The sequence below is a fragment of the Enoplosus armatus genome, chromosome 24 (genome assembly GCF_043641665.1).
Source record: "Enoplosus armatus isolate fEnoArm2 chromosome 24, fEnoArm2.hap1, whole genome shotgun sequence".
Lineage (NCBI taxonomy): Eukaryota > Metazoa > Chordata > Actinopteri > Centrarchiformes > Enoplosidae > Enoplosus > Enoplosus armatus.
In genome coordinates this window covers 6,779,576-6,912,790 of record NC_092203.1, presented here as the reverse complement: position 1 = coordinate 6,912,790, position 133,215 = coordinate 6,779,576, and the positions used below count along the sequence as shown (strand labels likewise).

The 133,215-nt window shown below is 41.0% G+C and overlaps 5 protein-coding genes across 6 annotated transcripts; 3 read left to right on the top strand and 2 right to left on the bottom strand.

Annotated features, from left to right (window-relative positions):
* Positions 1-13,700: 13,700 nt before the first annotated feature.
* Positions 13,701-14,053, top strand: LOC139306940 (phospholamban). The gene has a single exon (XM_070930908.1). The coding sequence runs from the start codon at positions 13,892-13,894 to the stop codon at positions 14,051-14,053; it is 162 nt and encodes a 53-aa protein (XP_070787009.1). The 5' UTR covers positions 13,701-13,891.
* Positions 14,054-22,191: 8,138 nt separating this feature from the next.
* On the bottom strand, positions 22,192-62,005 carry fam184aa (family with sequence similarity 184 member Aa). Its single transcript, XM_070930702.1, has 24 exons — positions 61,841-62,005; positions 53,034-53,111; positions 51,489-51,623; positions 51,069-51,167; positions 49,581-49,787; positions 48,941-49,114; positions 48,414-48,575; positions 47,775-47,910; positions 46,127-46,308; positions 45,855-46,040; positions 40,439-40,561; positions 40,175-40,336; positions 37,707-37,828; positions 37,215-37,365; positions 32,548-32,662; positions 31,958-32,055; positions 30,002-30,155; positions 29,121-29,248; positions 28,820-29,004; positions 27,799-27,945; positions 27,519-27,636; positions 26,654-26,758; positions 24,668-25,032; positions 22,192-22,306 (listed from the first exon to the last, which is right to left on the bottom strand). The coding sequence occupies exons 1-24, from the start codon at positions 62,003-62,005 to the stop codon at positions 22,192-22,194; spliced, it is 3,612 nt and encodes a 1,203-aa protein (XP_070786803.1).
* Positions 62,006-66,818: 4,813 nt separating this feature from the next.
* LOC139306533 (voltage-gated delayed rectifier potassium channel KCNH8-like) lies at positions 66,819-94,375 on the top strand. Its single transcript, XM_070930419.1, has 15 exons — positions 66,819-66,894; positions 76,073-76,306; positions 76,434-76,565; positions 76,942-77,087; positions 77,895-78,147; positions 78,772-78,929; positions 80,556-80,763; positions 82,001-82,378; positions 83,104-83,303; positions 84,210-84,459; positions 87,068-87,282; positions 90,473-90,747; positions 93,018-93,127; positions 93,375-93,427; positions 93,647-94,375. The coding sequence occupies exons 1-15, from the start codon at positions 66,819-66,821 to the stop codon at positions 94,373-94,375; spliced, it is 3,417 nt and encodes a 1,138-aa protein (XP_070786520.1).
* A 1,203-nt stretch (positions 94,376-95,578) lies between these two features.
* Positions 95,579-101,389, bottom strand: LOC139306535 (gamma-crystallin S-like). Of its 2 annotated transcripts, XM_070930421.1 has the most exons (4): positions 96,857-96,992; positions 96,776-96,825; positions 95,961-96,203; positions 95,579-95,851 (listed from the first exon to the last, which is right to left on the bottom strand). In XM_070930421.1, exons 1-4 carry the CDS (start codon positions 96,990-96,992, stop codon positions 95,579-95,581), a joined length of 702 nt encoding a protein of 233 aa, XP_070786522.1. The 2 variants fall into 2 exon arrangements, with proteins under 2 accessions (XP_070786522.1, XP_070786523.1); XM_070930422.1 differs by lacking the exons at positions 96,776-96,825; positions 96,857-96,992 and adding an exon at positions 101,369-101,389.
* Positions 100,559-124,346, top strand: LOC139306534 (DNA-binding protein SATB2-like). The gene is made up of 12 exons (XM_070930420.1): positions 100,559-100,616; positions 108,675-108,938; positions 111,430-111,615; positions 114,639-114,765; positions 115,376-115,499; positions 116,877-116,979; positions 118,692-118,742; positions 119,008-119,540; positions 119,706-119,918; positions 120,216-120,368; positions 121,421-121,612; positions 123,711-124,346. Exons 2-12 carry the CDS (start codon positions 108,719-108,721, stop codon positions 124,344-124,346), a joined length of 2,538 nt encoding a protein of 845 aa, XP_070786521.1. The 5' UTR covers positions 100,559-100,616; positions 108,675-108,718.
* Positions 124,347-133,215: the final 8,869 nt, after the last annotated feature.

Sequence of the window (133,215 nt, the reverse complement as noted above, 5' to 3'; positions counted from 1 at the left end):
ATTTTCTTTCAGTGGATCAAGTTGAAATATTGCAGGGATGAAAAGAAAATGCAGGTGGTAAACTCTAACTATGCAATGCTGTTTGAGGGCACACGGCATGCAATCAGATCACCCTACACCCCCAGGATGGTGAAATTAAACACAAAAATATGGCTCAGAGGGTTGAGTTCCTCCTCTGCATGTTATTTTTCTTGGTTCAACTCATTTTAAGTGGGGTTCTGAGTTTGTGTTCACATGTTAGATGTAGATAGACGGTAGATGTTAGTATCATCACCATATTGTCACAGGTTGCTTCCTGGGTTACATGTTTTGTTCTTTCAGTGACTTATGTTTCATGTTTCCTGTTTTATTCTGTTACTTATCTCTCCTCTTTCCTTCCGACTACTTCACTTCCTGTCTTTGTATGTTTCCCGCCTGTGTGATTGTCTGTACCTACCCTGATTAGTTTCACCTGCCCCTCATTATCCCCACTTTGCTTCTGTATTTCCTTCTCTCCAGTGCCAGTTTGTTGAATGTTATTGCTGTGTGTTACTGTCTTGGCTCCCTGTTTCCCCTGCATTTCCAGTGTTCCCAGTGTTTTGGACTTTTTATTAGACTTTGATTCTTGCCTGCTCTTTCCCGGATTTCTTGCCTGTTTGGACTGCCTTTCTCCCGCTTGGTTTTTCAAGTAAACCCTGTGTCTGTATTTGGGTCCTGTGCCCTGTGTGTCCTGCTACCTTGCCCCACCAGCCGTAACACATATCCAATAATACCACTGTGCGGGTCCTTTATCAGCTCAGTTATTTACCTCATCAAAATGCATTCAGCACAGCAGGCGACTCACTGACCACAACCAAACACCCACCCAGATGGTGTGAACTTCAACAGTCAGCAACGCCTCCTTGAAAAGAAGGGGCTTTTTATATTATTTATGTAGTGATGCTTAGAGTATTTCATTAAAGCTGCACTTGGGGATAGTTTGTCATTTCACATTAGACAGGTTAACATTTGACCCACTACCTTATTTTATGTGTCATGCAGATTAATAAATCTTCAGGAAAGAGAAAAGTTTATGCTGGTTTTTATTTTGTTCTAACTCTGTAGCGGTGGCCTGTTTGTCTGATGTTCTTTATGTAATAAAATAAAATAAAATACAGACTGACCTGCATCATTTCAGAGGAAATACTATCATTTAAAATGTTACTTACATATACAGCCTAAATGTCAGTCAAAGTAAAAAATGCAGACTAAAGAGCCACCAGAGAGACGCCTTACAAGAGCCAAGACACAAACAGGTCCCTGGATAAATACTATGAGACATAATGAAACAACATTCTTCTTCACTACCAAAACCACCGTCATCAATAACAATAATAACAAATCAATAACACTACATTTGATACACTGACAACAATTTGGCAAACAGTGATACAGTTGTCCACAGGGTGGCACCATTATATTACATGTCGTTCAAAATGATACTACAAAACACCAAAAATTATTATTAATGTAATGTTGCATGAAATATCAGTTTAAATGTCAATACAAATACAATACAAATATGTAGTATGTCAGTAGCTGCATGAACTGAACTAAAATTATGTTACTTCCTTAATGAGTAATCAGTATTTTTTGTATTATATAAATGACGTATAATGGAATAGTTTAGTTGCTATACTACTGTGTTTACAGATGTACACAGACCTTTAAATAGCATAAGAAATCAATGACTAATTTTGAATTGCTGTCTTGAGTTTATCTATTAAAATAGCTGGCAGTTTGTGGTTTTTCCAGTCCTGGGTTCAGAACCATGGGGATTTCCTTTTGTTTATATTTAGGTCAGATTATACTTTTAAATGCTGACTCAGACTCAAACAAAATAGTCTGGTAATTTAAGTATGTTTGCTCCTAATTCTCTTTACTGTTTATCCCCATATGGTGAATATGGAGGCCAATACGAGAAAATGACTTAACCTCATAAAAATAAAATAAAATAAAAACAATGCACACTGTTTATCTTAAGCTGTACAGTGGTAGAGATATACAGAACCCTACCACATTCACTGTCATTTTCTCAGTTATGTGGTCTTAATTAAGTAAGGATGACATTAAAAATATGAATAATCATTAATTATAAAAAATTCTAAATGTTTTATGTATTTAAAAAAAAAAAGATATAATAGTAAGTCATTATTATGAGATATGGAATTAATGATTCATAAAACACGTCTCTGGTGAACGCAATGTGCTTCTGTAGAAACAGAATATTAAAGGATGATGATCTTTTCCAGAATATGAAGGAATTTAAAAACATTACTTAAAGATCAGGGCCACACAATTAATGACTGTCAAGTTGAATATCATTATTTTTTTAAATTTCTACACGAGTTGGGAATAAAAGCGACTGTGTTCATCTGGAATCTGCTTTATTTATAAAGTACGGGGGTTTGGATGAAATGAGCTTCTGGTTTATGGTTCTATAAACTTGTTAGACCAGGATGTAAAACTTTTAAACTTTGATTAATGACATCTCTACTTCAAAATGACATGTGGGGAAGGGGAAACGGGTAGTTCAGAGATCAGATCTTGTGATGGAGTGAGTTCATGATAGGAGGAGGACAGGCTGACTGTTGGTGTTCCTGTGAGGGACACAGATGACCCTCTTCTGTTATATGGGCCTTTATAAATAGAGTAGTTATTTTTCCACTGCTCTGATCCAACTCGTCTGTACATCAGACCGAAGACACCACACAAACCCTTTAGATACCTTAGCTTCCAATCACCAATCCTCTATGTTAACCTCAACAACCAATCAGAGCCATTCAGATGACTTCACCATCATATCAGAATGCTCTAAATAACTGTAGCCAATCAGATATTTGAACTAGACTGCGTCAAACCAAATGGTTCTCACTGATGGTGCCGTGATGAGCGGAGTGACCGTCCTTCAACTAGAGAGCATTCAAACTGCTGCTCAAAGGCCCTTCAGACAGATCCTGAAGAGGTTCTGTCCTACAGGTGAAGCTGACCTCTGACCTGATATTGTTTTTATTTCAAAGGGGAGACCATGCAACTGTTGAGAAACAGATACATAAGACACATAACACGCCTCCAGCATGTAACTTTACTAAAACATGCATTAACAAGCATGTAATAATCAGTGGACATATTCAACATCTCTGAACCAAGCAGGAAAAAAAAGTTACTTCAAACCAAATGTAACCCTTTTTTTCTTTATTGATTCATTATATCAGAGATAGTGTTGACAAAAAAGTTTCAGGGTTTCTGACAAACAGCAGGTAGCTGTCGTTGACCTGCAGCGCTGGATCTTGTTTGTTTACAGGACGACAGAGACGAGTTCAGGACAGGCTGTTGTACTCTGGAAGTCGCCTTTGTGAGTAGAGAATCTTTTTATAGACTCAATGTGACGACACAATATTGTATCAATGGAAAGAATGCCCACTGTGACCCACTGACTGCCAGCGATAAAAGCATTTCGTTATGCTTTTAGTGGCCTGCACTGTCTACAACGTACCTCCAGTAATCCTCTCTGGACTTCAGAGCAGGAACAGGAGTACTGTTCACTGACGCTCTGTTTAGTTATGCTCTCATTTATTCATCTCTCTTCATATCTCTAACTCTTTGGGTTAAGAGAAGTATTGATATGATAAAGAAACAGCCCTCGAAGATATTCATTTTGTCGGCGTAATGACGAGATGTAGGGGGAAACAGGTTGCCTACCTATGATAAGATTCACACATCTGTCTTGGTTACATCACAAAAGATAGTTCATCACGCATTGTTGGGTAGAGCAAGGAGAAAAGGTCCATTCAAAGCCTTTAGTCTGGCTTATTAATGGTTAGAAATACAGACTGGTTTCAACCTTACATGTGTTAGACTGCTGTAGAAAGTCAGGTGAATTAAAGGAGGAGGGAGGAGGAGGAAGGGGTTTTGAGACGCAGTCTGAACCACTCATCAGTGTTTGTTGAAGGATAAACAGAGTCGAGACTGACGAGGACCAAGAGAGGAAGTTGGGAATGTCTCACTGCTGCTTTTAATTTTGTTTACATGCAATCTAGTCCAAAAAACATTTCTCCTCCATCTAAAAGAATCATAATGTAGTGAAAGTATTTTGCATGAAACCAAATTTGATACAAACAATTGTAGCTCTGATCTCACAGTAGACAGGCCCCAGTTGATTTGGGTTTCTATATCGGAAGAATGACAATTGTGTCCAAAAGTCCAGTGCACTGGTTTTGAGTTATTTTTAGAGGCTGAGTGTCCCGAGGCATTTCGAATTTGAGTGATTGTTGCCGGGTGTCTCTGGGGAATGCTGTCGTTTGGAGGCGCTGGATTTGAGTGATTATTTTGGAGATGGGACGACAGCGATCAGGTGCTGCGGATTTGTTTTATTTCAGGAAGCCCGGCTGCATTTTGTTTTATATGGTTTATTACAGCATGATGTACACGCCAGCATTGGGTGTCCTGGATTAATGTTACAACAGTAGCCTGCTGTGGCCCCTTTAGGCTATTGTGGTACATGAGTAGACTGGATTAGAAGTCATTTTCGTTTCAACATCAGGTGTGTTGGATTTGAGATGACTGGAGCATGCCAACTATTGTGCCTTGGATTTGTGGTGTTTCATATTTAGTAGGTCGGGTGTGTTTGATTTATTTTAGGTGGACAGATGAGGTGTGCTGGCTTTGTGTGTTATTTCAGGAGCTGTGACAGGTGGATGCCTCAGACAGGCTTTTTGATATTAGATCAGAATGACAGAGCATGGCTGTTCTGGATTTGTGTTTATTTTGGTGGACTGGGTGAGTTGGACTTGTGTTATTTTATACTGGGAGCACTGGCAGCTGGGTTCAGTAACTGGGGAGACTTCCTTTGTTTTTCTGTGGGACTTTTGATCCCTGAGGTAGAAACTCTTTATCGCTGTCTGAGCAGAGCAGCGCAGCATCCCAGCAGCCGGGAGGGATTCAGTGTCTTGCTCGAAGACACCTCAACCGGCTGGATGCAGAGAGTTATGGGATTAAGTCTGGATGTCTCCAGGATGTACAGTACGACTTCTCAAACCACTGAGCTAGCTTGCACAAAGGCTCTTTTAAGGCTTTAGCTCAGAAGAACGGTTAGTTGGCCATAAAGAACCATTTATGAAACATAAAATGCTCTAAAGAGCCTCAATAATAATAAAGAGTGTCAATCTTCCTGAACTTGTAGAACCTAAAATCTATTTAAGACAACAAGAAAACAAAGCTTGCCATGTTGACATGACATGATGATATGAATGTCATTTATAGGAGATAACACCTTTGTAACAACCCTCTGACAGTCCACATGTATACGAGTAACAAATAAGATGGCTGCTTGAGTCATTATGGTTCCACAGAGAACCTCTTCACGAACCTAACACATCTTAAGAACCATCCCTGCTCTGTGTGTGTGTCAGTTGTTGATCAGGCAGACTGACATGCTCCCCTACAGGCTGTAAACGCTGTCATTCGCTTCCTTCGCGTCACTCATGTTGTGTTTTTGTTGCTCCTGGACTCCACTGAAACGTAAATAATCAACTGCATATAAATAAAGAGAGTATCGCCAAAACACCTCCAGCTAATTGAATTCTCTGCATGTCTCTGCGGCATTAACAATCCAAATAAGTCATTAAAATGAGACTGTCAGATTAAGGTGTATGTGGTCTGTGTTTCAATCACAGTAGTCTTGTAATCACATTATGTTCAGTGCATTAGTGTGCATACTGATGCAGCCATCGCTGTGTCAGAAACATCTGCTCAGTGATGGATTAATGAGCGATTTCGACAGAGCTAAAACCTGCGCTCATCTTAAGATTTTAAGGTCGACTGGGTTATCCTGATCAAAAATGACATGCTGTTCTTCATACAGTACTTGTAGCACTACTCAGGAGGGCAGTTTTACATAACGAAGCCTGTCCTGCTCTCTGAAGGAACCTTTAACCCACCTGAGTTTCTAAATTAGATTTCTCTAAATTTAATCTGAGTGAAATTCTATTCACAAACGCTTTAATGCCATTAGAGTGTCTTTCAGAGGAGAAATGTTGCGTCTCCGGTTTGGTACTGTACTTCAAAAGCCCATATCAGATAAACCCTGCTCTTAGACGGAGGCCTCTGGGGAAAAGCTAGTTGTAGGCTTCTCCACATAGCTGGCTATATCTGGAGAACTGAGAGAGAGAGAGAAGGGAAAGAGAGAATGTGTGTGAAGCTGCCAAAAGCAGCAGTAAGTCCTCCAGAGTAAACACAGCTGATGGGGTAAACCCTCCCTCCACCCCTCTTCACCCCTAAAATGCCCTTTCTATCTATCTATCTATCTATCTATCTATCTCTTTGCCTCAACCTCTTTCTCATGTGTTACAAGCAATATACATCATTTATATACAATTAAATCAACAAAAGGAGGGCTTTAAAAGCATAACCAACACTAGTGTTATTAGCTATAATGCAATCAATTCATATTTAATATTAGCTTCAGTTACAGAGAGGAGGGTAGCTTGGGACAGGGCCTTTGTAAGTGAATATTTCCTCAACGCTTCCTTCTGTAGAGTAACAGCTGACATGTAGTGCCAAACATGCCTGGTTTATTTATAAAGTGCTGTAGAGTTATTATACATTCATAATGTAGAGTTTTCCTGAAGCTCTTTCTCTGACATCGACACTGGTTTCCTCGGAAAGAATGAAGCTCAAATTATACTCGCAAGGGTTCATGCCACGTACATTTCATCATCAAACCTCTTGGGCAAAATTTATACCTGTGTGGACTGCGTGTGTCTTGGAGTATGTCAGGGCCTTTAGAACACTTATATAATTGGTTATTACAACACATATGTGTAGCCAAGTGTCTGTGACACGAGTTATTAATTGGAATGAGGCCAATACAAAGTACAAACTCCTGGCAGCTTACTTTATCACGTGAACACTGTATTTCTGCTGTTAATCGATGAAATGAACCTTTGCAGAGTTGTAAAACTAAGTAATTAAAATGCTGAGCCATAATTTGACATCTGATAAGCCTTCAAACTCATAGATCTGTTAAATTAGTTTTTCCTGAATCTTTTTTTGTCTAACCTGGTAGCTGAAGCAACACACCTGTGAATGTGAAATCTGTCCCGTGAGTGCTGCTGGAGGAAAGGTCTGTTGTTAAGTTTTTGGTCTCCACGTATGTGTCCTGTATTTACCTCTCTAGTCAGGAGCGAAAAAATCTCTTTCTCTTCTGACTGGCAGCAGAGGCATTGTCTGTTTTCTCTGGCCTGCTGTGGTTTTCTTTATCAGTCAAGTTGTTTCTCTCACTCTGCATCTTCCTCTCTTTCTCGTCTTAGGTCAGAGCAGTCGGGCATTTCACCATGTAAGGTTGCAGCGCTGAACTGCTCCTGGGAGGAGAAAAAAAGAAAAAGAAAACAATTTTCTTGTGGAACATTGGACCATTTTTCGGCTGAAAATAAAACCAGTGTGTTTGTGAAGATGGAGGAAAAGATGATGATGATAAAAACGGATAATTTAAACATTTATATTCCATCACATATACATATATTTTTCTCACCATCTGAGAAAAACTTTACGGAACAGGGAAGTTTCAGTTAGAGCAATGCTCTCAGTTTCAGGACTGCTCTGTTCATACTCCCACAGCGCCACACTTTCATACCAGGAGGCTGCCCAGTAAAGCCACAGTCTGGTAGGTATAATGTTTCCCATGTTCACCATGTTCATTTAGCTTTCATGGAAATCCAACAAATAGTTGCATGGCTAACAAGCAAACAAAGAAACCTTGTGTGTTGTCTTCGCTAAAATCTTCATCCCTTTGGAGACAGACGACCTTTCAATTTTTTTCGTGATACTGCACTGCATGTCTTATGTCATTACATCAATGCTTAGTTTTAAAAGACCACATTTTGCCCTCTGGGACAATACCTACTTTTTTTTTTATTATAAAAGGCCAACTTTTAGAGCAACTTTCAGACTGTAAGCATCATACTAAGACTTTTAGAAGAGAGTCTTTGTCTCAGTAGATTTGACTGCTTCTTTTATTCTTCTGCTAATAACACATTTTTATTATTCACATTTCATGTTTGTGAAACAGAGGAATTGTCTGCTTTGTTTAATACATTTACATCTCCTACTTGAGCAGCTCAGCTTTCCCAAAGGGGGGGAGGGATGTTTCATCTTATCTTCGGAAATATACAGTTGTCATAAAAGACGGTGATAGAAACATCTGCTTGCCCATGTTCTCTGTCTGAAGTGTGTATCCACAGTAGAGCAGTGAGCCGCAGTAACAACAAAGCCGACTGCCCAGTACGTGACTGACAGCTTGTTTACATGCAGATTCTCCTTATAAGGCAGATGCAATGCTTTCTGGGACATGGCGGGGGGGGGGGTTATTTTTACTTTTTCCGGACTTTTTTGAACCCCTTGTCTCTTTTGATGTCTCCCAAGTGGAGGATGCAGTCCAGGACTTCACACACGTCCAAACACATACACATAAATACTTTGCCAAAGACCCAGAATTAGTTGTTAAGCCCCAAAATGTTTTAACCTACAGTACATTGATAATAATATCAGTTGGTAATATCTGGTATGCAGCTTTGGAGTATTTCACAAATCATACTTCAGATATTACCACCTTCATGTTGAAGGTTGGTAGGACAACTGGTTGTCCTCAGATAATATTTGAATCTGAATTTGCAAGATCTAAAAACAAAAAGTAGATGTTATAAGCAGACTAGTTTTCATGAAGGTTCATGTGGCACAATATTTTCTCTTGTGTTTTTGTGCTCTACCTAACAAGCCAACAAAACATCTATTATTTAGTCTCCAACAGCATCAAAAACGGATGTTGTTACATGGGTGAAATAACACCTGTTCAAATGATACAAGACAAATTTAGATAACAAGGCTAAATTATTTTGTCATTGCTGCGTCAACAATATCAGGACCTCAAAGGATCAATTCCCCAGCTCTTCACTGGTGTGGTCATGGCCAAACTGTATATTTAGAGGTGCCATCAGCTGTTCATAAGCACCACACTTGTGCCAAGTGTCTCTCAGGCTGCCAGGATGATGAAGACAATAGAGTAGCCCAGCCATGATGTTTGATTGGTGGCCAAATTGCATGCTGGCTCTGCCATGATGCGTCGGCCGTTTCCAGCTAACACTTCATGGATGTGTTAAACAAAGCATGAGGAATCCAAACATGGTCCATTACATTACGGATGCTCACCAAAAGCACCAAGAGGAAGTGCAAAGAAGTGGATGAACAAGAAAAGAACCTCCCCCCCGCTGTCTTCCTGGTTGGTCAAGATGCATCAGCATTAGTGTTTTTCTCTGGTTGACCAAATTAGATTTAACTGAATGCAAAAAAGTGAGGCTAGCTTCTGTAACTCGACGTAATTCAGATTCTGGAAGTTTCTGGTTTCACTTTAGGTCTCTGTAGATGTGTATGATGTGAAGTTTCTGGGTCACATGACCTGCAATTCCAACTTTGGCCATAAAATTACTGCAAAGCACCCACAGGTTTGATTTACGATTGATGGCCAGAATAAACAGTTTCACACATATAACATAATATCTAATATTATTTGTGAATGGAACGTTAACAGACCCATTTAAACTTTTTATCAGTTGTGGGATTCTGGTTTAACAACACGACACTTTCAGGTTTTAGGACTCAAACCCAAAATTTCTGCTGAATGTATAATAATATATATATAATAAATATACGACCTTGGTATCCCCACTCTCCGAAAATCTTTTCTGGGATGTCCTGCCTCTCTCCCTCTCCCTCTCTCTCTCTCCCTCTCTCTCACATTGTGTTTACAGCCTTGTAGAGCGCTGCATATCTGACATTTCTCTCTCAAACTCCAACCAGCTCTGTTCTCATCTGAAAGGTAAGAACCAGCATCCTCTACAGACACAGCTGTTCTTTAATGCTGATTTGATTTTATAGCAGTAAATGGGGAGATAATAATGATAACAAATTATGTTTGTGAGATGATAATGCTTAGAATTAATCACAAAACTAGAACAGCCATTAAAATACATTAAATATGATTATTTCTAGTTGATTAAATGACCATGAAGCAGTTTCTTAAGGAACTAAAAGGCTTCCTGAAGTTAAAATGAGACATCATTGATCTTACTGTGAGGATAAGCGCAGGCTGTGTTTTATGTTAAGATACAGAGGAGCACTGTCTAAATTGCTGCTTCTTATGAAAAAGTCATTGTTCACATACAGTAAACACAGCTCTGAACGGAGGGGCAGGGGTGGGAATGGAAACTGGACTGAACCTCCCAGAGGGATAAACACTCGTCTCCACATTCCCATCCAAAGCAGATGATTTTATTTTAGAGCGCTGAGGACCCAAATCAGCTAGATCAAAACATCAGTTTAATGGTTTAAGGTTATAGTAGCATTATGCTAACAAATGTTATTGGCCTTTAGTTTAATACCAATCTGGTGTGATGTGACAGCTTGCTTCATAGATACTGATGGTAAAATTGACCAAATATCTGTTGACTTTTAGACTTCAAGTTACAAATAAAAAAGCAAAAGAAACAAAAATAAAGCTAGTGGACAGTGACACTTGTTGCCTAGTAAATACAATACAATAAACAGGAAAATGATAAGTAAATCAATAAAACAATATACAAATGAGTATTACACTGAGATTTATGTTTTTAAACTCAGAAATCCATTTGGACTGATGTTTATCGCCGTCATACAGTTTCTATAGCAAGTTACACACATAATATATACATCTATAGACAGAAAACAGACAAATTTAAAGGCATTTAGTCTTCATTTAGTCTGAAAAGTACTGGCACTCAACAGCTTTTATCAGCAGGTGGGTGACACCGACCATGCCCCACTTAAAATAATAGGTCAGCATCAGCGAACCCATGCATCTGTCTAACCTACATTTTACTTCTCGATAGCTGTCATACTGTCAGTCATTCTCTAATGTGATGTGACACAAGTTGCAAAAGATACTGCAGCTATTTTATTTACAGAAATATATCAATTTTGATCGAATCATGACCGCAGACGCATTTATGATCTCCACAATAACAAAGACAAAGAATATCAAGTGTATGTGTATCCATGTGGGAGTACAGGGATGTATGTGTGTGTATGTACCTGTCCAGCTGTGTGTAGCCTCATCTGCTGTTCAAGACAACAGCTACTGGTGCTAACACACACTGATAAAACTCACACCGATGGAATGACTGGCATCTAACACACACACACACACACACACACACGGTTGTGATGGAAATATTTCAGTCTTTACTTTTAAGATGAAACTTGTTGAGGTCATTTTATATCTAACTACACATTGACATGTTGCTCACAGAAAAAAACAAAAAAACGTGGAGGTTGAAGTGGAAATCACCAGGGCCGACACCTGTGATTTAAACAGGGTTTTCTTAAAGCTATTCCTATTGGTCATTAGTGGTACTGCATCTTAAGAAATGTCCATATTATTGGATTCAGCTTTCTTGCCACTTGAACTACAGCAATTCCTGTTGTTTCTGGCTGGTGAGCCTTTATAGCCAAGCACTTTTTAGTGACCTCAAGGGCTAAATTCTCCAATAATTCACCAGAAAAACAAAGAGAGAAAAGTCCAGAACAAAGAGTAGCTGAAATATGTTAATCATCCCTCAGATCTATGTTATTAGTTAAAGTGACAACAAGGAAATTAGATTCAGGGCTGCCACTCTCAGCCTCTCACCAGCCTGCACGACTCCTCCAGTTGCTGCGTCTTGTCCAGTTGAATGCTTTTATGTAAATTACATAACGCAGATCAACCAATCACAGAGCAACAGCTGCGTCTGTGTGGTCCTGTGAGATGTGAGACAGACAGGAGAGGAAAGTAGCAAGTGATGACAGAAAAAATGGCTTATTTGAGTTGAATTTGGCAGGAGGTATGCGTGCTATGTGTGCCATAGACTCACATACCCCCAGATGTCACCAGGCAGAGGTAAGCCTGGGTATATTTCACTGTCAACATTTAATTCTTTCCCTCATTTCTCTTTTGTTGAAAATGAGGATTACTTGCCAGTCACAGAAAAGAACGACAGCCCGTCTTCTAGCATGAAATGATTGACAGTCAGCACATAATGATGTGTGCAGACAAGAGGAGGATAACGTGGAGCACCAATCACTCGCATGTTGTCAGTCACACAGCGTTGAGCTCAACTATACAGGCCCTGACACAAGGCGATCACAATTTACCTCAAAGGTGTCAAAGGTCAAAGTGCTGGCAGGACAAAAAGTAAATGAAAGACGAGAGGAAGCTAAGAGGAAGGCTGTACCAGAGCTCAACTTAGGCTCGTACCTCAATAAGTAACATCATGAATGCGTTGGCTGTTTCTGCTTAAGTCAATCCAATAGTATTTCTGCTTTATACATATAATTCAAACAAAACTAAGCCTATAATACAGGTCATTTTAAGTGGGACAATATTTTAACTACAGCACATTTTACCGTACATGCACAGGGCTTTGAAATCAAACCTCCTGCTGTCAGAACAGACACCAGTCAGGTGAGAGGTTAAAGGTCTCAGAGCAGGCCGACGCTCTTATGGAGTTATCCCATGTGGTATGAGAAAGTGTGTGTGTGTAAAGGTGTTAACATGTCAAGTGATAATGGGTGACTCAAAGGCAGATTAAGGGTGGAAGAAACTTGAAAGTGAGTGAAGTGATAAAAATAGATGTGCTGAAAAGTCTGTAGACGGCATCAAATGGCTAAAATGACTCCTGTTATCTGTACTGATCCCAGACTGCAAAGTAACAGGAAACAACAGGTTATCTAAAGCAAAGATCCCCACCCTGACATCAGACATCTCTAGTAATAAGGCTTTTGTATCATAGGATGTAATGAGCAATGTACCCAGCAGGAGCCGCTAGCAGGACTTTTAATCTCGTTAAAAATAGCAAAGCACTTGGCAGAGCTGATGTGCAAGTGGTAAGATGTTCGCTGTTTGTGGGAGCCACTAATGCAAAAGCACGGTCACCTTGTCACAGTGACTTTGATCTCAGGAAAGTTGCGGATCAGATGACAAAAGGGATTTAGCAGAGAGAGAGAGAGAGAAAGAGCCTGCAGCTGCACTGTGAAGCTCATTTATTATTTCTACTCACATGCTCTTTTATAGGCTATTCTCTACTTTTATTAATTCCACATGCAGAATCCTCATCACTTGCCCCTTGTGGCCACTGTGTCCAGTAAAAGCCACATAGGTTCACTTGCATAGCTGAAATGTATGGATGTAATCATCATTGTTCTCTTCAGATGCTAAATATCCTTAATCAAAATGTCTTTCAGCATGTGTTTCAGTCCATGTCTTTTCATGTACATTCACATTGTTATCATGACATTTGTGTTGCTGCCACTCCAACTAGAGTCTGGCTTAACACATCATCAGACCTCAGCTGGCGCCTCTGAGCAGCTCTCTTATCATCACACCACATACTGCGATATACAAAGGTCACACAAGATCTCAACCAGGCAACCGGAGGAGGGTGCTGAAGTGCTTTTCATTTTTAAATGTTAGAGAACAAAGGCAAAGTGAGACTGAACCAAACTGTCTTTAACAAGCTTTTCTTACTGTGTGTTTTCCCTCTCCCTTTCTCACAGCAGAGAAAAGAGCTCTGTGTTTGTCTAGTAACCAGGACTGAACCACGTCAGGCCAGGCTGCCTAAAACACCTGACCTGAGCTGATCTCCAGACAGCCAGCAGCAGTTTGATTCCCTGATTTCACCTCCTCAAACCAGCCACTCCAGCTCAGTCCAGCTCCACTCGGTCCGAACAGGCCCAGCAGCCTGACTGAACTCTCTCCTAACTATCTCACAATCCAATCCAATCAAAATCTAACCAGGCCGCTGTCTCCATGGAGCGTGTGCAGCACATGACCAAGTCGGCCATCCGCCGAGCATCTCAGATCGAGGTGAATCCACAAGCCAAGAGGAACCTGCAGGAGCTGTTCGTCAACTTCACCCTCATCCTCATCTGTCTGCTTCTCATTTACATCATTGTCCTGCTGAGCAGCTGAGAACAGCAGAGCCGGACGCAGAGAGAGTCTGGCGAGGCTGTGCTGTGGATGAGGGTTCGGCTGAGATATGGGCTTTACTGACATACATACATAGAGCAGATTTCTAATAGAGCAATAATAACATCACCCATATATCAGCCTAACCCTGTTTGACAACAGCTATGAAGAAGGATCATGGAGGTAAAATGAATCCATGTGGAAACAATTACGGCCAAACTCTCTCAAATTGTTTCTATCAGAGCTGATCAGGGATCAGCCTTCAACAGTTTAAACGTCACTAATATACTGTATGTTTGTATGCTGCTCATTCAACAACAGGCTTACGTTACAATATGTTGATTTAAGTTGATTTACAAAGACTGACTCCCTCCATTCAAGACATACTGTATGACAATGTCTCCTGTTTAAGTAATAATAGGTGCAAAGTGTATAGTACTGAAATATCAAGCCATCACTTGTTAATTTCTATTTCCCATGAGCCCTGTTGCTTCCTGCCGCCCCCCACCACCAGGAGAAAGATCAACATGCTGGAAACATTGTTTTCCATTAGCATTGGATGTAGTGTTTTTGTATTTTAAAACTTTCATGCTGCCATCTCGGCAGCTACCAGAGCCTAAAGATCCACATTTGGCAAAAAGAAAATGGGACAGGAAAGCAGCAAACACCACGGCTGAGTGTGATAGGTTGAGTCACCTGTCAATTACATAAACATGCCCCAAAACATCCCTTTTCCTCCTCAGTAGAACAGAGCTGACAAGTGTGAAGTCTCTTTCATCAGTACAGCAGATGACCAACTGTGTTAGAAAATATCTGGCTCTCTGATAAAACGTCAAAGGTGCGAGCCTGTGCACATAAAACCGTAAGGTGAGACGGTACCTACGGTTCGCAAGGTGCATTTTGGTAAGAAACATCCAAATAATAATAAGAAATTCTGCTGTTATGCTGTTAAGAAAATGAATAATACAATCTACAACTCATTTTTAGATTCTGGGTTAATTTTGGATTCATTGGGATCATTTATGAAAAGATTATTGATTTCTTAACTAATTATTGCCAAGTAAGTTGATGTCAGTCATGTGGCCGCCTGTCGAGCCAATCAGCATGTCGGACATTACACTCAAACGGTGTGACTTATATATACTTACATAAATATAACACTTGATATAATACTTCAAAGTACAGTAGACCTATAAAGTATGTGAAGTATATACTGAGTGTATCTACCTTTAGGCAGCTTACCTGCAGGTGTTTCTGATGGGCTACATGAACATTTCGGCTGTGTATGTCATTATGTTAAGTATGGACAATTTTGCTTGGGCTTCAGAGATCAATGTGCATCTGTTTGGAAGAGCTTTAAAGACACGCACACCACACACAACCTCTGATATAGGCCTGACATAGTACATGTCGTTTATCAGTTGCGAGGAAAGCTTCACTTTGCATGGTGTGGTTTCACTTAATGACATTTTATGTTTATGCCATTTAAGTTCTGTTTCTGTTTAGTTACTGAAATGATTACTGACTGATGCTGACATTTTTGGTTAATTATAGCACAAGTGCCCTGATTGTGGCAGCAGTGAAGAAAATAAAACTTGAAAGTCAGATTCCTAAATTCCACAAAAATGTAATATATAATGACAGAAGCGCATCACTGCTTTAGAGAGGACAATTTTTACAACTTCTACATATAATGCATTTTCACTATATGACTGAAAATGTAAAAATATGAATCACAATTACATTTGGGATTAGAAATTATTGGGAAAAAAATGCAGTTTTGTTCTTTTATGTATGTTTGGAAGATTGTACCACCTGATTTTTAAACTGTAGAACACCAAAGAAATTGCATGTCAAAAAAATTAAAGTGGTTTCTCCTAATGCAGGTGTGGTCTTTATTGCACATCCTAACTTTAATTATTTAATTATTAATTTTACATTTTTGGAAAATATGGATCTAGATGTAAAAATACAAGAGTTAAAAACAGTCACAAAGATGAGTGAGTGGTGGACTGACATTCATCCGGCTAAAGTTTGCCATATCAACTTATGACATGATAATATGTCAATGTTGTGTTCATAGCTGTTTCTGCCTCCAATTCAAGAAGTCAATTTAATTTAAGTTTAACAACAGCATCATATATAAAGAGTTGGAAAAGGCCATAATCATTTTGAAGAACACCACTATAGTTTTTTCATGTTGTTTGCTATTTTAGGACAATTAACAATAATAATAAATTCAAAAAATATATATATATATATCATAATGTATTTTACTGTAGAAATTACTGAAAACATACTAAAACACACAGCCACAACCTATTGGCCTGACACAGAAAAAAACATTAACATTAACAAGCAGCTGTTTTACGTTAATAAATTAGCTAGCTAGAAGTGACTCACCAGTTTGCCTTGATGTGAGGAGTCCACAAACGCTCTCAAAAACTTCACCAGTCGGCCAAATATCTTCAAATTCAAAAATGTAATTCTAGTTCAGCCATGAAAACAGTGTTACCATGAAAGCTAGCAACAATACTGCCACTTTCCTCGGTTTTTGCAGCAGCAGTTTAGTTAGCTTCCTCAGAACTTCTAGCTAGCAAAAACGTCACTATTTTCTCTCTAAACGAACCCGCGCTTAGAAGTGAAATGTGATTGGTTAATTGAATATCAGACGCGTAGATTCATTAGAGGGACCACCAATCAGTGAGTTCCCTAGTTTTGTTTTTACCTAGCAACTAACAAAGGCTCAATTCTGATAGGGTAGGATGCTGGAGTATTTATTTTAATTCATGTGCTTTAGTTTACCAAGTTGAAGAGGTGTAGGGAGGGTAGATAAATAAATATAAAATGAGAGGTAATACTTCTGATTCAGCTAGAGTATATTATTTCCCCCCGGAGATCAATAAAGTATTTCTGATTCTGATTCTGAGTGCCCTGTATCTATGAGACTAATCCAAAACATGTAACAGCATCCTTTGCAACAACAGCAGACATGTCAAACACTGTAGCTAAAGTTACTTTTATTATGACAACCACAGAGCAGGACAGTTCAGCCAATATGTCCGCAAGCCCAAATTGCATGACCAAAGACTTAATCCTGGTCTGCTGTGGTCTTCAGCTCACATCTTTCATTTGTGTGGGATGATGACAAAAGTATTTGGCTCCTGTGACCCACATTATGTTTGTGGTATTTATATGAATAGAGGCAAATCTAAAATGTATTATATGGAGGCCCAGAAGCAACAAATGTCACTGAAATGGAGTTAAAGTTAAATTATTCAACTAGTTTGTAATGATATAAAAAGGCTTTGAATGAATATAATAACACATACGCTAAAAGGAGCACAACAGAAGGCTTTATCTCACAATCATAATTTTACTGTTCCATAACATACAACAGAAATGATATAAATATAAATAAATATTGTTGTTGCTATAATTGTTATATATTTTACTTCAAAAGTGGCAAGACAGACATCATTAAATTAAATGATAAGTCACAAGGGTGACATCAAATCACTTTCAACTCAGTTCAAAATACAAACTGCAACTCATGCCACATTTGCCACAATTGAAAAACTGAGTTGAAAGTGAAATGAACTGAGCCCTGATCAGTATATCGTCACATAAAAAACTCAACAGACAATTCATGTTTTAATAAGCTGCAGTTTCTATGGTTCACTGATGACCAGCTGATGCCAGATGTTTCCTCTGCCAGGTGTTGAGGAACAAGAGTTGATATTCCCATGAATGCCCATTTATTTTGAAAGGTTGCACCATTTCAAAGATTTTCATGAAGCTTGGGGTAAGGATGGACAAAGGTCATGTGATGGCAACGCCTGCAGTACTGCTAATGACTACAAGAGGCAGGCTCCAAGAAACGTGGTATTCTCCTTTAAAACAAGGTGTGGGACGGATAAACAAAGGCATCGAGTCAACCAATAATAATCTGGGCAAATACATAAATTACTAACCAAACAGTACAGAAAGAAAAACAAATATGTGAATGGGAACAATTACGTAAACACATAATAAAAAAAACCCATAAATAAATAAATAAATAAATAAATATTGTTAATTTTTGCTATTTCAAACAAGTAAACAGTGTTTTTACATGTTTATTTGTTCATAATAAACAATCTCACCGCAGGGTCCAATGTGAAGATCATGTGATATGATGATGAGAGCTCCGGAAAAGCTACTAAATGGACCTTGTGGAAATTTTAACATCTACATTTCCATGGCAACTGGCCAAACTCCATCTTCTGATGAAGATCATGTAATGTGATCAAAAGTTCCCAACAGCCACTAAATGGACCTTGTGGTGAGATTGTTTTCTGCTGTTTCCAAGGTAACTGGTCACTTCAGATTGGAAATCCGTATTCACAATGATGCAACTTGTTTTTAATAAAAACGTGAATGGGAAATAAAAAGGAGTGGCAGTAAAATTGGATGCGATTGTGAGAAAATGTATTATTAAGAAAAAACTAAGAAACAAAAGACTAAACTTAAATTATATAATCTTCACAGTGCGCATGGAGGAACGAACCACCTGTGGTTCAGTGTCGGGGCTACGGCCCCAGAGAGGATACCGTCGTCTGTACTTATTGGTCCATTTTTCTTTGCTGGGGTTTGTCACATTATAGGTCAATATTTACAAATAAACCATTTAATATACTTGATATATCAGCGTTGGTGACATTCTGCATAACTAAAGCTTCAATGGGACGCTGCATTCATGTCGTAAGGAGACAGTTGGACATTACAGTAAAAGTTTGCTGTATACTTTTACAAAATTGGGGATGAAAAGTGTTTATTTACTTGGTTTTATAGCAATATGTCTACGCAATAAAAAAGATCAGAGTCTACAAAGATATTTGCGATCAGATTTTTTCTGTCTTTCCCATATGACACAAATACAGACATGTCTGCTAGAGGTCCCGTCTCAACCTGGTTTCAGGAAGTGTTTAATTTTTTACTTTGACAAATCAGTTAAATTCATTTGGAGAAATATGCTGGATTGTCATTTTACGAAGTCAGATTAGAAGATTGATATCCACGAACCTGAATCTACACACGGTAACTACAGACAAGCTTTCGGTCATAGACTTTCACTGAAATGTACATATAGACAGTCCAGTAATTAACCTCAATGTGAAACAGGTGTATCATATTCAGGGGTACTGTGGTCATCCAGACAATTACAATACTCCATAAACAAACATACAATGAAAACATCAGGGAAATAAAGACAAAAAGAAAATATCTTTAACCGGTTTCTCATAAATTGCAAATCCCCTATCCTCCATTTTTGTAGTCAATACATGCCTAGACTACAATACCCTTGATACATATATACAATTGTTCTTTCATTCTGTTTAATAAGGTCTGTGACTGAAAGCTTGTGTGCTGAAGATCTTTGTTGCGATTACTCTGTAATGAAAATAAAATCAGTCTTCTCATGTGGATCTGGGAAAGACAACATTCATTCACCAAATGTCGCACTGTTCCTTTAAAAACAAGAGTGCAGAAATTAGGTTGATTTTGGACCTAAATGTAAAAAAATAAATGAATTCATTAATTCAATTTGTGAAATATCTACAGGGGCTGGGTGAAAAAAAACAAACACAACAGTCCAATGCAATCTAATACCAGAGTCCAGCAACAAAGGGTTTAATATTTGTTGAGACTTAATCAAAGAGGAGGTGACTCAATTCTTTGTGGCGGGATCGTATTGGATTATTAAGGTGCGTCGAACATATTGTATGATCCACGAATGCAAACAATGAAAGTACAAACACTTCCTGAACCATTGAGGCCTCAGTTGATTCTGTGCATCGATTGATGCTGTAACGTAACTGAGTGTGTTGTTGTTGTTGTTGTTGAATGGAGCCCGGTGGTGTCAATGTGTGAGAGGAAGTAAACTCTCAAACCTCCCGTCTCTCTGCCCACTTTTCAAGAAGTAAGAAACAGAGCCTCGTTCAGGCTGATGATGGCCATGCAGTCTGGAAACTGTACAGGTTACTGAATGGACTTCATGGACCTTCAGGTCATGAAAAGTACGCAGCACAAGAACTATGTAAACTTTCAAGTCAAGTTAAAAAACAGACAGCACACCAAAAACCGGAGATATGAGGATTTCAAGTGAGTGACAGCAGCATTATGATGGTGTTTCTGTTTTCACATGCTCTATGGCCTGCCCCACAGGCAGAGACATGTCGCAAAAGAGTTCAGCCACCGACATGAACTCCTAGTTTGTAATGAAATTAAGTGTTTGACTAAACCCTTCTTGGCATTAAAAAAGTTCCTGGGAGTCAATCAACGTCTACTACTACAACGTCTAATGTCGCTGACAGAACTCTCTCTGCATGTCTCTGGTCCACTGGCATCACAAACAGACCGTAGAAAAACAGTAGCTTGTTACATTATAAATACTGGAATAATAAAAATATGAGGGGTGCTTGATTCAGTTTCTCTTGATGTTTCCCCTCCTGACACTGTTGGGGTGTCTGGAATGGTAAATCAAGCGCCCCTCAGCTAGCTCAGAAATTTGAAAATGACTTTCAAACATATACTGTATGTACACAGTCAAAGCACTGGGACAGCAAGCTAAAGTTAGAGTATTTTTTTGCTGGTGTCGTTATTGTGGTATACTGCAGTTCATCGTACTGTAGAGGCCAAAAAACAACCAGAATCAACAGCTAGCTCTGTCCTTTTTCCTCAAATTCATGTTTGAATGTGTGTATTTACACGGCGGATGCATGAAAGACTACAGAAAAAGGCGAGTATTCAAGGCAAAAAATCCCTTTGTCCTGGCTGAACTTTCAAAGCACTTCCAGTCAAATTACAGCTTGTAAGACACATGATGTACACAAAAAGACAAACTCTTAATCTACAGTATGTTACTGGTGTCACACTTTTACTCACTGCAACACAGATCAGACATCATGAGGGAAAGTACTGACTTACTGACAGCAGCTACTTAAAGGATCTTTCAGATTATCACAACTTGGCTCATATTTTGGATGTCTGGCCATCATTTCTATCGGATGTGACATTTTATTGCAGAGATCTGGGAACACGATCCCACAGTTTTTTTTTTTTGTTTTTTTTTAGGTACAACTGAAGGTGAGCGCACCTGAAATTAAGAGGTATATAATCTTTTCAATTTCAATTTCATGACCTTTGGTATTATGACCAAAAGTAGGAGACCTTCAAATTGGCCACTAATTTGGTGAGTTCTGGAAGAAAGCCTTGTACCAGTAAGGGGTTTGTAAACTGTGATGGATGTTTCATTTTCCTGTTCGCCTTTATTTTCTCTTCCAAATAAAATCGAGCAGCAGACTAATTCTTGTGTTTCTTGCCCCCTCAAACTTCTTTTTAGCAATGTCACAGGACAGGAAAGATGGTCAAAACACCCAAGTTGTAATATTTCAGAATCATCCTTCAATACTGCAATATTCCTCTTGTTAAGACGATTAATAACGCCCTCATCTTGATTTGATTACCTTAAATGTGACACAATAAAGTTATGTTTCATCGGTGGACTAGAATTTGACTTGTCGTCACAGTTAGTTCTTCCGCTTGTGGCAAAAAAATGAAGTAAATCCAAGCAATTCATGCAGCTGCACATCAGTTTTCTTCCTTAACATGCAATCTAATCCCTGTTCAATACCTCCACACCTCCTTTACTCTACATTTAGACTTTTACTTTTGGGTCTTAGTTTTTCAACATTAAAATGCATCGCAAATGAAGTCCTTTAAACTTTTACCTGATGTAGATGTTGCCTGGTGCAGATTTAGAGCTCATACAAATGTCATGTTTTGCATTGCAGATATTATAAATGAAAAGACAATCTAATGTGTTTCTGTGGCCTCACCTCCTGCTACCATGCACACTTTCATGACGATGCACTGACAAGCCACGCTACTTGTCGTGCTCACCATGTATGGAAGCCCTAAGGTTGCAATCACACTGGACACTCAGTACTGTGTGTGACTGATGGGAGCGCTGGCATTAGCACTTCGATATTAATGTCGCCCAAATGACTTTCAAAACCTGCAGTTTGATCGCTGTCCAACTTTAGCTCTCTGTCCCATTACTTCATTTTTTGACAGAATTGGGATTTTTTTTTTGCCGGTCAGAAAGAGAAGTACTGGGAGTACAACTCCTCTTCTTTTGCAATGTATTCTTTGCCTTTTCCTGCCTCCACTCCCCTCGGGTCTGATGGTGTCGTGGCGTTGGCCTCAGGAAGGCTGAGGGAGGCAAGAAAAACACGAGTTAAAATGACGATTCATCATCATATACACACATGTACAATAGGATACACACCTATATTCAGTGGACAAGCTTGGGAGCTTGTTTGGCACCTTCACAACAGCAGAGTGAAACTCGATTGTGTGCATTCTCAGTGCCAGAGTGTTGTAACAGATGCCAAACAAGTGAAGGCCGATGTGATGACTGTCTGAGTACGTGCATGACTTTACACAACCTTACAGGGACCCTCGCAAACAAGGACACTCACACATGGACAGGAGGAGCCTGAGATCGAACCATAACCAGCAACCAGCTTACAGTCGGCAAGAGTAGGAGTACACCCTGAACAAGTCTATCAAGGCCGACAACCATTCACACCTCCAGGTCATTAAGTCTTTGTGGTCATAGTCCATAGTAAACTTGTGTAATAATATTTGGTTACAAGGAACCTGTGGCCATGCTACAGCGGCAGCAGCAGCAAGATATAGCCTACATTAGCTGCATGTTCAAAGGCAGCTGCATTTTCTACACTTTTCAACAACTCGAAACAAATACACTTTACAGTATAGAGACTACTGATGTTAATATATACATTTAAAGAATTATAAGAACAACATAACAGACTACAACTGTGATCTAAGATTCAGCTCTGCTTTAGAGATTGAAACAGCCAAAAACAACAGAGAGGACAAAGACTGAAGGAAAGTGAGAAAAACTCCTCTCAATTCAAAATAAAATACAACTGTTTAAAAAAAGAGACAAAAAACAGTACTAACAAAGTGACTAACAAAGTGTTTTCTTCTCTTGAAATCAGCTTTTCTAAACAAACATCCAGATTTCAAACTGACTCTTTGGTTCAGCTGGTTTGCAGTGTACACCCTCCAGCCGCAGACCTCCAAGTGTTTTCTAATCTGTGCTTGCAGCAAGCAGCAGTCCTTCATCTCCTCTTATTCTGTGTGTCCACTGCCTTTTTGCTGAGAGAACAAAAGCACAAAAGCGCTATCTCACAAGTTTCACATTTGCAACTTGCACTTTTAAGTTACTGCATTGCTTTAAAATCAGTCACTCTTTCTTTGAGTCCCTCAGAATTTGAAGTCTCATTGAGACTGATTTGTAAGTGCATGGTTGGCTCCTTTTTATGAGCAACAGTGAGTATATTTCAAAGCAGATTCTGTGTAAGATTGTGTGATAGTTCCATGATGGGAAAAGAGAAAATGAGAGTTTAAAGCATAATGGATCAAAAAGGGATTATATCTTACTTACACTTCTCTGTTGACCCTGAACTAATGGAGTAAGACTGCAGGGATCTGTGAAATGAATCAGTCTATTTGGTACTCAGCACTGGCTGAGGCTTAAGGTAATATTAGGAATTGGAGAACAAAGGTAAAGCCTTTAAACTCCACCAACAGGTAAGAGCTAAACAAAAAACAGAATTCAAATTAATTGTTGGATTTTTAAGAACAACCAGCTAGATTTTAGAGAAACTGGAGAGACTCTATTGTTAAAGCAGTGGATGTCGTCTCATCGTGTTTAACAGGACCACCCCTCCTTTCTTTTCTTTCCTCCACATGCCGATCAAACCAGTGTCATGCAGGTCGTGAGCTGTGCTGGCATCCTGTTCCAGTGTTTCACCCCCATGCAGGCAGCCACACACACACACACACACACACATCAGAGGCAGCATCAAGTCTAAATGCGATCTCCTATGTTTTGTGTGTCGTCATAGACACAAAACCCGACATTAATTTGAGGAGATACGTTTTACAGTGCAGGCCAAGATGTGCGGATGGTATTATGTGGCTCCAGTGATTCCATAGACAAAACATTAAGATGCCTGTACACAAAATGTAACCAAGAGGGACACCTGGCTATACCTCGGGACAGGTATTTAATTCATTTTAGTTTAGTTTAGACTTATTTCCATTGTGGTCCTTGATGTAAGAATAACATTTGCAGTGCTTTCTGGAAGTTACAGTATAATTTATGGTTTATAAGAGATCCCTTTATACAAATAACTTAAGATACTAATGAAGAATGGTTATATTTAACGACACAACTTTACAGGCACGTGTAATTTAACCGATATGTCTATGTAACTGTCTCCTTATGTCTGTCTATGTACTGGATAGCTGGCCTAGTAAGTGGCTGCAACACCGCAGCTAGTTAGGTCATGACTGCCTTTTAAAAAAAGAAGCCCTTCTTCAGGATTGGGGGAGATGGGTGAGGATAGACGGGAGGGGAGCTAAGAAGTGAGGTGAGACACAGACGGTGGAGGCAGCAAACATCTCATAATTCACTCCCTGAATTAGGTGACGTGACAGTGAACTGAGAGCAGCAGCGGCAGTAAGATCAGTTCTCACCTCCTAAAGCTTTGTAGGCCCTGATGCTGCACCAGAGCTCCCTGAGGATGAGGAGCATGAGGAAGAGCAAGGCTTGACATGATGGGATGACGTGGAGGATGAAGAGAGGGAGGAGGAGGAGGATGCTGAGGAAGGGGAGAGAGAGGACGAGGGCTGAGCAGTGGCATGGATTTCCTAAGTCTGGGGAGGGACCTCTGGAGGGGGGAGTGAGGAGGCACAAAGCGGCCCCCTGGTCCTACCTCCTCCGCCTCCCGTCCCTCCTCTTCCTCTCCTTCATGACTCATGGTGGGAGGGCTGACGAATCGGAGAGCTGACTGGCTAGGAAAGCTGGTGAAGCGGTGATCTGATTGGCTGCCTGTTTTTAACTATAGACACACAGAAAGGCAGGGTTGGGGAAGGTGATCCTGTGTTAGAGGAAGAGATTTAGTTTGTAGTAACATCTGCTGTGCCTTTCCATTGTGATTACAGTAATAGAAACACTCATTCCAATGTCAAACATGTACAGGACCACAGCAGTAAAGAGCTGCATAGGGATGGGGATCCAACAAGCCAGGACACAGGAGGGCTAGCTAACCGACATACAACATATTCCCTGTTTGGATGCTTATCTTACTGTAGAAAAATATACTTGGACAAGCTCCTGTTTGTGGAAAGGATTAAAAAAGAGAAACCACCATCCAAACTCTTCATGTATGAAGTATCACTCTTACTTTGGCCCCATGCACATCCCATCAACGTCTAGAGAAATCCAAAGGAATGTGTGTTACAGTCTACCTGACACTTTCTCCATACTACCACTAGAAGTTGCAAAAGTCAGACATTTTCTAATCCTGCTCATGAGAGCTTAGAGGTGTAAGTGAGGGACTCAAGGATGCATGTGTTATCTAATACGAACGACCCACAGTGAGCAACACCAGCATGAGGAGGAGGAGGAAAGGGAAGAAGGAGAGCACTGATGTTATGATGATGCAATCAAGCATTATTGTTTGGGAATGACTCCTGAGATCAAACAGCAGGTATGACGGCCGTGTACACACAAAAAGGATGATGAGCAGCTTTGTACACAGAGATCAGAGTTCCCGGCAAGCTTGATGTGAGATGTGTGTCACACATGCAGCAGGTTTTCAGGAGGAACGGGATGATTTTGTGCTGCGGTGATTCATCGTGCTCAAACAAAAGGCTAAATTCAAGGTAAGAATAAAAATGCAACGATACATATGAAAATAAAATCGAGCAGCAGACTAATGTTGGAGTTGATACAATGACAGTACAGTATGTTTTTGTCGTCCTTGTCCCTCACTGCAGATCAATTTCAATATAACACAGACAAATGTAGATAAATGAGTATGACAGCTAACATTATTACCTTCAAAAGATGATCAATAACCTTATTTGGCAACTGTATATAAACTGCATGCATGTGCCTTGGTGCTATTAGAAGGCAGTGTGTGTGTGTGTGTGTGTGTGTGTGTGTGTGTGTGTGTGCGCTAATAAGACTGTGCTCACATTTTTCTTTGATGTCAAATAGTGATGGAATAAGTTTGTTTGTGAATGGTAGACGCTGATCTTTTAGGTGAAGATTCAGGTGTCTGAACTTCAAGCTTCAGTCTTTGGTTTAGTGAAACTGTAAACGTGTGTTTTGGCTGTGTGTATGTGGGTTTACATTATCTTGTATTCAGTGTATAAAGCCAACTGAAATGTGTGATGCAAAAATCCAATGCATGCGTCGTGAACTAGAAGTGTGGCGTTGAGGGCAGAACAATGGAGAGCATTCAAAATAAAGCAAACCCACAGTCATACTCAGAAGTATTTATGACACTGAGAACAGTCCTCTCATACGTTCGTGGTTGTGATTTCAGCTGTCTGAGGGTTGTTGTCTGGAGGCCACTCAGCTCAAAGTAGCTCATGATGTCATAAACACCCACATGATCCTCCACATCCATGCCACTCGCACTGACGAGGGCTTGTGGGTATGAGACCACTCACCTTGATAAGAGGGTTGATTACACCAACATTGGCACTGGAATTGAAGACCTTGTTGAACCCCGTCTCTCTGTTGACCAACTCCAACTGGTAGAACTTCTTGTCGTCCTATAAAAAAGTGATATATTTAGTATACATAGTGCTGGATAGCGTCATGTGTGGCTTTTAATTTGCACAAACCAACACACGTAGCCTGTCCACAAGCTGGAGAGTGAAGAAGTATATTTAGTCAAAATCATCTTAGCCTTAAGTCTGCTTACTGGCTTTTTACAGGCTTTTAACTGCGTCTCACTGTCTTTATAATTCATCAGAAGACTGATGAAGACCCTAAGATGCAGTTTGCTCAGTCTCTTCTAAGGAGAATTTTGTCAAACTGCTATTCCCAAGATTAAGAATGAATTTCTACAATCAAATATTTTGGTGAAAATATGCAGGGTTCTCATTTTGGAGACATTATTCACTCTATACACAGTGGAGTGTCTTTCTATTTTTTTGAAAACCAAAAACACACAGAGGGTTGAGTCTTTCTCTGGGAAACTGATATCCAGTGCACATTTACTGGAATTACTGTCTGCTCCAAAAAATCTGCCAGCAACAGTTGTGACATCGGCCGGCGATATCTCAGCCTGACATCGCCAGACCAATTTGCAAATGCGAATTATCATCTGCCAGAGCAAATAAAACAAGACCTCGCAGATTTGTCTGGTTCCCGGGCCAGCGATATCTGTGACTGACTGTAAAAATAAGAAACCTGATTTGGGCGTTTGGAAAATACTGAGCGCACACATGGACAGCTGATGAAGGAGTTGGGTTTCTGAGGAAGCTGTGATACCTTTTGGTTCCAACAGATGCCACACAGTCTACTCACCACCAGCTTTTTGACCAGAGCTTCTCTTTCAGTGACCATCTCTCTGAGCTCTGCTATAACATGCAGGTCTTCTGGTCGGCTTTCTCTGTTTCTTAATTTCTCCTCTGTCCCCTCCAACCTGGACACACAGACATGACACATATAAGCAGTGTAAGAAGCTGGGAAGATAACATGACTACAGAGTTACAAAAGGAGAAAGCAATACTTTTTGCTAGCAGAGACACAGAAAGAGACGGAGCTCAAAGAAGGAGCACAAGAATTACACATTTCTGTGACTTACAGTATTTGTAGAGCAGAGATCTTGTCTTTGAGGACCTCTTGGGCCTTGTTGAAGTCAGCCAGCATGATTTGTGTTTCTCTGTGATGGACTACACTTAGCTCCCCCAGGTCCCTCTCATGTCTCTTTGAAATGTCTTGTTCATGTGCCCTGCAGCAGAGACAGACAAACCTGATGAATCAACTATGAGGCAACATTACAGTAGGTCACATGTAAAGATAACATAATGTGTGTTGGATGCAGCACAATATCACAAGTATACATTAACAGTAATCACTTATGTGCCATTAGGGGCTTTTACTGCTCATGTATCTCATCATGGATATTGCTTTTATTTATTTCCTGCAAGGGAACCATGAGATTGACGCCGCATTTTCACTAAATTATAGAGGGAGACGACAAGATGTGCAGCTGTAAACTAAACTCAGCTGGGACCTAAAGAGCAGAGCTGGTGCAGGGAACGCGGGGTCTCTTGTAGTAAAAGGAAATGGTATCCATAGCTACTGTGTTAATGCCAGAGTCTTAATTTATCTGTCTGCAATCTGAGTGAAAGGAAGTAATGAGGAGTGTGCTGCTGAGAACACAGTAGAATCAAGTTTCCTTTAAGAAGTCAGGACCAGAATTACTGCAGGCGGGGTTAATAGCACACGCTGCTAAAGCTTGCATGACCATGGTGATGACCAAGTGACCAAAATACTTACTAAGCGGGTCAGTTTACAGCATAAAAATCATCCTGACATCAGTTTCAAAGCACGAACGCTTCCCAAGATATTGCTTTTAATCATAAACTGTTCGGATGGATATTCCCAAATGACACGAGTGCAGGATTAGTCGTCTGCAAACTGGGTCAGGTGCTGTTGAATCATAGTTTAGTTCTTCCCTCTTCGATAATAATAACATATAATGATGTGTACAGGGGTGGAAGTAACAATTTACATTTACTCTAGTTAGCTCTTTTTATTTATAGTCGCCCACTTTTGTTTAATTGTCTGAGTTTAGTATGCAACTGTCTGCTGTTTTGTACCTTATCTGGTGGTTAGCTTCACTGCGGACCCGCAGCACCTCTTTGCCCTTCAGCTCCAGCTCTCTGGTCAGAGTGTCGATGGTCTCGTTCAGAGAGTGGATCTCATGGTCCAAATCGGTGATGCGGTTGCTACGGGAACACAGCTCTGATTGCAGGTCTGAGATACGAACCAGGAGCTCTTGTTCCTAAACAAAATACATGAGCAGAGCACACATTATCAGAGAGAAACAAGCAGTTAGTTTGAATATGTAAACTAGGTCACACGCAAACACAAGAAAAGAACAAAGAAGAAAACAGTTACCTGCTGGTGGCTGAGCTCCATTGCTTTCTCTAGCTCTCGTTTGACGGTAGCGTTGTCTTTATGGTGGATCTGCTTCAGATGCTCTATGGATGTCGCATGGAGGTGGTTCAGTTCTGCACGAAGAGAAGCTGCCAGACGATAAAGAGAGTGAACATCTACACACGGGTAGAAGTGTCAAGCAACATCTCAGCATCATGGGTAGAAACATCTTCGCTGTGAGAAGAAATATGATGGTTTGTACAGGTGTTACCACTGAGGCAGGTCATAGATGATATACTGTATTATCCTCTTTGTTCATTGTCGAGCTTTTCATCATCTGAGTTCCTTTAAACTTTTAGAGAGATTTAATCGCAAACTCGTCTTAATATCAAAGGCAATTATTTGCTACCACAGGCTGTCTCTCTATGTAAGATCTTCCTACATAAAGTTCAGTTTTGACTACTTATACTTGTTAACAGATCACAGAGAGTTGATTTATCAGTGCAATTAAATCCAGGGAAGCTTTTTAACAAATATCTAACACAGAAGGCCTTGATGCCGCATAAAGAGGTTTTGTCATTCTTCGGCCTTTTGCTCATTCTTCTTCTCGAATACAATCTGCTGATTTGGTCCCATTATCACACAGAGCTTCCTTCAGAGGTACGAATCGCCTTTGTTCATGGGTGGTTGCGTTTCCTTCCATTCTTTTAATCGTCAAGAGATGGAGAATGAGGATGAAGCTTCAACACAGTAGGTAGAACATAATCACCATGGGCAGAAACATCTTCGCTGAGGGTAGAAAAGTCATTGCTATTAAAAACCATGTTGCAGGGAGAGAGGATGTGGAGGGAAACCTAATAAAAATGAGTTAAAGGCAAGTTTTAATGTGTGTTATCATTTACCCAGCTTTGCTTTCCCCTCGTCCTCCAGTTCAAATCGCAGCGTCTGCAGCTCCTGGTCTGACTGCTGTCTCAGGATTTCTAAGGTCCTCCTGTGGGCCTCCTTCAGAGCATGAACCTCCTCCCTCTGCTCCTGCTTCAGACGCTCCTCCAGGGCCTGGCAGAGAACAGGAAGGAGGAGAGTGAAGGAAAGAGAGGGAGGAGAGGATAAAGATGGTATAATACGTTACATCAAAAATAAGTTTTTCCATGTGGCACCACAGTTGTGAGTAGCGCTAAGTTTGAAAATCTCAGGGATGCTTTGACATATAATATTTGAGCAATTTGAGAGTTGGCTTTAAGAAAACATTGCAATCCATTTGGTGGGAAATTAAATCCAGAAGACAAACAATGAGCAATAATGAACACCGTGGCTGTGTCCCAATTCTAAACTCATTCTTATCAGGTTTTGAGAGTGTAGCGTGTTCAGAAGTGACAAAAGTAATTATACTCAAAACAGGCAGTATGCAGACTTAATCCGCTTGTTTATTGAGTGTGCTGTTGATGGACACTATTTGTCCCACAATGCATTGCATAAAAGAAACAGAAGAGCTGCTCACAGCTACAAAACATTGGAATAAATTAGAAAAAGCTTGGTGAGACAGCTCCACCAGGACCTTGGAAAACTAAGAAATAAATAAGTTGCTGTTACGACATAATCAGCAGTTTAATGTTGGAGAAAAAGAACGTGAACTTTAAAGTTCAGAAAGACAGATATTTTTCCAGAGAAGCATTATTCACGCTTGTGTCCTCTTAATAGGAATCCACACACTTTTTTGGGGAGACTAGCCTGGCTGCTAACTTAGCAAAATCTTGGGTTAAACAGCAAAAACCTGCTTTATTTTGTAGCTGGCATGAAATCACACCTACGTAACAGTCTCATTTCCATAAAGGTGCTTCATGTGAGCTACGACCTGGACCAGGAGGGACAGAAACAACATTAAAGGGTATCTGACACGTCCCCTCATAGACACACCACTACAATCATTTTGTTCAATGGGGCAGTAAGAAAATCATCAAATGTTTCTGCCTGCAGTGTAATTATAGGAAAGCTTCAAGCATAAACGCCACAATAAGCTATTACCACCCTGGCTCATTTTCGATATCATTTAACAAGGAAATGGTTGAATTAAAGTCGATGGACCTAATGAATTGTTTCATCAAAGCTAGAACTTTCTCTGCTGGTTTGATTGCTTTATGAATCTTTTTACTCTGCAGCAGGAATAGAGGGATCATTAAATTTAAACTAACGATATTAGAACAACTAAAATACTAGACTATACTATACTTAGACTGTTTGCTCTATTTGTGTGTTGTGTTGGAAGTTTTGTAGACACTCACAGCGGCGCACAGCTAACACTGTGGCTTACTTTTCTTCTACATGCACGCACAAAGAAATAATTATGTGCTATAGAAAAAAAGCGACAACTGCACTTTTCAAAATGTATGAGGCTATAAATGGCTTCAGGATAATGTCACGCAGTAAAGAATCAGGACAACAAATCAAGTAAATCTCCCATTCATCAGTCCTCATACTGAGGATCTCATGTTGCACCACAAACACTATTTTAAGGATTTTTTACTGATCACAGACTGCTGTATTGAAACAAACAGGCAGACAGTAAGCCTTAGCATTTTGATAATACATAATGAGATATTTGTGAAGGTACAAATGGAAGGGGTACAAGGAAGGGTATTGCAATGTACTGCTCTACTTTATTCTCAGAGTGGAGGAATACATACAATATTCAGAAGATAGAAGAAAAACATAGATTTTTGTCAAATTTGTGAAGCCTGAACACTGAAACACAAACTAGGACTGCATCAAACACGACAAATCCAAAGAATATACACGCATACATGCTTGATATGTGTGTGTGTGTGTGTGTGTGTGTGTGTGTGTGTGTGTGGGAATCCTACCCTTATCTGGTGTTGTCTGGCGTCCTCCATGGTGCCCAGGGCACAGCAGTGAGCCTCCTGTAATCGATGCTCTCTCCTCTGATGTTCTCTCTGCATCTCTGCAAACACACACATAAACAGAGACATAAACATTACACACACACACACACACACACACACACTCAGTATCTTCAAAAGCAGACGAGTTTCCATTCTGTTTAACAAGACAGATGACATGACAATCTGTTCCAGTCACACAGTGGCATGAGACAGGATATCATGCACTTGATGAATGGAATTTTTTATTTACTTTATTTTATTTTCATGTATTCTGTTTCAACCCATGCTGTTTGTTTCATTGCTGTCTCAAATGTTTTAAATACGACTAGTCTAATCCTGCACTTGTGTCATTGGAGTTGATTCCCTTGCTGACATGTTGGAGATTTAACTTTTATTAACAGATAAAATTACAAACAGTAACCACAAGTATTATCAAAAGTGGGGTGTGAAATAATGAATGACGAATGAAGATCGACTGTAGCGGTCCAGTGCCAGTGTGTAAGTGTGGAGCTGCAGTTCCCCCTTGGAGAAAAGGGGCAAGGTCAGCTTACCTTTCAGCTGTTGGCTCAGCAGCTCCCTCTCCTGGTTGAACTGAGACTGCAGCTGCTGGAGAGCTGACTGGGACTGAGACAACTGCAGCTCCAGGGACTGCTTTAATAGAGAGATCTGGACAGAGAGAGAAGCAGATATATAATAACTGGTGTTCATACTGAAGGGCAAAGCAGTCATAGTCTAAGTACCAGGCTTGTTTCACAATGTAAAGAAACAGACAGACAGATAGAAACATGGACAGGTCAGCCTGCCCACAGCTTTAACATAAAAACAATAAATATACTGAGCTGCAGTGACAACCAGACACAGCTTTGAGTGGTTTTCTGTCTCTGACTGGCGTCTGTGCAGCAACATCACATCCAATGTCTTCTTTAGAGCAAATGGCCTCGGCCATTTAAGAAATATGTATCTCCAGGAAATGAACAACTCGCTCGACTTACTGCGCACACTTAATTAGGTCAGCATTAAAAACATCATCGCTCTTTCTTTGTGTTTCCTCCTGCGTCTGTCTTTCACTCTTTAATCCCTACATGAAAACAGATTGTTTTGATTTTAAGTCTCAAGTTTTTTTGACAACCACTCACTGGTGGAGGTATCGACACGTGGATATAAGCCAAACACTTAGTGCTGTAGTTGGAGATTTCGCCACTCATCTCGATGAGCCGACAGCTTGTCAGACATGGAGCGACAGCACACGGAGCCAAATAACATAAAGCCAACCGGCGTAAACCCCATCACAGCACACAAAACAGTTTTGTTTTGAGGAGATATTGGAACTATTAGGGGCCTAAGTGAACTCTCTCAGACTGACGGCTCTGCTCCTCCACACGCCACTCTTCCTCAAGCTCTGGTGGTTAAATCCCCTGCAGGATTTAGTGCTGTAGGAGTACTACATTAGTATCTGCAAGGTAAGATGGATTTAAAATGAGAGGATGAGGAGCAGGGCTGGGACGAAGTTCTGCACTGGATATGGATATAAAAAGACCGACAGACGACCTGTACATACTATCCTCCCTTCCTGTGTCCACTATATGTCTGTTACAATTACTCATTTCTATATTAACAGAAAAATCAAATGTGCAAGGCTGATGCTGGGTTTGACCAGGTATTGACAGAAATCAGAATCCAAATTTTTGATGGGGGATGGGGATTTATCTATAAATCACAGAAAAAGAGAGAATTATCAGGTGGAGAAATGTCCAAAAAGGACTCTATGTTGATTGGGTTTTGTTGCTCCTTGCTTCTTTCTTTGTTGTGTATCTAAATTATCAAAATTTGGGGTGAAATGACCTGCTCACGTGGTGAATTCAGTAAATAATGTACATTTCCATAGCATAAAATCCATCAAATAGAGACATGTCATACCCACGACTTTGCAGCTCTTGGTTTCCATTTTAATACTGTTTTCACTCAGCAATTAATATAAATCGTGTCTACTTTGCCATTTTTTCGCCTAAGCCTCCAGCTGCTGGAAGCCTTTTAATATGACAGAGCCATACAGGAAGTGTTGAGTTCCATGGACATTAGCTCAACACTGAACAAAATAACCACCAACTAGCTGCCATTTCTGTTACACAGAGGAAGTGTTAGAGTTTGTATTAATAACAGATCAGAAAACAGGTGATCAAATATAAAAAGGATTCAGGAATAAAAGTGTCTCAAATATAAGCCTGTTTCAAAATAAAAGCCTGGTTCTCTGTGTGGTTGAGGCTCCTTGAGAATAAACTGTATTACAATGCTTCTACAAATGGTTTGAATATAGTTGATAACTCATCCATCACACCAGACACGTCCTGTTGTCACTTTGACAGCCGTTAGTTTCAATCATGAATCATGTGTGAACAGTATCTGCTTCTTGACGCTTCAAGTGTGAAGTGACATGTTATATCTGAGGGGAGTGCCAGTCTCTCCCTTCATCGTATTCGAGGAATCCCATCTCCGAGCCTCCAGTGGAGCTGCAACTAGGTCAATACAGTGCAGATCACTACAGTTATACCTGTGTCCATTTGTCTTCACAGCAGCCTAAACTAGCTGCCGTCTTTTCCTGAAGAGTCTCATCATGAATACTACGATTGTGTAGATGAATGCATCACAGTATCATGGTACAAAATGTGCGTATGCAGACAGTATTCTTCCAATGCTAATGAAAGGAACCTCAGTGCTAGGAATCTCCTTTATGGGAGGAAAGGATTATTTCTGGCCCATAATTCCTGACTCTAATAACACAATGTCAGTGTTCAACAGCTTTCTATCTGTGCAATGAGTTTTCATTTAAAGATTAAAGATTTGTTTGTAGAAAACCGAACATGGACACATATGTACAGTGTTTATGCACAAATATAGCAATAATAACTACAATGATCTGTGTAGTGTAAAACCACAAAATACACAAAATCATGTATGTAATGAGGCTCTCTAAACCACTCATACACACAAAATCCAGAGGGCTGTTTCTTCATGTAGCTACAATTAAAAAAATTAAAACAAAAAGCACAATTTACCAAAGCCCTTTGATGAGACGAAACACACACAGACATCACAGAAGCGCGTGTGCACACACACACACACACACACACACACACACACACACACGAGTATAAGCTCCTTAGGTATTTGGTCTGTGACATTGTTTGATGTTTATTTTCAGCCACTCTGCATGATCAGTTTTAAAAAGCAGCATTTTGTACTGTGACTCACATTTACACAGTTACCAAAACTAATGGAGCAGATTCAGATAAGAAGCCTTTATGAAATTATTTTTCAAGTCTAATTATTAGACCAATACAAAGGGGCCACCTCTTCCTCCCTGTTCGGTCTTTAATTGTATTGTCATAGCTACAGCTGAAACAATTAGTCGGTTAATCGATTTGTTAACTGATAGGAAATTAACATTTGCTCTGTTTCCTTGTTTTATGTGATAGTAAATCTATGATTTTTGGGTTCTGGACTGTTGACAATGAGAAACTATGGAACACATTTTTTGCAGATTTATAGCTATCCAACACAGATACATGGGCATTGCCTAAAAACCAAGGACACATCTAACTAAGGGGTCATTTCTCCTCAGCAAACTAAAATATTTGAATAAAAACAGTAAAAATCAGGGTTTTTTTCTAATAATGTTTCTCTTGTGTGACTTTGTGTAAAACGTCATACAAGAGGATTTCCTACAAAATCTGACTGATCCTTTAACTTTGTCGCGTTTTGCCGTGAGGTGCTCTTGTCACGAAGTGTGGGGGGGGGGTTGAGGGCATCTGAAAAGTTGCCAAGCTATTCATTGGTGGTTGCTGGCTCCAGCTTGTCAGAAAATGTTTATCTGCGGCCACCGGCGTCTTGGCAAAATCAGGACGAGCCTCTTTGAGGTTTCAGTTGTGACTCAGCTGAGCTCTGAATTACCCAGAGGCAGTATGCTCAGCACGGATGGCTACATGAGTATAAGCAGACAAGCGTCTGAGCTTTCAGCCCAGCATCAAATGGTTCTCTGTGTTCTACAGAGCTTTAATTCTGACCTCAACAGCTCTGCTAATTTCCACTTTCAGTCCCATTCCCCAAATTCTCAAGCAATTGTAGCTATAAGGACAAGACAAACTAATCAACTATTCATTTCAAACGCACATATTCAGATCTGTGCTTTTGTATGTACAGCATACAAATGTGTGTGAGGATCACTTGGCTGAGAGACATGGGCTTTGGGAAAAACTAATTAAAAAAACAGAAGCTGCCGCATCGCTCTAGGCAAAGAACAAAGAAATTGGACAAAAATAGCACAAGAGGAGAAGTTAAATCCTTTAGTCTTTTCAGGCCAATTTATTGTTGTTGTGGGAATTATGTATATTGTAAAGAAGGTGAAGTGGTTGTTCAAGGCATCATAAACATCATGGTTAATCCCATTCACAGACACACTGAGAGGCAGCAAAGCTGGTGAGAGTGTGTGTGTGTGTGTGTGTGTGAGATTGAGTTGTATCTCTCCTCGGACAGACACTATTTTTGCTCCAGGCTGTCTCCAGGACTTAGCATCGAGTGGAGCTGTCAATCAAAGTGATTCCCAAAGTGTGTGTGTGTGTGTGGGGGGGGGTAAAGGTCAGGATTGTAGTAGATCAAAATTGCTTTCAACTACATTCATCCTTGATTTAAACTTGTTTCTCAATAAAAGACAGAAATTCTGAAGTAAACACTAAATAATTACCACTATAGTCACTGCAGTAAAACATAGATAAAGATCTGTATCGCCTTCTAAACCCAGACACTGTATGTGCACCTGCGAGTGCCAGGTGTGGGATGTGAATGAGTTAGCACACACAGCGAGCTGTGCAAGATTTTAGCGCTAGCCTTGAGCTAATGCATCTGCTGTAAAGGTCTAGTCACATCTGGAAGTGGGACAGCAAAATCCATCTGCGTGTCTTTGGGTAATATTTGGTTCTAAAAGCTTGGAAGCAAAGTGACTACCCACAGGGCTAGTTGGTAAAGTACTGTAGCTAGTGAGCTAACCACTGACATGCTAACCAGACTAAGTCGAGAGAAGAAATAGGTCAATTCAAGAGTAATTTTTTCTGTAGTATGTGTCACTACTTTTTTCTGGTTCTGGCACATAACTTGATTCTTCATAACCACTTCTGTACAAAAGCAATATAGGTCCTATGTCTGTGTATTAGTACATGTGTTTCACCTGTTCCAGCAGGTCTTCTACCTTCCTCTGCCAGCCCTCTCTTGCCGCCATGATCTCCAGTTCTTTCTGCTGGGAGAGCTGAGTCAGCGTTGCCTGTTTGTCTGCTTCATACTCCTCGTTCAACTCCTCCTTCAACAAACGCACCTCCTCCCTACAGAGAGACAGGCAGAGTTTGGTAACATTGTTTTTTATTGCATTATGTGCCCACTGCTTCATTTTGTCCTGCTGAAGGGCATCTGTAAATATTGTATGCCTCTTTAAACTTGCTTCCGATTGTGTTCATTTCCTGTTCGCTCTTATTAATATCCATGAGTGCTTTGGCAAAACATGTCGACTTGTTATGCTAATAACAAGTGTGACTATGAAGCAGAGGGGGCGAGAGATGACAGAGATGAACGAGAAAACAAATGGAAAGAACAAAAGTGAGACTGACAGCATGACAGAGAGAGTAAATATTAGAACAGTTGAGAGAGTTTGTCTTTTTGTTTTTACCGCAGTGCATCTCTCCATTTCTGGTCCAAGTCATCTGCCATCTTGTCCATCTTCTGTTTCTCTTCTGTTCTGATGGACATCACTCTGGCATCATGGTGCTGTCTCTGGGTCTCAATCTCCTCCTACAAACACAAACAGGTGCACACGTTTTAGCCATAACACTCGTCTATTGAGCCATCCCAGCCAACGTGTAGCCGTCTTTTTGTTTTGTTAACCTGCTGGCCTTTTTGACCCTTTTCTGCGCGTTGTTTCTTTGTGATCAGGACTTAAATGTGTCATTTTCTCAGGATAACGTCCTTCCTTACTTCATGGTTTTCAAGTCCACAGCAGAACAAAAGGGGGGTGGAAGACAGAGGGGGAAGGCAGTAGGCCCGCACATAACGGTACAGTCACAATCACCATTTGTTATCGAGATAAAGCGATAAATTGAAATAATGAGATGATTAAATCTGTATCTTGGGATAAGAGTGTTAAAAACGGTTTCATACTTCAAGCCAACCTTTAAGTTGGAAAACAGGACTCAAAGACTGGAATGGGTGTTGATGTACGTACTCGCTGAATCCTTAACAATAACAATGTAAAGCTACTAAAAGTAAGACAATCTTCTCTAATTGTTATTTCTGACCAGATGCAGCATTTCAATAGCGGAACGTTGGATGATTCACGATGCCCACCTCCAGATCTATTTATAATGCCACAGCTACAGGGCATTTATAATGTGCTGGTTCCAAGGCAGAAACCAACTTCACCAGGTCAGCCGTTTCCAGCTGCTGAAGAGGCTCCGGGGTTTATCTGCTGATGAGCTCATTAAGAGACCTAAAAGCTCTTCTGTTCAGCTTCGAGGGAAACTGCTTGAGTGGTTAAATCCAGACTCAACTGTTTAGGACCAGAGACATTACGTTCATATTTTCCATGTCAATGAATGTGTGATTTTTGGGGGTCTCTGGTGGGGATGTAGCAGAGATTCCCATCTCTCACCATCCCACCTATCTATATCGATATCTATATATAAAAATACTGTAAATAAATGTGACATTAGTATAGCTTAATATTTCAATACAACATATACTGTACATTGAGTCATTTACCGTGTTTGTGTTTATTTGTATCCATTATCTTTATTTTAACAACCAAATACAAACGTCAGTGCTGGATTATCCTATTTCAAAAGCTGGCACCAAATATACAATAATGCTTTGTGGAAAATAATCTGTTCATTTTTACAATTTCACACTATAAATTAGCTCAACTTTTTACTTTTTACTGCACTTTTATGGAAGTAATAAGCTACTCAAGGGTTCATAAACTGCTAAACAATAGCTGGTCTACATTCACTGTGACGTGGGGCTCGGCTGGCTCGGCGCTTGTGTCTATGAGCTCAGTGTGAATACAAGATACAATCCTGTGTCAGGCTTGCCATTTTTAACAGTCCAAATCCTCTCTTTTTATAGGAGCCGGGCTCTGGTGGGAAGGCAAAGAGCAGCACTCATCTAATTATCGCTCCTCATTCAGCCTCTCTGTCCTCGGCCTCTTTCTGTCTTTTATCCACTGATTTCCACCAGCTGTGACTTTTTCACTCATTCATATTTCAACTTCATCTTTGTGCACGTCGGTGTTGTTGACTGTGTTCAATTCAGTTAATATGCTTTATTTTATTCATATTTAAAGCTTTTTTGTTGTGTCCTTTTATTATTGAGCAGCGATTCAATTTTTCTAACAACTGCCACCATTGTCCTTAATATTAATAACACTGATAATAACAATATTAATAAAAAACAACCAGTCTCTTTCCCTGTCTCTCTTACACACGCATATACTTCTCTAACACACACACTCTTCCTGTCTATCATACCAGCAGGGCTCTTTTCAAACACAGGGCCACTCAACTCATAATCGCCTCATCATCATTATCTCACAGCTGGCCTTCAGTACTGCACTTACTTCTTAGTTAAATCTCATTTCCTGCTTTCAAAATGTTCTTCCCCTCTCCCATCCTGCCTTCTTTTTCTTTCTCACTCCCGCTTTGTTTCACCGAAACTTCGGAGGAATTAGTTACACTTTGATTTTCTGCAAAACCAACAGCAAACGCTGTGGATTGAGGTTTGTTTGATTGTCCGACCAGTTGACATCAGACTGAGTGGCTGAGAGATCTACTGACTTATTGTCACATTGACCTGCTAGGTGCTGACACACATCACTGACTGCCAATCTGACTGACAGGTTGACTGGCTGCACTGCCCAATCAGGTGGCTTGACTGATCACCTGTGAGCAGACTTAAGATAGCAAGAACTCTACTTCCTAATTCAAATGGCACACAAATAGCATCCAAGACGTTTCCTTGAAAAGAACTGAATGAAAATTAACATATGAATGGACGAATAGGACATTCCTATTTTCCAGATAATTAGTAACAAATTACATTGGACGTGATTGGGAGATTATGAACCGGAACTCTGTTTTCCCTCACCTGTAGGTCAGTGAGCAGGTTGCTGGTCTCTCGGACCCGGGATCTAGTTGCGTCTAGTTCTATCTTGAGTTTCTCCTGAGTTTCCTTCAGACAGTTGATCTGTGTCTGAGCTGAACTCAGGTTCTGCTCCCCCTCCCTCACCAGCTCCTGGAGGTGGGACACCTGAGGAGATCAACAGAGGGTTACGACATCATCATCATCATCATCATCAGAAGATTGCTTACATTTTAGGGCTCTAAGTAGGCTTGATGTAACGTTTCGTACCTCCTGATTGGCCATATTGAGCTTGGCCGAGAGCTCCTCTTTCAAGTTGTCAAGCTGCTGCTGAAGGCGGTCTCGCTGCTCCTCCAACGACAGACGCTTGATCTCAAACTCCTGACTCATTTTCTGGAGAGGAGAAGAAAGAGAAAGAGGAGAGGAAGAGGAAGGACAACAAGAAAAGATCAGAAATGAAGGTTGCTCATGGGACCAACCATGACACCAGACATTTATTCTAAAAACTTTATATTCAAATACCATCACTGACAATCAGTCCATATGTTTACTATGAAGGCCTGGCAGCTCTTTCTTTTCATTTCTGCAGTATAAATACCATAAAAGAATAATCTCTGAAAAAGGAGGAGAGTTAAGAAGCCACTGTAAATCCCATTTGTGCTGTAATATGGAGTCGAGGCAGTTGTTGGCTGCTGAATGAAGGAGGGACACGTGAGTTGTCATTTAAACTTAAAAGGCCATCTCGTCAAACCTTTCTATAATCCTTCAAACCGCAGCACCAAATCCTTTCTGGGCCACTCTGAATTTCTCTTATGAAATTCAATTTTTTTCCATTTCATCTCCTTGTTGGTGTCCTGTAGCTGTGAGGATATGTTTTACGAAACCCAAAGCATTATGAAATACTAGCATCATGGTGCTTTGTTCGCACTGTGGTAGTTGTTTCGCAGCAATACTGTACTGCTGGATAAACAGCACCATAGTATCCCTAGACACATATTTCAGGTGGTCAAATTGAGTTTATTCTTTCCCTGTGTACAGTTCGCCCAACATCTGCTGAAGCAATGTTAATTTAGTAAATGCACAATATTTCTTACCCCCACATGACTCACGACTTATCATGCAACCTCAGATCAATGCCAGTATGGCTCCTAAATATGACGATATATACAGTGAGGCCGTGGAGGTTTATCAATTATTATAGACTTTTAAATACTGTCCATACTGCAGCAGCTGTCCCTTTAATGGCTGTATTTGACCATTGCAGACAATGTTGTAAATTAATATGAAGGACTGATTATAGAAATACTGGATTTAAAGGAGTTTGATTTATCAGATTATTTTCTTCATTGAATGAGCCAAAAAGGGACATTCCCATCTGGTTATTTTATCTACATACAGTTTCTGGTTATGTCACCATATATATATATATATTAATATCACCATATAACATGTTATAGTAGATGGTTTAATCCATAATGCCAACTCCAACTAGATAAATATTGGTTCAGTGTGTAAATCATCATTATTCACCAGTCGTCCGACGGTAAGAAACATGCAAGTTGTAACAATGAGAATCTTTCCAAGCTCTGCCTTCCTTTCCACATGACGTGAACAAACTATAAAGCAACCATCAGTCTTATCTTATCCACATGGGAGCCAACCAGTAATCCACATCCTCTTTCTTTAACCCAATTACAGCAGATGCTGCTTCCAGCCTTTAACAAGGTCCAAGGTTCAATTTATTCATCCATAAAAACATGGAAATTACTAATCAACCAATGCTGACAGCCACAAAAGGGACCACAGATAAAGAAGCCATTAAACTACATTCCATAATAGAAACTAGGCATACAAAACTAGGATTGAAATTAAATTAAAGTTTATATATACAAAGTCTGGTTGTATGGTCGTTTCCCCTGTGGGATAAAAGATAGAATACCATTTAGTTTAGTTTAGTGCAATGATTAGTCATTGTTCAAGCTAAAATGCCAAACATTTGAAGGCTCCATCTTCTCATAAGTAAGAATTTGCAGCTTTTCCTTGTTTACATTACAGCAAATTGAATATCTTTGGGTTTTAGACTGTTGGTCGAACAAAACAAGACATTTCACGACGTCACCATGGTTTCTAGGAAGTTGTGATGGACATTTTTCACAATTTTCTGATGTTGTATAGACTAAACGATTAATCAAGACTACTACGGTCACTCCTGACTGAACTGAAACAGCTCAGAAGCAACGAGTGTGACGGACGTCATAGTTACCTCCATCTGGAAACAAACCCACCAGACGAATGGATGAATTAATCTGCATTCAGTCAGCTGAAGGGAGAGATATGACCGCAAAGCCTCTATTCTACCGCAATCTCATCTGGCCTCAAGCAGACTGTGGTGAATTATAAATTAATACAGCACAAGCAATTTGTAGAATTAGTCATTTTATTGCCTCGGTTTAGAAACTCGTTAATATCTTGCTGACAGACATAAAAGTTAAAAGTTAACTGATCAGTTCTGTCTTCTCTTTCCATCTCTGTCTACCTTTTTGTCTCACCCTCTCTGTCTTCCTGCATACTTTCTAATGTCACTAAATAAAAACAGACATTAATCTAAAGATGATGAGGCACAGCTCCGCTCTGCCTTACATAATATATCCTTTCTTCATCATTTCTCTCTTGCCGCTCTCTCCACCACTCTTTCTTTCAGGGAATCTATAAACACACACCCACATGCTCACACACCGCTCTCACTTGGCTTGGAGGCAGGATTTAATGTCAATGAAAATTAACCAATTAGCAGTCAGCTTCAAACAGCATTGGAGCTATGCGCTCAAGGGGGGGGGGGGTTGTTATGAAAGGGGAGAAATATGGGAAGAGACAGAGAGAGAGCATTGAGTTCAAAATGATTCTCAACTCAAAAAGTGTGTAATAATTTCAGAGGCAGAAAATATGTCTTCATTTGAGACGAGAAGCTGTAATGTTGAAGGAAGAGTCTGGACTTTTTGAGACAAGGTGTTGTGAGTTACTGCCTTCATTCCCCCGAGCTCAATCACTCTGACTGGATGTCAACAAGCTCCACAACGAATGGGATTCTTAATGTTTGCTGAATGCAGGTGGTGCCAAGTGAGCGTGAAGAAATTGGGCGTAATGTGCTGTAAAGGGCTGCACACAGGGGAAAAACAAGCGCTCCTCCTCTTCTACCGTTCCGGGGGAAAGTAATGATATTTCTGACCAATCAGATACCACTCTTTAGGGCCATCACCATGTGGGATCTTGTGACTGTCAAAAAAATGATGCATGGTTGTCATTTAGTTCTGGTCACACTGACTTGTTACAAACCAAGAGCTACAAACATGAAGTCGTACGGACTGACGGGTAACTCATTGAGCATTTTACTGCTCCTTATGTGTTTGTTTACGTTCTCTGGGCACTCAGAAAACCACTTCCTTGACAGTCCCTATGAACAGCGGATAGATTAAATGATAGCTTAGCTTTTAAATTCACCCTAAATCATATAGCTGCTATGGCAAAATACTGTAGCTGGTCCATTTGGATTTCACAACACAAAATAAACTAACATTTGAACCAAACTGGTCAGCATTAGATTAACTAATCTGCTATCAAAATGCTCAGTAAGCACACAGAGAGCTACGTTATATACACTATATTGATTTAAGCCCCATTTGGATGGGATTAACATTACAGGGGGAGTTGGGGAACAGAACAAAAATACAACCTCTGTAATTAACTCATCATTCATACAGGATATGGTCTGTAATAGACATGGACATTTTGCAGGACTATCCAAAAGACAATACCTGTCCAAACATGCAGCTGACTTTACTGTACAACAGCACATTTGATGAGCTTTCACGGGGTCTTACTCTCCTGATGTCTTTAATTTGTTCCCCACTTCTTATTGGTTCCCAGATACGCCTATATGTTGGTGTTAATATGTTTCCATCTATCAGATGAGCAAAAACATTTTTCAATTTCCACCATTTTACACAAACAAATTCACACTGAGAGGACTGCAAATCAGCTGGAAAAAACCCAGAGATCCGCTTGTAAATACCTCTGACGGCACTTAAATTACAGAAATAACAGCACGTAATTCTGGCTGTAATTATTACGAGATTAACAGTGAAGTCTTCCTGTCTGCTAACAGCCATTTGTTGTTGGTAATGTAATGCTGTTTTGGTAAATGAATCAGAGTAAATTAATTTGACCTGTGTAATTTGATCAGTTGTTGTTGCTCCTTTGGCAACAAGGACATTTGTATTCGCTTCATGCAGCCACTTTAAACTCCGAGAGGAGCGAGAGAGGAGCTAGAATGAGGAGTAAAAAAAAGGGAAAACAGACAGAAAGAAAGCTGCAGAGAGAGTGATGTTGTTTTCACGTCTTAATGTTGACCTAATTAAATGTGTGCAGTCAGTTGAGGGAGCTGCTCATTTCTTAGAGATACATATTTCTTAAACGACTGAGGCCATTTGCTCCGAGGAGGAAATTTAATTGCTGATGTCGCTGCACTGAAAAGCGAGATACAAAAGAACCCAGAGAGCAACACAAGAGTTGTAATAACTGTTTTTGTTCAGTTGTGGTCTTTCCCATGTTTTATCACCATGGGGTCCATACATGAGGTTCATCAAAATGTCTACTTTCAAAAAAGGGCAAACAAAGAACAAACAGTTATAAATAAATAACTAAACATCTTAAAATAGTCCCACAACAAGAGAACAACTCTAGCTGAGCTTGTGATTTTTTTGCCATGACACTGAGAGTGGGCTTCATGCACTCAGACAGCAGCTTGTAAATGTTAGATTCAGGTAAAAACCTTTTTCACCGTTATCAAAAATATTCCTTTTATGTTTTGTCCGGAGTCATTGTCATGTTTATCATCTATAGTACATCTGGGATTACAAGGCATTTCAAGTGTTGTACTTAATCGACTATATTTTAGTTACTGTATGGTGGTGTGGGCCAGATCTCTTCTATCATGAGGTTGTTCAAAGTCTTTGTTTATGCCAGTCATTTAGTTTGAGGGGGAGGAAGGTGATTGTTTTCTTCTCTACGCTCCACTGCAAATGAGAATGACTTTCTTACAGACTATTGCTTCTACTTTGCGTGAAATTTGGTGTTTATTATACTTATTGTTGCCTGTGTTTCATATTTGTCCGAAAACATCAAAACCATGGCAATATCTTGAACTAATAGATGGTAATACAAAATAAAACCGGTGGCTTTCCAAAGGGAATGACTGCGTGTGCATCGAGACGAAAACAAGCCATTTACATGACAAATCTTTCTACCACAACTTATCTATTATACACTTTTTATCTCTTTTTGGGAGTGAAAGCACATTTGGACCATAGACGGAGTACTCTGAGAAAATAATCTTAACTCAAGGTCCACTTACTAGCTTTCTCAGGAACTTTCAATGGCATTTCATTGTCTTCATCAGTGAATGGAGTTGGCTCAGTTCTCACAGAGATGGTTCAGTTGTCTTAACAGTCATGTGACCAAAGTGCCACACTTGTAAAGGTCGAGTGACGACAACTGAACCAACTCCCTTCACTGATGAAGACCATGAGATGCTCAGTTGAAAGCTCAGGAAAGAGCTTGCAAAAAGGATCTTAAAGGATTTTAGATCATTTAGACAAACTATTCACTCCTGTATCAACATTGGACTTACCGTCATGAGGAGCTTCTTCTCCTCCTCTTTCTCCTGCTGCGCCTCCTCCGTCATGGCCTGGTGTTTCTCCTCCATTTCCTCCAGCGCTCTGACCTGCGCCTCCCTGAAGCGAAGTGTCTCCTCCTCATGGTGTGCTCTCAGCCTGGAGAGCTCCTTCTCATAACCCTGGTGCTCCTCACGCAGAGACTGAGGAGAAGAAAAGGAGGAGATAAAAATGATTTGGCTTTATATGACTCATGACCTGGACTGTGATTAAAGAGGATTCACAGTACCTGTTCTAGTTTAAGCACTTGTTGTTTGTGCTGTTCGTTGGCGGCCTGGCTCTGGTTGAGCAGAGCCTCCCTCTCATCCTCCAGCCTGCTGATCTTCTCCTTCAGCCGGCTCTGCTCCTGGTCCAGGTTCCTGATGGTGGCCTCGTGGGCCATCTGGGTGGCCTGCAGGGAGCCAATCTGACCTGGGAACAGCCAAATCAAAATCCCAAGTCTGTCAAAGAGGCACCACAGTCAGCAATCAGAGCAGCACGCTGAATAAAAATCTCCACCACAGGCAACCTTTAAAATATATTCGAACATTTGGCGTTATTATTGCTTTAGTGCTGAGGCAACAGTTTCATCAACATGTACCGCAACAGGAGGCGAGCCTTCTGTTAATATCTGCGATTCAAAGGTTCCTCCGAGAAAGAAAAAACTGGTAGAGGACTGGTGAACAGCAAGGGAGAGTAGTGTGGTGCATTTCTGAAATTAAGTGGGCAGAAAGACAGCAGATGTTCCAAAAGTATTCAAAAGAGAGTTTATATGACAAATGTTCCTCTTTTGAATGGATTATAAAATGTTTGATGCAGAGCTTTAAAATGGCATCAGACTTCTTTACATGAGGCTCCATGTAGTTGCAGTTAAGCAGGAGGTGTTTTTAGATCTTCAGGATGTGAAGGGCAATGTGTCTACAGAGACTGCTCTATAGACTGGCCTACAGTATGGGATAACACTGGATACAATATGTTTGTTCATTATGACTATTGGTCAAAGATGTAGAATCCAGGTAAAAGTGTTTTCAATTTCACTGAATATTTGACTTGTTTTGCGGTTCACACGGTAATCTGGCATCTTTTTATTCTCCTGCATTTATTTTCTTTACATCGTATCTTTCCATGTGAAGTGACGTTGTAAACTAAATCATTGATTATCTTTGATGATGACGGTTTGCAGATATATATGATACATTAATTATTAATTAATTACAAATGCACATAATGATGGCTGTTCTGGTATTGTTGTCTGTTGCATTTCAGTTCATTAAATTGCATTTAATTCTCCTCAAAACATACAGAAATACTGATATACAATTACGTAATTAGGTGCGTGTCTATTTATGATAAACTGCTGGAGTGGAAATCAGGCTCTTGCATGTGTACACAGTTTCACAATGACTGACATTGATAAAACAGAACCATGTGTATGTATAAATCGGACTTTTAGTCATTTTAATGGTGAATCTACACAGTGTTCAGGGATGTGGCTCCAGGTGTAGGTAGTTCCTTCATTACCATGTTTGGGTCAATTTGCAACGAGCCACAGCTGGAGTTTCTCTGGGCAGTAAATGACAACTGCACGCTGTGTTCCCTTTTCATTTTATTTTTGGTAACTTGAAGGCAAAACGCATACTCTTGCATTTGCCACACAAGCTAAATCGAAAGTGAGTGACAACCTCAAACATAAACAAACCAGGTGAGTCAGATGACAACTGACGTGGATGTGGAAGTGCTGTGCAGTTTGCAACAACAGCTACAGGAAAATGTTATTGTGAGTGTAATCAAATATAAGAAAAAGCACCAGACTGACCTCCCTTTAACAGATGTGTAAAACATCTGCACAGCACTACATACTATAGCAGTGAATGACAATAGGTAGAAGCACGTCTTACTGGCTTTATGGAGGATTTCAGTTGCCTGCTGTTGAACTCGTTCCCTGCTGCCCTCTAGTTCATACTCCGTGTCCTTCAGCTGCATCACCCAGATCTCTCCATCCTGGATGGCTTCTTCCAGCTGCTTGTGCAGATTCTGCAGCACACACAGAAACCCACAGATGTACTCAAAATTACACCACAGCCACAATCCAACATTTGCTATTTTAAAACCCAGCCATATCTCTCCCACCACAGCCCAGAGTCACATAAACCATTTGCCTGCAGGATCATCGGTGCACACCACATTAGGTTTCCCACCACTCTGAGATTCTTGAAAACCATTTTCACCCTGAGGCTTTTACTTTTGTCTTTGTTTTCTGCAACTGTTTTTCATCCAATTTAGCCCACTTTCCTACCCAAATTTAACCAAATAAGGACTCCTAATACTATTTGTGCTTTGTTGGGAATACTGTAAATACAAGAAGAAATGGGTAGTTCGTATGAGCAGCAGTAGTCACCGCGGCTTAGCACTATTTTCAGTGTTCTTATTTTGGTCTTTTTCATTTTAATTTAAATGATTTATGTTTATGAGTATTTGTCCTTGGTTTGCAGAACAGAAGTGCATCACTCTTTGATCTACATGTCCGTCACACACACCTTGATAGTTCCCTCGGCGTTGGCCAGCGACGTCTGCAGTCTGTTGGTCTTGTCTCGGTTCTCTCTGGCCTCCTCCTGTGCTTTCTGAACCTCACTCCTCAGCTTGGACAGCGAGCGCTGCAGTGCTGCTTCCTGAGCCTGGAACTCCTTACGAAGCTCAACCTTCACATGAGCAGAGGATCACACCATTCACTCAGAGAGACATGACGACATTAATGGCTGCAAAAAAACATCCAGGCAGCATTACCTATTCTGCACCAAATGGCAGACAGTTAGTAACTGCTGGATGAACGTTGCAGAGCATTTAGAGGCTTAGGAGCCAGATATTAAGAGTAATTATTAAGTGTAAAGTGTGGTAAGAAAGTGTAATAAAAAAACAGCCTATCTGACTGCTTTGTATGGATCATAATTCCTGCCATTAAACACGTGTTTAACAGTGCAGTACTCCTTTAACAGAGACAGGTTAGTATCTACAGTAAGAAAAGCTATATGAGGCATATTCTGTTTGCACTTTGTTGTTGTTTTACCTCGGTCCTCTTCCAGGCCAGCAGGTTCTCAGTGGTGAGCTGGTGTGTTCTCCTCATGGCCTCCAGCTCCCTCTCATAATACTCCTGAGCCTTGCCCAGCTTAGCCTCGTACTCCTCTACCAGACGGACCTTATCCCTCGTTATCTCCTCCACCCTCTCCATCAATGCCTCCACCTACACAGAGAGACTGATGTGATGAAGAGCAAGTCTTTGTTCCCTCAGATTTGAAAGCTAGTGACTCAAAGCTGCCAAAATACATTCAAACATCTTTGGAATTAAACTGCGAATATATTGTGGACATTTACCATCTTCTCTGTTTCTTTTAAAGATTAGTCTTTGGTTAATCTGTTTTATTGGATAGTTTACAGTTGAGAGGAAAGGAAAAATGTGAATAAAAGAAGGGGATGACATGCAACAAAGGTCCATGGCCAGATTATTACCACTGCAGGTTTATTATTCTCATAAACCAACTGCACCACCAACAACAACCTACCACCTACTTTTAAAACCTCGAAACAGCGATTGTCAAGTAACTTGCTGAATAAACTCTCCACAAAAGCCCAAGATAACATGCTTCAATCCAAACATTTTGACCTCCATAAACACATCTATCTTCCTTCCTCTCTCACTCTTAGCCCACCTCTTGTCTATGGAGCTCGGCCAGTTTCTCCTGGTCTTCGGTGGAGGTGGCACTCTGGTTCTGCTGGTTGTTGAGGAGTTCCTCCACCTCCTGGCAGTGGGTGGCCCTCAGCTCCTCCAGCGCTCGCCGTTTATCAGCCTCAAACTGGGCCTGAGCCTGGCTGAACGCCCGCAGCTTCTCCTCAAAATCCCGACGCATCTCCTCCACCTATTGAAACCACGAAACATATCCTATTCTGTTTGAATCGTTTATGTGTTATTGCCAACCCTGCCTCTACCTGTGCCAAGCTAAATGCTCACAGCATCTCTTGAAAATCCCTCAGTAATGATTGAGAAAGTGCAAAATATTTAATTCTATCACACTGCCAGTATCCTTATTTATTTCTCTCAGTGCCAAAACAAATGCTTGCAGCTTCTCAACACCAAGTGTTGAAACGGCAGCAACAAAGAAACTGTTTGCCGTTAGATCAAAAGATCTGACTGACATGAGGTCGAAAAAATATACAATCATGTAAAATGGGATGTGATGTCATGTGATGGCAGCAGACTCTTTCAAGTTGGTAAAGAAGGCATCTCTTTGGTCCAGCTGAAGGTGGACAGAGTGAAGGCAGTGGCAGAGAGGAAGACGAGGGACAAACACCAATGCTAACATACACCAATCCCAACATAGATGAACTGATGATGAACCGAGCTCATTCAGCCACCAGCTCATCACATCTAAATACACTTCAGGAGTTCATTTATGCCATCAGACTCTACAGAAGCAGGCGTGTATGATACTGTGTCACATGATGGTGTGACCTGACACATGACATGACATGATGCATTTAATCATATTGGATTCATATTTAGACATCCTACATCTTTTTACATTCTGTATGGTTTTATTGTAACTTTATATCATTTCTGCAATCAATGCTTATTTTAATTTCATTAGTAGCCGTCTTTGGGTATTTACCTGAAGAAGTGGTTGGTCAAAACATTGCTAATAAAATTAAAAAGTGCTGTGTGAGCACATATTTCCCACTGTACAAGCATAGTGCCTTGGACAAAGTTTGACCATTAACATTAGCTATATACCAATGAGCTTTAAGTCAAAATATTATTATTTTATAATCTAAAAAGTTGTATATATCAGTGGAACAGCAGAGATATGCCGTGTATTAAGCATGCCGTTACAGCAACAGCATAAACCAGACAGGAATCATCATAAAGCCGGTGGAAACAAGAGGCCGTGATTTGTGTCTTAACTTGTAAGTGCTGCATACAAGTACACAGCTTCATTCCACAATATTGTTCGTATACAACAAGGTGAACAATATTTTAAGAAAAATCCTTTTTCTATGTTTTACCAGCTTTAAACAGGGTCAGAGAATCACAATGCATGTCCATCGTCCCGGTACAAAAACAGCAGAACATAATCTACTAACAGGCCATGTGATTATATGTGTGTGTGTGTGTGTGTGTGTGTGTGTGCGTAAAGCCTTACCTCTCTGCTCATAGAAACCACTCTCTGTGTGTGTTGGGCCTCAGTGCAGAGCTGGGAATCCTCCATTCTCTGTCTGTACATCTCAAACTCTGCTAAAGCCTGACAGCAACAAAACATGACAACAGCAGCATTACATTATCTAACAAGACATTATAGCAACTGCAACACATTACACAAATGTACAACTGCTATTTAATACATGCAAAATTATTACATGCAGCTCAATTCAGATTTAACAAATTAAATTCATGAAAGGCTGCTGCAGAAAAATGACACAACATGTCAAGAAGATAATGTCTCTATAATTTCTGCATCTGTGAAGCTCTACTAACATTTCCACTCTAAGCAAACAGAATGAAAACACACTAAACACAAGCAAACTACATGAAGCCCTCGTGGTACCCAGCAGCAGTGAATGACCTGTCTCTTCATGTGTTCGTGGAGTTCGACAGATTCTTCCAGACTGGCCAGCCGCCGCCTCAGGTCCGCGTCGTCCGCCATCTTACTCTTGTACTGCATGATCTTGTCTCTGGTTTCTGTCACAATATGTTGGACCTGAGCAGGAGAAATAAAAACTTCTTGAAAGCTGCAGAGACAATTTAACACCATAGTCACAGTTTGGTCTCATGAATGACTTCTGAGATGATGCATACAGCCAGTTTGACAATATAATGTGACAGTTCCCTTACAACATGTAGAGGATTTCCAAAATCCACACACAGTAGGTGGAAATAAATGCCACAAGTAAGAAATGTAGAAATAAATAAAACTAGCAGCCAACACAACACAACACTGCTTGTTTCTTGGCAGGGGAGAAAAGTCCCACTTTGAAAATGTAACACTTGAAAGAAACACAAATTAAATTAACAACTTAGTACACAGTACATTAAAGCTTCTCTCTGAAAGCAATGCAAATGAAATCAACAACATTTAAAACCAGTATCAGCTTCAGCCTCGTCCTTGAATAAACTCTGCCTGTCATTGGAGATCACGGTTTTTGATCTGAAGCCAGACTTATTCTACTCCTGTGAAACCAGGCCAGAAAATCTACTGTATAATGAATTAAAAGAAGAAAGTGAATAAGCGAATTACCCATAATGCTGAACTATTCCTTTAATGTGCAGAAGCTCACAAGTTTGTGTGTTCTTTTTTGTTGCAGCAGCAGCCTGGTGGTGGTTGAACAATCTATTCAAGGTAACAAGCAGTGATATGACATGCATAATCACTCAAATTGTAGGCTGCAGTTGGAGCACAAACATACCCGTGACAAGTTAAAGGAAAAAGCTGAATATATGATTGGCGAAACATAATGAGATGCAGATGCTTCTATAAAGGGCACAAGGAGTATGAAAATGATGTGAATCATATGCTGTCACCGGATCTGTGTCAGGCAGCGCTCTCCACCACCATCATCAAAACACCTAAAGAGGGAATATCTTTTGGATCATCGCTCCAGTTAAGGATCCAAAAACCTGGAGGATCTATACCAAGGAGCTTGTTCTGTGCTGTTGTGGTGGAAAAGCACCTTACTAGATAATTAGATAACAGATGCTGGTAAGACATTAATTAATCTTAACCTTAATGGCATTACTGCCTTAATTTAAATGAACAATCTATAATGAAAGTGAGCTGACAAGCAGCATGAATAAACTGGGTTTGTGGGATTTTGGAGAGGTGCCTTCGCCCACAATTTGACAAAAACATGGGTGCACCCTCCACAGTGCAGCATTGACCTGCTCCCTACAGATGGGCGGCAGACAGCTAAAATACGGTCTGTCTTGACACCAAAATTGCGGTGTGACACAGGATTGCCTGCTGCCCCTCTCCTCCCACTGCAGCACACCACCAGCCACGAAAATACTGAAGAGGAGAGGAAGCATCCTCACTCAGGAGTCAAGTGCCCTTATTCATATGCTACTGTGCCCTATATAATTATAGGTGTTCAGTGCTCCGTTGTGTCCATACCTCGTCCTCGTGGGCGTCTTTCAGAGACTCAATTTCTTCCTCGTGTTCGTCGTTCTTGGTGTTGAGCGCATAAATTACCTGGAGACAGGAAGAGAATTAGACAACAGGATGAGGATGGGATAGGAAGCTCTTATTAACTGTTTCAATATCAGATCAATAGCTCGACAGTGAAGAGTAAAGCTCAGTGCTGCATTCAGGGCAACAAAATCAATATTAATAACTTCTGGAAAGGAGAGAAATAGGTTTTGCATTCTGATTAAAGACAGCATTATCCACAGACAGAATGGTGTATTTACAGCAGTTAATGTAAAAGGCGTCCACCTCCTTTTCCTGAAGTGATTAGTGTCTAAACAAATTTTCTTTCTTTCACCAGCGGGTGAAAACCAAGAAAAGCTGCGCTTCTTGTGAAAAGCCTGACTTAGGTAAATCTAACCTAACCATCACACACAACAAGTCAAGATGAGGACGGGAAGATAAAGGTCTGAGGAAGACCTTCACCTAAGCACAGCTCTTGACAAAGGAGACAAGTGTGTGAATGTTAAACACAACAATGACCTCGAATCCCATACAGTCCTCAAATATGGTCACCTGAAAGTCCAATCCACAAACAAGCCTAAGTGAATAACATCACTCATGCTTGCACTCTCTCCCAAAAATATAAGTAGGTTTTATATGTGCTGGTGATAAACGATATGCAGGAGCTTTAAAAACGCTTAAGCTTCAGCAAATTAAAGCCCCCAGTGAGCAGCTAACATTCATGGTCAGCTGAATTAAAGCCCCGCTGGCATCAGAACTAAAAGCTGCACATTTTGTTCCAGTTACAGGTGAGGTGACATGTTAACATACAAACATACAGTATGTAATTGACATATACATGGTAATTATCCTCCATAAGGCATAGCTGTAACCTTCTGACATTTAAACACCACTTGGATCAACATCCAAGTCATAATCACAGCAGGGAATTTTCTATTTAACTGAAATCTCCACTGTACTTGATTTGGCAGGAAAGACTAAAACCACTCGCCAATTAACTTTAGGGATCCTCAAAGTACACTTACGTCTGTTTGGCCAGCTAAGTACACCACCTGCCTTAATCTCATAACGTGCATGTGTGTCATTAGTGTTTCTGACATGTCAAGTCATGGTTTTCGTTCATTCATGGTGTTGCACTCAGTTGTCCACACAAAAACAGAGAGCTTAAGAGAGAAGATGAAACCTCCGCACACATGGCCAAGTGGGAGTGAATGTCAGATTTGTCTGTTTTGGAAAGCTAAACAAAATGTTACAGCCACCCCAATTCTGTTGTTGAAAGAGAGTGCCAGCTGCTATCGATGACAAGCACGTTGAAGCATACTGAGGCCTTAAAGCTCACAAACCTAGTCTTTAAAATCACACTAAATTTGTTTCATGCACCTTTAAATAAAACTTGATCAGAGGTCAAAATACTAAAGACCGTTTGTTGCACATTCACAGTCTGAATACAGCAAAATCAATGAATTAATCCCGTTTACAATCAACTATTGAATGGATTGCCATACATTCCCCAGCGAATAATTCCTCTAGTGCCACTATGAGGTTGAATATCTGTAGTTTCCAGAGAAAAGCTTCGACAACAACTGGATTGGACTGCGTGGTTTTAAATGAATTGCCGTGTTGATTGCAATGAAGGAATATGACACTCATCCTATCAAGTGTGATACCTGTAATTTGAAGATACTGACGATCATTACTGGGATATTTTTATTTACCAGTAGATTGCTGGTGTTACCTCGACAGTATGGCAGTGAAAGAAGTCAGTGTAAAGTGCATGTTGGCCTCCTGTTCTCCTCGAGTGTGAGGCTTTGATTTCCAGCAGTAAGTCAGCGATGGAAATGTTCCTTCAATTATACATGATTATTTTAATGACGCTGGTGTGCCTGCTGCTTTCATCTCTCTCTCCTCTGCCTTTGCTTTCATCCTTTTATCTCTCCCCCTTTTTGTTTTTTATCTTCTCTCCTTTCTCTTTGTCTCTCCATCTCCGAGGAATAAGGATACCTCGCATTACTATTTGTGTCGAACACAAAAGCTTGCTTTCCATAAGTAGTCATTCACAGTGCAATTGTTCTCAGTGTCTTAAAATGATCCTGTTGCAAAATATATTCAGCAGTAACCAGTGATGAAAACTTGTTTGCTGATTAAATAATGTTGTAGGCTTACTTCTAACATGTTTTTGGATGTTTTGAATTGTCTCTAAAACATCTGTATGTCATGACACTCAAAGATATGTGTTGTTTCTAACTGCTGCTCAGTTTCAGCTTGTTTTTCAAAACATGTATTATTTGCAATAATTTTTCTATTGTATAAATGGCTATAAACGGTTAAACTTTAACTGAGGGTCTGTTTGCTTCCCTTTAGAAATGCACACAGTAACATTACCACAACGACAAGTTCATAACAGTTTAGGATTAAGCTGCAGAGGTTTTCAAACGAATTTGAGCAAATTAGGTGAGTTATAATTTACTGTATTCAAGTTTTTCTTTTTTTTTAATTGACAGCCCTCCTTAACACTTTACTTCTAAGTTAAAATGATGCTGTATATTGGAGTCCTAGTTCCAGTTCTAGTGTCTACATCTGATGACAGATATGATACTATTTGATTGATTATATTGTCTATTTATTATACAATTGATTAACTTGAAAGCCCTGAAGGTCAGCTGATTCTGATGGGAACTCTGGTGGATAAATACCCTTTCAGAGGAAGAAGTCCTCAAAACACACAATTATTTATAAGAACTGTCAGCTTTGAAAGTCCCATTCAGTCACAACTCCTGGGCTTACACCTGATTTCAAGGTGTAAAAAAAGAAAAGATGCTGTGAAATGCGTTGCTTCCAGTGCACTGGAGCTGGATCTGTTTTAACAGACTTTACTGGCATCTGTCAACCAGACAGATGCAACCTGACAAGCCATGACAAGCTGACGCTAATGCTCTCAGTAGCAGAGAACTAACAGCATACCTGCATCATGAATATGGCAGTTATCTTAAATAGTCCACCACATACTGTAGGTGAATGCATTATCAATATACAGCATACAGATGTTTTTAAACATATACTGACAGGTTAATTTGCAAAAACATATATCTCCGTTTGTTTTATTTCCTAAATCATGGGGTTTTTTTTGTGCAGTATCAAACAGCCAATATGGCCATTATGACCATTTGGTTTCCAACCAACCATCTGAGCACCTCCCACACAGATGAAAGGGAAGCAGAGCATGCACGCGTCCATCCTTAGATATGACAACTTTTACAATAAAAGAAAAACACAGAGAGTGACAGCAAGCCTAGCTTCTTCCTCTCTTCTCTGCTGGGGGTTTCACAGGAAGGTTTTCAGGCCTGAGGCTCCAATAAAATCAAGCCAGAAGGCAACACAACAGCCTGCAGCTATTACAGTTACTGTCAGTCAATCAGAGTCGGAAAAACAGCTGACATTCATTTTTTTGTATTTTTTCCATCATGAATCTCCTTTGTGTATCACAGTCCTTGTTGCTACTGGCCTCTCGATGGCGGGAGGGTGAAAACTACAATGTGCTTCCTCTGAAACGTATGATTTCCCCCGAGCTGCTTCTTATCATACGAGCTAAAGGACTTTCACCAGGAGAGTCGACGCACAGAAACTGTCCTCACCAGAAGAAATACAGTATTGATCATTTGTCAAAACACCCTATGTTTACATTTACCTGACAAGCGACCGCTTATGAGTGTGTGTAAAACTACTGTTCCCTCTAAGTATAAAGGCAAAAGTAGCATGATGTTGTTATAGCATGGCTGTTGACTCTGGTTAACAATGCCAATGATCTTTACCTGTCAGGACTTAAAATTGTCAGACCAGACCTTAATCATAAAAGTGGCCAGTCTGAAAATGCTATTATGAATTGTTTTCCTGTCAATATTGTACAAATGTCATTTTGGAAGACACTTACAAACAACCTATTTTGTCGTTTAGGTATGAGGACTGTGCAATGATCAAAGCTGTGAAGCATCCATAGTTTACACTTTAACTGACGCCTCACTTCTGTTTTCTTCTCTTAAAAGTTCAACCATTAATGGTCTGTTCAAATATGCTGCTGCAATATGTAGGATTCAATCTGGGAAATCAAAAACTGCTTGTGGGCATCATTTTTCATGTTGTTTGTCTTCTTATGCAAAGTTATAACGTGAGTTTTTTTTCAAGCTGTACTTTGAAAGTGCTTTGTTTTAATTTACTCTTTTCAGGTGGACAAGGATGATCCCGAGCTGAAGAGATGCAGGGCTTGCATGCAGCTATACAATCATATGTATTAAAAAACGGGTAGGGGTATCAAGAATGACGTTTATTCTTTAAAATCATGATGATTCGCTTGCCTAGAATATTAAAAAAAGATAACAAGGATTACGTTTTTTACTGCATCATTTTGTTCCTGTCAGAAAGAAAGAAAAATTAGACCCGTATGGCACACTCAAACATCCCCGAAGAATCTCATTAAAAAGTATCATTAGAGCCAATCCAGCTTGAGTTCTTCCCAACCAGTGTAGCATTGATCAAGTCTACATGTGTGATCAATCAAGCTGCACTGTATCTACCATTACAGAGGTGGACAAATGACTGGCCAATTGCAAAGTCTCATCAAAAGGCCAATTATCAACTGGAATTACAGTCCTTTTATCATCAATATACAGCTGCTCTGCGCAGAATGAACGAGGAATGATGGTAAAAATGACAATAGGTCACCCCAGGAGGGACGTTTCTGAGGCTAAAGGACATTTTGTACAGTCAATCACATTGATTAAACTACAGAATAAAGATCTCTAATGTCTGGAGTAGAACAACTGCAGCATTTGGCTCCGACAAAACCTAGTACTCTGCTCTCATCCTTTTCAGAGGATTACCATCATATTCAATAATTAAAGGATTAATGAACGTCTTTTTCTCGGAGGTGCTGCAGTCTTAACAGGATCCCTGGACATTTGAGCTTTTAGTCCTCTGTTTTCCTTCAACAGACGAGCAATGAAGTGGCAACACAGTCTCTGTTACCAATTAGCTGAAGAACACAGTGCGTTTACTTTGTCCTCCCAGTCGTGGTGTAAAGGCATTTTGCATCTGCTCCTTCATTCGTTTTTGTGCTGCTCCGATGCTCCAAGGACACTCAGCGCGCACACTTTCCTCCCTGAGCATCGCTACGCCACATCATAACCTCAGTCACAAACACAGCAGGCAAGAACAAGGGCACGCTCAGTCTCTCTGATAGAGAAAATACAAACAGTGTTTTCTGTGATATTCAGAAAAGAACAAGGTATAAAGCAAACATCTTTTGATCCAGTTAGCTGGACCTAGTTTCTCGAACCATCTCCTTATTGACTGCATTAGATTAAATAATCTTTATGCCCTTTCACGTAAACAACAAAGACTGCAGGCCTCAACCTAGGTTCTTATTTTGGGAGACCTGTGTGAGAAAACTCTCACTCTGCAGGTCACGTAATGTTTCGGCTGTGTTGGGTGATTCTTCACTGACAGTACAAGTAGAGAAGCTAGCAAGGCTGCCAAAAAGTAGCCTACTGACACCTTCAGCTGTCTCCGTCTGTCATGTGACCCTCACCTTGAAGGTTGTTGCGTCCCCTCAAGAGTCTCCAGTGTGAACTTGTATCCCAGCATACATTTCACATCAACCAGTGGAGATGGCAGAGGACATGAGCCAAACTGTTATAATTTCCGTACCACAAATGTTAGTGTGTCCCATAATTTAAGCAAGAAGTTAATAATTTAAATTTAAAACATATGGTCAATGTTACCAAATAATGTCTTCCTGAAAATCTGCTCAAACATTTTTGAGATGTGAAGACCCGCTAGCTTCGCAAGAGCAGTCAATGTGAGACAGAAATAAACTATATGATCTTTTAAGTGACCTTTTGAATGTATTCAGTATTTGAACCACAGCCATGCATTTACACTGCAAGCTGCAGCTCAGCTTTGGGTTTCAGCACTTTCTTGTCTTCCATCTGATGCTTAAACCAACAATAGTGTAAAATAGCTGAGAAGCTGATAAAAACTCAATGCAGTAAAGGTGTCTGAAATGCAGAAATGAAGAATCGTTGCGTCTATCCTTGGAGATGGCGGTAGCTCTGAAATCAGAAGTTTTCCTCTGAGTTTTAATATTTTTTTCATGCTTTTCATGCATTCAAAATGATGTAATGGTATGAAAGGCAAAATCCAGGATGTCTTTGCAGCGACAGACCACTACACTGATTACATGTAATCAGAGTCTCGATCAGAACACTGTAACAATAACCATGTCTGATCTGATCCTGGACCATACACTCATGTTCCTCATCGGGTCTCTTTGTTGCTTGCAGGCAGGAGAGAAATAAAAGCTTTGAAAGTGAGCTTGCCTTGCTAAGCAAAATCATGTCAGTCATTCCCTTAAAATCATACTCTATGGGGTGTGGTTCAGACACTAGAAGACAGACAGTTGCTCTGTTGGCAGTTTGGGTTAAACCACTTCAATCCAGTTACATGTAAAGCTGAAACGATTAGTTGAGTAATCAACAGAAAATTATCATTTAAGTACTTTTCAAGCAAAAATACCAAATGCTCTCTGGTTTAAGCTTCTCAGAGGTGAAGATTTGTTGCTTCTCACATGATAGTAAACTGGACATCTTTGGGATGTGGACTGTTCTGATAAAAGGTTTTAGGAAATTGTGGACCAAATGATTAATCAATTAATTGACCTGATGCTGGCTGCTATTGTTTGTCTGCAATGGCAAATGAAGCCATGTGACGGAGAATGTATCCACATCAATATCTTGTCTTGAATAAGAACTCAAGTCAAAATGTTTGATGTGCTTAAATAGGAGAATGACTTCAGTTTCATTTATCTCTTTGCTGATGTTAACAAGTTAATGCAGGATGTCCTTCTGTGTGCTTCCAAAACAAGGAAGATTATGACATGTTGTATAACTAGAAAATGTCCTACTTTCTACCAGCTGCATGACCATTACTGACGGAAACAGCCCAGTACCTGCAGTAGTATCTGCAAAGTTGGAAGAAGTGCTCACACACTTAACTGTAAACATATAGTTAAAGCAACAATACTGAAAGGGGAATGAATGAAATACACAACTTCAGAGAACATGGATTCAGAGAACACGAGAATTATCACGCCCAAGTAGAATAACACATGAAACACATGAATAGCAAAGCAGTGACGTCTGATTCCACATTGAGCATCACCAGTAAACAGGTAGCAGTAGTCTGCAGATACTCGCAAAGACATGTGGATACACAACACGGTGAAGTGCTCTCAGCTTTTAAGGAAACAACAGCAGAAATACACTGAGCTAACTTTCCAGACCTGGGATTTCTATGACTTCTTCAGCCAGGGATATAAACTTGACCACCACGGCACCTATCGGCTATATCCGATCCTACTAACAATCTTTTGTTAATCGATTAATCTGCAAATTATTTACATGTAACAGTTCCAAAACCAAAGATATTCAGTTTGCGAAGATATAAAAGAGAAACACCTTACGTTAGAGAAGCTTGTACCAGAGAATTTTACCATTTCTTCACTATTCTTGCATGAAAATGGCAAAAAAGTTTAGTAGATTATCAAAATGGTTTCAAATTATTTTTCTGTTGTTCTACTAACTCATTAATCAACTAATTGCTTCAGCTCAGGATCCTAATGACAACCTGTGGAAATCCATGTAAACATACTAACTCCACGCAGAAAAGTCCCACATTCTTGGACTGCCTTCAAAGTATTAAATCTATTGTTTGTGGACCTTAATTCCACCGCCATTGTCTTGCCAATCTCTCCACCACAGCACTGCAAATAATCTTAATCAACCACTGAAACCGCTGCTTTATAATCCTGGATATCCACATTTTGTGTGTATTTGTACAGCTTATCCAACTGTACACAGTGTCTAATTCTGTGCTGGGATAGTATCACCATGCCTGTTATGTAAAATCTTCTGTCCTTTTCTCCCTGCTTTTGTCTCCCCTTGTGCAGCATGATTGTACAAACTGCTTGATATACATTTTATCCACCCTTAAGACAAAAGCCTATAGATGCTGTAAATGTAGCTGCCACCTTAAATTTTCTACTACAGAACGACATAGTATCCTGTATCCTACACTGGTATCAGGTGGACTACAAAGAAGCAGCTCTGCCAAACCCCTGCATCCCTCCAAGATTACATAACTTCCCTAAGCCCTTTGGTGGCAATGGCAGCCCTGTGATGGCAGAAAAACATGCACAGGTTAAACAGTGGTGTGGCAGAGGGTACATTTACAGCAACACATTCCTCTAGGCATCTGGAGGGCTCTTAGCTATCAGTGTAATCATGAAATGCAGTCTGGTCACAGTTTTTACAGGCAGAGTACAGTATACTATCCGCCTGCACAGAGTAGAGAGATCACATGAAGATTGAAAATGTACATACCCAAAACTACTGATAAATAACTAACTCTACCTATTAAGGTAAGTAGTATTTAATGGTGACCTATGAACCCTACAAGGATGCAGAGAAGTGTAATATTATCAAACCTGCTTCAAAATAACAACACAACTAACATTAGCATAAAACATCCTGACCTGCACCAAACTCCATGTACAAAAACACCATAAAATACCACAACATCCTTCCTCATCAGCATGTTTACAAATGACATCCCACACCAGCACCACCACAATCCTCCACAGCACTACTCCATCTACATCCCAAACCTGCTCTGAATGACTTGACCACTACATCCTACATCATTCATTCCCGCCGACAGACCTTGGTGAGTTGTGCTATCTTCTTGCTCATCTTCAAATGCAGGTCTTGACTGTATTCCAGCGTCAAACTCCCGTCGTAAAACATGCTGGACGTTGGTGAGGGGGTATATTTGGTGTTGCTAGTCGAGATGTTATACGGAGGCTGCCAGCCTGTCCCCGTCGCCATTTTCGCGGGGAATAAAACTAAACACGACGCTTTAAATTTAAATAAAATGGAGCAGGGGCTGCTACTCGTTAAATCCTCCCATTGTTGTGTTTGTGGTTAATCTTCGGTTTCAGTGAGGGAGAAAGACGGGGAGCGGGGACAGCGGGGCGCGAGACCGTCCCGTTGCACGCATCCGCAACGGGCGCGAGCGCTCGAAATGATGAGAGAGCGGAGACGCGCGCCAGATGCTCCGCGTGTCATGTTTTCAGCCCGTAGACGCAGCACACTCACGCGCTGCATGGCGATACCTTCAAGGCTGTCGGAAATATGGAAGTTTGGACTTATAAACGGATAAATAGTTGAATTAATGTTGAGAGCTATTGTGACAAAAATTAAGCCTTTTATTATTGCAAGCACGCTGTATTATTTCCAACATGTTTTACTCGGTTTAGGATGGGTATTTGTATTGCTTTTAATTGTTTTATTTTATTTGCTTCATTGCAGTCCTGAAATGTTATAATCCTGGTTCAACCATGTAATGTACTTTTTTTTAAATGCTGTTTAAGTAAGGTTTATCATTTAATTCTATTATTATTATTGTTATAAAAAGATGAGAAGGTTTTAACTGGACAATATTTTGAGATAATACAGCTGTAATTTACCCTATTTTGCATGTTTCTCCTCCCTCAAAGCTTCTTTGACTAATAAATAAGGTCATAATATTGTCAGGTTGCTCATCTTACAGTTACCACACACTTTTAGGCTTGTTACACCTTAAAATGAAGCCATGTACATGTGTGGCCCCTTGTCACAGGTCATGGGCTCAGTGTGGACATCAGCTGTGAGCAGCTCAACCAAGAGTGATTTGCCTTTTTCTGACTGTCTCATTTAAGGTGAAAGTGTACAGTATTACACAAGAAGCTAAAATGAGAGAAAAGTCGGTCCAAAAAAACAAAATGCTGTGTAAAATAAATCATTTTTTTCTTTCTCATCCCGTTCTGATTTATTACTTACACAGTGTCTGTAGTCAATTAATTGTTCTCCGTGTTCCCTTCTTTTCTCTTTTATTCAACCAAGTAATGAAATTGAAACTTACAGAAAATGAATGAACAACTATAAACTTATGGGGAAATGCTGTTGGTCTACACTCAGACTTCATTGCATTACATCACTGTGGAGATGCTGAAGCTGTGACTGATCCTGCACTGACATCTGCTGATGACATTTATGAACTGCACAAGAATTATTAAAGGATCATCTAATCTACTAGCGGTGTCAGGCATGTTCATAGATTTGGGTTTATGAGGCCATTTGAGACCAATCTCTGAGATTGATTTTGTTTGTGGTCCTCACAGCATTGAAATTTGAATATCTACCACGTATCTTGAAACAGTATCGGGGACACTGGACAGACACTGGACAGTCCCTGATACTGTGGATAATCCACAAACCTCACTGTGAGCAGTGTTCTTTGGAACTACTACTACTACTAAATGAAAGGTTTCAGTGCTTTAAGATGGCTATCTCATGAACCAGTGTACATGAGCATGAAAGATAAGGCCAAAATATCTTCACTCCATTTGTGAAACATGACAGTCTACAGCCATGCTAACAGCTCTGCGTGGCTGTTTTTAGGCACATCAGTGCTTGGAGATAGTTGTTAGCATGCTAACGTGCTAACAATGACATGTTAATATGGTTAGCAGATATAATGCTCATGTTCAGCGTGTTAGTTTAGTGTGTTAGCATGCCAATGTTAAACGTATTTGGCTGTAAACCAAATAATGGGACAAACTCTTAACCAAAGTTATTAGGATTTATCCTCAGGGGACGTTCAATATCAATCTTCATTGTGAACCATCCAATATTTGTTGAGATATTCAGTCCTAATGTCACATCACTAGTGTTGCTAAAAACTTGAGTCTCGTGGCTGATATTATGCTTTTAACAGTAGAAACTCCAGTTAGATGTCAGAGAAGACAAAGCGGTGACTTGAGGGAGGTAAAAACAGTTAGAAGTGATTTGATATCACTTTGTGCCAAATTTGGATCTAGACATCCACTTAAAATGCAGCACTGATGTCTCTGCAACCTTATCTTTAAATAAAGCAAACGTGTTGAGTGCCTCGATTAAACATGGTTTTTGACAGAATGCTTAGTTTTTGACTTTAGGCGGCAAATACTTGAGGAATCCTAAACTAAAACCATGTTAGTATTTGACGTATTATTGACACCTCAGGGGAATCAGGTCCTTCAGCATATTAATGAATATTTCAACTTGAGAGCAGGGCAATAAAAGTATACTTTCAAGTCAAGACAAAAGCAAGATATATCATGTTAAGTGGGTGGATGGATTGGTGTGAAAGCATCAGAGCCGTAGCTCGTTACTGTAGCTTGGACAAAAAGATCCACAGCTTTCAGTGGAAAACAGGACCTGATCTCCACAGTGGTCTTTGCTGAGCAGATGGAGAAAATGGCATCTGCCATAAAACTAATGTGCTCCTTGAAAATCCAGTAATAATACAAAATACTATTTATGACACGAGGAGTGTTGATTTGACTGGAGGTGTCGCTGCTGGAGGGAGCAAACATGTCGCAGAAAAACCAAGACCTATTTCCAAATCCAGACAATTCCCCTCCACTTTCAGTCCTGAAATATCATGATATCATACTGTAATGCAGCACTGTACTGCATTATATTTATATTATTCAGCAAAACAACTAAATTCATGTGTTTCTTCGAAGTTGGATGTGAAACATTTTGATAGAAAACTACTAGAGGACCCAATATAAATATTTATCACTTGTTATTCAGTGGAAAGTAATTATAGCTTAATGGCCTGACATCAGTGCTGCTAGCCATGAAGAATATTTCTAATTGACCTTTATAAATATGTATGTATTAAAATATGGTCTTTCAGGGGAAAAAAAAGCATTCTAATAATTGACATTTTAATTATTTTAATTATTTTATTAATTTAATACTTTAGATGTCGCTTCACTTGAGCTCCACGTCCTGTAGAGGGCACTATGACCTTACTAATACTGCTCATGGCTGTACTTCAGTCTTAGTGAGCAGGACAATGTGGTCATGGTTTGTTCTTCGAACATCACGACCAAATTGCAAGAATCCATTTTCATTAGAACTGGCTACAAGTCATTTTCCCCCCTGTTACTGCTCCATCATCATCGCCACCATCACCACCACCCCAGTCCACCTTCCTCCTCCTTACATGCCCTCATTTTATTGACACCGTTCTGCTGCAACGGTTTTGCGAGGAGCTCACCACTTCCCGGGCGGTGGCACTGGCAGGTGTGGACAGCTTAACTTAGCTTAGTTTTATCAGCAGACACTAGCTCTGGGCTTTTGGTCCTTCCTACATTGAGCCTGCTTTGCTTGCTGTTACACAAGCTTGAATTCATTGTTGACTCAACTGCTTTGTTTTCTTACTCACTAACTAATCAATAAACAATAAACTACTAAAACTGTGATTTTGGTGACAATGATGATTAAGCTCATGTAAACCAGACTTCTGTAACAAAAATCTCTTATTAAACTGGAATCATCAGCTGTGGAATAAATACACATAAAGAAGTAAAGTAAGTACAGCAGTATTACCAGCAACTTTACTTACTTTTGGGTAGTTTAATCTACAACAATGCATCATATTTTACAAACCTGTTATGTTATGTCTTTTGTCAAGTCTTAATCTGCAAAGTGACAATTAACTACAGGTGTAATATTCATGAAGTGGAGGACAAAGCACAATGATTTGAAATGACTGAATTGAAAGAAACATGGACAAAGTCACGCCGCAAAACACATGACCTATAACAAACAGCACAGTTGGGGCATCATATTAAAACACAATGTTAAAAGGCCTAAGTTCATACGTTCAGTGAAAACCAATAAAACTGACACGAGCCAAAATAGATAAAACACCAACGGGGTGTTAAAGCTAATCCATCAATTAGTATTGGTTTTGGTTGATTGCATGGTCTTTATTAAAGTCTATACATCCATCCATTATCTACTTGCCTTCCCAGCTCACATTGATCAAGAGGCGGGTTACACCCTGGATACAGGGCTGATACATCCAGACAACCTGGCACTCACAATCACACCAACAGGAAATGAAGAGCTGTTATTTAACCAAACCTGCATGTCTTTGGACTGTTGGAGGAAACTGGAAACGCACACAGACACAGGGAGGACGTGCAAACTCTACTCAGATTCCTCAAAGAGAGCTGGTTCCATCTTTTTGTAATTTTGTAAGTAACACCCCAAATAAAGACAATACAACACTTTCATTTACCCGCTTGAAGTAGGCATTCATCAGAACATGAAAGGATGAGAGGTGAAGAGAGACTGATGATTTCAAAGAGATAGAGAGAGGCTGGTGCGCTGGCAGAGGAAACAGGGAAAACAGGAAAGAGCGAGTGGAAAGAGAAAGAGAGAAACAAGTGTTTGTGTAGGAGAGGAAGAGAGAAAGAGAGAGGGAAGGGGAGGAGGAGAGGATTGCATCGCAGTGGGCTACACCCGTGCGTAAATGTGACCATCCTCGCTGAGGTCCCTCCATCCCTCCATCCCTCCGTCCTCTCCCCTCCAGCCTCCAGCGGCTCCTCTCTCCTCCTCTCAGCCGGGGATCACCTGCTCGGTGGTCGGTGGTCAGTTTTGGACCGTGGAGTCCCGCGTGTCTCGGCTCGGCGCCCTCCTCCAGGGTTTAGGAGGAGCGCCGGGGGCCACGTCCAGGTTCCTGCCGGGCTTCGTGGCCACCGCGGGCGAGAACCATGGCTCGGAGCGGCGGGAGAGACGCGGGTCGACCCGCTCTCGGATGCCGGTGATGCGGGGTCTGATCGCGCCACAAAACACCTTCTTGGATACCATCGCCACTCGTTTCGATGGGACCCGTGAGTACATGAGCCCTAATCCCTTCATTTCATGGTGCGCAATGTTTCCAGCAGTTCATTAAGGCAGAACTGTCCACTCACTCAGATCAGTCTGTTTTACATAACATAGAACAATATTTAAACTCTGAGAATTCAAAGTCCTCCAAAGACCTGCAAAGTGCTTAATGAGGATTGAGGACACAAACAGACCATAAGCATGCTGATACTCTGACTGATGAATGAATTATGATGAATGAAAGACTAATGTTCAACATATCAAGAATTCATGAACTGCCTACCTGAGCACCCAGATGAATTAACCATACTGGTCCTTACAGAGCCTGGTGCAAAAATAAATGACATACTTTTGTCAGTGTATGCAAGAGAAATGCAGATGGTATGAAGTCAGCCAAGACATTTATTAGACTTAATTGTTTTTACAATAAAGTAAAAAAGATAATTTACCCCTTTAGCAAAACATTTGAACCTGTCTCAATGTCTCAATGTCAACAAACTGCAAACTGATGGTTGTTATTTTAGATAACATAGGCTATTTTCAATTTCTTTTACACTATATCCAAATTTGTATTTAACGGGGGCATCGTTGTGATAACGTGCTGAGCTGTAATGCACTGATTCCCTGCTAATGTATAGTGTTAATTAATGCTATGAGTCAGTGTATAAATTACCATTCAAAGGCATTGGTGACTAGCGATAACTGTCAATCAATTCAAAAGGTTGCAAATCAATTCAATCAACGCAGATTCGATTTGCCCCAACCTTCACTCAGTCATACTTCACTTGTCATGGCTCTGCATTAACCTGTTCAGGGGGCCCTATGGACCCCCCACTCCTCCCACTTTTTTTGCAATGTGTTCAGTGTGTTTGTGCTGGAGTACTACCTTGATTTGCTGTGTGGTAATGTGAAGTACCGAAATTAGATTTTGGCACAAAGGCCCTCAAGATCAAGTAATAAAGCAGGACCCACCTTAAAGCCCTTCTCGTGTCAGCTGATGCCGCGCTTTAGTGGCTTCCCAAACAAATTTTCAATTAAATTAGCACAAACCAGTTGAAGCACATAAGACTGGAGCTTTCTGGCTCGTGGAGCTCCGGGCTCTCAGAGCAATTGCCCGCCTTTCCTGGTTGAAAATCCAGCCGTGCTTTTTGTGTAGCATTCAAAGATATTCTTTATTTATTTAAAACTGGCTCCATATGAGCAAAGCATTTCAAACTGTTGCATCAGCTACTATCACATAGATCCATTCATACAGTAACTAACATTAAAAGTCTCTCACATTCAGTTTTTATAGCTAAAATCGTCACACAATTCTTATAAAAACCAGACATCTTTACATTGTTTAATGTCACTGTCACAGTTAAACAGACTCTTATCCAGTTATATTTATTATTCACCTGTTTTCACACAAAATTCATTGCAAAACACTACAAATCAGATGTGCATTAAGCCTACGTAAACCTAAACAGAAATTACTGTCAGTCAATATGCAAACTGCAGTAATTATAGCTTAACACTGTTACATAACACAGTGCTGAAGGCACAAACCAACAGGGCTGAGCAACAGACAGAATGTGTGGATGAAGGATATACTGTACGAGGAATCAGAGCGGGATCCGTCTATTTTCTGATACAGAGCTGTAAATTACGGCCAGTACAGAAGACACGTTTCATCTGTGTAGATTACAGCAGCAAGAATCAGCCATCAAATGATATTTAATGACATCTGTAGGTATTTGATGTTTCCTGTATGTCCCCTGAGGGCAAAGTTTCATGAGATAGCATTAATTCAATCAGAATTTTTCATTTCATGTCAGCAGCGATCAGCTCTACTCTAATCTGAGAGTGGAACTGATCGCACTTCCCTGTGTCTGATCACTTCCAACCAGATAACTGTATGACTCTACTTGGCTGTCTACGGGGTGCTGCCAAGAAAGTGTGTTGAAAAAACTCTGTTGTTTTTGAGGAGTTTGTGAAGCCTCCATGGATGAAAATGGACTGGGAAAGATTTGTGATGCCGTATTAAATCATCACACTAATGAATAAAACAGTGCAGGTTGAGAAATGCCAAGTCTGAAGCATCAGTGATCAAACCTTTGTGAGCTCCAAACTTTCTGTTGCTTTGTTTGCACTGATTGACAGAATACAGGAAATGTCCATCGTGACTGAGAGTGAGACCTCAAGTACTAAAAACCAGCTGAGCAGAACAGTATTTTCTGGGAACTTCCATCTTCGCCATGCAACATTAATGCAGCACGATAACCAGGGAGACTCCAGGGGATTCTCTCTAGTTTTTTTTTCTTACATTGCAGTAGAAAGCTTCAGTTAGAGCCCAGAGATATCTCAATACACTACATACATATTTATGAGTACAAAGGTTACAGATTTCAATTAATCACTCAGGGATGGAAATGTCGGCCGGTCAACATCGCCCAGGCTGAAATATCTCAACGACTACCGGAAGGATGGCCATGAAATTTTGTACAGACATTCACGGTGCCCAGAAGATGTGACCATCACCTCAGGTGTACTAATTAATGATGGATGACTCCTCCTTGCCTTGTGAGAGACTATTTGCCCTGTCTGTTTGTCCAAAATGTTGCACCATTCATCGTTACAATAATCTATTGACTTTATATCAATTGATTGCTTTGCCTGTAAAATGCCAAAGAATAATTATAAGGGATTCAATCTACTTGTGAAACAGAGAAAAAGCAGCAGGTATTCACATTGGAACCAGCAATTTCCTTACTTGATCAACTAATTTATACTGCATTATGGTATGCAAATACTTGTCAGAAGAACACAAATAAATGCCTTTATCAAAATATGTAAGTGTAGTATCTGTTCATATTGATTACTGGAGGACATGCTGTTGTTTTGATTGGGCTTGGAAACATCTTCATGCTCTAGTAAGAAAATAAGAAGTCTGTAAAAGTGAGCGAATTCATTGAGGAGTGACTTCTGAGTGGCAGATTTCTGTGTTTTTGTCCGGGGAGTTCTGGCACACAGCTGTGGGCTATAAAGTTTTGAAGCTGATGTAGAGTGAAAATGTGTTAAGGTTTAGGAGACACATCAGAGAGCTGGTTTAACAGATAATCCTGCATGCAGGAATCAGCTAGCTGCCAGTGTTCATCTCCTTATTGTTTGCCAGCTATCTCTTTTCATTTCTTTGGCACGGACTCATGCTTTCAAATGTCACGTTGTTCCTCAACCATCATCAATTGATGTGAACTTACTCCTTATAAGGAACAATAACAAGACCGAGAGTCTACAGCCATGCTAACAGCTCTGTGAGGCTGTACTTCTATACAGCGGTGCTTTGAGCTAAATGCTAACATCAGCATGCTAACATGTTTGGAAGATATAATGTTACCATGTTCACCGTCTTTGTTCGCATGCCAACATTTGCTAATTAGCACTAAACACAAATGGGAATGGGAATGTCATTGTCCAAGTATTGGACAATACATTCATCCTGAAGGAGACATGAATGTCTGTACCAAATTTCATGGTGATCCATTCAATAGTTGATGATGACTAAAGTCATTAGGATTCATCCTCTGGGGGGCATGAACGTGTGTTCAAAACATCACCTCAATCCATCAGATAGTTGTTGTGATATTTCAGCTTGGACCAAAGTGGTAGACCGACTGCCTGACAAACGATGCATCCCCGGAGCTGCACTGAGCAAAAGCCCTAAAACTGTTTGTGCCTCCATTGGGGTCAGGTTACTGAGGTTAGGGTCGGTTTCAGCACCGGAGGAAATTAATTGGATTTCAACAAATTGGTCCTGACAGTCAGAGTGTTTTAACTTAGTGTTGTTCAGTAGCAGAGGAAGTGTAGAATAGCTGCAATTCATTTAGGAAATTCATCAGAGGATCATAAATGAAATGCTGGAGTTATTTATATGGTATTTCAACAATGACGTGTATGTATTGAGATGAAGTTCAGATATTCATGGATTAATTTATTCCACCATTGTGACTGACTCAATGGCAATCGCACAAAAAGCTTGTTAAACTATGAGGTGGCGTCACACATACTAGTTATGAGGGAGGTGAGTGTTTTTGACCTTTACATTTTAGATTATATAACAAAAAAGTAAAAAACTTTTATCTGGAAATGTATTATGTAAACAGTGCAATATTCTTTTCACAATTTCTTAAATAGTTTTATGAAGTCTGCCACTGTAAACTGACAAATCTGTCCTCATGCAATTTGATGCATCATTTTAATCTGGCAAATTTTGCACCATACTCCACAGGAATTTTTGAAGCTTTAAAAGTTCAGAATTTTGCTGAGCTCATAGTTTCAATATACAGTATTTTGATACTTTGATTGGTCATGCATCAGTTATGGTTCATTTTAAGGTATAAGCCTCCAGGGAAGTCAATGCAGTGTCCTTAAAAAGTGCTGTATACAAACATTGTGTGGCATGTGTGTGTGTTTGGCTTACACTGTGCATGGTGGTGAATGTATTGTGGCGGGCTGTCGCTGTCCGTGTTATCAGTACCAGGTTTTATCAGGGTTCCCTAAGCTGCTCAGTGGCTGAGTATGAGTGGTTTTGTAGTTCAGCTCACACGTTATTACACCTGGAATGCAGTGTGGATGTGACAGGCCTGCCTAGTGCCTGGGGAATGTGCAGAAAATTAATACAAGAAAAGAAAATAAGCATCACAGCATACGGCCAGAGTAGAAGGAAAATGATGGAGCACAAGCACAGTTTCTCTGAAACCAGATCACGTCTTTGGGGGAAAATGTTCATGTAAGTATGGGGCTGACCACCATGTAGTAATGAACACTGTAACCGTGCACACTGTGTAAAGGTAAAGGTGCAAAGATGTGATTTAGGCCTTGTTAGAGGCTCTTGGTGCTGCATCCCTCATATTTTCATGATTCCTTTGTGCCCATTAAGGAAAAATCTTAATGCTAAAGCATATAATGATATTTCAAACTATAGTATTACTACTACTATAGTGTGCTTCCAACTGTGTGTCAACAGTTTGGGGAAGGCCATTTCCTTGCCTGTTTGCCCAGTTGGAAAACAACCGAGCAATTCAGAGCTTTATAGGTGGGATTGAGAATGGCCCCTGACCTCAACCCCATCAAACACAATCTTGTGGCTGAAGGGCAGAAAATCCCAGCAGCCACGAGGAGTGGAGGCTGTTAAAGCAGCATGTTAATGCCCATGGGCAACCATACTGGTTCTTTGTGTTCAAGAAAATATAGAGGTTTCTAAAAGCTCCAGTGTAAGAGGCCCAATAAAAGCTACCTCTTTTACTTTACATGAAAGCACTACCCTTGTTTTTATGCCAAGTGGACTCTCTTAAGTATTAATATATTCCTCCATTCTACCAGTTATTCATCTCAAAAGTAGAAGCCCATTTTTTCTGGGAGATGTGATTCATCAAATCCTATTACATTCTGTCACACTCTTCATTCATTCTTATGTTCAAAATCGTGGACAGCCCCCCCTCTCACAGAGCAGCTTGGATGATCAGATGTTGTTACGGCCATTTCTACATTTATTTAACACACCTGGTAAAACTGACAACACGGAGACTACAAATCCATCTGGCTAAACATGAGTAACTCGGCCTCACACTTGTTGCACGTTGTTCCTATGGGCTGACCCCAAAGCTTCTACCGTTGCCATGGTAATCGAGGTCAAAATCAGTATTCCACTGCTGCGTGTTTTTTTTTTATATTATTATATATCCATTACCCAATATATAGCCTATTAAATATGAAATAGTAATCCAACATTATTAATTATTAACGTAAAATGGCATCTTAGAGCCCAAGAGGATGACAGCAACGCAGTGTTTGAGTGCTGGAGGGGGGCAGAGGAGAGACAGGTGAAGTGAACGTTACTCGAGTTGACGTCAACTCGTTACGTTACGTAACGCTGAAGTTCAACCACGGTGTTCTGTCGGGAGAAGCAGTGACTTAAACCAACTGTGAGTAAGAAAAAGTATAAATAATGTTTAAGTTGTTAAGCTATGAGTAGAGGAAAAGTCCGCCAGCCACTAGGCTAATTTATGCAGTGTAAAATGCCATAGGCTTAAGCTAATAACAGTGACTAGCAAAACACAATTGTTCTGTCCATGAATCTTGACAGTTACCCCCCCCCCTTTACTATTTGCCCATGGTTCCAATTTTATGCGAAGCTACGCTAACAGGCTGTGTGTGGTGTACAAGTGTACAGAGAGTTGTGGTTTTACGAAGGGTTGTGTGTCGGACTATTTCCACAACTTGCACCAGTTGTTTCCCCCGACCTCCAGTCTTTGTGCTAAGCTAAGCTAGCCGTCTCCTAGCTAGACATGAGAGTGGTATTGATCTTTTCAACTAAATCAGCAAGAAAGTGAAAAAACGCGCATATATTATGTATTCCAAATCAAACCATTCTTTAATTAATGGGGAAGAAATCAGTTATTTGTGTTGTTTTGATTTTTAATTTTGTGTTGTTTTTGATGCTGAAATTTGCAAGTTAGCTAACTTGTGTTAAGCTCCACTCATTGAGGTTTAGTTTGACCAATGAGATTACTTCTACCTCCAGAAACGTTGTCAGAGGTATAATTTCAATCTGTGTGTGTGAACGGTATAAATCTGAAATGCCACTCCACATTTAAAGAGCAATGTGTCACTTTAAACACAACATATGTTGCAGGACATAATTCTGTCAGTTGTGTTATTGTGATGCATAAGTTGCTGAACTGCTTCAGAGGAAATGTGTGACTTCCCATGAGCCTCATGCACAAAAAGGTTTTGTACTTCTTGTCTGAGTGGTGCTTTGAATAGTTTTGGCAAGAGCATTTACACTGGACATGCTTTATTAATGCATTAATTATTCAATTTCATTGTCCCCAGTTCATCTTCATGCAATCTCACTTTCTCTGTCTCTATTCGTTTGTCTCTCTCTCTCTCTCTCTCTGTCTATCCCCTCTCATTCTTCTATATTGCTCACATTATTCAAAGTGAGTGCTCCAGTCTTCAAGATTCATTCATGTACGAACTCTAACAATCTCAGTGGAATGGATGTCTTGGCTGTGTGAGCCACCTATCGTACCTAATTCAGTTTCATAATGAATAAGTCAAGATTGTCCCCATAACTCAGGCTGTCAAACCAATTGTCAGAGCTCCTGTTTATATTACAGCCTGGCAATCTACTAGCATACAGTATGCTTGCATGCAATTTTTGTTTTTAATATTTCATGAACAATTTGGAATATTGTTAGTAAATCAGACTAATTTGTCCACAGAAATCATTGAAGTTTAACATCATCTTAAAGTTGGGTAAAGCAGGTGGTCCTGGAAGCTTGGTGACATAGTGATTATTTGTGCTCTCTGCCCCTAACACATAATAAGCATGTATTTGTAACATCCATTTCTGTCTCATCTCTTTTGTGCAGCTGAGCAGGGTTATATCAAATTGCATGCTTTGACACAGCTAACATGATAGCTTCTTCCATTTTACATTGTATGGCTCTCAGTTCCCTCAAAGGTCAGCACTGTCAAGACGGTTTGCAATGGATCAGTGGCACAAATTCTCTATTTTTATCCCAACTATGATCTTTTCCTTACCTAGGTGCCTAACCTCACCCACAGTTGCCATACGCAGATATCGTAGATGGAACTAATTTTAAAAACAGTGAATGTAATCTGGGATTTTGTAGAATCATCCAATATCAATGATCTGCCTGGCAATAGGGTTGGATTGTCCTGTGAACATACATCTAAATCTGGCATGTCTGAGCTTCAGGAAAGTCAAGTCAAGTTTATTTGTGTAGCCCAAAGTTGTACAATGTCTGATAGAAAAAAAACATCTGCTGAGGATGAAAATATGGTAGAGGGCATAGAGGCAGAGAGAGGAAGGGAAGACACATGGGACGATCAAAGAAAAAGAAAAGATTGTTTGAAGAGAACAATAGCAGGAGATGAAGAAAAGAAGATTAAATGAATATCATTGAAAAGCACCAGGCATGTTAAATCCTCCCTGAGGAGATCTCTTCAAAGTGAGCAGAATTACTCCGTAGCCTGTCAGAGTTAAGAGGCGAGCATCAAGTGAGAACGAACACTGTGAGAAAAAAAAGAGAGCCATGCATAAAATTTTAATTATGTTTTCTTTGAATTAACGCGACATCTTAGAGGAAATGTAGGTGATCATGACCCCATGGTTGAGTAAAGCATGCAGTGTGAATGTGACTGGGCGTGTAACAAAACCGTTTTGAAGGCACAAAAAACTGCAACATGACCATCCTGCTGCCTTTGTTTTTATTGTGAATAATTATTTTGTAAGTATTTAACAACTACACCTCCCTTGAGGCTGAGAGGGAGCCTGTGTGCAAGTCTCATGGGAGTTGTAGTTGTAACAAAACAAAGGCAGCTCTGTATTAACATTAGATCATGGATGCTGTACCCTGTGTTTATATACATTTACAGTGTATATTTACACCAATTAAGCAAATTGGAAGTGCTATGTATATTGTTGTATTATTACTGCACTAGCCCTCTTTCAAACCTCATTTGGTTTCATTGGCAGAGACAGGATAGTTAATTATAAATAATGCTGAATTTGCATCTTTACTAAAAAGAGTACTGTATTTTCCTGTCTTATCAATTTAACAGTAGCCTTGTTTCAGGAGAATGTAATAATTACACACGGTCACCTGCAAACCAAAATGTTTGATGATTTTTCTTTCCACCAATCAATCCAATCAATCAGTGAAAGGGCAGCCTACATATATGTAATTATAATAGCTCAATAATGTACCAAAAACCCAGGGAAAAAAGTCATCAAATCTCTCACTGTTGCCTGTAAAGCTTATTGCTGTGAGCGTATAATAACAATTGAATGGGATCAGTGTATCAGCAATTTTAGCCACACTAGCAGAGGGGCAGAAGTCAGTCTTTGCTCCAGACTGAAATATCTTGACAAATATTGGATGAATTGCCATGAAATTTGGTTTAGATGTTCATGTTCCCACCTGGATGAATTGTAAAAACTTTGGTGATATTGATGAAATTAATAAACTATTTCAAATTTCTGGAGATCCATCAAGCATCTTGGATTCTTTTGTTCCTCTGACTGCTCACCATCTTTCTAAACCATGTTTTATCCCTGTTCTGTTTCTCTTCTGTGTCTTGTCCCTGTAACCTTCCCATCTTTCCTCCAACCAGACAGTAACTTTGTCCTGGGGAACGCTCAGGTCCAGTCCCTCTATCCCATAGTCTACTGCTCCGATGGCTTCTGTGAACTGACCGGCTTCGCCCGTGGCGAGCTGATGCAGAAGAGCTGCATGTGCCACTTCCTGTATGGCAGCGAGACCAGCGACCGCCTCACCTCGCAGATGCAGAAAGCTCTGGATGAACGACGGGAGTTCAAGACTGAGATCATCCTGTACAAGAAGAGCGGTAAGACTGGATGGCTGCAGGATATTGTCAAATTGAATCATGTTTAAAACTGGCAGTGTCAGTTAAAAATTATCTTTTAGTAAAACCGGATATGTTTGTGGATTTCAAATGTCTTTTATCTGAACAGGCTCCAAGTTCTGGTGTCTGCTGGACATTGTGCCCATAAAGAACGAGAAGAGCGAGGTGGTTCTGTTCCTGGTCTCACATAAGGACATCACAGAAAATAAGGACCTGGACCATGGCAATGAATCTGACGCTGGTGAGAGAAAGCATGAAAAAAAAGAAGCATTATCCAATTCCACTATAATTCACATGAAATGATCCACTGGAGGCTTTGCAGCTGGGGCACAAATCTATCAGCAGACATGAACTGTGATATCATGAAGGAGGTTTGGGAGCAGTCATCAAGTAAATGGCCTATTTTTTAGCAAAACAAACCACATGTGAAAATGTTTTTGCAGTTCAATGCGACTTTCTTCTTTAATAATCAACATGGTTGTGGGGAAGTTTAACTTGAAGCAGTTAACTAATGTTAAAATATGGTCTAGATCCAAGTTTATAAAGCACAGATTTGTACAAAGTCAGTTTCTGCCACATGTCTGCGTGCCTCTGTAGTTTTGTGTCCTTGTTTTCAGATGAAGAAACTGGGCTGGAGATCCATCAGATCAGCCGCCCTCCAGGCTTGAACATGGAGCGCCGCCGCAGTCGAGCCGTCCTCTACCAGCTGTCTGGACACCTACAGAAACAGGACAAAACCAAGAGCAAGCTGAAGATCAACAATGTGAGACGTGTTTAGTTCGGTACCTTCTGTCCTACTTAGGATTCGACCTACTGTGTTCTTTTTTCTAAGCGTGATACTGATATTTTGCTCTAGTGCCACCATAAGGCCAAAATCAAATTAGCAAGCATGAAATGTGCTGAGCACGTTCAGGCTTCCCTGATTTTCAGGCTGCACTAAATGTATTTTTGAAGGGGAGGATTATACGGTATCAGCAGATTAATCTTACATACTTGCTGAGAAAGGACAATTTGCTCGTCTGGTACTGTTTTCAAGGGCTCTGTTTGCAACACCATTTAAGTCAATAAGATGAAAACTTGTAAATTCAAGCAACTGGGATGAGTGCAAAACTGCCCTTACAGCGTGATCTTAATAAACTCAGGGTCTTAGAGGAACAAAATTAGCATAAGAGCTCTCATTAGTCGTTTGAATTTGTTGGGGGGCCTCCTGATCAGATATCATGGTTAAAAGGTTTCATCCTCTTGCATCAGCTAACTGTTAACTTGATGCTCAGTTAAACCACCAGGCACACATTGTATCTCATTATTAGATTAAGATGAATTACTGTATGGAGTCTAATGTGACTGACATCTTTTTTGAGGGCAACGCATTTTTGTTTTCATTTCAATTTCCCTCTGAATTATGTAGAATTCAAACACTGAAACCTTGAGTAACACTACAGCAGTGCTAATAATAATAAAATATTTATGCTGGCTGGTGGAGATACTTTCAAGATATAGGCCCCATAGATAATGAGACAATCAAGTATTGAATTGAATTTGTGTGTGTGTTTTATTATGCTATATCAAGAGCGTTCTTGGAGCCAATGCGAACCCGGTCCCAGAGTACAAGGTGGCGGACATCCAGAAGTCCCGTTTTGTCCTTCTTCACTACGGTGCATTCAAGGCTGGCTGGGATTGGCTGATCTTGTTGGCCACCTTCTATGTAGCCGTCACCGTTCCCTATAACGTCTGCTTCACTGAGATACGAGAGGACGGAGGCTCAGCAGCGCGCAACCCTCCGAGTGTCAGCGACATCTTGGTGGAGATACTTTTTATCATCGGTGAGGCTGGTTTGCTTTGGTATCAGCTTGGCTCCTCTCCATTTATATATGCTTCCACCTTCTTATCATATCAGTTTAAGGGACAACTCCTTCCTGGTTTACATAATCTCCTCAAGCTGGTCTGAAACCACCCTTCTATCTTAATTGGCCAATAGTCTGCATTGCCTCAAAGTCCTCCTGACGCACAAGAGATGTATGCTAATTGAACTTGCTTAACAGTCTCCCCTTCTTGTCTACTGTATCCCAGCCTGCTGTGTCCCCGCTGGCAACCCAGTCCACTAATCCCACTTGAAGAAGGCTTGTTAAAGGAAATATTTTCACAACCTTTTGTCACAGTGTTGGCCAGTGCATCCAGTGTTTAGCCTAATATAGCACTCTCTATTACAGAGACCTTCAGTGCTCTGCTGGAAACAGCTTTACAACAGAAACCAAACCTCTGTCAAGTGAGCTGGGAGGAAGGTTTGGGATCAGGGAGTATAACTTTAAAGGAATTGTTTGCTTTTTGGAGAAGACAGTTGAGGAGAAATGTATGTTGATGACAGGTGTAAGGAGAGTCAATTAGATTTTAAGAGCTCAACCACTGATGATGGAGTGTTTCTGGTGTGTTAACTTGTTGTGTGCCAGATATCGTGCTGAACTTCCGAACCACCTACGTGAGCACGTCTGGTCAGGTCGTCTACGACCCCCGCTGCATCTGCGTTCACTACGTCACATCCTGGCTGTTTGTGGATCTGATCGCCGCCTTGCCCTTTGACCTGCTCTACGCCTTCAATATCAGTGTGGTGGGTCTCACACACACACACACACACACACACACACACACACACACACACACACTGTCCACACATACAGTACACAACTATACAGCTACACAGTGTAGCTTTTGGTTTGTTATATAATGTGTGCACATTGTGTGTAGTGTTGGGAATGGCATAAATCCTACATGTTTGACTGCGCTTGCACTTCTGTGTGCCTTTATGCACAATTTATGTGTGTTTATGTGTATGTGTGATGTATAGGCAGCGGCTCTATGGGCCCTGCCAGTGGTAATAGATGTCATTCTTTTATCAATAGCACTCTCCTGCTATTCGACTTTCACTCACTGTTAATTTAATAAGACCATGAAAGAGCCTGCAAATGCACAGTGAACACCAAAGCACAGCACAACACCCCACACACACACACACACACACACACACACACACACACACACACAAAACCTGTTATGCTACAAAGACATGGCAAAGGAAACAAAGAGCTAACAAAACATTGGTTTTATCTGAAGAAGGAAAAACCGACAATAGACAACTTTTTGTTCCATATTTTCTTGAAACCCTGCTGCTGCTGCTCTCTCTATTTGCTGTAGTGGCTTCACAGGAGGAACACTGAGACTCTGAGCTTCAACAAGAAACTCATTATTAAGTAACTGGTAATTAAGATGATAAATGAGTACGCTGACGACAAATTACAGGTGGAGGCAAGTAGATTAGCTGGGTGGTGTTGAGTGCAGAGATAGGGTACGATAGATACTGGATCACTACAGAGCAGTATTGAACAAACAATGATATTGGAAATTAACTGTGTGATCTATATGTAAGTTCATAATGTATTTTAACACATTCCCCAGCCTACTACACATAAATTCTGTTAGAGGACAACTGGATGAAATGCTCACCTGTAGCTGAAAAAAACAGGTCATGTGATGCGCTTGCAGTTGTATGGCTGTAATGGGTAATGTGCTCAGAAACAGTAGGTATTTGTGACTGTGATTAATAGCTGGGGGGAGGCAGAGCTTTTATATACCTGTGCATTCTGTATAGAATTAAATTCCCTGAATGGATCAATATTAAATCCTAGCTGAGTGGGGTGTAATTTCATCTATACTTCAAATAACAGACCACTTATTGGGAACTGAAACGAGCAGGGAATTCAGGTAGAAAATCAATAAAGGGACAATGTTCATTTTTACCTTCTTCCAGTTGAGGATGATAATGGAGGTGATTTTCTGTGAATGACTTCTCTGATAAAAGCTGCCACTGAAATTAAACGAACTCTACGTTTGTCTCGAGTGGTGTCCTGTAGTATTTTAATCTCATCAGGGCTGCAAGGTTCAGACAATCTGTGGAGCCACTGGCTGTTTTTCTGCACTGTGAATGAGATTGAGGGGGCAGGTCACCTGCACTATCAAGATGACTGATTAAAATTCTCAGTGTGCATGGTTAATTTCTAATTACAAACTTCCCTTGGCTCCAGACGGGAAACTTTCAAGATTAAACATGAAATCTAGTTCTAATTGATGTCACAGGAAATAGTTTTCTGTACCTACTCAGGAGTAACTAATCCCATCTGAGCTACACTTTTTATGTCGTGTGTTAGATGTTCAAATCCGTGACTCCTCTTCCTCCCAGAACTTCGGGGTTCACCTGCTGAAGACAGTGCGCCTCCTCCGTCTCTTGCGCCTCCTACAGAAGCTGGATCGCTACTCACAGTACAGCGCCGTGGTCCTCACCCTGCTCATGTCCACGTTCGCCCTGCTGGGCCATTGGATGGCCTGCCTCTGGTACTTCATCGGACGCAGCGAGATCGAAAGTAATAGCCCTGCCTCCTGGGATATAGGTTTGTGTCTGTGTGTTGCAACTTCATGGAAGGATTTTAATGGTTTAAGTTGATTGTTTACCATGTTCACCATCAGCCTGTTAGCACACTAACGTTTGCCAGTTAGCACTAAAAAGTCATTAAAGAATTCATCCTCTAGGGACCTTGGACATCCGTTCACGGCTTAACACCAAAGATGGAGACCAAAACAAGGATCATCTGTATCATTTAACCGATCCAGAGCAGAGTATGAAGACAAGCTTGTATACACTCAGTGTGCAGTGTGTGTGTGTGTCCTTTTACTGAGAAAACACTTCTAATTATGGCGATCTGTCTCCCCTCCTACTGCGCTCACCGGTGCCAAACAACAACAATACTGTGAGGTGCATGAGGTGATGGTGGTTTTCCTGTTCAAGTGATTTAAATCAGCAATAGAGAACAGGGATAGTGGAAAGATATATATATAAAAAATGCCTCCACTGATACACAGATATACACACTTGCACACATGGGGCATCTATGGATCAGGTTGATCAGCGGGTTGGCAATTGAGCAAAACACTGAACCCTAAATTGCTTCCGATGAGCGGGGCAGCGCTCCATTATTCTTGGTTAATGAGGGTCTGTGCATGGGCGAATGAGAGGCTTTTAAAGCTCTTTGTCCTACTCGGCTTGAAAAGCGCTATATATATGCTATCCATTTACCATCACACATCACAAGTCAACTCCAGTGTTTTTATTCCTCACGTGGAAAGTCAAAAATCAAAAGGGTTCATCTTCCGTGGGGCATAAATGTTCTCAGGGGGATCTGAGAAATCTTTAGAAATCACCCTCTGCATCCCTCCGGATACCATAAATACAAATTCCAAAATTCATGGCAATCTGGTTTGTAGTTATTCAGATTTGTCGCTCTGGACCAAAATGGACGGATGACAATAAGGAAGATATATAAACAATGAAGAATATACTGAGAAAAACATTTCCAAAATATGAGCAAAACACAGACAAGTAGACATTTAGAAACTAGACAAATTATTTTGCGTAAATCTAAATGTCAGGTGACATTATCAGAAAAGTCAGCGTGTACTGTCTGGCCTGTACTCCCAAATACACAAACACCAACACTGAAATAATGACTCTGCCCTTCCAGCCTTGTTACCAATGCTAATGAAGCCTTCTAGTAAAGGTATTCTAACGAGCATGAATTTATTCTCATTAAACTGACAAACTCTTCTGTACTGGCCCTCTTCCCCCACCAGGCTGGCTCCATGAACTGGCCAAACGCTTGGGAACGCCATACTTCCTGGCACCGCTGACCTCCCTGTTGGGAGTCTCTGATTCGCCTCAAGGCACCATGACAGCAGGACTGACCAATTACAGCCAGTGGAACGGCTCGGGGTTGGAGCCGTTGAACGGGGCGGGTTTGCTGGGTTCAGGCCAATGGAACGGTAGCAGGACCAGAGTGAGGACGCCGAACGGCTCGGGGACGACACTGAGCGGTGGTCCATCTGTGAGGAGCTCCTATGTGACGTCACTGTACTTTGCTCTGAGCAGTCTGACCAGTGTGGGCTTCGGCAATGTTTCAGCCAACACAGACTCTGAGAAGATCTTCTCCATCTGCACCATGCTGATAGGAGGTGGGGAAAACACACCATGAAAATCATAAAAATTCACACTATTTTGTCATTAATAGGATTTTGTATTGCGTGCTAGTGGCTCTGTAAGCGTCGTAAGGCTGAAGCAATGCTTTGAGCTAAATGCTAACGTCAGCATGCTAACATGGTCACACAAAAAAAATGTTAAGATGCTGATGTGTAATAGGATGCTCACCATGATTGCCATTTTGATTTGTCGTCTTAGCGTGCTAACATTTGCTAATTAGCACATATCACAAAGTAGAATTGAGGCTGATGGGAATGTCGTTAGTTTTGCAGCTATATGGTCATAAACCAAAGTATTGGTTGATATTATATTGTATAGTATAAATTGATATTTTAACCTGAATATGGCGCTGAAAATTCAGGGGATCACATTTGGATACATCGTCTGGAAACTATGAATGTCTGAACCAAATTTTGTGCCAATTCATGTAGCAGATGATGAGATATTTCACTGGATAATTTAGCACAGATGGCACTGGAATTTATCCTTCTTTATGTCACATTGACGGGTTTTCTACCTTCGATTGGAGCTGCCAATTATCCAGTAATTAAAATGGTTTTAACTACACTAAAACATAACTTTAAACTGCCCATTTTGTAAAGAAATAGTACAGTTACCCCATAAACTGAATGATGGCATGAGGCTTTTGTTGAGATAAGTTTTTCTTATGTTTTTGTCTCTTTGTCTGTCTCCCCTGTAGCATTAATGCATGCTGTGGTGTTTGGTAATGTGACCGCCATCATTCAGAGGATGTACTCACGCCGCTCCCTCTACCACACCCGCACTAAGGACCTGAAGGACTTTATCCGGGTGCACCGGCTGCCCAAGGCCCTTGAGCAGCGCATGATGGAGTGTTTCCAGACGACGTGGTCTGTCAACAACGGTATCGACGTCAGTGAGGTAGGACTCACTGCATCAAGATACGTGAACGGATTAAATGTCTCGCCACAAGACAGTATGAACATATGGAGCTGTGTGGATGTGATACAGTATTATTGGAAACAGTCTTTATGCTAAGCTAGGCTCAACACATTCTGCACCATCAAACTCATATCAGTCTCAAATAGCAATGTTATGTAACTCTAGATGGCAAACAAGCATATTTCTGAAAATGTGTGACTGTTCCTTTAACTGTCAGAGATGGGTATACGACCTCTGTGGCTTACATTGTCAGTTATAATGGGATCAACTGGACTGGCTTCTAAAATTGAAAGTGCAAATCCGGCAACTTGCCCTCCAAGCTGACTAAAGAAACGGCTCAAAGTCATTGAGAGGATTTTGGTTTTGTTTTGGGTTCTATCACGCTGGGGCAGATATCTTAATTTCATGGATTAATGACCTCATAGACACTAAACTAACTCTTGGTGTGTTTTACCATGGCTTCAAATCTAGATAATCCTTTTTAGAGAGATAACATGATGGTGGACAGACGCTAATACCTTAAGGTAATAACCCACAACTTTCCCATGCTGAGATTTTTGCTTTGCTACTCTGTCGCACACACAGTGGGAATTCACTCTATAAAGTTCATGAGAGCTGTTGCATTTGCTGTTATGACATTTGAGTAAATGTACAAAATGAAAATCCAGAGTTTGCTGGTCATGCTTGTATCAGCTGATTGGGACGATGTGGGAAGGTGAAAGGTTTTTATTTTGCCTGTTACCTCCACCTTCCCACACAGTCACATTCAAATGATGACACACAAAGGAAAGAAGCCACCAAAGCTAAGAGAGAGATTCATTTTTGTTTTGTGTACCTTTGTTTCACTGCTGAGGTCAAAATGTTCCTTCTCATTCCCTCCACAAGCTGCTGAAGGACTTCCCAGACGAGCTGAGGGCTGACATCGCCATGCACCTGAATAACGAGCTGCTGCAGCTGCCGCTCTTTGAATCGGCCAGCAGGGGGTGTCTGCGCTCCCTCTCCCTCATCATCAAGACCTCCTTTTGTGCTCCTGGGGAGTTCCTCATCCGCCAGGGTGATGCCCTCCAGGCAATCTACTTTGTCTGCTCAGGCTCCATGGAAGTGCTGAAGGACAACACTGTGCTGGCCATTCTTGGTAAAGAACAAAAAACTTAGTTTAACTGACATTGTTTATTAAAGTATGTGTTAATATTATTGTGCCCATTTAATAACCATTTTTAGTTTATGCTGATACATTGACATTAAAAATGGACACATTAAACTATTTAAATATGGTGCTATATATTGCAATACATGCCAAACACACCCCTTATCATATAGCCAACACCATTGAGGTTCAGTACCATGGACAGCACCCATGGACAGGCTCCCTCCATCAATCCATTTTCCATACTAGAATTCCTGCTTTTGAGAGACCTGCTCAGAACCAGGTTAAAGAAGATGGTAAGAGAGGTTTTGAGTTTGGGCCAAGCCACCTGTTGGGCCTGCAGTCTGAGTGAGTCATTTTGCTACCTGAATCTTGAAGGGCTTCTCTGTCTTGGCCTCCAAACCATAGAAGCCCTCCTAGATTTCGGCAGCAAAGTGATTCAAAAACTGGCATCTACTTCCAGCAAGAAGAGGATGGAATATACATGTATACAAGCTAACCCAGCTGTAGTTGATAATCTACCACCTCTGGACTGATGGAGTGGTTGAGGGATTCAATGGCACCTTAAACTGCTATACAACATTGCAGAAGATGAAGATGGAGCCAGCCAACCATAAAGTGAGGCAACACGATTTGTCAAAAACTCTAATAGATTACAAAAAATTTGTTTAAGAACAATTTAGAAGAGGGACCTGCTGGGCAAATTTCTTAAGGGAAGTAGTTCTAAAAACGGCGAGTAGAGTTTTGTTACAGAATATAAGATTAAGTTTATATAATAGCCAGCCAGACAGCTTTTATGAAGAGAAATATAATGAAGAAGAGCAGCTTAGTGCTGATAAAACTGCTGTCATCCCCATATTTAACTGCCCCTGTGGACAAACAATTCACACCCCATCAGGTGAGAGATGGAGTGCGACGCAGAGTTTGATGGAACAGTTTGGGGAGCAGCCAGAAGCCCTACAGGAAACCCATAAACAGCATTAATTGATTTTGTTTATTCATTTATTTTTGGCCACTTAAGGGCAGTGAAACAAACTGTAAACACAACATTGAGATATTATCACCTTAAAAAGTTGTTATGGCTAACGTGTTAGCAAACGCTCTAGCCGTCATGGAGCAACGTTAGCATTCATTTGGAGTCGTGTTTGTGTCCTACTGAAGAATGTTAGACCACTATTTACTCTATTAGCTCTGTTTAGTCAGACTCCTGAGGGAAATATGTGGCTCTTTAGCTGCTAAATGCTCGACCCTGCTCACCAGCTAGCCTTAAACTTTGTTTGTCTGTCGTTTGGTGGTGGGCAGGTAGTGTGCTGTAGGTTTACCCAAGCTTTCTCGCCAAATCTAGCTGCCTGCTGCTGCTTGAAAGGAGATTGATGGCAGCGGGGTCATGGGCCAGAAAATCAGAACAGCTAGAGCTAGAAAGGCTGAAAAACTCTGAAGAACTGCAGATTTTGCCATAATTATCTGTGGTTTTGATCCATTGTTAATATAAAAAAAGATTAACAGACCGTTATCCATCAAAACATTTGGAAACAACCAGCCCCATATCTCCACCGTCAATATTACAGCAGTGTCACCCTGTACCTTGTGCAATAGTACCATCCAAAAAGATCAAATTAAGTGAAATAAGGAGTGCTGATTGAGCCGCTAGAACCAGAAAACCTGCAACAGTGTGTTTCCTCCAGAATAAGAGCCTCTCCAGAGCCTTGTCCTACAACACGTACACCGACACTCCTTCCATCGTGCATAACACGGATGAAACAGAATAGAGAAACACAAACAGACTCACAAACAGCACTGGAATCAGTTCAGGTCCGTATAAAGCAGAGGGAGCAAATTGGCAACACTGTTTTTCATATTAATGAACTAACTTGTGTAAATAATGAAGTGACTGCTGCCTGTAAAGGAAAGAGGGAGAACTCATTAGCATGTTGGACCTGTTGTGTATGTACATGCACATACATGTGGTTATTGAAATATGCACAAAGACACACATTCACATGTTCACTCGCTTTCTCGCTCATGCATATAGAAACACACAGTGCACACACAGTTTATTTTATTTTCACAATTTTTCCTGCCTGCTCTGTTTCTCTCTCTCTCACACAGCCACACACACACACACACACACACACACACACACACACACACACACATTGTTTTGGCATTGCCACTTTAGATTTACAGCTCTGGAGAAGTCAGTGAGGTAGAGAGAGGAAGCAGAAAAACAGAAAAATACAGGCCTTCTATTGTAATCTGCAACAGTCCGTCTGTATCCCATAGTGTATTCTGTAACATGAATATGAAATAGTCTCACCATTCAACCTCTCTGCTGTATAATGTGATCGTTAATACCGATGCAATGCTCATTTATGGAAACACAATGATTCGCAACATGGAATGCATCTCTTGCTATGCGTTATGGATCATATATCAGCTTCCAGGTTAAGGACATGATGTAGAATGAAGTATGACCTGGTCCTGGATCAAGGCTAAACTGCTGCCTCCCATTCATTGTTAATGAAAGGTGGTGGCCTCAGACACATTCTTTACCCTCAGCCTCAACTACAGCCTTACCTGTATATCTGCTTTCCAGGTCGGGGGGACCTGATTGGCTCTGACTGTCTCACCCAGGAGGAAGTGATTAAGACCAACGCCTGTGTGAAGGCCCTGACCTACTGTGACCTGCAGTACATCAGCCTCAAAGGCCTCCGCGAGGTGCTCTGCCTCTATCCTGACTACGCCCAGAAGTTCATCACTGAGATCCAGCACGATCTGACGTACAACCTCCGGGAGGGACACAACATTGAGGTACGACAATGGCTGATGCTCTTCTGATCTCCCTGAACACATATGATATCAAGCTGCCGGCCACTTTTAAGGGCCCCTGCCGTGAAGGTTAAACGTCATTTTTGAAACACTTAACCTGGGTCAGCAGATGTTCCCAGGCCAGATGGGATATGTAATCTCTCAAGCATGTTCTGGGTCTGCTCGGGCATCTCCTCCCAGTTGAACGTGCTCTGAGGCATCCTGATCAGATGCCCCGAACAACTCCAATTGGTTCTTTTTAAGGACCTTATCTCTCATTCTTTCAGTCAGAATCAGAATCAGAATCAGAAACTGTTTATTGCCAAGTAACATACATTACAAGGAATTTGCTGTGGTCTGAAGGTGCTATTGTTTTGATAACAAATAAGTAGAATATAAAAAGTAAAATAAGAATAAAAATAAAAATAAGATAAGATAAATAACAAACAGTGCAGTGACCAAAATAAGGTAAAGTGTCCAGATAAAGTGTCCAGTAGGTGGTGGGTGTGTTAATGTAACGCAGGGGAGACAGGGGTGATGTACGTTAATATAATGTATAACTAGTGTTTGTGTTCGGGGGGAGGGGGGGGGTTCAATGTAAGTTCGTCAGGTTGACTGCAGAGGGGAAGAAACTGTTTTTGTGGCGGGAGGTTTTGGTCCTGATTGACCGCAGCCTCCTGCCAGAGGGGAGGGGGTCAAACAGATGGTGTCCGGGGTGGGAGGGGTCAGCAGCGATCTTCCCTGCTCTCCTCAGGGTCCTGGAGGAGTACAGGTCCTGAAGAGATGGGAGGTTGCAGCCAATCACCCTCTCTGCAGAGCGGATGATACGCTGCAGTCTGCGTCAGTCACTAAAGCTCATGACCAAAGGTGAGGGCTGGATTGACTAAGACTAAGAAGACCATGTTAGAGCCTTTATTTCTCCAGTTGCTTTGTTTTACATATTGTGAAAACTAAGACCACCCCTTCTACTTTATGCCAACTACCAGAAACCCATAAAACCTGCAGAACCTGCAGTTAATTGGTGAAAGCTACCAGTCAGTCTCTCTGTAAACTGTTAAAGTATGATGCCGGTGTCCAGCTTTCTGTGTTTTTTCATTTGTAAATGTGTTATTATCACTATCATGATAAATATTACCATACTGCCTCAGCATAGAGGGGCACTGGAGATGAATCATCTCATGTTCTAAATGCCTTAAAGAAACTTTTGGGCAAGAGTCCTTCTGTTTTTTAGATTAGTCTCAGCTGTGCAGTGACCTCCTCCACCCAACATTTTACGCAATGCTGGAGTGATGGCTTTGCACTTGAAAAGGATTAGCCATCTGGACTGGGAGTGAGGAGGAAGCCACGGCTTCTGCTTGAGATGCAGCCAACAGATAAAGACATGAGCTAAACATGGACAATTCAGATGCCAGGGATTTACAGATGGATCTCAGCTGTAGCGTACACATGAATAACCAGCATACACTGGAAATAACTAAGTCACATTTTCACTGTGAGTAAGTTTGTTAATTAGAGCAGAGATCCAAGAGAAACATCAAGGGACGAGACTGTATATCAGCATGAAAAATACTTCAATAATAGTCCATTGACTCTAGGAGATGTACCAGGGGGATCCATGACTTATCCTTTACTTTAAAATACAATATTTAAATATTCATTGTGTTTTAAATACAATGAAGAGGAAAATAAAGTCATTTAAAGAATAGATTGAATGAAAAACTCAATGAGTTATAATAAAGTATAAGCACAGTTGCAGTGCAGTAATAAATAAATCCTAAATTTAAGTGCAGGAGAGAAAATAGTACTTAACTTTAACAAAAAATAAATATAAAGCTAAAATTTACGCTTGGTATGCACATAAAACTCCACATGCTTGTCAGCACCTTACACACACACATTAATATGCACGCACAGCGACAACACTAGTGCATCCTCCGCGAGCGCAGCGTGGGACTAAAAATAGTGTTGTCAGAGGGGTGGGGTCATCCCCGGCTGGATAAATATAGAGCAACAACCAGATGGAGACAAGACAAGAAAACATCAGGATGAAAGGAAGCTGCAGGGGGAAGAAAGGGGAAGAGCCTCGCTGATATTTGCATTCACGTGCCGACACACAGACAGCACACACACATGCAGCATCACACTCTCTCATACCAAAACACAGCATATTTGTCCTTGCTGATACAGAATGACATACATGCCCAAACACACACACGTGACATACTGCAAGCTGTGTCCTATATATGTTGGCTCATACTGCATCTCATATACAAGTGCAGTGACCATATTCCAACATGCATCATCTCTCACATGCAACACACACACACATATTTCTCTTTCTTTACACCCTCAAACACACACACACACACACACACACACACACACGATTGGCTGATGCCCTTATAGTGGCATGCTACATATCAAGGGTGGCACGTGCTGAATTTCCAAACAGTCCCCTTCTCCGCTCGCATCCCTCCAGGCAAACCTCTGTGCTAAAATTAAACCTCTGTGATCTAAAAATACCAGCCGGGCACGTGAGCCAAAGACGGGATGGAGAAGACAACAAATCGAGGGGAGAGAAGGGGGAGGGGGGTGGTGACAGGGGAAAAGAGGAGGAGAGGGGAGAAAAGAGGGGAAAGGAGAAAACAGGATTTGGTTGCCAGTGTTTTAATTAGCTTTAAATTGCAGTCCAGAGAAGGTGCAGGAAATATAACTCCAATATCCTTCCACAAATACATGTATCAGCCACCAGCACCAACATGCTGACTGTGGGAATTTTACTTTGAAAGGACAATCTGTTTACATATGACTTGTCAGGAGTCCTGAACATCTGCAGAGCTCATCCATATCTTTTCATCTGAGATGATAGAGCTGAATGTCTTTGGGAGTGAATGGTGTCGACAGTTACTTGGTTTTGAATGAGGACGCTCCTTTGCAGCGCCGCTGATAAACTGAATGGATATCAGCGCCATTGCAGCTATTGTGAATGGCAACTGCTCACTCTCAGTGATGCTGTCAGTGGCTCAGCAGCTCCCCCATCTGGTCAAAGAGTGGATTGACGCTCCACCGCTTCAACATTCCTGATCTCTCATTAATTCTGTCGCTGAGTCCCAGTTCCAGGTTTTTAGTTTGTTGTGTGTTCACTCTAGAAAAGTGACAAAGTGATGTTTTTGTTCTCTTTGTCACTCCTCAGGCAGACTGCGAGAGCAACGGAGGGATCATGAAGAAGCTACCATCCATCAAGGAGGACGAGGAGGGATCAGGGTCCGAGGGTGAACACTCCCCTCTACCCAAGATGCCTCCCCTGGGAAGGCTGGGCCGAGGCCTACGCTCCCCCCTGCGCTCCCCTCTGCGCTCCCCGCTGCTCCCGCCGAGAACCTTCAGACCAGCGAGCGATCACACCCGGCCGGCCAGCCTGCAGATCCCTGTGGTGAGCTTCAGCTGCCTGCAGCCGGACCTCAGCCCTCGGTAAGGAACCATTCATTCATGAATTAACTGGGGAAATATTGTTAGCTTGGCTGCATTCTTTGTGATTTAATTCATAAACACAAACCATCTACAGGCTAGTTTGCATGGAGTCCCCGGAGAGGTTGCAGCAGCCGCTCGGCTGGAGGAATCAATTAATTTTGGTACAAAATGTGTGTGAGTGTGCACACAAGCATAGATTGTGTCACTGTGTTGGTTTTCCTAGAAGATATTTAGGGAAAAAGCAGCATTACAGTGGCAAAGTGGTAAAAAAGCCACCTGGTATTGACTGACTTAAGTTTTATTTACAGCTCATAGACAAATCTGCTCAGAGCATGTGTTACATCAATGAGTTCTCCTTTTAAAGGACATGTGCAATCAACGATCAGCAGGTTAATTCAAGAAAAAATGTAAAATAACATAAATTCCCTTAAAGATGCTCACCATAGATCAAATAACATTGTATCCAGAGCACTTACAGTACACTTCTATTTGTTAAAAACACAATGCTGTGCTTCGTCTTTGCTCATGAGATGACAGACATGATAATTACCGTTATGTAATACTACACCTGTCAGTGGTGACGCAAAAAGATGATTCATCAATGTCCAAAATCTCAAAGTCCTACGAAGAGGGAATGAAGGAGACATTACAGTCAGACACAGCTTCGGCCTTTGTGTATGAGTGTATGGGAGTCTGGTAATCAGTATGCAGGTGTGTGCAGCTGCTCCTCATCATCTGCTCTCACTGAGTAGGACCTTTGACCTGCTGACTGTCGTCATCTGGATGACATTTCCATAAGTGCTCTCCGTCATGATCCAACCGTCGGCAGGTGCAGTATGCAGGACTTTCCCTGACATCAGTGCGTTAGTGCAGATGTTAGAAACACTCTTCTGTGCTGAAATGTGAGGCTGCACAGGAGTCAGGAAACTTTGATCATTGTGATGTCCTGATAAGTAACTGTTACAGTGTAAGTTTATCTATAAAAAGAATCATTTCCCACAAAGGATGCATAAATGAAATCATTGCTATGTACTTATTTGTTTATTTTGCACTCTACATCATTAGCCGGTGAAACTCTTCTATGATTAACTTTGTTGTTGTCTCTGGGTAGTAAGAGTAGAGGAGGACGGTTCAGAAGCGGCTCACTGATTAGTCAGAAAACTTCAGCTTATTTTGTCCTACTTATATCAAAGCCTAAGGATGGCTGTCTGTCCATCCAGCTCTCCAACACTTTATATTGAACGCCTTCATTAAAGACAGTAGAGAGAAGACAGGAAGCGAGGGAGAGATTCAGCAAACGTCCCTGTCTGTTGATATTTATTGTCCCCGGAGGAGGAACCCCATGATTTGATGACTCCCTGATCTTTTGTAAAATAAAATAATGAATAAATAGTAAATAACAAAATGTAATGGTCTCATTGCCATTGAAATCAATGAGCACATTCATGCTCCCCAGAGGATGAACCATTTACATATTGGACACTAATTCTCATACCAAAACTTTGCACACAGGATATTTTATAAGCTAACAGGTGAATTATCATGAACTTTGCAGAGCACATTCATGCTCCCAAAGGATTTAACCCTGCTGATTTCTCCACTTCTGATAAAGTGAAGTGCCTTAATCAGGGTCCTGGAAATCCCTGATGAGAACCTCCTAAAGGGTTTTGTGTGATTAGGTTATTATTAGCGTTGCAGCCCTCTGACAAACTCAATGGATTTTGATATATTGCAGTTGGGTTCAGTGAATGAGAAATCTTGTTGTTTGTTTGGCAATTAAAACGTGTCCTGTTTGTGTTTATGAATAATGTAAAGTCACACAGGATGAGTGGGATCTTGTACGTTTTCTTAAACAAGGAAAATCCATTTGTACCCACTTGCATGTGTAACGATCCAACTCTTAGTTGTAGTTTGTCCTACAGTATGAAGACATGTGATCTTTATCTTGGCATCATGTTACAGGGTAGAAATGTTTTTTAGTCTGCTGCCACCGTGTGGACCTTCTGTCTCATTAACCAGCGAGCCTTAAATTAAAACCTCTAAAAATCCAAATATGCAGACTTCCACGACTGTTGTTCCCTCTTAGTCTCTCTATCAGCTCCACTGTTCTGACAGTGCAGTATACTGACTGGGAATAATAATAATAACAATTTGGAAATGTAAGTCATCAATTTATTGCCATACTGTAACTCCAAGTTTATTTTCAAATTGGAGTTTGAATAGAAGAATTCTTACTTTTTGACCTTGTTGTCTCCTCTGTCGGTCCTCAGGTTTGTGGATGGGATCGAGACAGAAAACCAAAGTGGTTCAGCTCAGAAGTTTGATTTTTCTCCCAGCACAACTCAGAGTTTCCTACCCAGCCCTGCTTCAGCTACCTCAGGTTAAGACACACACACACACACACACACACACACACATACACACATACATATATCAGACTGGACCAGATCCCGTTAAATGTCAGCTTTGAGCTTTGAACTGCAAAGATCTTTAAATAAATCACTAATCTATTCTTGATTATCATTCAGCTGAAGTCCTTAATTGCATGTACACGTGTGTGTGTGTGTGTGTGTGTGTGTGTGTGTGTGTGTCTGTGTGTGTCTGTGTGTGTATTTCCATGTCCACAGGGGTTCATGATGAGGGTGACACCATGCAGGCTATCGCTAAGCTAAAACATGAGGTAAGACTGGTCTTTTATTTCAATTCAATTGGCTGTGATCTTTGGAGGGCAGTTTGTATGCATCACATCTGAATGTGCATTAAATTCAGATTTTTATGTCAAGATTTGACTTTATTGTGTCACAGTAACCTAAACTTGAAAACAACTAGCTTTCCTTCCACCCCAGCATTCATGACTCCCCCCTCTGACTCCCTCTCCCCTCTGACTCCCTCTCCCCAGATGAACGTCCTCTCCCGTCAGGTAACGGCTGTCAGTCAGGAGCTGCAGGAAATGACGAGTCTCCTCAAACCCCTCTTCCACAACACCTCCACGCTGCTGATACCCAGTGCTGTGACTCCGCCTCCCAGCGTGTCATCACACAGCTGCTCCCCAGGCCCGCCCCTTTTTACCCAACGTGCACCTGTGGGCTTTTCGGATGCATCCATCCTGGTACCTGAGCCGTCCTCTCCTCAGCTGAGCATGACAAAGGTGTTACAAGGAGAGTTTGATCCACTTCAGTGTTCGTCCCATAATCCTCCAGTTCCTCATCAGGTCAGTGCTGCTCCCCCAGTGTCTCATTGCTCAGCTCCTCCGTCACTCAACAGCTCTCCCCATGAGCACACAGTCGTGCCACATCCCTACTCCTCCTCCTCCATCCCCTCTATTTCTTCATCCATCACTCCCCTTTTGGTGGATTTATCAGGACCTGGCAGTGAACCACAAACACAGCCTCAATCCTGCCTCCCGCTCCTGTCCCAGTCCGAGTCCCAGCTCCAGTTCCAGTCCGAGTCCCAGTTCATATCCCGCTCTTATCCCCATTCCCTTTCCCAGCCTCAGCTCCAGCCCCTTCTCCAGCCCTCCAGCATGGCATCCCGCCCCCGAGAACCCCTCCTGAACCTGCAGGAGGTGGAGTGGGGGGAGCACACCGCCCAGCTCAGCTTCATCGATGAAGGACAGCCCTCGGTGTGAACAGAGAAGAAGAAGATCCGGACAGGAACAACCAGCATGCCACACGACTTACTGCATGACTGACATTTGCCCAAAGTTTGGCATCTGAGTTAAGATGTAAATACGTTTATTTCAAACAACTATAAACTGTGATCATGAGCACCAGTTGTAAGCAGATCTGATAATAAAATAGTTTGTTTTACAGTTTCACTTTGATTTGTTTGACAGAATAACGCTTTTTACTGTTAAGTATATAAATGAACCCTCAGCCCGATTTCTCCCAAATCTCCTTAAAATCACTGTTTTTTGGAGACATTCCACAAATATAGGAAGAAGCTTAAAGACCAATGTGTGTCAGGCAGCTTTTGGTTTCCATTAGAGGAACTTAACACCCCCTAAAAATCTGCTTTCAAAGTCTCTGCTGCCCTCCAGTGCTTTAACCTGGTCACATTGCTGCAGTGATGTAGAAGTGTACTCCAGTGGTCTGCAGATTGATTCAAAAAGTACGCACCTCACAACATTTAATATAACTGACAAAAATGTGAAGTTTCACAATTACACAAATTAATGGAAGCCAGTGGATGCCTGGAATTGTTTACAAAATACATTTGGATTTCTAAAACACAGAAGCATAGTTATAAATAACTATATAAGTAAAGTTACTTACATAGTTTGCAAAATGGTTGGTTGTGATTTAGTGATTAAATTGGCTAAAACCTTCCAAGACACTGGTCTGGTGTGGTATACTTTAGGAAGGCCTTTAGAAACTGCAAGGTGTTAGCTGACACATGAATCCTTTAAGCAGCCACTACTCCTAAAATGTGTGCTTTTGAGAGAATGTGAGTAACCCTATTAACCAGAGGGGGACAAATTCATTGTTTTTCAAGTCATAAGTGAGTCTCAAATATTGGCTTCGATGCAAAGTCCTAAACTCTGTGTTTTGAGTCCCAAAAAAGTCATATTTTATCTGTGTGAAGTTCTTCAGCTGCTGTTGAGTCAATTCAAAGGATATCTGTCTATTGAGGTTCACTTGAGGCTAAACTCAAGATCACTTCCCGTCATGTTCAGCATATTGCACTGCGTACTGACACTCTGACACTCACACTCAGTGAAGACACAACCTTTTATTTCCTCATTATTCACTTTTATTGTAGCTGCTGCTGTCTTGGTCTCTCAGGTGTCAATCGTGAGCCAATCAGAAGCCAGTGACAGAAAGGAAAGCGGCTACTCGGTAAGCCTCCTGAAAGACTGTACAGTGGGGCAGACAGCGCCCCAGTCCACCGGCTTGCGGTACTCGCCTCTCTCCAGCAGGTACTGGCGGCCCTTGAAGTGAGGGTGCTCGTAGAAGACCCACCAGCCTCCCAGGACCCTGCAGGAGTGAACCTCCCTCCAGTGGAACTTCTCCAGCACGGAGGGACAGTCCTCAGTCGCTTCAAACACCTGACCGGCAAAGTCCCCTTTACCGTAGAGCTGGATCTTGTAAGGGTCTCTGCTGGCCTAGAGGAGGACGCAAACAAAAAGGACACTGAGAGGGTTTTCAGGTTGAGTGAGTAAAACATTTTCATCACCACTGAATCCTACAAATCAAGTGCGTTCGAAAGCTTACGAAGCGAATCATCTTGCAGGAGCTGACTCTGTCGTTGAGGCCAATCCAGCTCTGGAAGTCGGGGTACTCGCCTCTGGTCAGGACATACTGGTAGCCCATGTAGTTTGGTCTCTCGTAGATCACCCAGGTCCCTCCCTCCACGCGGGCCGAGTTACAGCGACTCAGGTAGGAGTGGAAGTCGGTGCAGTCGCTGTCGCACTCATACCTGCGACCCTGGTAGTTCTTGTCCTCGTAGAAGATGATCTGGGGGAAGGGACATGAGTGGACGTCAAGAAATATTAAATACTCTGTTCTGAATGCTTGTATAGTCAAGTCTGGGCCTTCAAAGTCTTAACATTTGGGTGTCTATCTGTAAATTCTATACTCTATCTGACAAAATATCCAACTCTTGTGACAACTAACTTCTGAATATTTTCTACCTCCTCAATGTTCAGACTTTAAATACATGTAGCCTGCAAGCCCAGACCTAAATATAGAACAGTTTACAGGTACAAAAGTAAAATTACAGGCACAAATTATTTAATGTTCCATAGCTGTTTAACATCCGACTGCATGGGTCAATCAAAACTGGGGACGGGTCTGTGCCTCTCAGGTATTAACATTCACTTTAGACCGGGACCGCATGCAATACACCCAGCGCTCTTTGAAAACCCCAGGAGGACGTTCAACAAACCCCCAGTGTTGTTCTGAAGGTATTTCCAGAATCCTCACAATCTGGATGAAAACATATTCCATCTGTGGCACGATAAAACAGTTTCTTACCCGTTTCTCAAGTTTTCCTAATCCAAACAAAGATGGTAGCCGCCTCTACTCACCCTGCCCATCCTGGGACTAGCTGTGCTCCACCGTGTGGTCTCCTTTGAATATGTGTGTTAAGTAAAGTAAACACTATCTATGTGTGTGTGTGTGCGTGTGTGCGCTCTTATGTTCCCCGTTCTCCTTTATACCTTCAGAGCCCTGTATCATTGAGACAACTGCTTTGTCATGAGAATGAGATCCAAAATTTGACTCAGTGGTTCCATTGCTGGTCATGTTTTCCAGAAAGAGGCTGTGGGATTAGACTGCATAAAGACCTCGGCCACTGACCAACTCTTTACAGCAAACTGTAAACACACACTCTCACACACACACAGATATGCACAAACACACTCTGACATAAAGACAAATATTATAGACCTCTATTTGATGATTGTATAAATGTTGAACTGTCCTTCTCATGCACTGAGGGAACAGCAGCCACGTCAGCTCTCTGTGTGCACCAACAACCTTCATCACCAGTAGCAGCACTGAGCTGAACTTAAACACACAGGAACCTGTTAGAAACACGATTCGGCTCTCAGCTGGTACAGTGCTGAGATGCAGCTGTGGGGATTTTGTATTGACTTCACAAGTCAATGCATCTGAAGCTGCAGTTCCTCTAATGGCCACCGGAACCGGTGTTGTTTCACATTTTGCTTTCCCATTAATCCCCTTATGTTAATTTAACCCCTACCAGTTAGGGTTGTCTGCAATGCTAAGCTATGGAAAACATGGGGAAAAGGTTAATGATAGACTAAACTCAAGTTACTAAACTTTATAAGGCCATAATATCAATAAATATGTGTGAGAAAACAAAGCAAAATAAAGTAAAATAAAATAAATTGATGCAGCTGCCTACTTGGGCCTATTATGAAATAATGACATTAAATAACAAATAAAGATAAGTATCTATATAAAACTGTGTACTTCAGGTCAGACGTGAGGACAACTGTCAGTACCTCAGACACCACAGGGGGGCAGCATTTCCACAGTGGAAAGACATCAACGAGCTCTCAGAGGTTTTCGACAGTTTGCAGTGATTTGTCAAAGCAGCATCTCAGAGTGGGATGAACTTTGTGTCGCTGCACAAAGACGTACAGCAGATTAGAGCTGCAACAATCAGCAGAAAATGATTCTGCGACTATTTTCATAACCGATCATTTAAATAAAAAATGCCAAACATTTGTCAGAATGTGCTTCTTTTTCTTGTCTGAACATCAGAATAAATTGAATATCTTTGTGTTTTGGACTGTTGGTCGTACAAAACATTTTGAAATGAATCAATTAACTAATTAATTTGGAAAATGATTAGCAGATAAATTGATCATGAAAAGAATCCATTAGTTGCAGCCCTGGTAGATGGCAGCCAAGTGAAATCTGATTGGTGTGACATATTTCATACACAGAGGAACTAAACTAGAACAGGAGAAAGAAAGATAACATAACTGTTATATACATAAAATAACACATATAGCAAAAGAAAAACAGAAGAGAAGCCAATTTAATATAAATCATCATCATCATCTCATTTAACAGTGATTTGGAACTAATTTGAAGTCCAACATCTGAATAAAATAATTATTTCCTCTACTTTATATGTTTAACGTATGTGTAACACAGATTTTTCTCCACCACCACACTCTGTGTACTGTATACATTTAAAGCTCAGAGCGTAAACACATGCACAACATCAGTGTTTGCTGTTGCAGGTAATAAGAGCAGCCTTGTTTTCATTGGAGTCTTGTGAAAGCACTCTTTAATTGCCACGCATACCGTCGCACACTCACACACACACACCTCTTGCTCATGGTGTGCGACTTGTGGTGAGCTGTCAAAGATACTTAAGATGATGTAGGACAGACAAGTGGTGGCAGTTTGCACACACACACACACACACACACACACACAAACCACAGAGGAGGAGCGACAGGAAGGCAGACAGGCTGAGGAGTAATGATAGGTGACTATTCTTCCATGTAGAATAAATCAGGGGAAGCTGACCGCTGCCTGAACACCAGCGCTGCTATTTGGAGAAACACACTAACAAACATATAAGTGATGGACGGACAGAATATATGAAATACATTCTCAGGAAAGTACAGAGTTTCATCTCTTTTTTTAAAAGTGCAGCGTTGTTTTTCATTTGCGTCCTCATGAGGACAAAGAAAAGTCTCTAATGCAACATTACAATCGTACTGTACAATGACAGTAAATAAGTGGCCTTTATATATAATTTTATATCATCAAAAAAAACACATCGTTTTGAGTTCAGTTGGAGAATTTTGAGGTAAAAGTTAGTAATTTTAAGATTTAATCAGAATTAGGAGAGTAAATGACTCAGATTTCTGAGATTAAAAGCAGAATTGTAAAAGTTTATCATCAGAGATCCAAATATCTACGATTACAGACCTAAACCTCTTCAACGTTGGGAGCGACACCAAAGTCTTCAGCTGGCCTGAAAATCTCTCTTGCAGCCAACAGTGACTGTACAGTAGATTACGTGCATCATGTACAGATGCTGCAGGACATCACACAGGCAAGAACAACATAATCCTGAGTAACAAACTCTTTTTAATTTATTTAATTGTTCATAAAAATGTCGTGTACAGTTCCTAAGTCTATTGGCCATTTGTAAAAACTGATGTGTTATCTGTTATAATCTAATATATCAGCTGTAATGCTCATTGAGATGATCTGGTCTTATTCATTCATTTAACCTTTATTTATAAAAGGTGCTTCAAAGAGCACAGTTCACTCTTTTCTGCATGGGCTCAATAAAAGCAAGCAAAACTGCAAAAGAAGATAGAAGATGGCAAAAGGATGAAGAGGGGCATCAAACCAGCAGTAAAGAAAAATGTAATACAAGAATATGGGATAAAAAATTAAAGATCTACACTCAGATCTAACCACGGGGACACATACACGTACAGTCACTCGCTTAAAACTTTAAAATCAACCAAAGAGTCAGGCGATCTAATTTTATTCCACCTAAGTGGAGCAAAACATTTAGTTTGTGTATACCCCAGAACACAGTTAAAGGGACAATGCTGGAGGGGAAGAGGAAGGTTTGCCTGGAATGTTAAACTCGGGTCAAAGAATTCCCCAAAGCCTATTTTTGTCCTTTTGAAACCTTTGAAACCGGAGTTTTGTTTCCACCAGTAGGGGGCAGACAACCAGTTTCTCTGTGTCCATCCTGATCATTAATAACTTTTAAACATTTTTTATCTCCTCAGTGCAGAGTCTACAATCCCTACACACCCTGCAGATCTCTAATCTACTACTTCAGTGTCTATTGTTACTATGATGAACTTCTAGCATAAATCACCTTTTTTTAACCTCTTTCCACTTCTTCTCCTCCTCCTGTTCTCTGCTATAGTGACATCTGGGAAATTAATTATCCTTTTCTAAATCTGTGATCACATTATTCATTTAGTGTACGGCTTTCTAGAATAAAGAGGCAGCTCTTTATACTCACATACTGTGCAGCGCCTCCCCTAGTTTGTGTTTTTATTGATTTGAACTGCTGGAGAGCTTAAAGATTATTATTTGAAGACAGTAATAAATGCAGCCATTTTTTCATGTATGTCAATCTGTCTTTGGGTTTCCCTCCCACCCTTTCTCCCTCCCTCCCCCTCCCTCCCTCCCTCCTTCTCTCTCTACATGTGTCATTTTACTGCTCTTTACTCAGCAGGCAGCAGCAGTCAGTCCTCATCACTCCTTGTCTTTATATCTCCTCGCTCGTTCTGCTGCTGTACGAAGGGAAACATTGGAAAAATTCATATTCTCTCAGGCTGGATTCACTCGTTTTCACCAATGCATGGAGTTTATTCCCCGGCAAGCACGGTGACTTCTTAAAAAGTGAGTGAGCATTTACTGAAAAAGTTCTTCACCTGCAGGTATGTAACAGCTGATTGAAAACTGCAGAAACTAAACAAAACGTCGTGCTGAAATGTAAAACTAAATGATAGATAATGATGCAGATATTCAGACGTGCCTGTCAATGAAGTAATGTAAGTTTTATGGCAGTTTAGACTTGTACAACGTACAGTTTATGGCAATGTAAGACTAATTTCATGGGAAAATGCATAGAAGATTTGTATGTAAGTAAATGTCATGTTTTAAACACTATATGTATATAGACACACATAAAAGCTGATCTTGTGGACTTAAACTGGTTAGTTTTATTAAAGTAAAGTAAGTGAAACTCCAAAAACCTTCACCTAACTATAACCAAATATAACCTTGACCATAAAAACATACCTTTTTATCATTATTTGACAAAAATAGATTCATAGCATCACTACAAAACCAGAGCTGTCACTTTTTATGCAGTATACAATATTTAGTACACCATGTTATGGAGATGTGTTTACTTTGAATTATGATTTATAATTTAACTTTTTTTTAAATTCTGTTTTAAGTTTGTATTGATTTATTTTTATTTGGTCAAATTAGATTTTTTTTTAAGTCATCAGTTTTACAGAACTGATAATTCCTCTCTAATCTTTATGGAGCGACACTTTCTCTTCCTTTCACAGCCCTTACATTGCAGCTCTTACTGTGTCTTGTCTTGCTTTAATAAAAATATTTTTATGTGGGTTTCAAATAACTTGACAACCACTTTGGAGCATATAACTATAAAACATTTTCTTCCTCGTGTGGTGGAAGCTTGATTCTCATCCTTTCTTTTCACTCGGTCCTTGGTTTGGCACTAGGGGTCACCGATAATTTGAAATAAATCAAATTTTCTAATTAGCTTTTTAAATGTTACAATGGAAATGTCAAATTTTGTCCTGTCCAGCCAACTCTTCTTGTTTTCATAGCCACTGATGATTTCTAAATGATGATTACTTGAGTTTCATGTTGGGAGGAAAATGGAAAATATTGAGTTTGCAAACTGGTATATAGAGAAATGACTCCATATATGGTTTTGTGCGGAGCCGAGTGAGGAGATGAAACATAAGAAAAACTGGTATAAAGTAAATAGGAGATTAAAATACAATTATTTATTTTATCTAACTGTTTGGAGTTGAAGGAAAAACAAGGCTTTATATATTTACAATCGATGTGAATTATCTAATTTGCTGATAACCTTTAGGGACTCTATGACGTGGTCTTGAAAATACAAAGCTATTTTAAAAAAGGTATAAAACACATACGCTCCCTAATTGTAATGCATGGACTGTGAGAGAAAAGTGTCACTAAACATAACTTGATTGGTCTGAGGAGGCCTTCTCCCAACAGGCACAGCAGGGAGGAAAAGTCTTGTTTACAGGTGCGCCCTTTTAAAACACTTTTATTCATCTTTGTCAGACAACATCTGCAATTATTAGAAAACTTTTCGTTTGGTTTGAAACTACTTGTATGACCCTTTTACCACAGTCCCCAAGCAGAGACGTGTAGAATCCAGCTCCAACTAGCCGTTAGCTTAAAAGTTTCTCTTAACGAGACCCCTCACACCAAACTCAATTCAAAATTCGTAGAAATTAATATTGCCTGCTTTAAAACGACATAATTCATTGTTCAGTTTGGCAAGCAGACAAGCGGCAATTATTTTAGTATCCTCTAGTTTAGCAGACCCTTCTCACTGGCATGTCATTGGTTAAACACAGCTGCAGCTAATAAAATTAACGTTAGTTGCTAGTACGTTTGATTAGCTTGTGTGCCATTGAGCATTAACAATAGGAGGCTGTTTTGTCACCGCCGGTTTTGTGAGTGCTCATTGGCATATACTGTCAATAGCGGTTCATTTGGCACACCTGAATCAAACAGGGCCATTATTAGTCTAATTTTATTAGCTACAGCTGTGTTTGCTTCTAGAGCTGCTAATAAACGTAATGTTGCCGTGGGGAGCGAAGACATTAGAGAGAAAACAGTTCTGAAAGTTGAGATTAAACGACAATAAAGTAGGTAATCACTTGTACATGTATGCCGAATTTACCAGAATGTCCTTGGGATTTAGTCAATATTCAATATGTGTTTACAATTGCTGATAATAAGCAATAAATGATGAACAAATAATTATTTTATAAGTATTTGTATGAAATTCGTCGCGTATTCTTGCAGCCAAGCAGGGGCTACATCTCTGTTGAAACAAGTTGTAAACTAGCTGTAAACTAAGCCATTTAATGATAAGGATAATAATATATAACATTATGAGCATTTAAGGGACACTATGTCTTAATAATGTGAAGTGATAATGTTAAATTACCACAATAGGAGAACGTGCTCCTTTCATTCAAGTTAAGGCGTTTCAAGTAAATAAAATGATAACAAAGAAGAAGGAATATACATGTGATTTTCACCTGACAGTTTAAATCCAATAACATTGGAAAAGATGGAAAAGGTTTGACATTTTGAAAAAGAATATAAAAACGTTTTCCCTCTCCCATTGTCTGAGTTTCCTCATTGAATCAGAAAAAAATGTGGTTTTGCAAAAGATTCCTGTACAATTTTGAAGACAAAATAAAGTGGAGGTCCTGAGGCAACGCAAGCGGATAACTGATCATTTCACTCAAACCTTGCATACTGTTTTGTTATCTATTGGAAACCATTTTACCTCATTTCCTGATGTAATGTAGAATCTGAATTTATTTTTTACCAAATGTAGATTGTGTGCCGCTTTCATATGTGAAATATGTGAAGGCCGGACCACAACCTACAATTAACCAGAATATTTTCACTAAGATGACGCTAAACCAAACATTTATTGTGATGAGTTTGTTTGTCCAAATAGAAACGTGTGGTCAAAAACAGCAGTCACTTTCTGTAGTGTTTTTATATGATGAACCAGGTTTATGGTTTATGAGAACACATTGATATTTTAGTGTTCCTGCGTGAGTTGTCTGAAAGTAGGTATAAGTAAGAATCTCATGCCTGGTGACTCTGTTGTGGTCAAAGTTTGCCTGTGCGTCTTCTATTAAATGAGCTTATATTGTATTACTGTGCATTTGCAGTAAGTATTCACTGTTTAAGAGTTCATCAGCTACTAATTGAATTAATATAGCACAAGTATGTGGGGTTTCACTGTGTAGTAAGAGCTCGCCGTGAGGCTGGTTGAGCAGCTTTAAAGGTGCCTTGTGGAGTTTTCTTGTAAACAAACAAAAGTTGTGTTTACATTCAATGTTTCTCACCAGAACACATTGTGTGTTTCCTTGAGGTCTAACAAATGTGATGGATGCGTTTCCTTCCTCATAAAACTCTTTTATGAGCCGATTTCTGCGCACGAGACAAACAAAGCGGGGACCCAGAGTTTTGACCCGTCTGTCTACATGCTTGTGTGATGTCCTTGAATCTACTCAAGCCCCTTAAAAGCCACTGGAAAATCCTCAAGGGCTCCTGGGACGTTTAGGTGTCACCAGACCACAAGAATTTCTACTGAACTAAACTATAGTAACATTCAACCAGTCCTGCTGTAACTATAACCTACTCAAGGACCCCATGAACCCCTTGGGTGTCATCAGAATCCACTTTAGTATATCTTCTTAGAGAATTCACAGTTAATTTAATGACAGTGAACGCCTAAAAGGCCCTTGAAGCCCCCTAAATTAGACCCTGCCTAAATTAATGTACAGTATTTTGCAGCCGGTGGACGTTTTCTGTGTGTTTCTATGTGATTTGTCAGTTGGAGGCTACTGAGTGTGACTGTACATTTGGCCTCCATGTGTGCTACTAAAGTGAACAGAGTTTATGTTGGGAGTGTGTGGTCTCTTGGCTGTACACCCTCTGAATGTGATGCTTGATGTGGTTTTATGTGTGTGAAGGAGTGAGTGAAAGACACTTTTTATTGGCCCCAGCGAAACAAGGTCTAACCCCCTTTTTTTTTTACCCTTTTTGTTTTACTGTATTAATAATATGAAAGTATTTCTATTAGCCTAGTAAATTTCTATTTTCTGTTACCGTTTCATATGAAAATAAGTTCAAATGAACATGTGATGAAGTATGAAGTCAAAATGACAAAACTTTGAAAAGGAGAAAATACTTTGTATTTAACAGAATGAGGAATAAAAGCCAGAGAATAAATTAGAAGATGAATTCACTCAATTAAAGACGAGAGACATAACTATACAGTGAGCTCGTGCATTTATTTATGCCGGGTCAAAATAAACAGATTGCACTGACATGAAGCTTTAACTTCAGAATAAGAGACCCGTTCCAAGAAGCAGGTTTACTGAATGAACTGGATTTAAAATGAAACAATAATTATTACATTAAAGTAGTAACTTTCAGCTCATATTTGAGGTTCTTTACACATCAGAGGAACCGTTAGGGGGACCAAGTTTAACAGGACTTTGTCACAGAAGACGTTCTGACACAGCAGGTTTATATTTAGGATCATTGTTTTGCTGTATTGTCCTGAAAACATCTTTTTAAATCTGAAAGTGAGCAACCTTAAACTCAGTGTGCAGCAGCAGAGAGACAAACTGTCCAAATGTTTAAGAGCCACACAAACTGAAGGCACACCATGTTGTTCTATTACTGATTTCACTGTCTGTGTATTCACAGTGCTCTGATTTTCTTTCAAACACCACAAACATTTTTTCTTTTTTTCTTCCCTCGTCCACATTTTATGTCTCCTCATTAATGACTAAAGTATTGGTCTGGTTAGAGGAGAAAATATGAAGGCTGATTATAATCAATTGCCCCAAATATTCTGAAAATGTGTTTATTAAAAGCAGACCAAACACAAATTGTAAGAGAGAAGTTAATTGCTGAAAGTTGTCATGCAATCTAATCATTACACACTGGACCTGTGTCGTGCTGAAATGAATATGAAGAGAGTTTCATTGGCATTGTGTCCTTGTTTGGTGTGTGTTGATTTGAGAAAATGACTGAAATAAATTTAGTTATTTTCCTCCCTGCAGTGAAATTGAGTCCCACCAGGGGTAAACAGATTTTTTTGGGGGGAATTTCGGATGTGTGTTTGGTTTTGGTGGACTGGAGAATGCTCTGTAATCATTAAATCTGTTTTATGATTAAGGACTGATGGGTAAATTAGCAAAAGGCAGCGTGGGAGGGACAGCTGCACCCAGAGGGATGGAGATCAGCAGCAACATGGTAGTCTTTTAGTGTTAAAACTGCTTTTTAATTGTATGTTATTGAAAAATATTGGATGCAGTGTCTGCGATGCCGCCCATTGGAGCTTGGAGTTTAATTCTATTCACACTAAATCCTTGTCCTTATTGCTGCACAAGGGAAGTGTTTTTGACAGGAGAAGGAAGAGGAAGTGATTGGGTCTGGGTGGTCCGGGTGGTGCCACAGACCAACAAGCCAATCAACAAGGAGCAGATGCTGCTAGACTAGCAGCTTCCTTCTGCTTTCACTATTTGTGCTAAGCTAGGCTAAACACATCTCAAACACAGTGTGAAATGAGACGCACAGAGATGAAATCAATAGTCAATAAATCAATAATAGAGTTCCCCTTAAACAGGACAGTCATATGACTGAAGCTGTTGCCCTATTAGATGCTTACTTAACATATCAATGAGTCCGATGACACATTTTGAAATACATTTTCATCTCTCATCAACAAAGTGATGGAGGGCCTCTTTGGGCTTCATACTGTGTGATTTTATTATTTATTTCTTCTTGTTTGTGTTGGATGGGCTTTTTTACAGCAGCTATTCACTTTGCATGTGCGTTTTATTATAATCATGTGTCGCTTTTGGGTTCAGATTCATGTGTCGCTGCCGGCTTTACGGTCATACCAGTGGAAACCACACAGTGTGAGGAGAAACGCAAAGCAGAGCGAGCAGACGGCTTTGCCAAGGACACTGTGCAGAGTTAATTTAACCGTGCATGACGCTGCAGGTTTTGGGTATACTGGCCATATATATGATATATATATATTTTTGAGGCTTCGTTAACTTTTAAATGTAAGACGAGAAACTTGATAAGGTATATTCATTTACAGTTTAGGCACCTCTAAATTCATATCATCTGGATTTCATGTGCCTTGTGCCTTCTTGCATTGTTTCTTGGGATGTTTTGGTCTTATGTAACATTATCATCTTCTAGAGGAATAGTTTGACATGTTGGAAAATGAATAGCAAAGAGTTAGGCGGAGGACATAGGAGATGATTAGCTTAGCTTAGCATAAACACCGAAAACAAGGCAAAACAGCTAGCCTGGCTCTGTCCAGGGGAAACAAAATCCACCTACCAGCCGCTCTAAAGCTCATTAATTAACACATAATGTCTCATTTAATGTGTAAAAACGGCAAGTTGTGGTTTTACGTTTTTCCCTGTTTTCTATATTTTGCTGGCAACCTCACAGTGACGACAGACTCCAGACCTGTCCTGCTGTGTGGTGTCATCATGTAGTGCCATGTAAAGTTGTGACCTCTTGGCTCATGTACTGTCATGTATTATGATGTATAGAGCTGCAACGATTATTCGATCGAAAGAAAATTAGTTGAAAAATCGTTTCAGTCATTTTTCAAGCAAAAATGTGGAACATTTGCTGGTTCCAGCCTCTTGAATGTCGGGAATTTCAGTTTTTCTTTGTCCTTTATGACAGTAAATGAAGAATCTTTGGGATTTGGACTGTTGGTTGGATAAAAGAAGCACTTTGAAGGCGTCATTTGGGGTTCTGGGAAATTGTGATGAGCATTTTTCAAAATTTTTGACATTTTATAGACTAAAGGATGAATCGATTAATCGTGACAATATTCGGCAAATTAATCGATAATGAAAATAATCGTTGACGATGTACTTATGATGTCCTTTCCTGGCTTGTTCAGTTGTGTTGCTCTGTGTCACACTGTCATGTCCTTCTTTGTCACATCCTGTCATGTTGTCTCAAGTAAATGCTTAACGACAACGACAGGAACGTCATATTTACACCACAGGTTCCCTGTGAGGTTATTTGATTACCTGAAGCACATAAATTAGCACATTAATGAAGGCTAATGGACGACTATAATATCTTCATGATTTAACACACAAATCACCACCATATCACAAAAAAACTGTTGACAAAAGATCTGATAAAAAACGTGACCATTAACATATGTAATGAAGATATGATAAGATGTATTCTTGCCTACAGTGTTTCATACTCACCTTCTTCTCCCTCACGTCTGTCATTGTAACGTGTCGTTTACTCCTGTGTGTCTAAACAGAGAATAATATACTTGTCTGTATTTAGTCTGAGTGAACGCCACTTGTTGACCTGTGATTCGTCCCAGATGCGTCCGACTCTCCGTCTGTTGTGGTTGTCCCTGCCTCTCTTGTATGTGAAAAACAAAGGAATGTTCACTGTGTTGGCTGCGGAGGAACTGAACAACAAGCTCTCCACTGTCAACAGTATGAAAGATGATATTCTTGACATACAGTGTGTAGATGCAATGTACGCTTTAGTTTTATAGTTTTTAGTTCCTGATATAGTGACTGCACACTCATCATCCTCAGCCCTCTCTAACTTAAACCTAAATAAAAGTGGTGAAATGTGATGTGATCATCTGTTTTTAGTGATATACAAAGCAGTTTTCTGTTATGTAGGCTTAGTCAAACGATCGTGTTCATGCTCCTATTAGGATTTGACATTAAAAACTTCACAGATACCAAATTCTGTGGATTGAAGCCAATGTTTTTGCAGTATGTAGTGTCTATTTGTTTATTTTTAACCATTTTCACGCCAAAAAATGATACTAAGAATACTAAAATCGTTATTATTCTGTGTGTTTCTTGTCATCATGGAAAAACTAGCTTTGGAAAAGAACAACTTCCATTTTCACATCATGGAAATGGCAGTGTACTGCAAACTGTAGTGTTACAATTGGGCCTAAGATCCATCTTCCCATGAACAATCAGGGTAGTTGTAATCAATTCATGTCACTAACATCGCATCAGATGTTGTCGCTGTCGTTCTCTAGCTTGATGTGAGCTGACCTAAAGTCCTTCTGTTTTCTCCCAGCTTCACACACTGTGCTGGGCGCTCCTCACGGACTTTTCAGGGCGATGGAGCAGCGCGGAGGCGCAGGCCGGGGAACGGAGAGCCCCAGCCTTCGGGACAGCGCCAGCCCAGAGGAGAGAGGGGAGAGCCCGGCCTCCAGCGGACCCCCGCCTTGCAAGTTGAGCCGTCTGGAGGTCAACGGGAGCCCAGCAGCTCCGCGAATCAGACAGAACGGCACACCACTGAGACCACTAGGAGGTGGGACTGTGGGACACAGATACACATGCTACACAATTACACTGAGCATCAACAGAGATGCAGGCAGAATTTAGGTTCTCCAGTTCTCCCCAAACCCAGTCTAGTTCTTTTTAAGGACTTCCTGTAGACACATGTAACCAGGTGCCTTCTGTCACGTACTGTACCTTCATAGGTTGAGTCGGCGAGAGGAACCTGAATGCTTCAAGGCCTGGATCAAGTTAGATCTTGGAAACGTTCCCCAGATGTCCGTCCATACTGACACAATACTGTTACTCTATTCTACTGCTCTGTTTTTCCCTCTGTGGGCTTTCAGTCTGCTATTCATTTATGTCTGTTCTGTTTGCAGTGACGTGAAACAGAGAAAATCAGCAGTCCTTCATTTTAAGAAGCCAGAGGCAGAAATTGTTTTGCATCTTGGCTTGATTGGTGACTCGTACAATTAATTGATTATTACAATTGTTGGGGAGAAACAGAAAGGAGGATGACATTCAACAAAGGTCCCCAGCCAGAATCGAACCAGGGACTCTTTGTATAGCGGTAACAGTTTATCCCTGTTGGTACATGCTCCGTAAGATTTGAATCGTGAATGATAGAAGGCCACTAACTTTATCCAAAGTAAAGGGAACATTGTGTTTAATTAAATTACTTTTGAGATGATGTGCAGTGTCAGTATGCTCCAACCAAAGTGCTTTTTGGATGGTTGCATAGGATCTGAAACCCACTTCCTCTTCCTTGCCAATATTTGAATTAGGGGCGCTGGGCAGCGTCCAACAATTTTTGTAACTTTCTGAAACCGACGATACGACGTTCACACCAGCTTCATGTGACGGGGTCGATGTGCGGAGGTGAGAAAATTGGCAGGATTTGAGCTTCTCTCTCAAACTCTTAGCTAGGAAATACTTTAAGAGCATATTTGGTTGTTTTCTCACTTGTGTTGTGTTAAGTTGTTGTGTGTTCATTGCCCCACTTGAACAATGATCTCCTCCTTCTGTATGTGAAAGAATTAAGAGTGTGTTGTAACTCTAAAAGTGTGCTAAAAGGTGAGCGTTACTCAGTGTCACCAAAATAAAGTCTACCAAGGACATGTGGAAAATGATGGTGTCTACTGTCTGTGGGTGGGGTGGCCACACACACACACACACAGGCACACACACACACACACACACACACACACACACACACACTGTGCATTGGTATTACAGAGCAGCATGTACACTCTAAAATACCTAACGCAGAAAACACTCACGCTCAGATGCCCATTATTCTCTCATGCAGTTGAAAACATCATCATGCATCATCACACAAACATTGTAACAGTATACGCACACACACACACCCACACACAGATATTCGGCTGGGTTGCCTCCCTCCACCCTTCCACTGAGTGGTTGGCTTATTGGCCGATAGCGTGCCTGATGCTGCTGTGGTTTGGCTCGGGCTGATCTGTCGCTGCCTCGTCGGGAGGACGATTGATAGCTTGTTAATTAGCTGTTCCTGTGGGACAGAGCAGTGGACTGGATGGGTGTGAATGGTTCCAGGCTTGGAGGAGCTCTCGGTACTTATAGTACCAATAATAAGTCTAGACCAACGCACAGGAATCGGTCTCACCGCTGGAGTTATGGCATCGCTCCTGAGTGTTAAATGATATAGATATTATGTCCAGCGGCGCTTTTAAGAGCGGTTCTGGAAACAAGTCTTATTCCTTGTGGGTTTTAATATGTGGTGCAAACACAAATACAGTTGTACAATCTTACACTGACTTACATTCACACTGGCAGCTGCCCAGTTTAACCAGAGTCTTCTACTGAGACCACCAAGCAGCTATACTGCTGCAACACTGACACACTACGTCACTACACAGACACAAACTGTTGCTGTCATCTTTTCACACAGATCCTGTCCACAACGCTGAGACATGGAGGACAAAATAGAAGCTTAGAAATCCTCCAAAAAAGTTTGTCCCCGCAAGCTTTGTATACATTTTGACAGAATGAATTTAGAGACAGACGTGTCTCCTCATTGAAAGACACAACAAACCAGTTGAGTTGCTGTGTGGCCAGGAGAAACGTAACCGTGTAGCTAGAAGAGTAAAAAGGGTCCCACGTTTACTTTCTCCCCCCACATTTCCCAAACTGATTCAGAGATTTAAATCCGTCTAACTTGTAGACCCCACTATGGCCAAAGGCAAAATTCGATTTTTTGTTAATGATTTTCATTTGCCATGTTGAATTTTTGTAGATGCAGTTTGCACCCAGGAATGCTTCACCAAATTTGGCAACTCTGTCTTCAATTTATCTAAAACTGTCTTATTCAGATGAGGAAAAACTGCCCAAATAAACCCTTAAACAGGAAAAAGAAGAAGCCTCAGGAAAAACATATGGAGAATATGGATCTGGGAAAACATTAAACATCTTCCTGGGCCACGTGACTTCCTGTCTACTAGGACTACACACACAAGAGGCTCGTCCCAGGGGGGCTGAACCGTCTTCTCCTATAACTCTCTGTGTCTGTCTGCCAGGTTTGATGATCCCAGTCTACTGTGTGGTGGAGCATGCAGATGTGGGCGTAGCCGGTGACTGTGAGGGGCACGGCGACCGTCACGCTGAGTTTGTGTTGGTTCGTAAGGATGTCCTCTTCACGCAGCTGGTGGAGACGGCGCTGGTGGCTCTGGGATACTCGCACAGCTCAGCTGTCCAGGCAAGTGGTAAGTAGAGTCTGGGTGCAGGTGCATGTTCAAATCAATATACTCAGGTAGCACTTGACAAATCATTAGTATAAATCATTAATATAGTCAGATGTCAGATACACACAAAGCAAAACAATCGCAAAAGTTTAAATCATTTAAACTTAAACCTTTGCAACAAGGCGGACTGTCTCCAAAAACTCTCAATCACATAAATGATACTGTTAATGTCTGAAGCTGTGTGTAATGCGTCGTGTGATCACCACACCCCGCATGAAGGGCTGATCTGCAGGAAGCAGAACTCTTTATGCATCTTTTATTGTGTCTTTTCAGAAATTCCTTCTTCTGGATTCAGAAGTTTAAGTACAGCTTACCCCTGCATGAAAACGGCTCAAACTTTAGCCATACGAGCAAGAGAGCATAAGTACAGTGTGCTCTCTAATTTCAGTACATATTCAAGAAATCCTGTTGGGCCGGAAAACTGACAGTGTTGAAGTGAAGGGAACATTTCTCAGCGTTTGTCTGGAAATGCAAAATCAATAACTTAGAATAAATAAGGGTCTGATTATCTAAATACACAACCTTTGTGAATCATTGCAACATTAAGAAGATATTAAGGCCTACACAGTGTTTTAAGGCACATTTGCTTGATTGACAGCCAGGGTGGTTTCCACTTCCTGTTCAGCTCCACCCAGACTTCCTCCACTTTCACAAAATTTGGCTTTCTTGGCACCAAAATGAGGGCGAGCTGTGAACCCAAATCCCAAGCACATCCCTGTTTTTCTGCAGGTCATAGTTATTATTGACAACTACAAATTAAACAAAAAATTAGCCTCCTGCTCTTTACATCACATCTGGGAAACATAGGTAACTAAACTTTTCCATTGTTGCATGCTAATGGGAAACATCTCATGTTTCAGACTTTCTTACCAATTCGTTTGGTAATTGATGAGTAATTAATTATTTCCAGCAGCAGTTGAATAGAGCCTAACTGCTTTCCAGATGGGTGGGGTTTGCCACATGGGCTCAGTGAGTACCGAAAAGTTTAGACGATCACAGAAAAGGTATTTACCAAGAAGGTATTTTAGAGATAAACCTGCACTTATCTGCTGATGTGATTCAGTTCATCCACCTGGCAGCATGAAGGTTCAACCAAACACTACGTCTGTATCTGTGCGTCTCAGACCAGCACCAAAACTTTTCTTTCTCATCGTTTTGAGATCAAAACAAGGAGGCAGACAACATCCAGTCAGCCATGAAACAACAGCCTTCACACACACACACACACACACACACTCTCAGAGTAGGGCAGTTTGACATTCCTGGTGTGTCCCGTAAACACAGGGCACTCTAACCAAGTGGCCGACGCCCTGCGACCCCCCCCGCCTCTCCCAAATGGCTAGGTTTTGTTCTGAGAAATAAGCCTTTTCTTCTCAAATAAATAATTTTTGGCTGGAGTCAGGCATTTTCCCCCAGTGTGGTCACAACCAAAATTATACAGAGTCTCTTCTATTTTCTTCTGCCATTGAATTGCATCTTGCATAACTTTGGCTGGACCAGTATTTTTAAACTCTTAACTGGCACAGGGGTTTTTTCTTTAATTAACTTGCGTATTATGGCTAATTAAAAAGAAGCTATTTCTTATTTAGAGTATATGGTTATTGCTCTGGGTTTAACATGGGCTTAGGTGAATTGCTGAGCAAAAGATTGAACTAGATTTAACTTCAAGCCGTGTTTGGAAAGCTTTCTCTGATATTACTCATTTAAAAATAACCATTTACCATGTTTTAGGTGGATTTGTCCTTCCAGGAAGGATCCTGCCAACATCATTTTGAGTCAAAACAGAAACTCTGGTAGCTATGAGCAGTTTGTTTTTCATGACAATCAACGAATATGTCAATCTATACAGCTGCAATGTGTGGAAATGTCCTGACACCATTTTTCTGTCCCTGGCGAAGTCTGATCCCACCTCCAAAGCTCTGATTGGCTCGGCTGTTTTTTAACCAGGGAAGCAGCCAATGAGCACAAGACCAGACTTATTTGTATCTGTGAAAAGAATTGGAGATGTGTGCAGCAATTTAGTGGTCTAAAACCAGATTAATATGCTAAATTTTATGTAAATCCCGGTAAATATAATATAATGAAATAAAGGCTAATAAACGTAGTGCTCTTAGGACAAACAATATTATGGGGACACTGTTTCTAAAGTACCAAACAATTGTTTGGCATTTTCCGCAGTATCATGTTATTTAGTGGCCATCATGTCAGGATGGTAAAATGACATTTGATTAATCTGTTTAATCCTAAAATACTCATCTGCACTGATAACCTAACTTTTTATTTTAATTTATTTTGGGCCAGAACGAGTTTAAAATGTTAAAGTATGTCTGCAAATTGATATCAGTAACCAGCTGATGACATGTCAAAGTATTAACAACCACTTCTAAAGCAAAGTCAGCCGCAGGACACATAATAAGTGCCAGTTCTGAGAAGAAATATTGTGCTGTCAGACAGGAGAACAATGACCTCACAGTGTTTATTCAGTACATCAACATCAAAACGCTGCTCTCATTCACAGCCTGCTTCAGTCTCTAATGTCGAGCTGATTTTACGTTTCTCCTCTGATTAATCAACTGTAGAGTCCCAAGAGAGCGGCCTTTGTTCTTTTGCCCCTATCACCACCATCGTCATGCAATGAAGACACACACACACGATTGAGGCTGGCAGGCCACGGCCAGGCAGGGTCTGTGTTTGATTTAGCAGATCCTAACGCGATTAGGCCTGTTTAGATTTGCACTTCCAGTCACGGTTGTAGGAAGGCCAGGGGAATGTTCAACCCAGGATGATGCTCCAAGACTGGGAGAGCTCCCCGACACACACAACCCAACACAAGCAGGTTTACATCCAGAAGAAAACACAAGAACGTGACAACTAGGCTTCTAACGGCCAATACAATATTCTTATTTTAAATCTAGACTTTTAAACAAACAACAACCACGTGCTTTACTTGTGTTTGTTGTCTTCTGTTTGTTTGTGCTCTCCAGGGATCATTAAAGTGGGCCGGTGGAAGCCGATGCCCATCCACTACCTGACAGACGCTCCAGAGGCGACGGTGGCTGACATGCTGCTGGACGTTTACCACATGGTGACACTGCGGATCCTGCTGCACAGGTCAGCCGGGGTTATGTGTGGGTTGCATGTTTATTAGGACATTTTATTTGGTTTATTTTACTTGTATTAAGTTCAAATGATATGTGATTAGTCAATCTGCTAGTTTTAGTCAAGGCAGGATTACAAATCTCAACCCTGGGGGCCCCAAAAGCCACATGCACACAGAGCAGGAGGTGGGGGGTCCATAGGGGCCCAACAACAAATCTTTACCCCGTGGCCCCCAAGCAGGTTAATCCAGCTGTTGTAATAGATTTAATAGGTTAATGCAAAGTTTAAGCTGTGTAATTGTGTCAATTCAATGAAATAAGTTCAGTTTACTGTATGTGTTGTTACTGGCAGACCTACGACAAAAGTAGAAATAATCTACCTTTTAAAAAAGATTAAGAGACAAAAGAAAAAAGCCATTATGATCAGTAAGAGCAGAAAACAATGGTGAAGACAGGGACAAAACATGTCTAAGTGATGGCTTTAAATAATCTTTAACTAGTATACATAATGATTTGTTTGATTTGTTGGTTGGTTTGACCGATGTGACAGCCTCCTACAACCCTGCTTTAAGTGAATGAAAGCTTGATTCAGTGTATAGTAACAAAGCTTTTCACTGGTGCAGCTTTGCGCGGCTGGAGGAGCTGCCCTCAGAGCAGTGGACCCACGCCACCGTGAGGAACGCCCTCAAAGAGCTGCTCAGAGAGACCAACCAGAGCACGCTGGCCAAGGAGTGTCCTCTCTCCCAGGTCAGCTACAGTACATAAAGTCTCCACTGTGTAACCCAGCAAAAAGCAAATTTTCTGATTGTTTTATCAAGTAAATTCTTAGGGTATAAAATGCCAAATGTATGACGTATTTGTCCACTAAGAAGCAGTCCAGCAAACAAAGAATAAAAAATCAGGAAACGGAAATCAATTTCACCCCGGTGACGGTGTAAAGACACCACCGCATCCTGTGAAACGAGTGTAAATGGATCAGACAATGACATATGCAGTGTATGCTCTGCTAGATCACTTGTGGCAGTGCTGTGCTGAAATGTGCACCCAAACTCTGAAAGAAAAAGAAAATCAATCCGTCAGCTCACTCTGTGACCTACAGTTCAACTTCTCTGCATAGGTTTGCAAAGACGTTTATGTGCATCTCCACGGAAGCAACTGTATCACAATCAGTTCAGTTGTTATTTTACAGTGATTTTGTTGACAGTTCACTTCTTTATCCTCACCTCCTCTCTGATATCCTGGCTGGTAGAAGTAAGGAGACGTTAGTTTAAATTCATTTTCTAGAGATAAATGTTTAGCTGGGTTTGATTCTGTTTCTGTCACACACACACACACACACACACACACACACACTGATAGCCGAGATGCTGCTAAGTATTTTCTCTAAACACATGTGGTTTCATCATCAGTTCACCGCACACTGTGTAATCTCTCTCTCTCTCTCTCTCTCTCTCTCTCTCTCACACACACTCACACACACACTCACACACACTCACACACACACTCACACACACACTCACACACACACACACACACACACACACACACACACACACACACACACACACACACACACAGACACACACATATTGATACCATCCCATGGGAAAGGATGCAAACACACACACCTCAATTATCCCGCTCACACACACCCTGCAGTCATTAGACTTGAGAGTGTGTCATTTCGACTTGTGATTTATACACAGGACTTAGTCATGATGTAATTAGTGATTAGGGGAAGTGTGTGGGTGGTGTGTGTTTGCAGCCTGACTCATGTGAGTTTTAATCCTCAGTGTTTCCCATGTTGCGCTTTCACTACTCATGTAGAGTTTGTGCGCCTCCGGTTCTGTAGAACTGACCACAGTACATGTTGGGAAAGGGCGGGTGGGTAAAGAGTTTTTAAAAAATCCTCAGCGAGTTGGTCAGCTGTGGAGATTCCTCATTTTCTGCAGCAAAATCTCATCACCGAGTCTCAAGGCACGGCCACTCCCAAGACTATACACAGGCTTTCATAAACTCAGCTGAATCGTCGGACTAACTTTATCCTCAAATGCATCAAACGAACAATAATCAATATTCTTTTGCCTGTCAAATGTATTGATTCTCAATCTCTCTTCCTATCAGAGTATGATCTCCGCCATAGTGAACAGTTCCTACTACGCCAACGTCTCCACCTCTAAATGCCAGGAGTTTGGACGCTGGTACAAGAGGTACAAACGCATCAGAGGTAACTCTTACACCTCACTCTCATCCATTTTCAAAGCTGTGACTCTGAGTCCACCTGAAGAGTTAAGTTATATCGATAAGATAAGTTATATTTCTGAACCAGTGGATTTTCCATATGTCATGCTTTCCCTTTGTGCCAGAAAGTGCTCTTGAGCAAGGCAGATAACAGATGTACAGATACTAACAGACTGGACGGATCCATGTAGGAATACAACACCATGCAAAGGCTAATCAGACCACACTGTAACTCATCAGGCTTTGTGCTCCTAACATTCGCCTTCATTGTATTCAGTTGGAGACAGAAATTTCAGAAACGACTCAAACCCAAAACAATCAAGATACTGCAAATACAACCTGATCCGACCCCTCAAATCAAATCTTACTTGATCTTTCTGGTATAAAATGAAAAGTCGGACCCCTACATGTAAATAAATTGGTGACCAGAAATCTGTATTGTCAAATTCAAACACATGCACACAAATCTGCTTCCTCGTGTGCACGTAAACTGCTTCACTCGGTGCCTTTATGTTGCTCAGTTAAGTGTCCGTCTGATGTAGTTTGGCGGCACGTGTTTCCTTGTTAAATTCTCCTGCCTTGTTAAAAAGTTTGACAGTTTTTAGTGGCCAACTCTCCTGCTCCTCCACCGTCAAGTGTTCAGCTGTTTACACTTTTATTTGCCTCCTGCTGCTTTGAGAACTCATAAAGGTGGAGACTGTCAGAGCTCTTTCTAAAACTGACACTCACTGCTAATCACGACTTGACTTAATACCACTCACCTGCCTGGCTGCCTTTTGTTTTCGTGATTTAAATGTGATCCTTTTTTTAATGAAGTTTTTCCATTCTTCTGTCCACCCCCTGCATGTGTACGAGCACGTGTGTCAGCCTGTATGTGTCTAATCTGGTGCATGAGACGTCTGTCAGTGACAGCTCTCAGTAGGAAGGAACTGTCACACATGGTTTGCATTAATGTCACCCTTAATACACATGACAAAACTAAATGCTCTTAACTCCTAATGGAAAACAGCAGCAAACCCCCAACACACACACACCACCAAAACCCAGTAATATGAGCTCTCCTTACACTTATTCTACACACACACACACACACTGGGAAGGTAAAAACCTGAAGCCCTGCCAAACCTCACTCCAACTTTTATTCCCCTAATAACCTAAAATGTGACTCTCTACCAAACCCGGTACAAACATAATAAGAAGCAGATTCATGTGGAGACGAGCAGAGAGGCAGTTAAGTTCCAGCAGAAAAGTTCAACGCAGCGATAAAGAGGAAACATTCTTCAGTTATTTGATCTTATCTGGAGAACGTAGAGACAGTGAGTGAAAATGGGACTTCAGTGCCACGATCAGCCGAAGACTTTGTGGTTATGAGATCAGCCCCTGAACCACCAGACCAACCTGTGCTGTACAAAAACAACATTCGACAAAGGACAGTCACCTGATCTCTGTTTTTAACTCAGACATGACCACATTTCACCCACGACCCATTCACAATAAGCCTGGTGACATTTGGATATACTTCAATAAAAAAATACTTGTACATTAATATCTCTATAAGTGTGTGTGTGTGTGTGTGTGTGTGTGCGTGTGTGTGTGTGTGTGTGTGTGTGTGTGTGTGTGTGTGTGTGTGTGTGAATGGGAGAAAAGAAAAAGAAGGGATAACTAAATATACGCACCACTCTGATGTTTTCCCCTCAGGTGAATACATTGAGAAGATGTGGTCAGCACAGGACAAATCGGATATAAAAGGTAAGTTCATCTTTTATAATATGACATGATGCACCTTGTGGTGGCCATGTTGGAGGGTTGGGCTTCAGTGACTAAATGAATGGAATAGAAATCGGTTTAAACAGCAGGGTTAAAGGTCCAATCTGCATCAGACTGAGACATTTTATATATATATATATGAAGCTTAGGTGTAGTTTAGTGTTCATGTTGAGATTTGGATAAGAAAACGAATGAAAGATCTTCTGAAGTCTATCGTTTGTGTGTGTGTGTGTGTGTGTTGACACAGTAGAGAGGGATTTGGACCTGAGCGTCCTCAGCCAGCGTCCTTCCTCTCTCTTACCCTCCCCCGCTCATTTGGGCACCCTGGGCGGCCCTGGAGCTCTCTCTATCAAGAGTGGCCTCGGGGACACTCAGACCTCCACCCAGCCTCACTGTCTGCCTCACCCCGCCAGCCAGCACCACCCCAGTCCTCCGCTGCGTCCCCAGGCTCCACCTCTCCTGGGCCACAGTGGGCTCCTGTCCCCCCAGCTCTCCCCTCAGCTCGTCCGTCAGCAGCTCGCCATGGCCCACCTCATCAACCAGCAGCTAGCCGTGAGCCGCCTGCTCGCCCACCAGCACCCACAGGGAGTCGACCAGCGGTTCCTCAACCACCCGCCCATCTCACGGACCTGCAAGGGCTCCGGGGCCGCCACTGAGCCCGGCCTCAACTGCTCAGGGGCCGAAGTCTCCTTCGACATCTACCAGCAAGTCCGGAACGAGCTGAAGAGGGCCAGCATTTCCCAGGCCGTGTTCGCCCGAGTGGCTTTTAACCGCACACAGGTGAACTGAAACAAAATGATCTTACTGTTTATCAGAGATGATGCAATAACCTTCACCCCTTATGAGTAACACTGTGTGTGTGTGTGTGTGTGTGTGTGTGTGTGTGTGTGTGTGTGTGTGTGTGTGTGTGTGTGTGTGTGTGTGTGTGTGTGTGTGCGGCTGCAGGGGCTGCTGTCAGAGATCCTTCGTAAGGAGGAGGATCCTCGCTCGGCCTCACAGTCGCTGCTGGTCAACCTGAAGGCCATGCAGAACTTCCTCAACCTGCCAGAGGGCGAGCGAGACCGCATCTACCAGGAGGAGAGAGAGAGGAGCACAAACGCCAACCACAACCACGCCACCATCCACATCTCCAACACCAACACACACCGACACACACAGGTACACACACTAATACAGTCAAACCCGCTGCTCACTCAAACATTAATACATGCATACAATATTATAGTAATATAGTATAAATAAGATCACAGTATTAAGAGTGTGCAGAATAGCATTGTCACAAAAGAGATGAATAATACATTTTAGCAGCGACCCACCAAACCTCTATAATATGTGATTCTGACACTAGTGACATTGGCCACTTGTGCATATGTGGACGAAACCATCCACTTTAATCTCTCCTTTTATCCATGTAAATGTTTGGAGGTTTCATGTCAGCGTCTGTGTCCTGTGTAGACAAAGTGCGGGGTGTCCGGCGCAGAGCTGCCGTTGAAGCTGGACTCGCTGGTGAACATCACGTCGGGGATCTATGAAGACATCCAACAGGAGATGAAGAGGGCGAAGGTCTCGCAGGCTCTGTTCGCCAAGGTGGCTGCCAATAAAAGTCAGGTCAGTCCTAATGAAACAACTATTTTTAAATGCTTAAAGATGCACTCCTTGATTTTATTTTGGCTCCCTAACTACATGGGTGGGCTGCAGAAAGCCTAAACTTGCACTCAGATAGGAGGCAAAGTGACTGTTACGTGTTGCAAAGTGACGTAAAGACACTTAAGCAAAAAGTTTGAGTTGTTGTAGAGAGAAAAATGTTTTTAAAAATGAATTTACACACACGAACCTCCTGTAAAACATCCTTGTACGCGGCTCCGAGCTGAGCTGATGATGTTTGAAGGAGTTGATGAGGGTGTAACATGCCGGTGTGTGACTGCGTGTGTGAGTGTGTGGGGTATCTGATTACCCGCTGTGGCATCATGTCTCCATCCTCAGATAAACAATGCGGGCGATCGAAGGCGAGATCAAAGTAGAGTCTGCACTGGAGGGGGAGAGAGAGGGGGAGACAAAGAGAGGAAGACGATGGTTTCAAAACCAGTTTAAATGCCTTCAACAAACTTCATGCAACTAATTTATTACCAACACAGACAGGAAGGGCTTCAGAGAAAGTGTGTATTCATGTAAGAGACGCTAAAAAGTCTGAGCGAGGGATGGGGGGGGGGAGAGCAGAAGGATGCAAGACGGAGCAAAAGATAGACAAGATGACGGAGGGATGATCACATTATTACCATTAATTTCCAGGCTGAAGGCTGCGCACAAACAACAGCTGGTGGCAGATCCTGGGTCAGCCTAGCAGAGATAATCCAATCTTCACACACATACACACACACGCACACTTGCAGACACATTTTTTCCTTGTGCCTTTTTTTCTTTCCCCTCTCAGGGAATAACTTCTACTCTGGTGTATCTAACACAGTAAATGGTCTGTTTTCTTTAGATTACATTTGAATATGTGGTCTACCTGCACGCTGTAGTGTGTGACTCCAGTCAGTTCAGGGATTAGCATTAACCCTGAGGAGCGTGATCAAAAACATGGTGATCACAAAAGGACTGAGACTGTATCCACAAAGCCACCAAATGTGCTGAATATTTGCTCCTCGTCTCCTCTCCAGGGTTGGCTGTGCGAGCTGCTCAGGTGGAAAGAGAACCCGAGCCCCGAGAACCGCACGCTGTGGGAGAACCTGTGCACCATCAGGAGGTTCCTGGCGTTACAGCAAAACGAAAGAGACCAGGTCTACGAAGACGAGTCGAGGCAGCAGCACAGCGACAGGCTCCACACCGTCCTGCACATCCCAGACCAGCAGGTACAAACATGCAGCCAGTAGGTTTGGTGCTCTCCTAGAATATAGCAGACAGCTTGTTTTCTGTCCCACTACAAGTTCTTTTTGCTTTAGTTCCTATTTTATTAAGATTAAAACTGACTGGAGGACGCTGCAGCCATGTGCCAGAAAAAGAGACAAATCAAAGTGTTTTTTGCGAGTGAGAGAAAAGCAGAATGTGACTTTTTGGTGCGCTGTTTAGAAAAGTTTCTTCAGTCTGATCCCACCACCTGCTCCTCTCAGCAGCCCTCCTCTTTGTCATATTCGTGTCCCATAAGTCATTGAAAATAGAAGTGGTAAATGCCCAGCCCACACATTTCCTGCTAAACACTCCTCCATCTCCCCCCGAAACCAAAATGCTCTCCAGTCTGGCCCTAACCTCAATATTATTCAGAACAAACCCTGTAATTATTGAAGCAGAGAAAAAGGAATTGCCATTATCTTTACTTAGGTCCTTTAATTTTGATGGACCACAGATTTATAGTGTTGGATTTCTGTGTTTGGGTGTGCTGGCCACCCCGCCCTGTTAATAAGCTCTAGTAGTGTGGTTGTTTGTGTGATGACTTTGGGAGTTTAGTGTGCATGTTGGCGGGCGATGGAAGCTGGTCAGTCACACTTCCGCTTGTACTATACTCCCCTTAATGACTCTGCAGAGGGGCAGTGAAAGAGCAGCTGAGTGCTTCACTTATTACTGTGGTGATGAGGAGTCTAAGATATTGTAATTACACATCACGAGGCGCTTTGACTGTGATGGAAACGCTGGATAAAACTGTAGTATCTCTACGTCCACTTGTCTCGATCCCTTTGAGTGTGTTGAATCTGCAGTGATGGATGTGTTGGTGCCGACAAGCTTCTTGGGGACCCAAAGCTACATTCGTCTCATTATCTGCATTTTATATGGTTGCAAAACAGCATGTTCCCTACATAAAGACCAAAGAGGAAACTATAATTTTTTGCCATATGCTGTTAATATTACCAGGACTCAAAAATTCAAACAAACCCAGTTAAACTGGGTAACCACTTTAATCAGTTTCAGTTTTAACAGTTTTAAAATGATCTTTGCTGTGTGCAGATGTTCAAAACAACATTGAAAATCACGGGTAGAACCTTCAATGTTTGATAGCTGCATTACTTCTTATCTTTTTTAATTAGTGCAACAGATACAAAAGTAATAATAGTTGGAGGATAAAATACAATTGATGGTGACTTCTGTGGAAAAATGGTTTTAGTTTAAATATTAGATTTTATTCACGGTGACACGAGAGGCTTCACTCAATGAGTTGTAAGTATTCCCAAGTCTGTCGCAGAACTGGGAAATTCTTATAGGAAAAATGTTGCAGAAACCTGATCAGAGAGAAAATACCTACAGAATTTTGTTTGTTTGTTTCAGGATACCTGAAAAAATATACAACACTTAAGGATGGCGATAACGGCAGCCAACAAAAGAATAAAATATGAGGCTAAATGTTTTAGAAGAAGAATGTATTTTTTTGTTATGTGCAGATGTGCAAAACACACATTGGTGTACTCATCTGAGGCCCCAAGTGATCATTTAGTTAGTTATGCATCAAGCCAGCTGTGCCACATGCATTTTGAAACATCACTATAAATATCTGACAAACAAGACCATCACCATGGAGACTATAAAACCTGCTGTGGACGTTGGTGGACAAAGTGTACAGAAAAGGCTGCAGTGGGAGGGCCAGGACATGTTCATCATCTTTACTGAAGTTCGAAGAGAGTTGGCGAAGAGACAGGAGGCAGCACAGCGCTGAAATACCCCCAGTATTTTACCGAGTCTCCACATTTGTTTACTGCCATCATTCCGACGTATCACAATCGCAACAGTGATAATGATGTCTGACAAGTCAAGGTCCACTTACCAGCTTTTTCCGGACTTTCAACTGCATCTCATGATCTTAATCGGTGCCAGCAGATGGTTCACTTGTTCACTTAAGTTTTGTTTCCAAGGTGAAGAATGAACTTTCACGCTCATTGCTAACCTTTAAAATGCTGTAAATAACATCTCCACATGTACAATATAATCATTATTTTCTTGACTTTCATTTTCTTTTCCTAACAGGCACTCCACAGACAGCCCCCGCCACCTCTGACAGCTCCATCTCCGGTTCACGAAGACCCGCAGCCCATCCCTTTGCTGGTCTTGCATGGCTCAGAAGACGGGCCCCAGCGTGGGATGAGCCCTGGCCTTGGAGCGGGAGGGCCAAAGAAGGCCCGCTCGCGGACACGGATTTCCCTTGAGGCCCTGGGAATCCTGCAGAGCTTCATCGGCGATGTGGGGCTCTACCCGGACCAGGAGGCCATCCACACCCTGTCGGCCCAGCTGGATCTACCCAAGCACACCATCATCAAGTTCTTCCAGAACCAGCGCTACAACGTCAAGCACCACAACCAGGCCAGAGAGCCTGTTCCCGGGGAGGACGACGGGGAGAGCTTGAGTCCCAGCGAGGGAGGCGGCGGCACGGTGGGGGGTCGAGGGGAGGAGGGTCTCTCTGCGTCTGAGGAGTCGAGCGAGGATGGGAGGGGTTCAGTGGAGGTGTTCAGAACAGAGGGAGGAGACGGAGGAGAAGAAAGAGAGGTGGAAATGGAGGTAGAGAAGGAAGAAGGGGATGATTGGAAAGCCTCAGGGCCAGCGACTTCCTCCCTGTCCCCCTACAGCAGTCTGGACAGCCCCCACTCTGCAGAGCAGCAGAGATAACGGCAGAGAAACTGAGGAAAACATTAGACGAAGCAAAGGACACCATCAAACTGTGAAGCCCACACACAGATGACCTGTGAATAAACACACATCATCACCTTTACAGAGCTGACGATCAGAGCTCGTTAATATCTGAAGAAAAATATTTAAGTACGTTTGACTGATCCAAAGGTGCACCCCCTACCTTCAGCACTGGCAGTGTTTGATGCTGCCTGTATGATTTTCAATACCACTCAAAGGAAAAACATATTTCCTCCTAAATTTTCACCTAGTTTCTGGATGTGGACAGGAATGCAGATCATCGCTACACAAGCTGAAACACAACAGAATGATTTGTGTTGGATTACCTGTTTTTTAATCTCTCTTCTTAATCTCAAACTCTTTCCTCTGTAGGCTTTAAAGGTGGCTGTAAGATACTCCTGCAGCACAGTCCACTTCTTTTACAGTTCTGTCGAAGTAAGTACGAAGTACACAGCTTCCTTCACAACCGTCTAAATGCAGTAGTGCAACATAGAAGCTGTGTATTTAGCTTTAAAGTAGTTTGACGGATGGATACTGATTATAAACCTGGACAGAAGTGGATTTTTTTTCCACCATAAAAATCTTCAGCCACCTTTTAAGCTAACAAGAGGTTTATGTTTATTTATGTGTGTTTTTGTTTATTAAGTTTACAGGTTAAATGTTTGAGAGTTTGGTGGATATTTCCTTTAAGGTGGAGTGAGGCAGGTTTAACTGTAAACTGGCAGTTAAGTCCAAGTGTAACTGAATTTGACATGTTCTCAGTTTGTGACCAGAAATACTTCACATTATGGTCCATAAGTAAACTTTGTTTACTTCTTGAGCAACTTTTGAGGAAAATGTGAGTCCCACTGTGACTCACAAGCTCCTTGATGCAACATAGATGCCATTGATGAACAAACCTGGAGTGGCAGTTTGCCCACATGTAACAGCAGGCTGAGAAAACGCCAAATACCAAACTGCTTGGAGTCTGCTGCCAACCTCACAAACTCTTTTGAGTTGTCCTCCCAAAGCACACAGAAATAGTTTTTCTGGTTTTATATTAGAAAGAAATGCAAACAAATAAATAAATAAAAACACATTGACAAGCTGCAGCTTCCATCTGAGCAGAGGTGGAAACACTGGGCTCATGTTGGTCTTCTTGTTATGGTGAGATGCAGTTATACTGGGACCGAGAATAAACCGTGCTGGCATCGGGCAGTCGTACCTCATGAGAAGGGCATTCACCTCCTGGGAATAGAGGCTTGCAGGGCAATAACACTAGAACGTCCACCCAAACTGAAGGCTGTTTTACTCTCTGTGTTTTGAAATATATAAATGTGCTTCAGGAGGTCCCTGCATCAACTGAGCTCTGTGTGAAACTCGAGCCTTTACTGACGGTAAATCAGTTCCACACTACCCTCCCATTAATATTTATTGCCAAATTTATATGAACTAAACTGAATATTATTGTTGTAATTATAGTTTTTCTATTATTTTCTTTGACCACAAACGTCTTTGTAAATGTGACAAAAAAAGAGTCTGAGGAAGTTTGAACTCTGTTACACAGTTTACGTTTTAAAAGTTTATCCTTTGTTTCTAAAACAGACTGGAAGAGAAACGATCCGACACGAAGCAGTTTTCTACTGGACATTTATGTACATTATGATGCAAATGTTGACAATCCACCTGCAAAACTGAATCTGTCATCGTATGTGGGATTCAACCACTGTCACTTACACTGTTTTGTGTAATTTGTGCCACAAATGAACGTTGTGAAAACACATTCTTTGCATTTGTTTCAGTTTGACAATCGTCTCTGTCCTGCATGGAGCACACAGAGTTTCTGATTTGTTCCACTTTGATGTTTAACCATTGTTCTTTGTTTCTGTTGTAGGCAGGACATGAAAATCTGATAAAACTTTTCCAAAGTATTCTCTGTGTGGAAAGTTTGCCCTCTGTGCCTGTAGAAAACCTCCGTTAGCCGTTCCCAGTGTGAAATAACACATAGGTGCTGATCCACACATGGAGTTCACTTGTCAGGCCTGCTCTTTTATGACTGCCCAATTGCTACCCAAAGAATTACATAGGCCACGTAAATGCACCAAAAATCTGAAAAAGTCTCTACATTTGTTGTTAGCTTCTATTGAGAGTCTTCAGGAGGTAAATCTGCAAAACAAAGTCATCATATTGAATTTGTTTAGAGTGAATCCTGTGTTTCCTGTATACAAGGCTGTTTTGAATTCAGTTCATTTCTATTAAATTAACCTGCTGATGCCGAAATGCTCATGTAATACAGTCCTGGCAGATAATGACTGAAAATGCACAGATATAAGACAGAGAGGCTAAATGTTATCACGTGAAAGTAGGCAAGAAAATAGCTGTCATGCCTCTCCCGAGCCTTAGCCCTCACATACCTCCACTCTAACCACAAACTTTATAAAAAGAACAGCTGTGTAATACAAATGCACAGTGCACAGTCCTCACCAACCCAACCACAGACGTATGAATGTAAAAACAGCAGCTGTAAAATGCACAATACAAAGTGTACAATGCAATTAGATGGGCGGGGGCGGGGGGGACACAGACTTTTTAAAGGTCTTTTGAAATCTCCTATAGAGCACATATTGTATGAGACACAGAAGAAGCAGCAGCCAGAGTGTGACGATGATGAGAGACATGATGTGAGTGGACGGCTCGTAGGCATCATTTGCTCTCAGCTGTCGCTATTGGAGGTGAAACTGGATGTGGTCAATAGTTCACAATCTGTCATCCATCATCTCATGACGGAGGACAAGTGCAACCTCCCGTTGAGTGACTGAGTGTGTGTTTTATCACTGCGGGCACTTTTGTTGCTGTCATTATTTAACTAGAGGAGTTAATGTAGCTCACACGTTGAACTCAAACCTCCAGGTGGAAAATTAGAAAAAGTGGCATCGTTCTACACACCGAAAGAATTCCAGGTATTTCATTTTCCGTATCCGAGCCTAGCGTGGTGTAACTGTCTTTATACTTTATATTCATGATAACGTTTATTGATACATACCGATGAGGAATCTTCGCGGAATGGTAATCATTAGAAACAGATTAATTTACGAGTCGTGCTAACTCTGCGCAGCTTCATGTCTTCTTGCCAGGGCACCTGATAACAATTTGAAACCATTTAGCAACTGCCACGCTAACAAATGTGTCCGTGTCTCCATCTGTCAGCCTCTCCTCTGTTAAGTGTTTGGCTTTAAGTGAATACTCGCTCATTTTCTGCTTAAAAAGGCACAACTCTGGGTAAGCATCCACAGGAAAGGTCCAGCGTGTGTGTGTGTGTGTGTGTGTGTGTTAGGCTCTTGTTAAACAGTGGAAAATGACTGAGGTTGCTCCCAGTGATCCTGGTTTTACAGACTCTACTAACCGAGAGGTTTGTTTACAACCTGTCTGATTGCCCACTAGACTTACAAATACAAAATTATTATTACTGATAGAATTAGAATAGAATACTGATTAATGAATGAAAATAAGTTAATGTGTGACATTCTGTGAACCCAAATATCAAGTGCTGTTGTGTATAGCTAGACTACACAGTGTTTACTGTCACTGAACGCATCTTACAGACAGAAGAATTTGTCATGATAAAGGATGTGCCAGCCTGTGATAAGGGCACATGGTTGTCTTGAGAATTGGCGCATGTCATAGCAGGTTGACTCGTGGCAACCCGTCGGTATTCACCACTCTGGGTGTAAGACTGTCTCACTTTTCATACTTGAGTTTCTAAACATCAGTCGTGAGCTGAGAGGAACTGTAACAAAACCAGAGTGTCACCAAATAAATATCTTTTTCACATGCGATGATTTTCAGTGGAAAAGTAACTGAATTTAACATGAGGATGATGGTGACACAAACTCTTCACCTTTAGAAGACAAATGTGCACGAGTCCCGTGTCACTAAAAACTAGTTAAGTTAAACAAAATCACAGCTAAAGCATGAAATGCTTTTTTTAGTGTGTTCGTTTTCTCTGTGTTCATCACAGTTAACTCACATCTAATATTACAACTGCATCAGTGAGTGTCGGCACGGTCGACTGGATTTCTGCTCACACAGCTGGCTATTAGAGCCGTATGGCAGGCTGATACGGGGCCATTAGAGGTGTGTGTGCCTGTGTGTGTGTGTGTGTGTGTGTGTGTGTGTGTGTGTGTGTTGTGGCATAGGGACGCAGGTGCTCCGTGGGCTGATATTACCCAGGATGCTCAGGGTGGGGGCGTAGGGGTTATGGGGGGAAGGAGGCTCTCTGTGGAGCTCACAAACACACCTGTGATCCCCTGCTAGCACGCTCACACACACACACACACACACACACACACACACACACACTCTGTCCCTCCAGCCCCTGCACTGCAGCACGTTAATACACACTCTGATAAACAGGCTAATACTCGCAGCGGCAGCACTTTACACACCATTGAACACAACACACGGTAATCAGTGAAGCCAACACGTGGCACTGTGTGTGATGTTTGGAAGACCTCTGTGTGTGTGTGTGTGTGTGTGTGTGTGTGTGTGTGCATTGCAATGCCATGTATGCAATGAAAAGGCTACAGTGAGGCATTGCAACCTCATTAGGCAAAGTTGTGTCTAACAGAAATCTGAGCATTTTAGAGTCAAATGAAAGAAGATCTCCATCATTTTTTTTAGGGCCTGGGTTTAATTTAAAACTTTATTTGTAATATCTGGGGACACGGCGGTTCTGTTAGACAAAACTTAACAACAGAGCACACAGGACAACCACACAAGCCATCTGGCACGTCTTTAACAATTTAACCCATATTTTCTGAACCACTGATTTAGAAGTGACAACAAAGGGGGATTTTAAAGTTATTATCTAAAATTAAAGTTATTACCCAGTCTGTCGTGAGCATTTGTTGAATCTTACATAGCTAGCATAGCATAGCTGCTGTAAACATCCATGACCGTCTTCCTGGTTCAACTTTGAATAAATATTTGTGTATGTTCTCCACCATGAAGCTTGAACACGCCTGGTTTTATCCATTGTAATACTTAAAGTTGCTCCTTTGTAAACTTGTGTCCTGGGTCTAAATCCTCAACAACTGTAGTACATGTAGTGTGACAAACGAGACACATTAAGTTAAGTTTGTGAACCCTTTAATGGAAGTCATCAAAACTGACAGTTTCATTAAAATACTCAAAAAGAAGAATAATTTAATAATTGAATATGTTTGTGCTGTATTGTGTTAAAGGTGTCACATATTGTGATCAGCTACACATGGTAACACTAAACATCACAACTTTTGGTCCATGACACACACACACACACACACACACACACACACACACACACACACAGATGGTGAAAACACCCAAAGATGAAACAAGTCAGAAAACAACCACATCACATCTCCTTCAAAAACAAACACATAATTATGGCGGCTCTGCTGCATTAGTGGCGGACCAGCAGGTTTTGATGTGCGCCTCTAAATCGCGTTACATCGAGCCAGTAACATTTTTACGCCCACAAAAAGACATTCAAAGCAAATCCGTTTAAGAGGAAAAACTAAAAACAATTAAAGACTAATAGGGCTTCAACTTGGAATCTGATCATTTAGTGTTCCATTTATTTCAAGTCGTAAAAAGCTATATTTGTTGTTAATATAAAAGTAAATTTAAAGCTAAATTAGACTGTTGGGTCTCTGTTTTGGAACAACTTAAGAATGGGCAAATTATTTTTGGGTGTCTCATTGATTCATGTGGTTCACTATACTTGTTTCTCTACGACTGATGGACATTTTATTAAGCTGGATATCACGAGAGAAACTTGTTTTATTCCAACCTTGTATATTCAACACACTCTTGTTTGTACTTTACCTGCTGTATATAAAGGGGTGAGATTAATGCAGTAAATTTTCATGCAAAATGATTCTAATTAACCTACAAAGAGCATTTGATGCCATCAGCCACAGTCTGCTACTTAAGAAGCTGTCATTAATGGGATAGTGTTCATCAGCACTGAAATGGTTTGTTTCATATTTAACCCACAGATGTATTTTATGTATTTAAGTCAACTTTAACATGTGGAGTCCAACAGGGAAGCGCCTCAGGCCCCCTGTTGTTTTATTATATATGAGCGACTCTGCTTGTGGTGAAAATGCTGATACTTCATTTAATTTGGGTGAAGAGCCTTTTTTAGCACCCCTGCATTCAATATAGCATCTTGTGTGATGTGGTTTGACTGTCAAGACAATTAGCAACTCATCAATGGCGTATATTTTCATGTCAAAGATAACCAAAGCTCTTATTTTATATCTCATTGGAAAAAGGTGTGAATTTGAACACAAAAGCACCACAGAAATGTACCTTTTAGATTTAATTAACTGTTATATTTTGTATGAAATGGTGGTAAAACTACAGCAATCAGTGTGAGGGGCAGTATTGTAGCTCTTCCAGCATCCCTGAGCTTTGACCGCAGCACCGGCCTGCTGACTAGCAAGAGTGAGAGTCAACGAGCTATTAAGGCGTTCTGTGATTGTGTAAGGCAGCAGTGGCTTAATTCAAGCTCTGGAAGTAATTGTATCATTGCACAGTGAGCTCACTTCACCACCCTGGATTTCACACCATGTTTGGTAGCTTTTGTGACTTTCAGAAGAAATCCAACACAGAATCATCCATCTTACGAAAAAAGTCCCATTAGGTAACAACTTTTCACATAAATGTATTTTACTCTGTCCTTTTAAAATAGAAACTTTTTAACTTTAATCTATTAATTTCATATATAAAATATAAAAAAGGAAGGACATTTCTAATATGCAATTTTATGCTTTACTGCTATGGCATTACTCTTGTTTCCATGTTGAACATTTTTATCTTTTTTATATTTATCTACATTATTGAGTTTTAATTTAACTGTACATAATAACTTAATTTCTTACTCAGTTAATGGCTGTATACTGAGAACTTTATATGGCGAGAGTAACGATAAATTTAACCTTGACCTTGTTTTTGGCTAAAGCTGCTAATTGGCAAAACTAAATGGTAAACTTGACCTTTTAGTGAACCAACAAATCCTTCCAAATTACAAGAATTGTGTGTCTTTTAACAGCTTTCTTTTGTCAGAGTGAAAATGTAATGGGACACTGCAACACTTTACTGAAACCTATGATTAATAAGCATAGAACAGATCATTTCTGCAATATGTAATGAAACAAAATGCATCCTATCTGTAACATAGACGTGGATAAGTGACTGGGCCACAGGGGAAGTCTTTAAGCAGGCAAATATCAGTGCATTTAACCTCGGTGTAAGCCAGTGGAGCCGTCGAGGAAGCACAGCTGGCCGGGTGGCTGTGCGCTCTCGACACCAGCTGCAGACTCTTGTGCAGAAAGAGCCACCAGGTGTCGGGGATTTCACGCTCCTTCCCTCCTCCACTGGTTCCCACTGCAGCCTGCTGAACCGTTACTGGGTTGGATTAACACCGGCTGTTCCTCCACGGTGCCGCCATGGGCCCACAGCTCAGCGCTCTTTACTGCATGTCGACTGGTGCCCCGTCTCCCCCCGCACAAGACGGAACAAAGTATGTTTGGATTCATTTTCAAGTTTACTTTGTGTCACTATTTTGTATCCTGTCTTTGGTGAAGGGTGCAAGCTGTTTGCAGACCAGTCAGTCACAGTTTAGGCACTGTTGTCAAGTCATGGAAAATTCTTCTAAGACCATTTAATTAAACACAAGAAACTGAAGGTATTAAATGATAAATATAAGAATAAGATCATGCTCATTTTCCATGCAAATAGTTTGGTTTTATTCATCCGAGGTGTGAGATATCAGTCTCAACAATACAATGAATTTCAACAGCAGTGTGTCTTTCCACAAACAATGTCCCAGTAGTTCCAGATAATCAACAGAACATGCTGTCAACAGTTTTCACTGAAACAACTTTCTACCAAAGAAATTGTCCCTATAAAAACGGATGCTTGTTCTGTGGACTACCCAGAATAACAGGGCATCTCTTTTGGACAGAGATGTTGATGTTGAATATTTTAAAGGAATAATTTGATATTTGGGGAAATACATATTTTTGATTTCTTGCAGAGAGTTGACTTCACATCTAACTCTCTGCAAGCAAATAAGTGCATTTCCCAAAATGTCAAGCTTTTCCTTTAAGTGTAGTTGTATGTCGTCACAAATGATATTCCATATTCCACCAACCCTTTGAAGGCTGTTTTGTTCTTCCTTCCTTCCTCTTTTCTCCCCCCCTCCTTCTCTCATTATTTCCTTGTTCTATTCTCCTTCTCCTCGCTCTCTCCGATATCTAATCACGAGAGTTTAAAGCTTAACTGGGATGTAAACAGAGAGATGAAGTCTTCAGAGTAGTAATCACACACACAGATCATGCACACAAATCAATACATACACACACATGCATGAACACACAGTGTAGGTTTATATTATATTCAAAGCCACACACACACACACACACACACACAGATATATGTTCATGAGCGTGTTCATATCCACAAATACACACACAATCTTCAGACCAGGCAGCCTGTTCTTGCAGCCCAGGCAACTGCTAACAATTACAACAATTAGTGGTTCGGCATTGCCAGCCAGCCACACTGCCTGTTTATAATGTGATCGAACACAAATGTCATAACAGTGAAGTTTTGAGACAAACAAGATGCATTATCAACATGATGCCTGAAAGTCGGGTCTGCACTAAACTATAGAAAAGAGTGAGTCGGCGAACTGTAAAACACAGGAAGTCTGCACATCTACTGAACCCTCTGCATGTCAACCAAGCCCCACATTTCTTTCTTTGTCTCCTCTGTTACAACTACTCACTTTTGCCTCTGGTTTGAAGGGAGTAAACTA

Bases quoted from the DNA above. Each gene is read 5' to 3' on its own strand.
- LOC139306940 (XM_070930908.1), top strand. From the start codon at position 13,892: ATGGAGCGTGTGCAGCACATGACCAAGTCGGCCATCCGCCGAGCATCT.
- fam184aa (XM_070930702.1), bottom strand. From the start codon at position 62,005: ATGGCGACGGGGACAGGCTGGCAGCCTCCGTATAACATCTCGACTAGC. The intron at 37,829-40,174 runs GTGAGGGAAAAC...TTGTGTTTGTAG, and splicing joins ACCTGCTCACTGACCTACAG to GAGGAGATTGAGACCCAGAG. The intron at 27,637-27,798 runs GTAAGTCACAGA...CTGTGTGTCCAG, and splicing joins ATCTCTGCTCTACAAATACT to GTTGGAGGGGACAGAGGAGA.
- LOC139306533 (XM_070930419.1), top strand. From the start codon at position 66,819: ATGCCGGTGATGCGGGGTCTGATCGCGCCACAAAACACCTTCTTGGAT. The intron at 76,566-76,941 runs GTGAGAGAAAGC...CCTTGTTTTCAG, and splicing joins TGGCAATGAATCTGACGCTG to ATGAAGAAACTGGGCTGGAG. The intron at 93,428-93,646 runs GTAAGACTGGTC...CCCTCTCCCCAG, and splicing joins TCGCTAAGCTAAAACATGAG to ATGAACGTCCTCTCCCGTCA.
- LOC139306535 (XM_070930421.1), bottom strand. From the start codon at position 96,992: ATGACCAGCAATGGAACCACTGAGTCAAATTTTGGATCTCATTCTCAT. The intron at 96,826-96,856 runs ATAGATAGTGTT...CTTAACACACAT, and splicing joins ACACACGCACACACACACAC to ATTCAAAGGAGACCACACGG. The intron at 96,204-96,775 runs GTGAGTAGAGGC...CCCTTCCCCCAG, and splicing joins CTAGTCCCAGGATGGGCAGG to ATCATCTTCTACGAGGACAA.
- LOC139306534 (XM_070930420.1), top strand. From the start codon at position 108,719: ATGGAGCAGCGCGGAGGCGCAGGCCGGGGAACGGAGAGCCCCAGCCTT. The intron at 115,500-116,876 runs GTCAGCTACAGT...TCTTCCTATCAG, and splicing joins AGGAGTGTCCTCTCTCCCAG to AGTATGATCTCCGCCATAGT. The intron at 118,743-119,007 runs GTAAGTTCATCT...GTGTTGACACAG, and splicing joins GGACAAATCGGATATAAAAG to TAGAGAGGGATTTGGACCTG.